Here is a 144,179-nt window from a genome sequence, read left to right on the forward strand (position 1 = left end):
CCATTACCAATATGGCAACCACTCCCAATGCTGATGCAGGATGATGACTGTTTTACAAAATAATTTTAAACCGCAGGTTTCAATCTGATGAAAAAATAAACATTTTGAGCAGATTCCTGTGTATGCATTTTTCATTTGTCTTTTGGGTTGTGTTTTCCTCCTTAACCCATGGTTTGACCAATGGTTCACTTATTTTCTCTTCCCTAGTCTTGCATGTTTGTCTGCATGTGTTTAGCTTTGGGCACAATTTTAAAAATTATGTTCAGACTCTCCAGTCCTTGCATGGCATAGGCCTACTTGCTTTGAGTAGAATGAGTAACATAAGTTACCTAGACCTGAACTGACTAAGACTGAGTCAAATAAAACCTGCAGACTTTAAAATTATTCTCTGTACCATGTTTTACGGTGACGCTAAGAGAAGATTATCTATTATAATGGTAGGGAGTGACATGGAGAATTTTAGTATGCAGATGTGTGCGGGCCATGTTTGTTCATCCTATTCCTAATTGCTATTAACCTTTTTAAGTTGAGAGAAGGGGTAATAAAAGAAACATCAATTAAAATAACATGAATAACTATCAGATATGCATGATGAAAGAATGAGTGTGTGAAGGGAGACTGTTTGTAACCATGGGCACCATATCTAAAACACATCTAGCACATTTCAATCTTGCCAGAAAGATCCTATCCAGTAGACAAATCCACTAGGGTGCACATAAAGCACAGAACTTTGGCCTCAAAAACAGAATAGGATGTTTTGCTTTAAATTAAAAGTAATAATCCATTACACTTTGCATGCAACTCTGCAAAATTCTCCTAGAGTTAGTTCAGTATCCTCAACAACCTCAGGCTCCATAAGTGGAAGACGGTGGCTCGAACTGACACACCAGCTAATCAAGTTTCTTCAGGGGCACATAAGGACAGGGTGTTTTATCAGCTACTGAACCCATTAACCTTTCACATTTTTTTTAATTGGTTGTAAATTGACTATGGATAAGGGGAAGATTGAGAAGTTACTGAAGTTATTTTGAAATGCGGAATAGTTCAATGCCTTCAGTTATTCATTAGCATGTAGTCTTTGAAAGAGTAGGGTACTAGAATTTTCAGGACACGTGAAAGTCTTTGGTTTCTTATACAATTTCAAAAGGCTCATAAGTTTGTTAATTTCTGCTGTCCTGTCCCCAAAAGACAGTAACTTATTATCAACCTGCAATTGTCTTAAAAAAGCCATCTAACATTTGTTTTATATACCAGGCAATATCTTCATATGCAAATATTTCCAGTCACACTGACCACCTCTGCATAAATGAAGCACATGTTCTTATTCACCTATTTTAGTATTAATGTGAAGCTCGCCAGTGGAAATGTTTCAACTGCTGATATTGTTGGCCTTCATGGCACTATGCATCTGCCTGATCAATAATGGAAGTCAATAAGAAGTTGACATTTCTGCATTTTGTTGTCTTACTGCATTTTGTTGTCTTTGTACTTGTATTCTGCGCAATGACAATAAAGTTGAATCTAATCTAAAAAAAGAAAAAAAAAATCTCCTTGTCATGCAGTGTTAACCCTTCAGTCATCAGAAAACATGAAATGGTCAAACCAAAATATTTCAAACCAAAATGCTAAAGAGGTGGAATCCATCTCACACGGAGCACTGAATAATCATAAACTCATAAGCTCATAAAATCACAAACATGAAATCAAAAGAAAAAGGAGAAGAACACCTCACACTCAGCCTCCTTCAGATGACTTCCACAATTATTTAATAAATTCAGTAAAAAAAATAAGGAAAAAGATATGAAAAGGTACAACCACCATAAACTTAAGGCTTTACACACACACACACACACACACACACACACACATGCACACACATGTACACACACACACACACACACACACACACACACAAAGAAACATGGCTACTCCTCCACAGCCATACGCACAAAAATCTCTGGTGAAGGTGATTGGACCCTGTGTGAAGTGAGGAGGCCTCTCAGGTTTTCAACTCTGTATCTCGCCACCAGAGGCAGTAAGACCGCCTACGAGTGCACCTGCTCCTGCTCCTGCACCCAGTGACCCACTAACATGAAGAGGGAGGAGCAGGGAGTGAAGAGAGTCAAAGAGAACACAACAAAGCCAGAACTCAACCATCTGTTTGAATCACAGATAGATAACTATCTGCAATAACTATCCTCAAATCGTCACATTAAAGCAAATACATCTTTCATTGCTCATTCAATGAGATAAAGGGCTGGGATGGGGGGGAGAAGGCGTGCACTGGTAGGATGTTCTGTTGAGCAAGAAAGGCCATGCAGGGTGCCCACTTCAAAAGACACAAACATACTGGATAGATACAGTATTCCATTACTGACGGGATTGCCACTGGTGAGTCTTCTAATCACGACTGGGAAAATCTGAAAATACCGGTGCTGCCCACATACCATACAGTGCACAAGGCAATCCGATAAGTCGATAGAGATTACACTAGGTCCGCAAGCCCTGTGAAATTCTATATGGGAAATTATGATGCCTGAATTAGATTGGGATGTGGAATGAGATTAGTGATAGACAGACACCACTTCAAAATGAAAAGATTAGGTCCAGTGCAAAGATTAAGGGCCATATGGTTTGAACGTCAGAGGTTATCTCATAGCCTATAGGCCTTCCATTCACATCTTCCCAAACCAGCTAAAAAGAGAAGGAAATAGAATTCAGGATAATTACAGAATAAGACTGACCATACAAACCCATGGCTGCAAGAGGAGGAAGAGTTAATCCCAGAGATAGTTTGTACATTCAAATACGATTTGCGTCCAGAGAGAAAGGGAGGAGGGGAGATAAAGATGGCACATCGGGATAGCGGAGATTAAGGGGAAAAAACAAAGAGGGAGAGAGAGAGAGAGAGAGAGGGTGGGGGCAAGAGAGAGGAGGGAGAGAGAAGGATGGTGCGCAACAGTCATCCCCTAAAGGTGTCTGCAGAGCATCCATAAAAGTGAAGAGAGGGAGGCTGTTTTTGTCGGGTAAGTTCGAGTGTGCTTATTTTACAGATATGGAATTGAAAGAAGAAAAACAATAGCTTGATTTAGTCAATTATGTTTATATACAGACTTGCCTGTGTTGTGGTGAAATCAGTGCGCAATGAAGTGATTGTTCAAAGATAAAAGCATGAGTTCCTCGAGAATATACTAAACGATCACAAGGCACATTTTAAATTTCAGTAGTATGTTAACTTGATGTTTGGATTTGGTCGCCTGTTCATGGAAATATATTTATTTGCCAGGAATGTAGTGGGCAACGATGTAAACTTTGAAACGGGGCAAATGTTTGAAAAGAAGTTGTAATCATATTTCGCATGGGAATTTCATGGCGAATTCCATGTATGGAGCTATAGTAGCCCTCTTTTAACTTGTTATTTATATGTTTTTTGAGGCGACATGTTCGGCGCTTTAGAGTCATGACAGTTGACTAATCCTTGGATTCTGCGGTTTTCATCTGTTGAGTAGGAAAAAGCGTGATGAGAACTAAATCTATCCGTCCTGCTGTCATTGCGCACGGCTCGGCTTAAAGCTGCACACGCGAGACCGGTGCTCATGCGTGTCCAAGCCAAACAGACAACTGCCCCGCTCTTACTGTCACCTTTATTAAAACGTGTTAATGAACACGTTCTGTTTTTAGTTTCAGAACTTACAGAACCCTTGCTAAACAGCATTTGTGTACGATTGTGCCATTTGAACTGTTGGCTATTTGTCTGCTGAGGGCAAGCAGTTGACCTTCTAGGCCGTGCTCGAGGAAGATAAGCCCCTCAGCCATTCACAGACATCGGCTGTCAACGGTCACGCCAGTAACACCCACCCCTATGGCTTGATACAATATCATCCAAATGCGTGAGGGAAGGAGAGGACTGTCTATTAGCCCTCTGGTTACTCCATAGTGCCTCACACTGAACTCTTAACCATTAGCCAACATGTTCCAGTCTAAAAGTGAAAAACAAGTCCAGTTTTATTTTATTTTATTTTGTATTATTATTATTTTAACATTACGTTTTATGCTTTAACACTATGGTAAATTCCATCCCTCCCTGCTTTCTCCAGTCTCCCAGTGATATTTTAATGATCCATGGTAAGACCTGTCATTAGATGAGAAGGCAAAGAGTGGTTTCCAGAAGACCATTCTGTTCTGTCCATTTGCTCTCTGAAGCACAAACCACTCAGCCCATTTCAGTTTGTGAAAAGTAGGTTCAAGTGCACCATCTTGGTCAAAGGTCCGGATCACGCAGATGGTCCAAACTTGACCAGGGGTCACCACCACTTACAGTCCAGCCTTCCCCTATATAACCTTGACTTCTGACAATCCAAGCCTGTTAACCCGCTCATAATCTTACACGTCTGGGACACCCCCACCCCCTCCTCCACCACCTACGCATCACACACCCTTTTACTTGGCACAACACACCACCACCGCCTCCGCATGGCTGAGGACTTAGTGGGGAAAATAACAGGAGTAGGGTCAGCTGACAGATCCATTTGCCCAGGGAGGGGCACAGCTCTGGGAAGCAGAACACTCACCGTCCCTGATTTACTTAAGCCTGTGGATTACCTTTGCCAATTAATCTCATTACATGCCACTGGGGAGTGCAGGGCTGTGCTGTCTGTGTGTGTGTGTGTGTGTGTGTGTGTGTGTGTGTGTGTCTTTACATGTCTGTAAGCAGCAGGACAGATTCCAAAAATATATGCCTGTGTGTGGTTTGCCATGTATGAACCCACATGCAATGTCAGTTGAGAGATGCAGGTCACACTGGATGTTATTTGTCAATATGAGCATGAGAGTGCGGACTGAGTGTGGAGAGTGTGTGTGTGTATGTGTGTGTGTGTATGTGCATGTATTTATAGGTTATTTTATTAACATACGGATTAGTGAGTGACAAACTTGGAATCTCTTAGCACTTCATCACTGACACATCACTTCATCACTGACACACACTGACACATCACTTCATCTCTGACACACACTGACACATCACTTCATCACTGACACACAAAGGAGGTAACTAGAGGAGTCGAACAGTTGGCCAAGAGAGTATTAGAGCAAAGAGCAGAGATGAAATGTGGAGAAACTAAGGATTTACTGAGACGATTAATGAAACCTCACAACATCAGATTAGTTTGCCTCTGTGTACTTACAATAGTTTACAAAAGTCATTTAATTGCATTTTCACAAGGGAAATGTAACCTTAAAGCAACACAATGTAGTTATTTTACCTGAAGGTAATGGCACTATGCAATATTGTTGATGCAGGTCCATGATCCTTTTGCCATTTTAGATTAATTAGGTACCCCCTTAGCACTAAATGGGAACATTGATAAAAAAGGGAATTCCTACATTGTGTTAATTTAATCTGAATTAGAGATGATATATAAAGACAAGCTACTTATGTGAACTGCTCCCCCCAGCTGCCACGATGCGACTGGTCAGCCTGCAGCAGCGGGCGCGGCGTGCGGCGGAACCGGAGGAGGAAGCCCCGCCCCCTCCGCCCCCACCGCCGCCTGTCCACAAATCCAGCCACAACTTCCTGAACATGAAGAACAAGTTCTTCAATGAGCTGGACCACCTTCCTAGTGAGTAAACCCCATCACACACTTTGTTTGGGGTTGTTTGGGGTTGTTTTCTCTCATATGCATACAAATGTATACACACACATTGCATACAGTAGCAAGGCAGGCCTGGCAATTGGCAACTACAAGATAGGATACCGTGAGACATACCCTAAACAACCCAACAAAAACTATTTTTCCATAAACACACTGCTCTATGACCTGATAGTCACAAACACCTTGAGATGCCTCATTGCATTTCTGCAGGATGTTAAATCACTGACAACTATTCCATCAGTACCTTTCAGTCAGTCTTCCCAGTTGATTTTAAGGTTGTGACAGAAAGTCCTTACCGCATACATGCTAACTTTAACACTATGGAACATTTTCTCTCTCCCATTCCATCTCAACCTGTTCTCTCATACCAGACCATAAGCTCAACTGTAAGTGGATCATTCATTTTTGTCACCAAGTCCACCCATTTATTAGATTAGATTAGATTAAATTCAACTTGATTGTTCATACCTCCAACCACCTTCCCTCCCCACTAGTGCTCAACTCTCTAGTCATGTTCAGCTGTAGACTGCCATTTCAAATTGTAGACTTGAGCTGAAGGAACCCTCTGTCCATAAACTACTGACTACTTCACGTGTTTGTTGACCCCACTGTCTCTCTCTCTCTCTCTCTCTCTCTCTCTCTCTCTCTCTCTCTCTCTCTCAGTGCCCATGTGGGCCATCGGGGCCATAGTGGTGGTGGTGCTGGCCCTGGTGGGCTGCTGCGCCTTTTGCGTCTATAAGAAGTGTTTGGGAGGGAAAAAGAAAGGGAAGAAAGTCCGAGAGAGAAAGGGTGGTGGACGCAGACGGGTGAAGAAAGAGAATGAAGGCGAAGGGGAGGTAAGGGGGGGCTAGAAAATGCAGACAGAAAGCCATGCTGAATCTAAGAACTAGAGAGAAGGGGGGGGGGGGAGATAATAACTGTATGATGTGGTTTAAAAATCTGTTCTTCAGGAGGAGAAGAAAGAGGGAGAGGAGGGGGAGAAGGAGTTCTATGGCAAACTTGAGTATTCGCTGGACTACAACTTCAATGACAACGAGGTACGTACGGGAACATGTGTGTTAAGATGTGTGCCTGTGGTGGATTTTCGTGGAAGTCTCCATTGGGGAGAAAAAGTGGATCTGGATTCTGGATATGGTGGCTCCATGTGTCCAGTGGACTGATTGACTTCTGTCTGTTTTCTGTGGGCAGCTCGTTGTGGGCATCCTGCAGGCAGAGAACCTGCCTGCCATGGACATGGGTGGCACCTCAGACCCCTATGTCAAAGTCTACATGCTCCCAGACAAGAAGAAGAAGTTTGAAACCAAAGTACAACGCAAGAACCTGAGCCCTGTGTTCAACGAGACCTTCAAATTCAAGGTCTGTGTTGTTACCTCTTTCGCCTTCTCTCTTTAATTCACTTGTTGTTAGACCTTCTCTTCTTCACTTCTCTGCCCAGTCTCTCCTATCCACTCACTCTCTTCACCCTTGTGTTTTCTCCTCTGCCTACCTCTTAACATTTCACCACCTCCCAGGTTATCATGATTTCCAATCTCTACCTCACTCCACTAAGTCAGCCCTCTATTGCTGCTCTTGTTGTTGTTGTTGTTTTGTTGTTGTTGCTGTAGTTGTTTCCAGAGAATGTATTTCTCATGAAATGTCTAAAGTCATATTGTGGTTCTCACAGATCCCCTTTAATGACCTGGCCGGTCAGACCCTGGTGCTGGCGGTCTTTGACTTTGACCGCTTTGGCAAGCATGATGTGATTGGAGAGATTAAAATCGCCATGAACAGCATTGACCTGGGTCAGCCAATCCACGAGTGGAGGGATTTGGATGGAGGAGAGAAAGAAGAGGTAGAAAATCTGCTCAGAAGCATCCAAACCTTCATATTTAGTATTTATTTAATATTTCCATGCATGTTTGTTTATGGTTCATGTGATAGTATTAATACATTACTTTCTGGTTTTTTTTTGTGATAGGAAGAGAAGCTGGGGGACATCTGTATCTCACTGCGTTATGTGCCTACATCTGGTAAACTGACTGTCTGTGTGATGGAAGCCAAGAACCTGAAGAAGATGGACGTTGGTGGCTTGTCAGGTACCCACGTCCTCTCACACAACACTCTCAGCAGTCTGATGTGTCATGTGACAGCCATTCTGGCTGTTACATAATGGTAGACTCACTCACTGAAATACACATTCTGCCAATTACAATCCTTAAAGACTCAATAATAACGCTCAAGGTTACATTGTGGGTTATAGGTTGGTTAGAATGGCTGCTTGTGTCAAACAAATCAGGCCTCATCCATTTCCCTATCTTTTTTCACAGATCCGTTTGTGAAACTCGTGCTGCAGCACAATGGCAAACGTGTTAAGAAGAAGAAGACCACTGTGAAAGAGAAGACCTTAAACCCATACTTCAATGAAAGTTTCAGCTTTGAAATCCCATTTGCCCAAATACAGGTACTGTCCAACATATTAGCGTTGATACAGCAGTGATGTTCTGATGATAGGTAGCTATAGATCTCTTCTGTGCCTCTAATGGTGACACACTCCCAAGTGACTCTCTCACTCTCCTCTCCTCAATCACACAGAAACTCCAGGTGATCATCACCGTTTATGACTACGACAAGCTGGGCAGCAATGACGCCATCGGGAAGTGCTGGATTGGTTACGGCGCCACCGGCGTTGGTCTCCGCCACTGGTCAGACATGCTGGCCAACCCCAGGCGTCCTGTGGCTCAGTGGCACACACTGCAGCCTGAGGAGGAAGTGGACGCCGCCCTCAAGCTTCCCGTCCGCTAAACGCTGGCCCCAAACACAGCCGCCGACACTACAATTTACCCTGAGCATCAATGGTAGTTCTAATTCTAATCTTGGCCCCATCTGCCAAATGCCAGGTCAAAGCACATCTGATGAGGATGCAGACGCAACCCCCAAAACATATCTTCCTATCCTGACTTTGAAGTTCTAACCCTCAACGCAAAGCTCAACACCAAACTACCATTTGTTAAACGCACACTGCTCAAACAACAGCAGCCAACATGACAAAGCACACCAGGATGTAGTCCAGAATTCCAAAATCAACTCCCTTCTTTTGCACACATCATATACATGCACATAATGTGTGTATACTGTACCCACTCTAGTCAGTTGTCTAACCTAGTTGCAAGACACCTGCAGACACCTCACACCCAGATCTTTATCCCTTAAGCACTGCTTCTGCATATAGAGAGGAGAATGTGTCATTACAGTAGCTTATGGTTTGCCTTGGAGCAACCTGCATCTGGAAAAGTCTCTCTGCCCTTTCTTGTATCCCTCCCTGCTGTTTGTATAATGCGTGTGCCCTCAGCCCTCCAACAGAACTATCCATTCTAAAACACAGAGAGACGTAGCATTAGACATGTTTTCATTAAGAATGAATATTTCTTTTAATATCTCTTTTGGATTATTTGTGTTGGTCAATTATATTTATGTGTTTGTGCGGTTGTTGTGGTTGTAAGTGTGTGTGTGTGTGTGTGTGTGTGTTTTGGCAGTATGTGTGTATGTATGTATGCATGCATGGTAATGTGTAGTATGCATATTTGTATTTGTATGTTCATCATTGTCTGAAAGAACTGTCTGGTTTGCCTACCATCCCTGAATGTACTGTTGCAACTGTAAATATTGTAGTGGAATAAACGATTCCATTATGTTAAAGTGATCTGATATCAAAACCGTTTAAAAGTCAAGAGATCAGAGCAAACATAAGACGAAATGAGAAATGAGATGACCAGCCTTAAAACAAAAATTAGAAATGTTGCTGTTGGTTGTGATTTTCCTTTTCATTCTTATCGTCAGTGCTACCATACAAACACTAAACTTTTCTCACATTATAATTCCAACATAAATATCTGCAACACAAAAATCATACCCAGTAGAGGAGCATACAGTAATTGCTCTCAATAGAAGAGTACTCTACATTGTCATGGCTGCTGCCAGGCGATTGGTGAGGTTACAGTGGTAGCAGCGCTGATGCTAAGAGTTAATCTGTCTCTCATAGTTCCAGACACAGCTCTGCCCTCTGCCAAACATGTGAGTAGGGAATTAGTATAGGAGAGAGGGAGAGAGAGAGGGAGGGGAGAGAGGGGGGAGAGATAGAGGGGAGAGAGGGAGAGAGAGGAAGACAGCAGATGGACACACAGCGATGGAGGGGTAGATGCGTGTTTAGTCAGAGAGGATAAGAAAAAAAGATGGACAGAGAGACAGAGAGACTGAGAGAAAATCAGGTAAAAAAACAAACAATTGTGGGTCCATGGTCCTGCTGTGAGGGAGAGAGTTTACACTAGTGAGAGTATGAGAGATGGGATAGATGTAGGAGAGAAAGTGAGAGACGTCATAACAATTTGCAGGGAGAAGGGGGGTAGTATTCTTACGCAACTAACCCTGTATTATCTATCTAACGATGCAGCAATATCTCTCTCTCTCCCTCTCTTTCTCTCTGTCTGTCTATATGTGGCCATTTTTGCTTTACGTTTCATCTGAGCCGTATAATCTAGAAGCCTCAGTAGATGTACCTGTTTCACAAGCATGTATCTCCCCAGTGTCAACATCTGCACCACACTGCTGGCTATCAGGTGTGCTGAGTCAGACCAGGCGGTCTGGTGGACTGAAGTTGTGAGAAGACTGGTCGTGAATAACATGAGGTTCCAGTTCTGGTGTAATTTACAACAGCTGTGCTTTTGAAGTTCAACCACACGAGGGCGCTAACAATATGCCAACTATACTGACTCGTCCATTTTTACTGGAATGAAAGAACCAGAGATGAGATAAAGAGAGAGAGAGACAGAGAGAGGGAGAGAGACAGAGTGAGAGAAAATAAAGTGGGGGAAAAAACAATTGTGGGTCCATGGGCCTGCTGTGAGGGAGAGAGTTTACACTAGTAAGAATAATAACATGCACATGAAGTGACGTGAATTGTGCTATTTATAGCCTGCATGCCCTTCCGAACATAGTTGGTCGGGAAGTTAGAATTGAGTATGACCAGAGACTTTCTAATGAGGAGATACAGCACTCAAAAAATCCTCCATAGAAATGCATGGGGCTAGTTTGTAACGCCAATATGGCCGTTGTCTAACCACCGGGCCGCGCGACATTCCTAACTGGGCCGTAGCCTACGACAAGAGTTTAAAAAAAAAATGCATGCAAACTAAATAAACTCAATTTAATTCGCAATAATGTCACATTCGCAATAATACCCACTGACGATGGTGAGCCAGATACCTCAAAGAAAAGAAGGGGTTATTCAATACAAAAATATGACGAAGTCATATTTAAAATATGGTTTCGCGAGAGACCGTTGACTCAAGATGCACCAAGTCCTTTATGTGTGGTATTTGGCGATAAGTTGTCAAACGAAGCAATGAAACCATCAAAGCTAATTCGACATCTAGAGTCCAAGCATCCTACACTTAAAGACAAACCCCTTGAGTTCTTTGAGCGTAAGAAACGCTTTAGAAAGCAAGAAGGACAAAAAAAAATAGTATGTAAAAGCAACCACATCGGTGAACGTGGCTGCACTAAAAGCCTCATAGTGGCTAGTCGGATTGCTAAATCTAAGAAGCCCTTTACTATTGGGGAAGAGTTAATTCTGCCTGCTGGCAAAGGCATGTGCAATGAACTCCTTGGGGAGGCTGCAGCTAAAAAAAATAGCTCAGGTACCGCTTTCTGCAAGCACTGTCCATAGGCGAATTGATGATATGTCAGAGGATATTGAGGCACAGTTGTTAGAGAGGGTGAATGGGTCACCGTGGTACACTATCCAAGTTGGTTGGTTGCAGGTCACTGGCCAGAGTGTCTGAGTTGCGAGAGCCGCTGCAGATTTCTTACAGAAAAAAAGTCACCGTTAGCTGCATATTTTAGTGATGAGGGCTGGGTGTCAAAACTCGCTTACCTGTGTGACATATTCAGGTTGCTTAATGACCTCAACCTTAGCCTAGAAATCTAGACGCGCCCCTAGCGGCAGGAAATTGCTGCCAGGGCTAGTCTAGCAACTCTCCGTTGGCTTGTGAGCTCCAGAAATCGAAACTTAATCAGGCATTGAAATCGTGTATAGAGTCGTTTGGTGGGTTTAACATAATGATTGATGGCAGAGTTGCAACGGTTTGGCTTGAATTCCCTGCTACTTGAAAACAAATATCCTATTGCATCCAATAGACCTCTCCAGAATAAGTCCCGCCTCCTAACTTCCGTATCCATCCAACCTTCGGTAGTCAAATGTCTATGGGAAATAACATGGCGTTTTGAAAGATCGTACCTGTCAAACTCTGTAGGTGACAAAGTAGAAAAAGCTGCTGGGCAGATTGGCCTATACACACTTCTGCCATCTAGTTTCCACTGGATTTTTTTTATTTTCGGTGCCGTTTAAGTAGTATAGTCTATAGTATACTACTTAAACGGCACCGACAATAAAAAAAAATTGGTTTTACCGGTATGATATTTCGAAACGCCATGTTATTTCCCATAGACAATCCACGCCCGGAAGTTGGATGGATACGGAAGTTACGGAGGCGGGACTTATTCTGGAGAGGTCAATTGCGTGCAGAGGGAATTTGAAAGACAACTGATTATCCCGCCCCTCGGACTGAGCACTGCGAACGGTGGGTGCCCAGACCCTACATTTTAATGTGGGTCTGGCTCGCCAGGCTACCTCAACCTGTCACTGCAGGGGAGAATGACGACTGTCTTTAAACTGGCAGATAAAGTCGCTGCATTTAAAGCCAAGCTTGATTTGTGGGTACGACGAGTGGATCGGGGTGTATTTGATATGTTCCAAACAGTAGTGGGGGTTTTTGGATGAAAACCAAAGCAGAATATCCCGATAGCCGTAAAAGCGTTGAAAACGTTGCTACCATTTCCCACCACGTATCTATGCGAGGCCAGGTTTTCGGCAATGACTGCAACTAAGACCAAATTGCGCAATCTACTGGACATTTCAAACACACTGAAGGTGTCACTGCCTTCCATCACGCCCAGATGGAACCTTCTTGTTGCAGGGAAACAAGCACAGGGCTCCCACTGATTATATTTGTAATGCACGTTTAGTTCCCATGTTTTGTTACCATATTTTGTTAAGCATGTTCAAACAAAATAGATGTAGCTTCAAGTTGTTCAATTTTCATAGTTCATATTGTTCAATTTTCACTCCTTCAAGTTCACGTTTTTCACATTTTTAAAAGTTCGTTACCTTTACTGTTCATACATAACTGGAACTAGTTCTTTTCAAGTAATACATGCACAACACGGAACATGGAACCCCCGAACCACCCCCCCACCGGTCCGTGGTGAAAAAAAAGGGAATCAAACCGGTCCATGGTACATAAAAGGTTGGGGACCCCTGGGGGGTATTCCAGAAAGCAGGTTTACTGGCTTAACTGGGTATGTTAACCCAGAGTTAGCGGTAAACCTGGGATTTCAGTTCCAGAAAGATCAAAAATGATCAGGCTATGTAAGTAACTATGGTAACATAGGCTCTGAACTGAACTGGGTATGTAAACCCAGAGTAAACGATAAACCTGGGATTTCAGTTCCAGAAAGCTAAAAAATGATCAGGCTATGTAAGTAACTATGGTAACATAGGCTCTGAACTTAACCTGGTAGGGTGTAGGTTTTGTTCAGGTTATGTTCAATTATGTTCGGTTATTTCAGTGCATGTTCAATCAGGCCGCTATTTTTACACTTGTCACACAATGGCGTTTCATTTGGACGAAGGTCCGATTTTCAAAGAAGCACAAAATCATGTAATTTTCATCCGTGCAATTCACCGTGAGAGGGCGATAAGACCACGACATAGCCTATCCATTCTTTTCCAAACGAGTTTTTCAAGAGCGCTAGAGTTTTTCAGCTGAATCCTAAATATAGGCTACTTGAAAAGCATTCTCCATCCCTACATTACGCATGGTGGATTAGAATAGAATAAAATAAATCTTACCATAGTGGACATTTGTGTTTGGCTCACCAGACAGATGGACAAACATCTCAGACACATTGAAGATATAATTAAAACAAGTACAGTACAAAAAAGGGGAAACATAGCCTATAGAAAATTAATAAATAAGTTTAAATATAGCTGTACAGCTCAGCTGGGTATGCATGTTGTCACTAAGTTTGGTTAAGAATGCTGATGGCATTTGGGATAAAACAGTTTTTTAATAGGCTACACACGCTCTCCGACTGGGAGTTTTTGTAGTGTTGGAGACACAGAGCATATCGGCAAGCTGTCGGTCAGTGCGTAAAGTTTGCCTTGCGCTAAAGCAGTTCCTGCGCAACTTCATTCGTTTTCCTGGACACAAACCCACAAGGATCATTAAAGTGTAGTTTCACCAACTGGCAGGTCATCATCATTTATTACATTTTCCAAATGTGCACCGAAATGTGTCCAATAGGTTACCCATGCCTTCCGACATTCACCCGATGATGGAGCGCAAAAGTTTAACTTGGCCCACAGCTGCAGGACCCGCGTTAAAATAGAAAATTACATTTGGGATTCTCAAAGAATTCTATGGCCCACTCAATCTGTTACAACTAGGCTAGTTTAAGAAAGCATCATTCAAAGCAGTCAATACAATACGTGATGTCCAGTGAATTATTTAATTGTTCTTTTGACATATAGGCTATCTTAAACATACGCATGTACACGGTCAGTTAGGCTATTCTCTGCCAAGCAAGGTCTCGGACGCAGGCGCTTAAGTATTGCTCTTTTTTTGTTATTACAGTTCTCTTCTCCTCGTAAGCCTCGACTACTCCGCTACTTGGAAAAATACGGTGCTCTTCCTTTCGCCGGTTTCACTCATGGTTTCGACTCTCAATAGATGATGCCTTTATAAGTTCGCCGTGAACGCGCACAACTCTAGGTTATCTAACACAGGGTTGATTGAACTAACTGGTAACCGGTATTTTGGAACCGACAGCTCGGGTTTAGTCGCCACAGGTTCAGAAAAACCAGAGGTTAAGTTTTATCTCAGTGTTTGTTAAACCTCCTTTCTGGAATAGGCTACCCCCCAGGCGGTCTGGTGGACTGAAGTTGTGAGGAGACTGGTTGTAAACATGAGGTTCCAGTTCTGGTGTAATTTACAACAGCTGTGCTTTTGAAGTTCAACCAAAGATTATACATAGGTGGTTCAAGATAGTTTGTCGTTGTTCATGTCTATTGGTGCGTTCAGGCTTTGGCTTTGCCGTCGGAATGTGTGAACAACATTGATGCCACAACAAAGGTTAAAACATACGCTCACTAATCATAAAGAACATTTTGCTTAAGAATATGGTGTAAGACGCTTGTGAAAAAAAAGGATATGCAGCTTTCAAGTGACAAAACACCAAATTCCCAAGTTCACATTAACACTGTTGGACATGAAAGGCTACATGGACTACAAACAAACTAGCCTACAACGTGACGACAAAAGTGAAATGCTTTGACTGAGGTAATTCACAAAGCAGTATAACCTTTCGTAGAACTGTCCAAAAAAGACAGTCACCTAAAGAGATGGCATCATGTCATATGTTTCAAAACATTCATATATTTTGCAATTCATATTAAGTTCATATCTTTTTAATAATTCATAGTCTGTGGCCTGCATAGTTACTAATAGCCAAGTAAGTATCTAGTAATTTCATATTGATGTATACTATTTGACTATACTTCTGTTTGTCATTACATTGGTGGTGTACGTCTAATTGACTGCCTGCCCCTTTATGGACGTGAGAGTAGCCTAATTACATTTCTGAGTGGATTGGAAGGCTTGCATCTCACTGTGTTCGGCTACGAGTGTAAATCACTTTTTGCATAGTGCATTACGATATGTGGATGCAATTGGGAATGTCTTCTATGTCATTAGTTAAAATAAATGTAAAAAAAACCAACTCGAATGAAATCATTCTTGGATCATAGAAGAGGTACTGTAAATGTCTTGCAATTTTATTCATTTCTATGATTTTGGTAGCACTACTCAAACTAAGCCCACAAGCTAGCAAACATGACATAAGCTAAAAGGACATATCCAGGTAAACGTTTGCCAATGGGTTGCATAGCCTACTCAAATGTCAGTAAACCAAGTAGGCCTTAATCAACTTACTTTCATAGCCTAGGTAGGTTAGCAACACCAGGTTGAGAGATGCAAGTAAGCAGATCATTAACGTTAGCCTTCTATTTATTGTCATCAAAACTGCAGAGGAACGAACACGTTAGGGCAGTCTTTGGTGTCATATGCAGAAGGTGCAGAAGTAAGTGTGCCATCTGGCTCAATATTCTGCGCAAGGGACTGTTGTGGTAGGTGAAATTTGACGGTGAAACTACGATGATTGGTCAAATTTGCGAAAAAGTTGCGGTGTTTGGACAAAATTGCGAAAGTGCCTTGGTAAGTGACGAAAACAATCGCCTTAAGTGAACAGCTGTGCATAGGCTACTTTTTAAAGAGAGAATAATGCCATCCCTATACATAACGCAAGGGGTAATTAATGTAATTATAGTTCGCCTTTTATTTGTGGATTTATTTAATGTAGCCTAGATTATTTAGTGTTATTTCTTCCCCAAGCTCATAAAATAATTTTGGGTCGCACATAAATTGACGGGGTCGGTCGGAAACCGGAACCCAAGAAATTTGTTTTTTATGCCCAAATAAGAGTCGTCAGGATAAGTGTCAACCCTGAAGTCTCAGCAACAGGTAAGTTAAGCTAGCCTATAGGTGGCTAAATTTGGTATTGACACGTTTTTTTTAATGCAACATTACGGTAGCATAGAGTATACACACGGTGTTAAAGGCATCCTTGATTTTCTGTGCTTAAAGATGTCTTACGTTATACTTAAATGCTCGTAGATAGTAAGCTTGAAAATGCTAAACGACATGGGCTACGAAGTAATGATTTACGACGTTGCTATTTACGAAAGTCAACATCCAAACTTTCATCCTTAATTTAGAAATCATCAAATCATAGGTCAGTGTCCCAATTAGAATAACCTGGGCCTACGGAGTTTCAGTAGGCTATAGGGAACACAGAGATTAAAACCTTAACTAGATCTATTCTGTACACGAATGCATAGGCCTCATCCAATTCTCTCCATCTTTAATATGACTCCATCTTATTATTACCTGCAGACCAAGCTGTGTTGGTGTTCCAGAAGCCTCAGGCCTTCAAGGATGCCCAACCACAGTGGATGGATACAGCTGTGGAGGAACATACCTACTCTAAAAGATCCATCATGTATGTGACATGACCATCACACCTTCCCCTTAGATACCACTAGATTCATCTAATCAAGTTGTCTCTGGTTCTGCTCCCACCTACTTGGATGCCCTCATACAGGCATAATGCTATCTCCCGACTGTTGCAATAGTGTTAATTTTGTCACCTATTTTTAATTTAGTCTTAGTCTTGTGACGAAATGTCCTTTTTAGTCTTTGTCATATTTAGTCATTCAAATATCATTTTTGTTAGTCAAGTTTTAGTCGACTAAAAGTCTCGTCATTTTAGTCTAGTTTTAGTTAAAAGAAAACTAAAGGTATCTTAGTCTTAGTCAGTTTTAGTCAACACATTTTAGTCTTTTTTTTTATAACAAATTATTTCTGATTACCATTTGAGTCAAATAGTGTTTCACACATCTCAATTTTCCAACAATATTGTGTGTCCACAGGGCTACTCGTCTGTTATAATTACTCATTCTGATTTTTTGTCAGTATGTTTACATGCACAGGTAAGTCGAGCTACAGTTATAGCTCGGCTGGGATTTGACCATAGACAGTAAAAGATTTGACTGGACCACTGTCATATTCGTAGACCAGTGTTTCTCAAAGTGTGGGGTCGGGGGATCACTGGTGGTCCGCAAGCTATCCCAAGTAGTCTGTGAGAAGACGTGGTAAAATATAATATAGATGAGTTGTTTGCAATATTGAAACAACTTGTATGTAAAAACAGTTCTGCAACACTGTCTATGTAAGAAATGCCAGTTTAAATCATACAGTATGAATCCACACAATAAGCAAAGTGCAAAGACAATAAGCAAGGTGGTTCAGTGAGTAGGCCTATTCTGTAGACTAATTATAGGCTACTGTTGAAGTAGGTCTAATCCTTTTTTTTTAGCTAGGGTTAGTTAAGTGGTCCTGAAACTGAAAAAGTTTGAGAAACACTGTCATAGGCCAAAGTATTAATGTTTTATTCCGCCTACCAGCTAGATGGCTTATATGCTTCAAACATAACACATTCCCCAAACAGACTCTCCATCTTAGCCATCGCTAACTTGCTAGCTTAACTTTCCATATTAGCTTACTTGCTAGCAAACTTTGCATCATCAGTCTAACTAGTTAAATAGTTGACATTACATGATGAACATTTTCGTATGGACATTCTGGGGGATGTTAATTTGTATGAGAGAAGCTTCAATTTCTGGGTATGTAGCATTGTGGCATAAAGCCAGAGACTTTCTAATGTGGAGACACAGCACTCAAAAAATACTCCATAGAAATGCATGGGGCTAGTGTGTCACGCCAATATGGCCGTTGTCTACACATATCCTACCCCTTCCTCGGCAAAACGTTGACATGTGAATACATTGAGCCAATCATGTGGTGTGATGTGAATACATTGAGCCAATCATATGGTGTGTTGTGACATACATCGTGCCAATCATTGTTGTGATCTCGCCGCTGGAGCAAGATTGGTGTCGTGAAGCCTTGCGCACGTGCAGTTCGACCCAAAGACTGTGCCCGATGAGTGCCCATAAAACGTTGGTATATGGCCGCCGAGTGGAGGGACTTGCCTAAAAGGACTTTGATAAAGCTTAGGTAGTTAGCTTGCTAACTTTGGCAGAAATCAATCCAACCTTCTGGATCCAAATCAGTCTGGGTTCAAAAGCGGCCACTCTACCGAAACGGCTCTGCTGTCTGTAACAGAAGCCTTAAAGAAGCCAGGGGCGACCGCCGGGTCATCAGTACTCATTCTGCTTGACTTATCGGGTGCCTTTGACACGGTTAATCACCGTATCCTTCTCTCTATACTATCGCTGACATGGGAATCTCCGGTTCTGCTCTCTCCTGGTTTGAATCCTACCTCACAGGACGCTTTCGTTTAACGTATCATGGCTTGGTCAGCTATCCGCACCTCACCATCTCACCACAGGGGTCCCCAGGGCTCAGTGCTGGGCCCCTCCTCTTTGCTATCTACACCACCTCCTTGGGACAGATTATCCGTTCGCGCGGGCTTCTCATACCACTGCTATGCAGACGACACACAGCTCTATCTGTCCTTTCCACCTGACGACCCCCCTGGTTTCAGCACGGATCTCAGATTGCCTTTCAGACATAGCTACATGGATGAAGGCACACCACCTCCAGCTGAACCTCTCAAAGACTGAACTGCTGGTCATCCCAGCTAAACCTACCATACACCACGACATCAACATCAAATTTGACTCCCTGTCTGTTTCACCGACCAGGACTGCAAGAAATCTAGGAGTTGTTCTCGACAACCAACTAAACTTCTCAGATCATGTTGCCTCAGTCGCCCGGTCATGCCGTTTCGCACTCTACAACATACGGAAAATCAGGACTTACTTGACTCAAGATGCTACCCAACTTCTGGTTCAGGCAATAGTCATCTCACGACTCGACTACTGCAATGCCCTCCTGACAGGTCTCCCAGCCTGCGCAGTGAAACCACTTCAGATGATCCAGAACGCGGCGGCGCGCCTGGTCTACAACCAACCCAAAAGGGCACATGTTACCCCGCTGCTCATCCAGCTACACTGGCTACCTATGGCGGCCCGCATCAAATTCAAGTCTCTAACGCTTGCCTACAAAGTAGTCTCCGGTTCTGCTCCCACCTACTTGAATGCCCTCATACAGACTTACACTACCTCCAGACCGCTCGCCTCCTCTGATCTAATCGGCGCCTAGCTCTACCACCGCACGCCAAGCCAATCCAAACTTTTCTCATCTGTTGTTCCTCGTTGGTGGAACACACTGCCAGTTCCTACAAGGGCAGGGACATCCTTTTCCACTTTCAAAAAACTCCTGAAGACCCAGCTCTTTAGAGAACATCTACTCTCATAGCAACACTTACAACAAGTCTTACTGATCCTAGCACTCACCAACCGCTTTAAACTGACAAGTAACTGCTAAAAACAGCACTCACCGGCCTTTTATTCTTACTGTACTCTAATGTTTTTGAAACTGTCCTAAAATTGTGAGAATTGTTCTAAAACTTACTGTTTACCATGTTGTTAGTCGCTTTGGTTAAAAAGCGTCAGCCAAATGTAATGTAATGTAATGTAAAATCTCCAGTGTTCTTGTTCCATGTAGTTTCGCGTTGCAGCCACAGGGTTGCAGCAACAGCACGTAGACTAGCCTACAGGAAAGCTGTTATGCGGATGAACTCATTCGAATATTTTGAAAACATAACAGCTAGATATTCTGTCTTCTCATTTTGTAGACGAAAATGAAGAGAGATTTTATCTTAGTTTTTATTTCATGCAAAACATTTTAGTCTCGTCTTTTTTCGTCAACAATAATGCATCTTAAGATAGTCTTAGTCAGTGTTTCAGGACATTACTGCCGTCTCGTCATCGTCTTGTCTTAGTCATGAAAAAAAAAGGTTGTTGACGAACATATTTCCTCTCGTCTCATCTGACGAAATTAACACTACCTCAAACAAATGACGCTCTGCCACCGGTACGTTCAGGCCAATCCAAACTTTTTTCATCTGTTGTTCCTTGTTGGAATGCACAGTTCCTACTAGAGCAGGGACATTCCTCTCCATCTTCAAAAAACTCCTGAATACCCAGCTCTTCAGAGAACATCTCCTTTCTTATAGCTAGTCTTGCTAATCCTAACACTTACCACCTGACTAGAACTGACACTTGACTGTTTAAAAACAGCACTCACTGATGCACGTATTCCTATTGTACTCTCTGATGCACTTATTGCACTTATTCCTATTGTAGGCCTACTCTACCTTTTTAAAAATTGTCCTAGAATTGTTGAGAGAATTGCTTTAAAAAGCTTAAACTGTTTACCATGTTAATCGCTTTTGGCTAAAAATACGTCAGCCAAATGTAATGTAATGTAATGTAATGACCAGTGTTCAACACTCTTGTCTCCTGTCTCCTGTCTACAAGGTTTTGCACCAGTCAGGTCAGTAACACACTAAAAGCATTGGATAGAGGTCCATGCTGAGCATAACAAAGACCTCATTCCATGGCTGCCCAGTGACACAAAAAAATAAACTATCCCACAGGTTCTGCAACATTTCCCTGATGTAGATGTGTATTTTTGTATATTATGTTGATATGTGCCTATATGTATATTGTTGGCTCTATTGTATAGTATATGCCTATATTACTATTTGTCTACTGAATGTAAAAGTTACTATTACATGTCTATTTGTTACTTCTACTGTACATGTATATTTGTTGAATGTAGAGAGAGCTAACCTACCAAAGTCAAATTCCTTGTGTACCGTAAGTATACTTGGCCAATAAAACTGATTCTGATTCTGCTTGCAAAAGACTGTAACACATTTAAAACATGCAGCAAAAGCCAATTTTGCCTTCAAACAACACAACATGTACAGTAGTTAAATCACTGTTTGCTTTCAATCAATCATTACACAATGCACAACAACATGCTAAACACTGTTCTCAAAATGAGGAGATTCAGCCTTAATTTTTGCTACAGTATGTCTGTGCCATTTACTTTTCATTTTTAACTGCATTCATTCTTTCCAAGATGTAACTGCCATTGACATGTAAGACCTACAGACAAGACACATTTCATTGCACTACAATATGTCATTTATTTATTGAAATAGATCTACAGTTTTTGTACTGTTTTCATCCCCAAATACGCAATATAGTACTTTCTCTAAATCTGCCTTATTAGATCCATACCTCCAAATAGCAACACAGAACAGACATGGTATCTCTTATGGATAATGAATGATTGCTCATTGAAGAATTTTGCAATGGAGTTTCACACAGGTGTATCAGAGATTCAGACTTATTCACAGGTGGTGCTTTTGTTTAGCACAGGGAAACCAATATTGTTTGGGGTCTTTGAATGACAGCTGTGTTAACTGTTTTGTGAAAGGGTGTGATAAATGTATGAACACAATAAAAACGTGTGACACACTTGCAAGAGATGACTTCTGATGTTCAAAGGTGTTAACCCATTGAAGCCCAAATGTTTCCCAGACATGCAAATATGCAAATCATGTGTTATTAGCAACCCTTTAAAGTAATCGATAATTTTTTTTTTTTTTAAATGTAGAAAAGTAGATGAAAACGTCAGTTTTATTACCGGTCACAATTGTGACAGGTGGGATAATATGCGTATGCTCAATTAAAGGTTGCTCAAATTGCTTTTTTGTTAAAATAAAGGTATTCTGACAGGACTTTTCAAACTGATATGAACACTGAGACCAATGGCAATAATAAATATGAAAAATATGTAAACATTGTTTATTTACCAGGAGCTTTGGCTTGTTAAAATAGAACCCTGAATGTGTATGTCTTTGTGTGCGTGTGTGTCTGCGTGTAGTTGTGAGAGTTAGTGCATATGGTCTGTGTGTGTGTATCTGCATGGGGTGTGAGAGTTAGTGTGCATATTGTGTGTGTGTGCGTATATATATAGTCCCCTTAGAATTATATGGTTCTGTCTACGTTCTGAGTAGTTCTGAGATATTGAGCCTCAAAGTCTTAGAATTCCATAGAGTTATACTGCTACAGTGATGGCCAAAAGTATTGGCACCCATGCTAAAGTTGACTGAAAAGAGGAATATAAAATCTTTTGGAAATTGATCTTAATGCCTTAAGATGTAACTGCCATTGACATGTAAGACCTACAGACAAGACAAATTTCATTGCACTACAATATGTCATTTATTTATTGAAATAGATCTACAGTTTTTGTACACGTGTGTCACACGTTTTTATTGTGTTCATACATTTATCACACCCTTTCACAAAACAGTTAACACAGCTGTCATTCAAAGACACAGCTGTCATTCAAAAAATAACTCTTTTATTTTTAGCCCCACATCATCACATACCCTTCACCATACCTAGAGATTGGCATGGGTGTTATTTCAGTTAGCCTATTAGCTGGTTTGATTTGCATTGAGCTCAATGAGCATCAAACCAGCTAATAGGCTAACTGAAATAACACCCATTACCAAAGAGGTTTTATCGTATTTGAAAAAAATGCCCAGATCCGTTTATTGGGTGCCACGGATGTCTATCAAATGCGTCTGTACATAGCTCATCATCGTCTTGCTTTCCCACCTGTTCTGTGATTGGTTCCCAATCTCAGGCGAAAATTTGTTCCATGGTCTCCAGGCTGCCTTAGCAGCGTGAATCAAATCGTGCGCAAGGCAGCATGGGAACACCCAGGCTATCACAGAATAAGGATATGTAAATAACTCAATTTTGACAAAAATGTCAGATAGAACCTTATAATTCTAAGGGGACGATATATATGTACATATATATAGTAGGGGTGTAAAGATTAACCGATACGTATCGGTATCCGTTTTTAACGTGTAAGATACGGCTACATCGATACGTGAAGCCCCGTACCGGAAAAAAACTGAAATGAACCGGTCGTTATATCGATTTACTTGTTAAAGAGCCCGTCTATGGAGAGCCTTGCCACTCCGTATTAAGTCCCATTGTACCGAATTTTGGATGCAGTTCCACCAGAGTTCCACGGGGGGCGATCGCCATGAGTGCAGAATGAATGGGAGTCAATGGAGCTAGACAGCTAAATTGGTCTCTTTCACCTGATTGTCGTTGACAAATCTCAGATTTGATTGTAGTTTGTATAACTTCAACATGGGTTATAGGTCAAAAGTTGAATGAACGAGTACTTATGTCCTTTTGATTTCTTACAGGTTGGGTCGTTGTTGCACATAACACGCTAGCATTGTGCTAATGAATGACGTCATTGACACATTTGAAAGGCTTTTTAGAACAATTAAGTGACTTTAAAAAATATAATACTCAACCAAGTGTATTTTCTTTGCCTCCCCTTTCGAATGCAATCCTCAAATTCCTTGAAAAAAAATTATATCCCAAGAAAAGTGGATTTTGAGGGGTACAGCTCCATAGACCTCCATGCATTCTGCACTCGTGGACGAGCGCCCTCATGTGGAACCACAGAAGGAACTGCAACCAGTTCAGAAAACGGAAGTTTTCCGAGAGTGGCAGTTCTCCCCTTATTAGACATTCTCTGTTGTTATGAATTGGTGCACAACCTTTTCTGCTCGCTCAGACTCATTTACGTTCCAAGCAGCGTGTTCATCCCACTTCCGGTTTTGAAACTATACGTGGCACGGAATTGTGGGTAATGCAGTTTGTTTTTGGTTACATTCATTGCCCAAAGTTGTCAAATGACCTCATTACACATACATCTATTGCAACTTAACCATGTGACAACTTGCACTCGGTCGGCTTTTGTTTTTCGAAATCCAGCGCGAAATTAAGCACTTTTATACATTTTCATCATGTTACTCTCGTTAGTAGGCCTACTATCACTACTGACACTGACCTTCCACAGTATTGCTGCTGCATGACTAAACAGGAGCTTTTTTGGTTCTTTATTACCATCGTAAGACACAGAGTCAACAACGTACGCATAAATGCTGCTATACGTTATCCTAGGCGATTTTTTTAACTTAGTCGTCCCATCCAGTAACTGTGGAGGGCGACGGTATATTTATCTTGCTGTTTTTTTTTACTCGGCGAGGTTGTGTTCCTACAGTGCAGTGAATGACAGACGGCGAATTTTTACATCGATCTTGGAAACGAAGTCCACAATCGCGCAAAAAGGATCATGGGGCGGTGGAAACTTGTGCTACATTATGGTGGTTGGCAGCTCATTGTCTGCAGCAGTCCTGTGGAAATAACTTTGATAATAAGCTAATGTCATTCATTGGTGGTCCATGGAGTCAAAGCTCATTGTCTGCAGGCAGCCACGATCCTGATATCTTTAAAATTAATGTCTGGGTTAGCCTACACAAAGCTACAACGACACTTCATTATGTTTTCTTAATGTCCGTTTAGTTTAGTTTATAAATAGGCATTTTGCCATAAAAGATTTACACCTGATTTACACACTGTTAAAGTGACATAAGTAGGCTGGTTTACCAAAATGACAAACAGTTGAATCAAAGATCCTTGACTTGACCCTCTCTGGTTGAATTTCTGAATAAAAATAATTTTGGTGCAGTTTTGACATCTTAAACGTGTAACCCCGTGTAACAAACGCACAAACATAACGTGGTTGCAGGGAGGGGATGTCCTATTTTGGAATTTTACCCGGATACAACAATGAACAGTATTTTTTGATTGGATGTCGGTGGCTATTTGTTTTTGATTTTGCTGGTGAGTGGTGCGCTAGTTCTGAACCCTGCGAGATACCCTCTCGTATCCCTGCACGTCCTCTAATAATTATGCAGATACCTTGACATCCCTAGTAATATTTCTGCGTGAGAAATGCAAAGTGTGGCGTGTGAGTGTGTGAACTTGTTGAATTGCGTGTCTCACGCCCATTGCGTGAGACCCCTGTGAATTTCGTTCCGCCTAGCTCCACTCCAATCCTAGTGAATTCATCTGGCGAGAGAGTCAGGTTACATTGCAACGCCCTAAGTTAGAAGGAGGGCTAGCACTCCCAAACTTTTATCACTGGGCTTTTCAAGCTTGAGCATTGCGTACCTTGGCAGCAGGGGCGGGGCCACAGGGGCCCGGGCCGCATCTGAAATCTCATTGGCCCCTGACTGGCCCCTGTACCGTCAATCATCAATAAGTGTGAAACTTGTTGAGAACGACGATCAGAGATGCAATTCCATTCCCAAACAACTGGTGGCAGTAATGCACCCATGAAGCTTGAAAGCTAAAGCACACAGTGAACTGTAAAAGAAAGAAGAAACGATACATTTGGCTCACGGAAGGATCAGCTAACGTGAAGAACCGATACATTTGGCTAAGGAAAGTATCAGCTAGAATTCTAACGTGAAGAACCGATGGCAGCGTTTCATCCTCCACAGAAGTTTCTTGGTGAGTCACAAATCTCTATGTTGGTTATCATCATTATGTGAAAGGGACGTTTATTTGTTGCTGTCACAATATGTTAAGTTTGTCAATTAAATTACTGAAGCAGCAGCAAGCAAACTGTTAACTGACTTAGTGAACTGTTAACATTAACTTAACGTTAGGTTACTTGAGTTGAGGTTTGATTGTTTGTTAGCATGCTGATAGATTTTATGTATGGAAAGGTAATGTATGAAGTGTTTGAAATGGTGTTATATGAAATGCAGAGAAATGGACATCCTGTTTGTTTGGGGTCCGAAATTAATAATATTACATGCGCTAGTGCGCCTTACCAAATGTTTCAATTTTTTTTGCTTGAGGAAAATGTTTGGCAGCTGCTAACATAAACATGAGAATTCATGCCTAATAGCTAACGCTACGTTTTTGTAGTTAATGTGAGCTATCGTTGCAAAGTTAACCACTATTCTGAGTTTATTTGATTCATGGGCTTCGCATGAATTCTGTCTCAAAGTGTTAGGACAAGGAGAGTTTCATTGAGATAAATTGGTTAAATGTTCTACTCTATTTACTCAAGCTTTATGATTTTAAAATATAATAACTGGTTTTACAGTTGCCAGACGACATGCTGAATACAAGCATGGATTTTGTGAAACACGCATTTGTGTTTCACCTACAGACTGGGATGGTGCAGGAGCTGGTGACTTCAACCCACAGTCTTCAGAACCACCAGTCACCAAGCATAGCTGCTCCTAATGGTATGATGCTATTTCCTATTGCCACTACAGTGAGCATATTTTGTCATTCATTTTAGAAACGCCAGGTTGACAGTGGGTTATGAAAGTTAATAACAATTAAGTTACTCAAACTTGTTTCATTTTCTTCTCTGCAGACATTTCCCATTCTAGAGCAGATGGTTCTGTGCAACCTCTTCTAAACTGGTATTCCGCAAGATGCAGCACGGAAATAGGAAGAGGCCACTCAATGACTTCTGATACAAAGACTTCAAAAGGTAGGAATATTCCATCTTTAGTGTTTTGCTACCCATTCCGTAATTTTCGCTTTCAAATGACCCATCGTCAGTCTTCAAATCAGAATCAGGCTTTTCTAACTGGAAGCAAGACGGTGGCTTCAAAGACCATTCCAAATAAGTTGTTGAAAAAATTGTGTAAATATGATGTAGTTGTTGCTCACATGCTGTGTGTGTGTGTGTGTTTGTTTTAATGTACGCAAACTGGCAGTGAAAGTGGTTTCTCTTATCAACAAAAGGGGAAACAGTTAAAGTAAAACTTGTTTAATTGAACGAAAAATGTGTGTATGATGTATGATTTCTGTTTAAAATATCAGTGTATTTCCACTGAAGTGTCTATTATATTTTAGTTTTATATTGTGTTTTCAATGCACATTATAAATAAATGGGAAAAGTGTTAAGAATTGTATTGGCTTTTTTGTTTTTTAGCATTTAGCATTCAAGTATTTGAACAAGGTAAGACTGGTGAAATGTATGCACCTTACTGCTGTGGTGTAGTCTAGTTAGCTGTAGTGGGTATACTGTGATCAACCCCAAATATTAATACCTATCCTTGTCTGTTTTAAGTGGGTATACTGAAATGGTGATGCTTTTTAAGTGGGTAAACCAGAGACTTTCTAATGAGGAGACACAGCACTCAAAAAATCCTCCATAGAAATGCATGGGGCTAGTTTGTAACGCCATGGGCGTTGTCTACACATATCCCACCCCTTCCTCGGCAAAACGTCAACATGTGAATACACTGAGCCAATCATGTGGTGTGATGTGAATACATTGAGCCAATCATATGGTGTGTTGTGAAGACATCATGCCAATCATGTGTTGTGAACTCGCCGCTGGAACAAGATTGGTGTCGTGAAGCCTTGCGCACGCACATTTCTGCCGAATAGGATGCCCGATGAGTGCCCAAAAACCGTTGCAATATGGCCGTCGAGTGGAGGGACTTGCCTAAAAGGACTTTACGTATACTGCGTATAGTCCTGCATATCACGTAGACAACGTGCCTCTGCCTTACTGAACAAGGGATTTTCTGTGTATGGATGTTGACCGGTTCTTGGCCCCTCAGTGTATGATGTGGCCCCTTTATGGCCCCTGTCTCAGAAAAATCCTAGAACCGCCACTGCTTGGCAGATTAGAACTCAATGGTGCCCTGGAGAGTAATAGACGAAGCACTAGCAGTACCCCACAGATTGCAGGATCTTTTATTCATTAAACAGAAACATCGGAACATAAATGCAAGAATTGAAAGCAATATCATATTCCCTTTTAGTTTGGTGTAAAGTAGAGAAACTTCTTGGTGATGTGCCACAATATCATAACCCACTTATTGTAACTGCAGGAAAACCCTTTATATTTATTCCCTGGGTGTCAAGGGGAATTAACACTTAATACTGGTGTTTAGACGACAACAAGAACGATGCAACTGGTGATGTTTTTCTGCGTCTGACCCTGTCATTTAGACGCAAACGGAGGTTTTATCTTTTATATTTATTTTTTTTAAAACTCCGGGCTGATCGTTTTTTTTTGAAAACTCATCGCATCTAAACAGGTACAAACTGAGATTTATGTTAGGGGTGGGCATATCGATCCAAATATCGATAGTATCGATACCAACATTGGTATTGGTATCGGATCGATACCAGCGTGATGGGATCGATATTTTAATTTTAGTTCACTTTCAATATCTCTTAATTTGTTCAAAATGTTCCTGTTTCACCAAGGGCTAGCCTACAGTCATGCAAACACCATTCCTTTCACATTTTGCATGCCCGCTTTGCAATGTTATGTTGCTGAAATGTTTGTAAACTATTAACAGTGGAAATCATAAAATCATTAGTCATAGAAATGTATTAAAATTTAGTATATTGATGTTTTATTCATGTCATAAATCATGACACACTGTTCTCCCCTATATAAAAGTATATAAACTGCTTTTAGTCACAAATATCAGTATTGGTATCGGTATCGGCAATACTGGCCCTATATTTAATTGGTATCGGATCGAAACCAGACTTTTACAGTATCGCACACCACTAATTTATGTGACAAGGCGGAGATTTTTTGTCAGTTCAAAAGAGAAAGAGGAAGTGATTCGTTGCTGTTGTTGCTATTTTCGGGATTCTGATTGGTTAACATGGGCTTGAGCTTCTCGTTACACTGCTGCGTACAGGTTTGCCATGCTCTTGAAGGCATATACCTGAGTTAGTTTTCAGAAAAGTTTTCCTTTACACTGACAGGTGTGCACGATATTATTTTTGAAAACGGAGAGGGTGAGATGTCCGTTTATGAAAATAGCCGGTCATGTGTAATCGTAGCATTAGGGAATATATATATATACACTGACAATGGCCTTCTATCACTTCTTTCAGCACTTTGAACTTCAAAGTAATATACAGGAGAACCTTTTTTGTGCCTTTACAGCAGCAAAAAAACAATTATAGAATATTGGTTTAATACACAGATAAATGTACTGAATCACTGGTTGTTGAATGCGCAATATATGGCTAATTTGGAATACTCAACAGCCAGAAAGCCCCAAACTGTGTCGGCCTGGGGATACGTAGTGGTAGAATTGAATGAGCTCCTTAGAGACCAATAATGCATGTGTCTGTAAAATGTTGTTTATTTGTTTTCATTTTTTATTTTTATGGGCTCATTTTCTCTTTTGTCTTTTATTTTACTTGTAGTGGTGTACAACTGGTTTCCTTGGTTTTGACTTTTGCTTTTACTGTGGTGACGGGTCAGTGTTTGTGTGTTAGTGTAGTTTTGTTTATGTTCTGAAAAAAGTTAATCACAAAAAAAAAAAGCCAAGTGAGGTCAATCTACTTACACACAGATATTAGATAGCTTATGATTTATTTAATCATTTCAACACAGTTTTGATAACACAGAGAGAGAAGGGAAAGGGAAAAGGCCGAAATATACAGCCCTTTCCATGTTAACCCGGACTTCCACTTTTTCCACTGGCAGACAGGCCTCATTTCCAGCGCCCGCCAACTTTGCCTTTATTGCCATGACCCTTTTTACTATGAGAGGAGGGAAGGAGAGAAGGTTTAAGATATCAATGATGAAAAGTATGTGGCAGGTGGTTTAAAAATATATTAAATGTATATATTTGCAAAATTAGGAGGCTTAAACTTACAACTTCTGAGCATGAGAAATTCTGTTGAGGAGGACGATAATCTAGAAAAAGGAAGTAATAAGACGAGAAATTACAGGCGTGTGTTGTTGCACATTATTCATCCATCCACCCACTCAGTTGAGAACCATCACCTTTCTGTCATATCACACATTGGACTCAGTCATTCCTTCATAACATCATGGGTTGATTACTGTAATTTCCTCTCCCTAGGTCTCCCTCAATCACTGTTATCACACCTATAGATGGTCCAGAATGCAGTGGCAAGGCTGCTGACTGGTACCAAAAAACAGGAGCCTATTACCCCAGTCCTAGCCTCTCTTCACTGGCTCCAATCCATTTCAGGATCCAATTCAAGACTTTGTTAATGGTTTTTAAAGCACTAAATGGTCTGGCCCCATCCTACATCTCTGACCTCATACAACCCCACTCAGCCCCCAGGTCTCTTAGATCTTGCAACAAAGGCCTTCATATCCATTCTCTGCTAAGGCAAAAAGGCGACAGAGCCTTCGCAGTTGCTGCTCCACACATGTGGAATCAGCTGCCACCTGATATAAGAATTGCCCCCTCCGTAACTGCTCAAAATTGACCTGTACACTCTGGCCTTCTCTGCCTTCTAACATCCATCTTGCTATGCTTGCTTTCTGTGTTCTGCTGTTCCATGTTTAATGGGTAGATGTATGTGTACTGTTTATGTAGTTTTTTCTCTTTATATTTTCATTTTATTCCTATTTTATTTTTGTTTTATATTTATTTTACTGGTTTTGATTGCACTCTGTTTATAACTTTGGTCAGTGTAAACTGTGTAAAATTGTGCTTTAGAAATTAATTTTACTTTACTTACTTACTTTTACTTACACAGACACACACACACACAAACACACACACACACATACATTTTATGACAGGAAGTATGACACAGCGTAATTACATCATACACTCAGCCACACATAACAAAATAACATAACAGAAGCCCCACCTCATATTTCTGCATCTTCATTTGATCCATGTAGTCAAACTTCTCTGACTCCAGCTCGTGGATCCAGTTCCACATCTCTTGTGCACGCTGCCTGCAAAGAAAGAATAAGAGTGTAACAGCAGTTCATTAACATGTTTTGTGGTCTACACATAAGGTTTCATTTATGTAGTGTGTAACTTCAGTACAGTTATTCTATGTTCTGAATAGCTTGGGGCGGAACTAATTTGCATACAATGCCTGTGGCAACACACTGAGAGAGAAAGATCTGCGATGCAGTGTGGTAAGCGCATTTCACAAAGAAATGTAATAATATTACCTTTTAAGTTAAGTTACTGCATTGGATTTGTTAGAAATGTGTTGAAGATATGTGATGCGATCTAGGAAAACCCTTCACATGATACACTCTAAAATACTTGATTTTTCACCCTCTCTGGTGAAATTTCCCCAACTTAAGATTCTGATACCATCCTGGCAACATTCTGGATTATTTTTCTTAAATAGAATACATTTTTAAATATTTTTTTATTCATTGAATAAGCCCTTTTAAAATGTTTAATCATGGATTTTATAGTTCAGGTACACACCTCACATTTTTTGGGGATTATATTTTTGCAAAGTGTACCATACCAATCCACATACATTTCAAAAACATTTCAGTACAAATTTTGAAATTTATGTTCATTTTCATCCTGGGGACTTAAAAATTCCCGTAGTTGCAGAACGGCCCATACATACTTATGCACTCACACATACATATACTTATGCGCACACACATACATACATACTTAACACACACATACATACATACTTATGCACACACACACACACCGTAAAACTTCAAATAATAGCCGAGTCCCAAATAGACGCCTGTCTCTTTTAAACGCCTGGCGTGGCTACAGGTTCGGGTCAAAGGCCGGTTTCCAATAGAGGCCTGGTCTGTTTTTTAGTTTCGGGTTGTATTTAATCTTCTAAAACCTGTCAGATCATCTGTTTAAAGCCCAATTCACACCAAAGATTTACAATGACATGAAACCATTGCAGAAAGGAGTTGGGTGTGAATTAGAGGTTGCACGTTGTTGCAAGCCATCGCAAAGCATTCACCATGTCTAGTCACATTTGCAAGGTTTTAGAATGTTGCATCAAGTTGCTGGTTAATAGAATGTTGCAGAAAAGTTTTGTGTAAAGGGAATTAAAGGCCTGTCTCATATGGACGCCTGTCTCTAATATAGCCGGTGCAGTTTGGCAATTTAGGAAAATAAAAGGCCGGGCTATTATTTGGAGTTTTACGGTACATACTTATGCACACACACACACAGATACATATTTATGCGCGCACACACACATACATACTTAACACACACATACATAGGGGAGAACGGGGTAAGTTGATGATAGGGGTAAGATGAGCCACCCCTTTTTTCTTGGAAACCGTAAACAAATAAAACACATGCTAACTCAAATAACGTTTTCATTTAAGACCTCAAGAGACTCATTTAAAGTGTAATTCCGGAGTAATTTGGAGTACCAAGTTTGACCGGCTTTAGTGCTTCCAGCCAAAAGCTAACAGTGCAAGTGCTAACGGCAGGGAGCCAAACATATCCAAACGGCCATTTTTTAACCACTAATAATGCTCAAAATAGCACCACTTCTGCAGTAGTATGAATAGGGCCCCTACACATAAAACAAAGCATCAAGAACTTTACTGCTTCGGGAGTTTACTGCTACTCTAGAGATCCTAATGGAACAAGAGCAATATTTAAGAGAACTTCAAAAACTTGAAGCTGAAAAAAGAAGTGGCTTGCTGAGCAAGAAGACTGCCTGTATCATTATAAGGATATGCAGTTCTGATATTCTTTTTTCCCTTAATGTTAGTTGTTTTCTCCAGTCTTCTCTTGCAGTGATTTTCAACCGCTGTTCCATGGCACTCCAGTGTGCTGTGAGAGATCATCAGGTGTGCCGTGGAAAAATTGTCCAATTTCACTTAATCGGTCCAAAAACATTCATTATTTAGTTGCAAATAGTAGCCTATGCCATTGTTGCACGTGTGTGCCTGCAATGTAGTGACTTGTTAAGTAAATTGATACTCTTTCATGTCTAGGGTTACACCTTTGCTAAAGAAAAGTACATTTAATCCAACTGATGTGAAGAACTACAGACCTGTCTCCCTTCTTCCTTTCTTGTCAAAGGTTTTGGAGAAAGTGGTCTTCAAGCAAGGATGTGACTTTCTTTATCAGAATAATCTACTAGACCCTATGCAGTCTGGTTTCAAGAGTCATTCTACGGAAACTGCTCTTCTGTCTGTGACTGAAGCATTGAGAGTAGCTAAGTCCTCTGCTCAGTCATCAGTATTATTCTACTAGATTTATATGCTGCTTTTGATACTGTTTACTATGACATTCTCCTTTCTATACTATCTGAACTGGGAATTTCTGGTAAAGCTCTTGACTGGTTTGACTCTTACCTTAAAGGGCGTTCTTTCAACGTGTCTTGGCAAGGACAGGTATCAAAGTCTCATGACCTCACCACAGGTGTGTCTCAGGGATCAGTATTAGGGCCCTTGCTTTTCTCTATTTACACCAGTTCCTTAGGTGAGACCATTCGCTCCCATGGATTTGACTATCACTGTTATGCCACTGTTATGCAGATGACACTCAACTTTATCTTTCCCACCTGATGACTCTAGCGTTTCCCATCGGATTTCTGCATGGCTTAAGGATATTTCAGCCTGGATGAAAGATCGGCACCTTCAGCTTAATCTCTCAAAAACTGAGCTTTTGGTGTTTCCAGCTAATACAGCTATACCCCAACAGCTTGACTTAACTTCACTGACCCCAACTAGATCGGCACGTAAACTTGGGCATTGTAATTGATGACCGACTTAACTTGTCTGAGCATGTAGCTTCAATTGCAAAATCATGTCGGTTTATCCTTTACAACATTAGGAAGATCAGACCTTATCTGCGCTGTCCGTGTAAATAAACTAGTGCTTGTCCTCCGAGTTCATTCTTGACTATGGTTGTTAGGGACCTCAAACCGGTCTATTGTTTTGTATTTGTATGTTGCTTTGGACAAAAGCGTAAACATAACCATAACCATGCAGTGGGTGGCAGTAGGTAGCGCAATAATGACCTACAGTATGATGGTTAATGAAGCGATGCTGACGAGAAATGGCAGTGAAAAATAGATATTAGAAAGCTAGATACCGCATTGGACTCCACAAGGTAGGCTACGTAAATAGTGCTGCCATCATGGTAGGGGCAACAATCACTGGAGGCCAATGGAGAAACAGGTGTCTCTAATTGTCGGGAAGTGTTGCCCATAGACAGTAAGGTGTTTGCCCCCAGCAATATGAAGGCCGCGTTCACGTAGCCTATGCCACTTAATAGAACTCGACGGACAATGCGGTATCTAGCTTTCTAATATCTATGTGTCAAAAGATGTAAAACAGCGATGGATAGGCCTATTTGATAAGGCAAAATGCAGACCCTGTACTGAACAGTAAACAGATGGAGAGACTAAATTGTTATTATTTTTGCTGTATTAGGCTACATTGTGTAATTTTGTTACATTTTTGGTTGGTGGTGTGCCGCGGGACTTTTTTAAAGTAAAAAATGTACCGTGGCTCAAAAAAGGTTGAAAAACACTGTGGCTGGTTGGTTTCAGGCCAGTGCCTGACGTGTGGATTTACAAAAATCCCAATATAGTTATCAAAAACACCACTGACTCAAATGAGTGGCTCCCAGAGAGGCACTTGTTAAGCAGGTGGTGGCGAGATGCAGTCAGAAGACCTCTAGGAAACGTAAGGTGAGTAAATGGTGATAAAAAGTAATCTAAAAGGAAAAGGATTGAGGACATCAAATCAGAATGATTGTATTGGCAAAAGACTACTCCCCTTAAAAACACAAATGAGGAAGGACAGGATGTGAGTTAGTCTTCCAGGGTTGGGGAGGTCTATGTAACTTACTTCAGGGCATCCTCCCTCAAGTTGTCAAGAGACAGAGGTTTGCGCCTCTCAGATAGAGTCTTTCTTTTAACTTCTCTTCCTGTCAAGCCGTTTTCCTCTCTTCTGTTCTGCCTGGATTATCACCACACACACACACACACACACACACACACACAGAGAGAGAGAGAGAGACAGTCAACAGAAGAGAAGCAAAATAATATCCACCTTTCATGCAGGTAAGGGAAGTGATAGTAGAGCATGCTGAATGGACACAATGTGAGCCTATAGTTCACATAGATCTCCGTTTCTCAAGTGCAAGAGTAGGATGTTTGACACCGCTACCACAGATTTATAATTTCTCCCTTTTATCATTCACTTACTCACATTCACTTCACACACCACTGCATAACATGTGTGGCACTAGAACTCAATTGCCCAACAAAACATCTGTTGGCATTTACAGATTACAGATAGTGTACATCAAGAACTACAGCGCACTCCAGGCGCCCCTGTCTTTTTTTAGGGCCGATTTCAACCATTTTTCTTATTATCTGCCTGGATTATCACCACACACACACACACACAGAGAGAGAGACAGTCAACAGAAGAGAAGCAAAATAATATCCACCTTTACATACGATTTTGTCTCTTTGTTTCATGATTATCTTACCTTTGCAAGGAAACCACCAAAATTAGCCCCCATGTTGGACAGCACTTTCTTCTTTTTTGCCTCATCATCTGCTCTCTTCCTGGCCTCCTCATCCTCCTTTCTCTGGCGTTCCTCCTGAGAGATGTTGAGAAAGAGGACAGACAAACAATCACAATTCAATTAGGGTTAGGGGGTTAGCATGGGCTTATGTGTAAGTTTAACTGCCCATGAAAGACGTGATATTCATCTGTTAGGGGGTAAAACGAGCGGGATAGGCCTACTTCAGTTAAAACATTGAGTAGTCGTTGTTTAATATTAATACTCCTAGGCTATATTGAGTTCAAACCGTGGTTTAACCCTAACAGAGCCATTTCTGTCACTCTGGAAAGAGTGCTCAGCTCAGCTTGTGCAGTCAAGATACAATGTGAACAAAAATAGGTAGGCTATCGCCCTTCTCCAGTAGGCCACCTGTTAGAATAAATCAGAAGAAAGAAAATCACATCTACTGGGGGGAGGGCCATCATGGGGGAGGACCCCCATACCCCCTGCCATTGTGTCCCACCCAGGTTTGGAATGCTCCGACGCCCATGCCTCGACTGCTCCAGCTCCACCGGATTTCTGGAATTCTGTGAAACTCGATGCTTTCTATCTGCAGCTCATCTTATCTGATCACCCACTCTCTCCAGAGGGAGAGAAAGCATTAAAGGAAAAATCTGGGTTTTCTAAGTTTTCACATAGATATCTGTTTCTCGAGAAAAAACGAAAACAATCGGTTTTACCTACCTCGAGTTGCTACAGCCAGCAGCTAGCACAGCCAGGCAACTACAGCGCTACACTGGGGGCATGTCCGTGAGCTTCCATGTACATGCCCACAGAGTTTAGCACTGTAGCTGCTGGCTGTAGCAACTCGAGCTAGGTTAAAACGATTGTTTTCGTACCGACAGTAGGCTACTCGGTGACTTCGACAAACGGAGATCTATGTGAAAACTAAGTGAAATTTCTCCAAATGGAGCAAAGAGTTGAGTGGATAGCAGCATAAGTTCTGCTCTACGGGTCCCAGCCATGACACACATCCCTTAGTTCTGAAAATAACTGAAAGGCACTTCTGTTTGCAATTTGTCACTCCATTTCAGCTCGCCACTCTCTTACCGCAATCCTGGTCTGCCGGTCCCTCTCCTTCTCTGCTCTGACACGTTGCTGTTCAGCCCGCTCAAAGCGCCGCCGCTCCTGTGGAAAAAACACCAGAGGACACCAAGTTCACATGCAGACATCTCTGCAGACCAATTAAAACCACTGACTGCACTTTTGACACATTACTTGACCTGGATCTATTGCATATGTATTTTGAGCAATCCTCAAAAAACTATATCTCATGATTGTATTATGTGTTAACTATGTTAGTTCAAATATGTAGTCTTCCAAAAGATACCAATGTGGGAACCTTAACCTAGGTGACTTCCAACACAGGCAGTCACATGACACAGGCCATCACCTTTGGTTGTTCATGATCACATACAATAACTAATCAGGAAGTGATAAAAGGTTTGGAGGCTGTAGGCGTAGATACAGTAGATTCTTTTGCTGCTGCTGCTGCTGTTTGATTTTTTGCCTGAGTTGGGCTCACCTTTCATGCAGGTAAGGGAAGTGATAGTAGAGCATGCTGAATGGACACAATGTGAGCCTATAGTTCACATAGATCTCCGTTTCTCAAGTGCAAGAGTAGGATGTTTGACACCGCTACCACAGATTTATAATTTCTCCCTTTTATCATTCACTTACTCACATTCACTTCACACACCACTGCATAACATGTGGCACTAGAACTCAATTGCCCAACAAAACATCTGTTGGCATTTACAGATGGTGTACATCAAGAACTACAGCGCACTCCAGGCGCCCCTGTCTTTTTTTAGGGCCGATTTCAACCATTTATCTTTAATCAGAGCATAGCTGGAGGTTAACAAGAGTAAAGTAGGCCTACACATTGCTCCCAGCCAGCTGCAGTATGGGAAAGGCAGGGGAGCAGGAGATATTTTCAAAATGAGGGGGACCAAATTGTGAGCTTTTGACCAGCAACCCTTCAGTTCCAGAAGCCCTAGTGGGCCATAGCTGCCCCATTGCATAAGCTATGTTAGTTTTTGATGTAATGTTAGAAATTTGAGGGAATACTTGTAATGGCTTTACAAGTTACCAGAACACATGGTAAAGACCAAATAAATTAACAGGCAGTTACAATGATTTGCAACTTACTTTGCCCTTATAATTAATATTAGTATTAACATTTCAACAACATCTAAATACCTTGAATTATTTAAAATATATTAAAAACAAATATTTAAAATGTCTGTCATATATTGAAACAAACATAATATCTAGGCTACATCACTTCAGGCAAATGCAAACCTATCTCTTTGATTTAGGCTAAATTATGTCCCTATTAAAAAATAGGCTATAGCCCCATGCTGTCATGATATATGACATATGCATATGCATGTGTAGCAGGGTAAGCAGGTCCTGCTCTCTGCTGTCTGTCTCACTGATTACCTTGATTGACAGACCCGCCCAATCATTAGCCCTTTCACTGATATATATTGGCAGGCAGGTAGCCTACTTCCCGTGGGAGCGCTCCTGCCGTTTCCCCCTTCGGGGACCTGATCATGGTGTTGAATCTGCCACACATGCAACATGCTATCTGACATACGGGGAGATTTGATGACCATTGCGTTGCACATTGGCTGGGGATGTAGGCTACAATATGTCAACTTTACATTGTTTGCTCTCTAAAAAAAAATATTGTTTTTTTGTTGCTGGTTCATTTTGATTTGCCTTGTTGTGCCCCAAGCTTCAAAGAACTTGTCACGTCTAAGCTGTGACAGGCACAAGTAGCCTAAGATAATTTCCCAGCTTGTTTAGGGCCCTGAACGCTGATAGGATACACTGTATCCGATTCAGTGATACCTTTTGAGGGATTTATGCACCAAGGTAACTCAAATAAATGGATTGTCTTGTAAATGATGTCTGAAATAAATGTTTTAGAACTTAAATGTGGTTTAAGATTTACTCATCTTGTATTGAAAACGAGTTGATAAGTAGGCTATTGGTTATTAAACAGAATAGCTAACAGGATGAGCAGGAGACGTTCTACAGAAGTAGCCCGCTTTAGATTAGGCTATGATGGTTGTTAGTAGACAAACTGATTTCAGATATTCAACCGTTTCCAACATTTCAGATATCCAACTGTTACTAGCAGAGTGAAAGTGAGATTGTGTCTAGATGGCTGTGGTAAGCCTAATGAGATGTTTTATTTAGCCTAGCATACACGGGTTTCCCGTTTAGCCTACCAACAAAACTAGATGCGCGCGCAGTCGTGGGGCAGAAGACGCTTGGTGGCCGTCCACAACGTTAGAAACTTAACCTAAATAGTCGGCTGCTGTAAGCTACGGATTTTTTTGTATACCCCTGTTGTCTCAATTATAATAACATCTCATTTCAGACTACATTTCAGAGTTTGCCGTTCATTTGCAATATTAATATAACATCGTATTTTGTCATTTTTGGCGAAGACATGCATTCCGTTAGGGATATTGAACATATTGAACAATCTAACCATCGTGATTTCGAATTGGTGCAGTTTTCAGCACAAAAACTAATTTTATAGACCTCTCCAGAATAAGTCCCGCCTCCTAACTTCCGTATCCAACCAACCTTCGGTCGTCAAATGTCTATGGGAAATAACATGGCGTTTTGAAAGATCGTACCTGTCAAACTCTGTAGGTGACAAAGTAGAAAAAGCTGCTGGGCAGATTGGTCTACACACTTCTGCCATCTAGTTTCCACTGGATTTTTTAATTTTCGGTCCCGTTTAAGAAGTATAGTCTATAGTATACTACTTAAACGGCACCGACAATCAAAAAATCCAGTGGAAACTAGATGGCAGAAGTGTGTAGGCCAATCTGCCCACCAGCCTTTTCTACTTCGCTACCTACAGATGTTTTACCGGTATGATATTTCGAAACGCCATGTTATTTCCCATAGACAATCGACGCCAGGAAGTTGGATGGATACGGAAGTTACGGAGGCGGGACTTATTCTGGAGAGGTCAATTCTTTTCATGGAGAGCATTGCTCTATGCTGTTCTATGCTTTCTGCCTCTTAGTTGCGCACGCATGTTTTCCTGACGTTGCATAGAAATCCATGTAGACCTAGGCTATTATTTAGCGTGTAAGGCTTTTTTCCCTTAAAAATGAGGGGATGATCACCGGCGTGCCAGGGGAAAGGTATGTGTCTTGGAGCGTGCACCTACACCTCAAGGATCAAAGCAGTCGTGGCGCTGTGGTGCAGCTGGTACAGCGCCCGTAGCCTATCAGGGCACAAGTCTGACCCGAATCATTTCCAATCCCGATCCCACCCCATCTCTCTCTCCCACTCTTTTCCTGTCAGTCTCTCACTGTTCTATTGAAACAAATGCAACAAAGCACAAAATAGTGCTTAGTTTAAAATCTTAAACTGTGTTGATCCTTGGGGCAGTCCTGGCCTACTGGTTAGGGCTTTGAGCTTGTAACCGAAGGATTTCCGGTTTGATCCCCGACCAGTAGGAACGGCTGAAGTGCCCTTGAGCAAGGCACCTAACCCCTCACTGCTCCCCAAGCGCCGCTGTAGCAAGGCAGCTCACTGCTCCAGGTTAGTGTGTGCTTTACCTCACTGTGTGTTCACTGTGTGCTCTGTGTGTTCACTAATTCATGGATGGGATAAATGCAGAGACCAAATTCCTTGTATACCCAAATATACTTGGCCTAGAAACCTGATTATACATTTACATTTGACATTTTTTTTTAAGGATTAAAGAAGTCTCTTATTTTAGCTAGGCCCGTCACATATGTTTTGACTTACACCCACATGTACATGTAACTGTTAGGGAAGTTGGTGGTTTCGCAATCATCCACATAGAGACAGTGATTCATGTCATTTTTGTTGCCCAGAATTAAATTGTGTTTATGTTCTGGACAACAGAGGTTCAAAACAACTGTCTGTGTCTTGCTTAGCCTAGAGCTAACATAGCCGCTAATGCTAATGGTTATGATAGCTGTAGTAGACTGACAAGTCTAACTAACTGACTAAGGACAACTCACAATCCGCTCCTTAAGTCCAATGAGCTCTTCTTCCTCTTTCTTCCGTTGTTCAAAGTGGACATCAATCAGAGTCTGGAGCTCCAACAGGTCTTTCTCCATTCTTTTTCTATGGATATCCTGGAGGTGGGCACAAAAACAGACCAGTTCAACAAAAACAGGAGTGACAAGGAGAAATTAAGTCAGAGCAAAAAAGACATTTGATTGTTTTATTTGCATCATTTGTGAGTTTCTGAAGCTGACTGAAAGTGCTATGGTATGCACTCCATATATTCTTTTAGAAGCCAGCTGTTTTTGTTTTTCTTGTTCTCCCCTCATTAAACAACTTCCAAATGCAATTCCAACTTCAAAACCCACACTCACATCAAAGTCCACTCGCTCCCCCTCAGGAATCTTCGGAGGGGCCAGCTGGGGCACCATGGGCCTGTGACAAGGGGAAGTTCATATTGGAAGGGGAAGTGTAAACTAGGAATAAAACTTAGTGAAAGGAGAGAGGTGCCACAGCTCTGAGTTTAGCTGATTTCCTTAATGAGGCGATAACGTTTTCAGCCAGTCTGGCATGCAATCTGAGCAAGGCCAGACTGGCCGAAATGTTATCACCTCAATAAAGAATTCCGATATAAACTGTGAGGAGTGTGAGGCTCCTCTCTCCTTTTACCAAGGGGAAGTTATATGTGCTACACATATGTTACAGACAGCCATAAAACACAAATAGATGAAAGTCAACATACTTGGGTCTTGGCCTCTCTTCCTCTGAAAGGAAATGAAGAGGGAGATAACAATACATGAGGGTGTGAGAGGGAGATTCACTGCACTCTATAATTATTCAGCTTTCAGTGAAGATGGAAACTCCACTGTAGAGCCTTCACTCACTCTATTCTCAGGGAATTGAAGCGAGGAACATTTGGTAACACTTTACTTGAAGGTATCTACATAAGAGTGGCATGACACTGTCATAACTTGTCATGACAAAAACCGAATGACACTAACCCTAACCCTAACTCTAACTTGTTATGACAAAAACTGAATGGCACTTGACAAAAGCGAGTGATGGAAGCGTTATGTCATAAACATTTATGACTTGTTTAAAATATTTATGGCACATTTATGACAGTGTCATGTCACTCTTATGTAGATACCTTCAAGTAAAGTGTAACTGAACATTTTTATTTTCAAGTCTTAAATGGTCTGGTCCACACCTGTATTCTTAATGTTGATGGTGCAGGACAGAAATTCACATCATACACTATGCACAGTTATTCACCATAAATATGATAATTGCAGAATTCAGTAGCCTGTAGAAAATCTTTTGGTCGTCACACAAAGACATGCAGTCATTACAAGCATGAGGATTCAGAGATGAGGTATGTGAAGTGTTTCAAAAAGAGTGAGAGACAGAGATGATCAGCGCATTACAGGGTGTCACAAGGGTTAAAGGTGAGAGTACAAAGGTGAAACAGGGGCCAGAGAGAGACTGGAGTCCCATTTGTCTCACCTTCCTCCTGAGTCCCCTGATCTAGCAAGCCCATTAAATAGGAGCATGAGTACAGGAACCATGGCCAAAACAAAGATGGAGAGAACAGAGAACATATTTATGTACAGGAAGAAAGCTCTTTGTGTGGCACAAAGAGCTTATACATCTCACATCATGCAGGCTTCAGCCATTTTCACCACTACTGTGCATTTTCACCACTACTGTGCATTCCAACAGGTTGAAGCAAGGAAAAGTTTTCCCCGGACAAAGGCTGCAATGTAAGTATTCATGGTCATCAGTTCATAACTTTTATGTTTGTACACATGAGAATATCTGCAAATATCACATGTATACAGACACTTCACTTTAAACCATGCATGCTGCAACAACTCGCAATGACATCAAATAGTCATGGTTTGGTATTCCTTTTAATGGCAATCATGCATATCAGGAAAAGGTGACGTGACAAACCTGGATAAGTTAACTCCGAGTAAGTGGTAAACAAGAGCCCTATGGCATTAGCCTAGAAATCTAGACGCGCCCCTAGCGGCAGCAAATTACATTACATTTGCTGCCAGGGCTAGTCTAGCAACTCTCCGTTGGCTTGTGAGCTCCAGAAATCAAAACTCAATCAGGCCAATGAAATCGTGTATAGAGTCATTAGGTGGGATTAACATAATGATTGATGGCAGAGTTAACATAATGATTAAGTTGGCAAACGTTTGAACTAGCCAACTAGCTCCGCTGGTGGGAAAGGCATGGGACTCAGAGTGCTGCCGCTGTCCTATTACGTGCAGAGGGAATTTGAAAGACAACTGATTATCCCGCCCCTCGGACTGAGCAATGTGAACGGTGAGTGCCCAGACCCTACATTTTAATGTGGGTCTGGCTCGTCAGGCTACTATGCCATTGTTTTGTTAGGGGAATGGAGCCATACAGCTCTTCTATTAGGAGGTTTACCACTTACTCTGAGTTAACTTACCCAGGTCACTAAACCACGTTCTTGGAATACCTGGTCTACTGCAAACATGTCTGTGTTACATGTTTACTTTGGTTCAGCTGTATTAGACCACAATGTGATTTCAGGTGTTCACATGATAATGTACCCGGAGGCATAATTCTTTGTGTTGCCATCACGTTACCTTACTGCTATTATAACATGTCTAAACAGTTGCTTTACTGCCCAGATTATGTGTAATATTTTGAAAAGGGCTAGGGCTATGTCTCTTAACAATGTTTCCCCTGCACAAAAAAAAACCCTACACTGACATGGATGAGTTCTTTCAGGAACATCAGGTTCTATCAGGTTCTATTCTATCAGAGAACACTGCCCAATACAAGTACCTTGATATTCTGCGTCTTCTTGTTGTTCACCTGGCCGACATAACCATCACAGCAGTTGAGGCAGGAACAGGATGAAATAGCCAGTTTGCAAAGGAATAGATGGCTTTTATAACAGCTGTGAATGAAATGGAGTCATTTCTTAGCTCACTGTTAGGAAAGGTCTCACCTCCATCTTCTTCCTGCTGCTCTGGCTCCTCTTCAGGTTCTGGTTCCTCTGCCTCCTCTGGTGTGTGTGTGTGTGTGTGTGTGTGTGAGAGAGAGAAAGAGACAGTGAAGAAGAGAAAGAAAAAGAAAAACAACTCCTCAGTCAAATCCCACTTCATGGTTTTACACAGAGAATATTCAATAGACACAAGGGGGGGAGGGGGCATTTGCTTTGCATAAACCATTTGTTTCCCCTCTGAAAGCACCATGATGTCAGTGAGTAATAATAACCAGGTGACAAATCCACTGTGCCCCAAGGGAGACAACACAGTGCAAGCTGTTCGCCAATCAGCTTCCTTGTGGCATGATGGGGAGGCCACCAATTACAAATCTCCTGGACCATCTGAAGTGCAAATGGGGGAAAAGAGCCAATACCAAACCCCATGCCCTTATCAGAGACCGAGAAAAGATGACACACCCTCTGCCTGCTCCCTAAGATGGACAAATAAAAAAACAAGGAAGAGAGAAATAAGAGAAGTTTGAGTTAAGTGGGTAATTAACTTCCAACAAGGGATTTGTCAGTGCTTTAGATGATTTGATACTCACTCATATTCCTCTTCTACATCAGACATGGCTGGATCTGGGCAAGAGAGAGAAAAAACAGAGATGACCATCTTGGCACACGTAAACAGACACACGTGGACACACACACACACACACACAAATGAGAGAAATAAAAAAATATCAGTAAACCTTTGAATATATTTGGCATTTGGTTGCCAAGACTATTTAAGACTTTCAGAAGTGGGGAGCTAATGAATGGCCACTTATCTGTGGCAGAGGGAGAAAAGAGGGAAAGAACATGAGGATGACAGGCATGTTTTTGTGGGGGACGACAGTTGGACATAAATTGTCCCCTTTGTTCAGCAGCCACATGCCAGGCTATTGTCCAGCATGATGAAGGGAGTGTGAACAGGTGGGTATGCAGCGACTGGAGAGGCAGAGTGAGATACAGTTTCTGTCACTCTGCTCTGTTTCTCTTCTCTCTTCCACTACCCTCTCCTCCCTTTCACACCTCTCAAGCGCCATTCTTCTTCTTCTCCTTCTGTCTTCCCTCACTCCCTCGCGCTGTTGCATAGAACTGTTACTTGATCCCTCCTTCATTTATCTGTAACTTCATATAATCGTGTCTGTGACAACATGTTCACTTTGACACTTTGAGTGGAACACATTCAGAACATTTGTCAAGTGCAAAGACATTGAGAGAGCGAAAGCCAGAGAACAAGAAATAAAAATGGTGCCTATAAACTGGTTACAAACACCCCGCCTCTTTTCACCATCTTGCCCACCCTTCACATTTTCTCACTCCATCCCTGTCATCTAGTACAATTTATAGAGCACACGTGGGAGATGCAGAGAATTTATCATGCATATAGCTGTCATTACTTCCTAGCGCCCCTCCCTCCCTGTACCCACAACAAAAGGCCCATCCACTGGTCACTCAACTACCCTGTCTGCAGCCCATCCATCACCTGCTGCCACCACGGCCAGCTTTAACGAGATGCCTGGAGTCCGTATGTCATCCTGTGATCATGCATCCTCACAGACAGAGAGAGACAGAAAGGAGAGCTCTGTGAGCCTGGGATTGAGGTGATTAGATCAAATGAGTGGAGAACCAAAACAAGCTAACTGTTCTCATCAAACATCTGCAGCATTATTCCTGTTAGATAGTCTCAGCAAACAGGCCAAGCAACTAGCAGATTCTCTGATGTCTGTTGTGACACGAAAGTGGTGCAGAATGTGGTGAAAATCAATGTTTCGGGAGTTCAGGACCTCAGTTTGGTGGATACATAATTAGCTTTGCCACATCCTTGATGATCATGAGCCGTTACTGGATAATGGGGTTGCAGGAGACCGTACTGATGGGCACTGATGGACATACCTGTGGCTGCAGGTATGAGGGCCAGGGTATAGGAGTGGGGGTGGGCAGAAGGCGGCGGTTTGGAGATAATGGTGCCCACGTGGGCATAGAGCAAAACGAGGGATTTAAGGAAGGGTAATATTACAGCAAGCTATCATGCGGGGCATTAGACTGTGGAATTCTGGGGAGGTAATTTTAGTCAAGGATGCAGGGGGGAGATTAAGGGGGAGTCACAGAGACTCATTATCGCCGTGAGAGTGAATCGTATTAATAGTTCCGGGTTCAGTTGCTGAGGATCAGTTCAATGGGGATGGACTGGAGGCGTGGTGGATGACGGGGTTGACAGGGGGCTGAAAGATCCAACTTTATCATACAGCAAGGAAATTGCGTTGTCTGTTGATCCCACACACGCGCACACACACACACCCACCAGCACTCCCTCACACCTGTTCTCTACTCTCAGTCCATTTACAACCAGGGTTAGCTGTCCTTATCTTGCATAAGTACAATGAAACAGTCTATGTCTACAGGAACAAAACGCAACATGGCAAACATTTTCTAGTTAACACATTTCAAAAAGAATCACACTCAAAAACTCACACACGCTTGAGACAATTTCAAGAATCATAGCTCAGAATAGACCATTTTATTACATTACATCTACACTGATATCATAGCATCTTCAAAAACATGGATGGGATGTATGTTATAAGGTGAAGAGCAAGAGTAAGAGCCTCCCATGGGAAACTAATGGTCCTTTGGGAGGATGTGGTCTACATTAGCAGTGACCATAGAGTCAACCCATCAGTCAAGTTGAATGGGTCCTATGCATAAGGAGTGTCTCTTACCTTGGCTGAGGGGAACTCGAGGATGTAGAGGGAAGTCACGCACACACACACACGGAGGTCTTGCTAGTAATGGCTATTGTTAAAAGACAATGGGGTTTTATACATGATGGGGAGGTGAGCATGTGCGTGTGTGTGGAGGGTGGGGGAGAGAGACAGCAGCCGCTGATGGATTAGCAGTGAACTCCAGGACAGAAAGATGACCCCACAGTGGGGATTAGGAGACACAGCCGCTGACCTCACTCCACAATCAGCACAACGTTAAAAAAAGAGGGAGAGTGAATCTGAGGGGTGAGGACAAAGGGGTGCACTGGAGACAAGTGACGGAGGGACCGGAATAGCTCATGGCTTTGTTTTTATCTCCACTTCTGTGAATTTGTGTGTCTGAATAACAATTTTTCCACAATCTTGTTAAAACAAGAATGTGTTGGAATTCAGACTACCAATATATCTGGAGATTGGTTAAGTGGGTGTAAGTCACACAATTATTTTTTTTTTTTAAATATGCCGCCATTGTTGGAGTGTTGGCCAACAATCAAAAGCATAATTGGCAGCATCTAGCAAACTAAACAATCAAAACTGAAGCTAAGGTTTGAGTGAATTCACTGCAGCAGTGTAATACATTCTGGACATTTGTTTTTTTCTTCATTGAACAACATGCCTCAACATACCTTCCCTAAAGTCAACTCCCTCATGCTATTATGCGGTCAGACACATAGGGTGGCTTATGTTTTGGCATGCCAGACTGATGATAACATAACTTTCATAAAACCATTACAGTTATTACACATGTGCGTAGGAAAATGTTTTGATGGTAAGGCTTATGTTTTCACACACATTTTATTCCCATAAATGTTTAATTTTACTATTATATTATCATCCATACTGGTACAAATAGTATGATCAGCTTTATAGTATGATCTTATTATAACAGCATGACCACAAATGATCATGTCTGTCATCTCTCCGCATAATCCACTGTGGTTGTTTCCCATAAATGTAAATATCTACGATCAAATATTGTACTTGTTGGCGTGTGGCACAGAAGACCCCAGCTGACTCAGGGCAGGGGCAGCTCTGGAGGCACCTGGGCTAAAAATACACCCAGTCGCTCATTCTGCCTCAACCATTCCTATCCTATCCCTATCCTATTTCAGTCCAAACAGGGTAAAAACTATCTGTATTTCTGGCCTGGTATTTTATAATTGTCAATTACTCATCTGATTTGAGGGGAATACTATGAACAGAGCTAATTTGTATGATATTATTCAAATTACAAATAAAGACAAAGGCACCACTTTGAAGTTCTTCTGCTTAAAATGCACTAAAGCAGGTGTACATATATTATTGGGGGCCAAGCAGCGAAGCTGCAAAGGCAACCCATAGTGATTCTATGTTTTCTTCCCTATTATTATTACGCTTCCGCCATTGAAGTCTATGGCAGCCCATAGAACCGTCTGGTAAAAAGTTGTGACATTTGGCACACTAATTGGGCACAGTCCCATGATTCATTTCACCAAGTTTCAAGTCAACACCTTGAGCACTCTAGCGCCACCAACAGGCCAAAGTTGGAAGTGTGTTCACGCACATAACTTTTGACCCGTATGCCTGATTTTCAAAAATTAGGTATCGTTGGAATCTTTGGACCAAGCCGAGTACAATGCACTCTATGAAGTCAATTTCCGCCATGATGGATTTTCCACCATTTTGGATTTCACAGGTCACAAATTTTGTCCGATCGACACCAAACTTCACACACATCATCTACTGACCATGCTTCATTAATGCATAACTTTTTGTCTTCGGAAATATAACCGTTCGCCTGTAACAGCCAATCGAAATTTGCGGCGAAGCCGCCAAACAGGAAGTGATTTCATATTTCAGCAAGCCTTTCATGCATCATCATCAAACGTAGTATATAGACTATGGACCCCATCTGGAGGACGCTCAAAAATTTTGGTGAACTTTGACCTCTAGGGGGCACTGTAATTGAGAAATATGCTTTTTGGCCTGTAGCTGCTATTGTGCTTAGAATTAAAATGCACTAGTGGTGTCTGGTAATACTGTTGGTGTTCCTTAGGCCGACCCAAGCCAACTTGTGATGTCATTGTAATTGATTCGGCCGCCATAATGGATTTAATCAAAAACACTAAAAAGTTTTCACAGGTCACAAATTTCATCTGATTTTCACCAAAAATGGCATAGACCATCTTCAGACCATGCATTATCAGTGCATTGCTTTCTGGAACAATTGACAGAAATATGCGGCGAAGCCGCCAAACAGGAAGTGAGCACATATCTCAGCAATGTTTTCATGTATCAAAACCAAACTTAGTACATGTACCTCAGACCCCATCGGGAGGACGCTCAAGAGATGTGGTGACCTTTAACTTCTAGGGGCCTCTGTAATTGGCAAAAATGCATTTTGGCCTGTAGTTGCTAATATGTATAATTCTGAATGGCAGCCCAAAGAACCGTCTGCTAAAAAGTACAATTTGGCACACTGATTGGGGACAGTCCAATAATTAATTTCTCCAAGTTTCATGCTGGCACTTCAAGCGTTCTAGCGCCACCAACAGGCCAAAGTTGGACGTGTGTTCACGGACGTTACTTTTGACCTGTTGACCCGAAATGAGGTATCGTTGGAATTTTTGGACCAAGCAGAGTTCAATAAACCCTATGAAATCAATTTTTGACCTCTATGTTTAAATCACAGCAAGTGTGATCATATCTCAGTCGATCTTTTATTTTTGATGTGAAACTGGTGACAGCAAGTTCCATTCAGTTTATTGTAATGTGTGCGTGCAAGGGCGGGGCAGGGAGGGACGGGCAGGGGGCTGGCTGGGGGAGTGAGCGGCAACACAGCCCTGGTTCAGCCCCATAAAATCAGTTATGTTTTGATGTGAAACTTGACCTTGTAACTCAGCCAATCTTGGGTTGTTTGGCATGGAACTTGCTGTGACTGCTTAATGCTATATGTCTGATGGAACGGCATTGAGTTACATCTGGACTGCTGAACACTCTGCTTGGCCCCCTCATTGCTGCTTGCAGCTATATTTAGAGAATGATCTGTTAAGAATGAAGGTCAATTCAACAAGTAAAAAAAAAGAAAACAACATGGTACAAAAACGAAAACTTTATTAATTATTAAATAAATATGCTCTTGAACTCTCTGTGGGTTTCTCTTCATCCCACCACTGGCATGGTCACAGTTAAGATCTAGTTGAGGGGGGAAAACAAAGGATAAGTGAGTGCAGCCTTCTGCTCATTCACAGACTGAGCAACCAAGAAACATGAAGACTGAGCCAAAACACAGTGCATAACCCGAAGCACAGCTGTTTCACTGCTATGGGACATCTATGGGTACACAGCACAACAGTAGGCTAACAACCTTAGATTTGAAATAATAGAGTGGTGAGCCAAAAACAAAGGTGGTTTTTAACAGCAGTTAATAGATCGGTATATTTTTTTCCAGAAGAGATCAATAAATGGTAAAATAAATGAAAATTATGTTAGATAAGCTTGTTTATCATCACAATGATCCCAAGCATACAGCCAAACAAGGCAAGAAAAAGGTGAACAGAGAACAAATCAACATTTTACAGTGTCCCACCCAGAGTGCCAGAGTAAATATATATAGATTGGGTTGAATGAGTTAGGAAAAAGCATCAGCTCCACAGGGCCCCGAAGCTACAATGAAGCTGAGATACATTACCTGTGTGCTGGTGTTGTACTGGGCCACACTGCTCTCCTGGTTAACAAGGTGTGGGAAGAAACAGTCAAGGTGAAAGAGTGAGGGTCGAGCCATCAACACTAGCCTGTCCTCTCCTACATCCAGCACGAGGGAATGTGCTGAAGTCTGCCAGAGAGGAAGAGGATGAGAACAGGGAACAGGAAGAGGAAGAGGATAAGACAAAGAAAGGATGTGACTGAGGACTAAAAGGGTGACCATAAGGCAGGCGTGGACTCGCAATCAAGATCAAGAGTTAAGGAATTTTCCTGGAGGGCTGCATTCTTCTGAGGGCCGATGTTTGTTCCCAGACAGATATTATTCTACAGATGCAGCGACATGGCTGGTGTACGTGTAACATGCAATAGCACCAACAAGAGACATAACAGCTGCATTAGAACTACAAAAGTCTCCAGGCCCGGTGAAGAGGAAAGCTAGAAAGACACATCAGAAAAAAAGACTGCAGGAGCAGGTGAAGTGCTGTGCCAGGTGCTGTAAAGAAAATAAATTAACTAGCTGCTAAAAACAAAATAAATTAACTAGCTGCTAATGCACGGGCAAGCGCACAAGCACAAAGCATTCTAGGCGACATGAGAGCAGCAAGTCTGTAAGTGACAAAGTCTTACCATGATGGATGACATATGATTGTTATAACAAGAAACTTGTAATTATGTGATACTGAGCCTTTTTATTTATTTTAGTGTGGCAGCAATACGCTTCCGTACATGACCGCTAGAACTTTGGGAAATCCCATTCGAGTCAATGGAGAGTTCTACTTGTATTGTGATGAGCCGTGTAATGACACTAGATAAGTAACAAATGCTGATAATAACATGTTTGTATTAAATAACTGATTAAAAGGAGAAAAGTTGACTAAAACAAAAAGTGAATTTAGAAGACAGAATTGCAGTCCTCTGTTCAGAATCGTGCTTAAAAGCCAAGACCAAACCAGCTGGAAAAACATGACCCTTCCTGCAGGGTCATAAACTTGTTTGAAATAAATGTCTCCAACAAGACTTCAAAGACTTTGCAAAGCTCCAGACAATGTTCTGCAAGAGTTCTTATCTGATGTTGAACATCTACCGGTACCAAAATAAACAAGAGACAATAGTATCTGACACACAAAAACACAAGGGTGATGTATTTACTGTTTTTACAATAACTAGTGCAGTGCCCATTCAAACATGCTATTCCTGTAGCCCAATTACATGCCTGCAGGTAGGCCTGCTTTAAAAATAGGATAGGGAAAAACATAATTTCAGGTAAGCATTCAATAATGAATAGGCCTACAGATAATATAATAATATAATAAATGTGCAGTGAGCAGACATTTTTTACAAATCAAAATGACATAATCCTAACAGCTGTTTTGAGTCAGGGCTATATGCTTAGCCTATTGAATAACTTGATGATAGAGAAAACAAACCATTTTGTGGAATGATGCATCATATGAAATTTGCAACAGTGTGACTCAAAAACAGTCTCTGGTGGCCTATAAGTGACATCACACTCTGTCTGCCACTCGTTGCTTGTCGCTGGTTATGCTTTGCATGTGTGGCATTCTGAGACGTTCTTTAATTCGGGACCATCATCGCTCGTTTCAATTTAGGACCTTGCAGTTGGAACTGTCGTTTGCTTATTCAAAGTCTAAAGACAGTCCAAAGTAGCCTGGGCTATTTATATAAGTGACATCACACTCTGTCTGCCACTCGTTGCTTGTCGCTGGTTATGCTTTGCATGTGTGGCATTCTGAGATGTTCTTTAATTCGGGACCAGTGATTTGAAATCAGTCTGACAAACGGTCAGCGAGATATGCGTGCCACAGACACACAGACATCCGGACACACAGACGCTTCTTGCTTTATAGATAGATGTCTACTAGTACCCTATTGCATAGCTCATAGCTCTGTTTTCCCCCTTTTCATGTGTCATTCTAACTAATGGGGGTTCAGAGTTACAGCACGCACATCCAAAAACGATAAACACTGGGTGCTGGACAGAAAGGTAGATGCAAAGATAGGAACGATGAATCCGCACACCAGAATCTGCTCCTTAGTGTTTTTAATGGTATATCACCACGTGTAACATTTTGGGCCCGAGCCCTTCATCAGACATGACTATAGCAACTATCTATTTAAAACTAGAAGCGGCAGTCTACCATGCAAGTTGAGAAATTAGTTGATATGTGGTGGAAAGAAATATTTCTACAAACAAGACAGTTAGCGATTAAAACATTTAAATTATACCAGCAAATGAACACAACGCAAGTGGCAACAGTGGTATAAGCGGGAAAATGGGCTCCTCTGCGTTCGGTTCACAGAAAGTAATGCACTTACGAGCTGCCACGTCGGAGCCGTATTACTATCTCAAACATGCATTATTTCTGTGAATCAAACGCCGCGTCATCTATTATCCCTTACTTATACCATTGCTTGGTTGAATTTCCCATCGTTCTTTAGAACATACAATAACCGTAAGTTATTTGCACACCTATGAAGTAGCGAGGGCGCGTGCTGAAAGTCTGCCCAGAGAGGAAAGGATAGGAACAGGGGAACAGGAAGAGGAAGAGGATAAGACAAAGAAAAGAGGTGTGACTGAGGACTAAAGGGGTGACCATAAGGCAGGCGTGTGGACTAAAATCAGATCAAGAGTTAAAGGAATTTTCCTGGAGGGCTGCATTCTTCTGAGGGCGATGTTTGTTCCCAGACAGATATTATTCTACAGATGCAGCGACATGGCTGGGTGTGCGTGTAACAGCAATAGCACCAACAAGAGACATAACAGCTGCATTAGAACTACAAAGTCTCAGGCCGGTGAAGCTAGAAAGACACATCAGAAAAAAAGACTGCGAGGGGAGCAGGTGAAGTGCTGTGCCAGGTGCTGTAAAGAAAATAAATTAACTAGCTGCTAAAACAAAATAAATTAACTAGCTGCTAAATGCACAGCACAAAGCACAAGCACAAGCATTCTAAGCCGAGCATGAGGAGCAGCAAGTCTGTCGTAGACAAAGTCTTACCATGATGGATGACATATGATTGTTATAACAAAAGGAAACTTGTAATTATGTGATACTGGCCTTTTTTTTTATTTTTAGTGTGGCGGCAATGCGGCTTCCGTACATGACGCTAGAACTTTGGGAAATCCCATTCGAGGTCAATGGAGTTCTACTTGTATTGTGATGAGCCGATGTAATGACACTAGATAAGTAACAAATGCTGATAATAACATGTTTGTATTAAATAACTGATTAAAGGAGAAAAGTTGACTAAAACAAAAGTGAATTTAGAAGACAAGTTGCAGTCCTCTGTTCAGAATCGTGCTTAAAAGCCAAGACCAAACCAGCTGGAAAAACATGACCCTTCCTGCAGGGGTCATAAGCGCCTTTCCCGAAATAAATGTCTCCAACAAGGCGTCAAAGACTTTGCAAAGCTCCAGACAATGTTCTGCAAAGAGTTCTTATCTGATGTTGAACATCTACGGTACCAAAATAAACAAGAGACAATAGTATCTGACACACAAAACACAAAGGGTGATGTATTTACTGTTTTTACAATAACTAGTGCAGTGCCCGTTCAAACATGCTATTCCTGTAGCCCAATTACATGCCTGCAGGTAGGCCTGCTTTAAAAATAGGATAGGGAAAAACATAATTTCAGGTAAGCATTCAATAATGAATAGGCCTACAGATAATATAATAATATAATAAATGTGCAGTGAGCAGACATTTTTACAAATCAAAATTACATAATCCTAACAGCTGTTTTGAGTCAGGGCTATATGCTTAGCCTATTGAATAACTTGATGATAGAGAAAACAAACCATTTTGTGGAATGATGCATCATATGAAATTTGCAACAGTGTGACTCAAAAACAGTCTCTGGTGGCCTATAAGTGACATCACACTCTGTCTGCCACTTTCGTTGCTTATAAGCTGGTTATGCTTTGCATGTGTGGCATTCTGAGGGCGTTCTTTAATTAGGGACCATCATTGCTCGTTTCAATTTAGGACCTTGCAGTTGGAACTGTCGTTTGCTTATTCAAAGTCTAAAGACGGTCAAAGTAGCCTGGGCTATTTATATAAAGTGACATCACACTCTGCCCTTTCGTTGCTTGTCGCTGGTTATGCTTTGCATGTTGGCATTCTGCATTCTTTAGCTGGTTATGCTGCTAAATAAGTGACATCACAAGTTGCTTGTCGCTGGTTATGCTTTGCATGTGGCATTCTGAGATGTTCTTTAATTCGGGACCAGTGATTTGAAATCAGTCTGACAAGCGGTCCAATGGATATCGTGCCACAGACACACACAGACATCGGACACACAGGCAGCTTCTTGCTTTATAGATAGATGTCTACTAGTACCCTATTGCATAGCTCATAGCTCTGTTTTCCCCTTTTCATGTCATTCTAACTAATGGGGGTTCAGAGTTACAGCATACATCAAAAGCGATAAACACTGGGTGCTGGACAGAAGGTAGATGTAAAGATAGGAGCGATGAATCCGCACACCAGAATCTGCTCCTTAGTGTTTTTAATGGTATATCACCACGTGTAACATTTTGGGCCGAGCCCTTCATCAGACATGACTATAGCAACTATCTATTTAAAACTAGAGCTGACAGTCTACCATGCAAGTTGAGAAATTAGATTGATATGTGGTGGAAAATATTTCTATAACAAGACAGTTAGCGATTAAAACATTTAGAATTATACCAGCAAATGAACACAAGCATGAAATTGTAACAGTGGTATAAAAAGGGCGGAAAATGGGCTCCCTCTGCGTTGGTTCACAGAAAGTAATGCACTACGAGGCTGCCACTTTGTCCATTATTACTATCTCAAACATGCATTATTTCTGTGAATCAAACGCCATCCATCTATTATCCCTTACTTATACCATTGCTTGGTTGAATTTCCCATCGTTCTTTAGAACATACAATAACCCGTGAAGTTATTTGCACACCTATGAAGTAGCGAGGAACGTGCTGAAGTCTGCCAGAGAGGAAGAGGATGAGAACAGGGAACAGGAAGAGGAAGAGGATAAGACAAAGAAAGGGGTGTGACTGAGGACTAAAAAGGGTGACCATAAGGCAGGCGTGGACTCGCAAATCAAGATCAAGAGTTAAGGAATTTTCCTGGAGGGCTGCATTCTTCGAGGGCCGATGTTTGTTCCCAGACAGATATTATTCTACAGATGCAGCGACATGGCTGGTGCATGCGTGTAACATGCATAGCACCAACAAGAGACATAACAGCTGCATTAGAACTACAAAGTCTCCAGGCCCGTGAAGGAAAAAAAAGCTAGAAAGACACATCAGAAAAAAGACTGCAGGGGAGCAGGTGAAGTGCTGTGCCAGGTGCTGTAAAGAAAAAATAAATTAACTAGCTGCTAAAAACAAAATAAATTAACTAGCTGCTAATGCACAGGCAAGCGCACAAGCACAAGCATTCTAGGCGAGCATGAGAGCAGCAAGTCTGTCGTAGACAAAGTCTTACCATGATGGATGACATATGATTGTTATAACAAGAAACTTGTAATTATGTGATACTGAGCCTTTTATTTATTTTAGTGTGGCAGCAATGCCTTCCATTACATGACCGCTAGAACTTTGGGAAATCCCATTCGAGTCAATGGAGAGTTCTACTTGTATTGTGATGAGCCGTGTAATGACACTAGATAAGTAACAAATGCTGATAATAACATGTTTGTATTAAATAACTGATTAAAAGGAGAAAAGTTGACTAAAACAAAAGTGAATTTAGAAGACAGAATTGCAGTCCTCTGTTCAGAATGCGTGCTTAAAAGCCAAGACCAAACCAGCTGGAAAAACATGACCCTTCCTGCAGGGTCATAAACGCCTGTTTGAAATAAATGTCTCCAACAAGGCGTCAAAGACTTTGCAAAGCTCAGACAATGTTCTGCAAGAGTTCTTATCTGATGTTGAACATCTACGGTACCAAAATAAACAAGAGACAATAGTATCTGACACACAAAAAACACAAGGGTGATGTATTTACTGTTTTTTACAATAACTAGTGCAGTGCCCGCTCAAACATGCTATTCCTGTAGCCCAATTACATGCCTGCAGGTAGGCCTGCTTTAAAATAGGATAGGGAAAAACATAATTTCAGGTAAGCATTCAATAATGAATAGGCCTACAGATAATATAATAATATAATAAATGTGCAGTGAGCAGACATTTTTACAAATCAAAATTACATAATCCTAACAGCTGTTTTGAGTCAGGGCTATATGCTTAGCCTATTGAATAACTGATGATAGAAAACAAACCATTTTGTGGAATGATGCATCATATGAAATTTGCAACAGTGTGACTCAAAACAGTCTCTGGTGGCCTATAAGTGACATCACACTCTGTCTGCCACTCGTTGCTTGTCGCTGGTTATGCTTTGCATGTGTGGCATTCTGAGACGTTCTTTAATTCGGGACCATCATTGCTCGTTTCAATTTAGGACCTTGCAGTTGGAACTGTCGTTTGCTTATTCAAAGTCTAAAGACAGTCCAAAGTAGCCTAGGCTATTTATATAAGTGACATCACACTCTGTCTGCCCTTTCGTTGCTTGTCGCTGGTTATGCTTTGCATGTGTGGCATTCTGAGATGTTCTTTAATTCGGGACCAGTGATTTGAAATCAGTCTGACAAACGGTCAGCGAGATATGCGTGCCACAGACACACAGACATCCGGACACACAGACGCTTCTTGCTTTATAGATAGATGTCTACTAGTACCCTATTGCATAGCTCATAGCTCTGTTTTCCCCCTTTTCATGTGTCATTCTAACTAATGGGGGTTCAGAGTTACAGCACGCACATCCAAAAACGATAAACACTGGGTGCTGGACAGAAAGGTAGATGTAAAGATAGGAACGATGAATCCGCACACCAGAATCTGCTCCTTAGTGTTTTTAATGGTATATCACCACGTGTAACATTTTGGGCCCGAGCCCTTCATCAGACATGACTATAGCAACTATCTATTTAAAACTAGAAGCGGCAGTCTACCATGCAAGTTGAGAAATTAGTTGATATGTGGTGGAAAGAAATATTTCTACAAACAAGACAGTTAGCGATTAAAACATTTAAATTATACCAGCAAATGAACACAACGCAAGTGGCAACAGTGGTATAAGCGGGAAAATGGGCTCCTCTGCGTTCGGTTCACAGAAAGTAATGCACTTACGAGCTGCCACGTCGGAGCCGTATTACTATCTCAAACATGCATTATTTCTGTGAATCAAACGCCGCGTCATCTATTATCCCTTACTTATACCATTGCTTGGTTGAATTTCCCATGCGTTCTTTAGAACATACAATAACCGTAAGTTATTTGCACACCTATGAAGTAGCGAGGGAACGTGCTGAAGTCTGCCAGAGAGGAAGAGGATGAGAACAGGGAACAGGAAGAGGAAGAGGATAAGACAAAGAAAGGGTGTGACTGAGGACTAAAAGGGTGACCATAAGGCAGGCGTGGACTCGCAAATCAAGATCAAGAGTTAAGGAATTTTCCTGGAGGGCTGCATTCTTCTGAGGGCCGATGTTTGTTCCCAGACAGATATTATTCTACAGATGCAGCGACATGGCTGGTGTACGTGTAACATGCAATAGCACCAACAAGAGACATAACAGCTGCATTAGAACTACAAAGTCTCCAGGCCCGGTGAAGGAAAGCTAGAAAGACACATCAGAAAAAAGACTGCAGGGAGCAGGTGAAGTGCTGTGCCAGGTGCTGTAAAGAAAATAAATTAACTAGCTGCTAAAAACAAAATAAATTAACTAGCTGCTAATGCACAGGCAAGCGCACAAGCACAAGCATTCTAGGCGAGCATGAGAGCAGCAAGTCTGTCGTAGACAAAGTCTTACCATGATGGATGACATATGATTGTTATAACAAGAAACTTGTAATTATGTGATACTGAGCCTTTTTATTTATTTTAGTGTGGCAGCAATACGCTTCCGTACATGACCGCTAGAACTTTGGGAAATCCCATTCGAGTCAATGGAGAGTTCTACTTGTATTGTGATGAGCCGTGTAATGACACTAGATAAGTAACAAATGCTGATAATAACATGTTTGTATTAAATAACTGATTAAAAGGAGAAAAGTTGACTAAAACAAAAAGTGAATTTAGAAGACAGAATTGCAGTCCTCTGTTCAGAATGCGTGCTTAAAAAGCCAAGACCAAACCCGCTGGAAAAACATGACCCTTCCTGCAGGGTCATAAACGCCTGTTTCGAAATAAATGTCTCCAACAAGACGTCAAAGACTTTGCAAAGCTCCAGACAATGTTCTGCAAGAGTTCTTATCTGATGTTGAACATCTACCGGTACCAAAATAAACAAGAGACAATAGTATCTGACACACAAAAACACAAGGGTGATGTATTTACTGTTTTTACAATAACTAGTGCAGTGCCCATTCAAACATGCTATTCCTGTAGCCCAATTACATGCCTGCAGGTAGGCCTGCTTTAAAAATAGGATAGGGAAAAACATAATTTCAGGTAAGCATTCAATAATGAATAGGCCTACAGATAATATAATAATATAATAAATGTGCAGTGAGCAGACATTTTTTACAAATCAAAATTACATAATCCTAACAGCTGTTTTGAGTCAGGGCTATATGCTTAGCCTATTGAATAACTTGATGATAGAGAAAACAAACCATTTTGTGGAATGATGCATCATATGAAATTTGCAACAGTGTGACTCAAAAAACAGTCTCTGGTCCTACAGTGACATCACAAAGTCTGCCTGGGCTATTTATATAAGCATGTGTGGCATTCTGAGACGCTTCTTTAATTGTCATGCCACTTTCAATTTAGGACCTTGCAGCTGGAACTGTGCTTTTATTCAAAGTGTAAAGACATTCCAAAGATGTTCTTTTATTAAGGACCAGTGATTTTGAAATTAGTCTTTGCATGTGTGGCAAGAGATGTTCTTTAATTCGACCAGTGATTTGAAATCAGTCTGACAAACGGTCACACATATGACATCCAGACACACAGACATCCGGACACACAGACGCTTCTTGCTTTATAGATAGATGTCTACTAGTACCCTATTGCATAGCTCATAGCTCTGTTTTCCCCCTTTTCATGTGTCATTCTAACTAATGGGGGTTCAGAGTTACAGCACGCACATCCAAAAACGATAAACACTGGGTGCTGGACAGAAAGGTAGATGTAAAGATAGGAACGATGAATCCGCACACCAGAATCTGCTCCTTAGTGTTTTTAATGGTATATCACCACGTGTAACATTTTGGGCCCGAGCCCTTCATCAGACATGACTATAGCAACTATCTATTTAAAACTAGAAGCGGCAGTCTACCATGCAAGTTGAGAAATTAGTTGATATGTGGTGGAAAGAAATATTTCTACAAACAAGACAGTTAGCGATTAAAACATTTAAATTATACCAGCAAATGAACACAACGCAAGTGGCAACAGTGGTATAAGCGGGAAAATGGGCTCCTCTGCGTTCGGTTCACAGAAAGTAATGCACTTACGAGCTGCCACGTCGGAGCCGTATTACTATCTCAAACATGCATTATTTCTGTGAATCAAACGCTGCGTCATCTATTATCCCTTACTTATACCATTGCTTGGTTGAATTTCCCATGCGTTCTTTAGAACATACAATAACCGTAAGTTATTTGCACACCTATGAAGTAGCTCCAGTGTCGTCCATTATCCCTTCCTTAATAAATGGTTTGTTAGCAATTTACGATCATTAGGTAAATTACTTACAACTCAGTGTTTCCCCTACTATGTATTCAGCAGCAGCGAAGCGCCAATCATGGTCCAGGGAGGACCGGGCTGTTTTTGCTGCCGTTTTTGGAGTCTGGGTTTTCCACAGAGATCACGTTTTTTACATTGTATTCAGGGGACAGGCAGCTAGCGGATAGTGAGGGGATACTGTATTTGCTGTATGAGACAAAAAAGGTTTTAGCTTAGAAACCGCGTAACATCGCTTAGAGCACCTTAAAATACTTTTACACTGTCTCTCTATAAAGGCCAATAAAGTAAAATGTCTTGTACCTGACAAGTTTCGGCTACCTTGCCACGTGATGTTGGTATGACGTTGTCTGAGATGTGTTATATGGTGTTTTCCATTCCACCTGATTTGGTGGGATGGCCGTGTCCCCTGGGGTGCTCCGGGGAAGGTCATCGAAAGGTCATCAGAACGGAAAGCCACAAATTCCATCGGTGGATCAAAAAGGCGGTTGAAATCAGGCCCCAAAGACTGTAAACCGGGATGAAGGAGCCTACCAACTATCCCACACCTGGGACACAGTCCTGCAGGGCCGCCCCCGGCTGTAATGAAAACCACCAGACAGCAGAGGCCCCCCCCCCTTTGTATTTGTGTCACAGTCTGTCTTTGTTCAAATTTGCTTGTGTTTTTATTGGTAATTTAAAAGTCTTTTTGCATAGGTTTGTAGCCCGGTTGACACCAGACCCTTCTCAACTGAGAGTGGGTCTGGGGAAGATTCATTCACAGCCCATTTCCAAAAGGCGTCCCCAACAGACGCCAATCAAAATGCCTCTGGACACAATTGGAGAGACTGAAAACCAATCAGAGCAACGAAAGAGACCTATGCAGAGCGACGGGAACACACAATTTGCAACAGTATACTGTCTGGTTGTAGGTTAGGGGAGAACCGGGAAGAATGAAACACTTTTTAATTAAACGTAATATACAAAGACATCGTACCAAACTGAAAGCTAATATTTTGTCCCTAGCAAACTACATCTGCCCTCTGTCAAACACAATTGCATTTTCAGCTCTGAGCAAAACCATTCAGGAGTTATTTCAGCAAAAAGCAAACTACAACTGCATCTACATCTGTTTGCTAGTTATTTCAGCAAAAAGTCGAACGTGCATTTTGTTTTATTCGTTCTTTCTGGCCGGGACATATAAAACAGGCATGGGGGACGAAAGAAATAGCCTAGTTTAAGTTATGTTAAATGTCCCCCAATATTATATTTCAAAGAGGATGTAGGCTAGCAATGCATCTGATGACTCCATCGCCACTCGACCAACATTTTTGGGGATGGGCAAAACGAGGCTTTGTGAAACACTGAAATGTTCAAATCAATTATGTTTCAAGACAAACACTGAAGTGTTGCTTAATGCAGCAGCTAAGGGTCTGTAAATAATTTTCTTTCCATAAAAACTCTCGATGTTGCAATGTGTTTACTTCCTTTTTTGAGCAATCTGAGTTTCTGGTTGAAACGGTGTAGGCTAGTTAATGATAAAAAAGCTGACCAGATATCGCGGAAATGAACTAACTGTAAGCTATGGGTCATCAGTCCACCCTAAGTGACTGCATACTGTAAAACTTCAAATAATAGCCGAGTCCCAAATAGATAGTCTCTTTTAAACGCCTGGCGTGGCTACAGGTTTGGGTTAAAGGCCGGTCTCCAATAGAGGCCTGGTCTGTTTTTTAGTTTTGGGTTGTATTTAATCTTCTAAAACCCGCCAGATCGTCTGTTTAAAGCCCAATTCACACCAAAGATTCACAATTACACAAAACTGTTGCAGAAAGGAGTTGCAGCGGTGTGAATTAGATGTTGCACGTCATTGCAAGCCGTGGCAAAGCATTCACCATGTCTAGTCACAGTTGCAAGGTTTTAGAATGTTGCATCAAGTTGCTGGTTAATAGAATGTTGCAGCTCATCTCGTCGCAAATCTTTGCGCACGCTAACGTTATGATTAGATGGCATTAAAAGACTGCGGTGGGGAAAAGCTAGAGTTCCAAATTGTATAATTTTTTTCAATATGAACTAGGCTATGCCTATTTATCCGATTTCCTCATCGTTCAATTCATCCCTTGTGTTTAAAATTTGCGGATAGGCCGTAAGCTTGTTTTTATGCTGGCAACAAAACAAAAGGGTTCGCGAACGTTATTCTTTATTCGAAATGCGTACCGCCATGGCGATAAAGAGAAAGAAGTAGGCTATGATTTGAAATGTAAGCTGACCGTTGTCAAATTTGGCAAATAAAATACGGGAGAAACAATATGGTTCATGCTCTCTCATGCTGTTTCATTCATGCTGAAAAGGAAGGAGAATGAAACATTACGTACGTTCCACTTTTGCATAAATAATTCCTGAACGGGTTTGGTCAGGGCTGATAATGCAACTGTATTTGACAAAGGACCGATATAGGCTCGGTTGCTAGTGCCAAAATATGAGCTTTTAGTGTGATACGATCTCTTTGTAAATTACGTGTGATTAAAACGCGTTTCATCTGTTCTGGCTATCCCTGCTATTTGGATCTTACTGTATCTCACTCAATGAACAACATCTTAACACTAAATGAATGGTGATCCGTAATTGTCATCAGATAGCATAGTCATATAGGTAGACATTCAGTGTGTTTGAAATAATTAATTCGATAATATCTTCCATCTTTTGTATAAAGGGAATTAAAGGCCTGTCTCATATAGACGCCTGTCTCTAATACTAGCCGGTGCAGTTTGGAAAATAAAAGCCCGGGCTATTATTTGGAGTTTTACGGTAAATGAACAAACCGTTGTCAGTAGCCTACCACTGTTGCAGATATCACATAGGTATCCCTTCATATTTTGTACATTGTCGCACATTCCAACATAAGGAAGCAGTATGGGAAACGTTCTTCTAACTCCCTGTCTAAAACCAACGTGATAGCAGCTTCAAACAAGCGTTCCTCTGCAGCAGTCATCGTTGATATTTTAAAGCAACAAAGAGTTTTTTGTACCTTAAAATAATGTTTCCAAAATTGTTTCAGTGGTTCATCAACTCGTTATAGGGTGAACAGCACCTCTGCATTCGCTTAGCGGCCCTCTATCGGCTATAACCGCACTATGTAAGTTTGCCAGATCGGGCAGCGGATCTGTAGTTCAATGGAATGAGACATAAGAAACTACAAATTTGACTTGCACGACGTCGCAATACATCGTACTTTCATAAAATCATGCAACATATAGCCCACCTTGTCTGTGGACATTGTTATTTGTAAAGCCGGTGCTGGATAAACAAATAGCGTGCATGCAGAGGAAAAGTTCTTTGGTGTTGCTTTAAAAAAAAAACAATAGGGTGCTCTATCGTTGTGTAAAGCCTGCCTCAACGGTTGTGACTGGTGCCTGGATTTAGGAAAATTGGAAATGGGTTTTGAATGGGCTCTTGGCCAGACGGACTTGCAGAGCAAATCTCAAATTTGCGGGCGTTCGTCAGGGTTTTCCCAGGCTAATAGGTTTGCATATGAAGGAAGAACTTATCGTGTTTACATTTCATGGTAGCTTGGTCATGCACCGAACTCTCGCTGTTCAACAAAGCCAAGGTAAAAACAGTTTTCCATTTTGTGTCATCTTTAAAGGTCCCATATTATACTTCTTTTCCAACAAGTCAAAATAGGCCTATGGGTTGCACAAAACATGTCCCTGAAGCTGTTTGCGCAAAATTTCTCTCAGATTACACATTATCATCAGCTTCATTCTCGCCAGTTTCAGTCCCTTTCAGAATAGGCTGTGTCTGGGGCCTGCAAATGTATGCTGTTGGTGGCCATACCCCACTCCATGTTTATATCAACGGGCGGCATGGTCGACAGCCAGAGTTGGTAGGCTCCTTCATCCCGGTTTACAGTCTTTGGGGCCCGCTTCCTGGTTTCAACCGCCTTTTTGATCCACCGATGGAATTTGTTGCTTTCCGTTCTGATGACCTTGGCTGCATCCCAGTAACCTGACTCTCGCCAGATGAATTTCGTTCCGCCTAGCTCCACTCATCTATCTGGGATCGATCCATAGGAGTGGTGCTTCAGAAGGCTGGGCCTTATTAAAAAATCCTTGCACAGGGCTCTACACTAACTTTTTTTTCCAGGAGCACTTGTGCGCCCAAGTAAAAAAATTTAGGAGCAAAGACGAAAATTTGGGCGCACAGTCACTTCTGTACTTAACTTACACATAATCTAACATTACACTGCAGCTAACAGTTAAACATGCCACTGCACCAATTGCGAATATTAAGAATGACTGACAACATTTAGGCTACAGGAAACAGGATTTTAAAGATCAGTGGCTACTTTATTTTCAGACTGTTCTATTTTCCTACATTTTGTTAATGTAAAATAATATAATACATTGCCATATTTGCATTTAGCCTGTATATCAAGTATCCTGTCAAATGTAGGCTAATTTATTTATTTGTGAATCCATCTGTAGCTAATCCAAATATGCCCATGGTGACCTATCTGACTGCATACTGCCTAATACTACTACTAAAACAGTCCATTATCTCTTCCACAAAACCCAACATAGGCTATCAAGGATATATTTTTTTTATCCTTTTATTTTTTATTTGAAATATCTGCATTGATGGGGGCAGTAGGAAAACGTTAGGCCTACTTTCGTTTTGCACTCCAGCTTGTATTCGGTGTAAACAAACAAGCATGCCTGGAAGCCTGGAGTTGTCAGTAGCGTTCTACCTTTGAATAAAATGGGAGTATTACGGGAGGCTACTTTTGTGCCTGTTCGCTACAGCGACCTTTCCTTCTCTCACCGCATTCTCAGACTCTCATCCTGTTCCTCCTATATCCGATGAATGCGGTGTATTTTGTAGACAAACATTGACATGGTTCGAAGTCATTTGCAACAGTGCGGCTAAATATTTTTTTGCACTCGCACGGCATCATTTTTACTCGCATGTGCGAGTGAAATGGGCGCACTGTAGAGCCCTGTTGCATAAGATTGGATAAGCCACTTGTCCGTCATCTATTGACGCTACTTTTTTGCGTGATTCGCGCCGAAGCCAACCCGTGACGCTGAGAACAGTCTCACAGTCGCCTTCACCTCGTCACATCTATGAAACTCCTATGAAACTCCCGATTGGCTCTACCATACAATCTCGTTTTGAGCTACGTACAGACGCATTTGATAGACATTCGTAGCGCCCAATAAACGGCTTTGGGCATTCGTAAACCACATCTCTAATATGAGAAAAATAATGTGTAGTTCCCAGACCCCATCTCAATGAGATGAGGTCTGGCGTTAGCCAAGCTAGTAGTTTCATTGCTGCTAGGCATAATTGTATTGCAAATGGCTTGTCATAACTTCAAATGTTAAAATGGCTGCACACACAATAGCAAGTAGCCAAATCAAGGTTTTCTATGCTTTCAAGGGCCTATCTTTAAATGTTAAAAACAACAGGTCATGGACAACGCAAATGCAAGTAGTCTTATCTATGAAGTCAAGTTAAAGTTTTCAAGTTTATCCAATGTGTTCTCAAACGCTTCAATAAATTGTATGTCTTACCCCTTAAAACGCAATCATTTTTTAACATGTTAATTATGCCGGTGTTGAAGTATTTAGATTAGATTTCGTAGCCTCTTTGACAGCTCGGGCATGAGCTTCAAATTCACTGTGATGCTATATGGGCCTCATGCATATGAAAGATTAATGTCATTATGTAATTTGGATGGTATCAGAACATACTGTGAAACAAAGTTTCAAATTTTTCAAAACATTTCAAATAGATGCCAGTTAGCACATTAGCAAGTTTTTGTGCAAACTAGGCTGTTGGTGTTGTGTCAAAGGCTTTTGCTTCTGTGTAGTTATTTGCTAGATTTCGACAAGAGCTTGTGATACTGCTTTAAAGTAGGCTACTTGGCAATGGCATGGGCTCACACAAGCTTGCAAACACGGTCCACTATGTGGTGTACCCCTCTGCTTTAGGCTTATATCTTGAAGTGTTTATGTTAGCTAACTGTATAGAATGTGGTGGTATAAAAGCAAGATGTTACAGATGACGCATGACGTGCATGATACCTCATATTTTATTTAAATAATAATATTAATAATAAAAAACGCCAGAGATTTAAGGGACATCGAAATGAGGCACCGAAATTCACATTGTTATTCAATGTTGTTACTACCGTCTCCCTTGGTGCCGGTTACATATTGGAACCAGGTTTCGGTGCCCAACCCTAACTGTGACATTAAAATAGGGGAGACAACTGAATGGCTCACAGAAGCGCATGATTATATCTCTCAACTAACCCACAAAAACTCAATGCACGGGTTTGTTTTGCACTTGGAGTGTGTTTAGAAGCATCAGAGACCCAAATGGAAGTGGATCATTCCATGTCAAATCAATCAGGGCCCACGCACTTAGGTCTCAAAAAATTCTGAAAAGATTCTGAAGAAGAGATCAATATGTTTTATATAGAGTTACCGCAGTGCCACCGGTGGTTGTATAGAGTAACCTGTGGTAACTCTACAAAACATATTGATCTCAATGGTGCATTTTGCCCATGTTCAGGGTGGAAAGTAAAAAAGAAAGATTTGCATAAGACAAGTCAAATTGGTGTTTTTAAAAAAGAACGGATCATGGAGAACAAAGAAACTTTTTTTTAAAAAATCTTTGTATACCCCCCCTGTAAAACTGCCTGTATCTTGGAAAGTATTGATCTTACATAAAAGTAATTTTGGAGTGTGTCTCCTGGGTAACATAGGTACACCTGGTCATTTTTGTTAGAATTTTTTGAAACCTAAGTGTGTGGGCCCTGGTTGAATTGACGTAGAATGAAAAGCACAGAAAAAGTGAGTTTTGCATAATATGGCCCCTTTAAATGCATATGCATGAGTAGGAAAACATCAACTTGCCTTTTTTCGCTTGTGCGACAGGCAGAATGTATCTTTACCCAAGTGCGGTCTGTTTTTACATACCATACCATACCATGCCATGCCTTTCGGGTTTGCCTGTTGCAAGGGATTATGGGAATTGAATTGATTCAGGAAATCAGTGCCGATATCTAGTCCGAAACACTTACCACCCCAGGCAGATGGACCTCCGCAATTAGGTACTGAGGGTTTCCAACAGCAGGCTCCACTTGCAAACACAACTCTGGGCTGCAAATCAGACATGGCGGAGAGCAGAGGTTAAAAGGAGGAGTGAGGGAGCACAGGGGTTGGAAAGAGAAGAGTGGAGAGGCTGATTAGGTGAACGATTTCATGATATAGTATAGACAGGCAAACAAAATGGGTAACAAACCTTTTCGGAGGTTTGGGAGCTGAATTTGTCTGCCTATTCAAATGAAAATATATTAAAATATTAATGAATGCAGAAGACGCTAAATGTGCTATAAAAAAGTATGATACAAAATAAAATAATAAAACTATGGCAACACAACAATGACAGTATATTGATAAGGAAGGAAGTGAGATGTCAAGATATCAAAAACAAGGATGAAAAAGTAGGTGAAAAACATACTTTGAGTCCAATTCCTGTATAACTGGTTTGCTTTTTGTGCGAATATTTTGCTCTGTTATGGATCCCAGGAATTTCCTGTTTTTTAGGACTTTGCACTCTATAAAGGAAATGAAAGGAAGTCTGCTAAATCGGTTTTTAGCCTGGAGGAAAGCAGTTTGAATGGAAGAATGTCAGACAGACCTATCAGATCAAATGTGATGAGCAGTTTAACTGTGTAAACTATGTTAAACTATGCTAAATGTTTATGTTTTTGTTGTTGTTATGGTCTCCATTTGCAGCTCCATGTGAAACCCGATGGGTAAATAAGTAGTTTATGCACACACCTCTGCTCAGGCCCATTTTGTATTTATTCTCCAGACCCTCCAGGGAGACAGCCAGAAGGAACTGCTGGAACAGCTCATCATTCTAAAATGGAAGAAAAGTATAAAAAACTTGAAAATAACAAAAAGAGATGACAGTTAAGTTATCTTCTAAGGAAATTAATTAAAGGTGGAAAAGAGGATGGAGAAAATATGCAAGAACACAAACCCACCTGACACTTTTGAAAGAATTCATCATTGACCACCACATCATAGACGGTGCAAGCCTGCTTACCTGACACACAGAAAAACATCAAACAGTTGTGAAACCCACAGAGCAACCTCAAAATACAGTGGAAACTGTCATTTAGGACAGGATGAACCTTTCCACATTCTCTCATCTTCGGTTTGTACAGTTTGGGTTTTTAATATGCCGATTTGCTCCCTCCACTTCCAATATCCAACTTCTTTCTTACTGTTAAAGGAGAAATCTGGTGATTTTTCACATAGATCTCTGTTTCTCCAGGTCACCGAGCAGCACTGTCGGTGCAAAAAAACCCGAAAACATCGGTTTTTACCTAGCTTAAGTGGCTAGTTCCAGCAGATAAACCAGCCAGGCAGCCATTTGCTTATTATAGCTGAATAAAACGAAACTAGATGTACCGCATAGCGGTACAAAATATGACCGCCACTCAGTCCTGTACATCCGTTCCGCGAAAATAAATCACACTTCAATTTGTCTCCATATTTTACTCCATCCCCCACTCTTGAAACTTTTGTGTATGCTTGTTTGGCATGCCTGAGTGTGTGTGTAGCGGCTGCACAGAAAGTAGCCTACTGGTGCTGAAAAGGTGAATAGATTGTAGAATAGCCAAAGAAGATGTAGCATTGTTATAAAACCTTTAAAATCTCTAAACGATCACAAGTAGGGCAGTTCATCACAGTTCATCCATTGCAACTGGATTGATGAAAGGTCACTTACACCTGTAGGCTACATTGTATTTGGGAAAAGCAAAAGGTATCAGCATAATGTTATTTATTTATTTACTTATTTATTTTTATGTATTTATAAACAAAAAACATCTCTGTCAGTTCCATGCCGTTTTCAACAGCTATCAAAAACAAAGGTCATTTTTTGGATGGATGGATTTTTGTGAATGTTTCTTCTTCTACATAAGATTTTAGTCATCTTTAGTTCATGTAATACTTTATTGTCAATGCACAAATTAAGTAACAGTAGTCTGAAACGTTATTGTTAATGCACAAATTAAGTAACAGTAGCCTAGTCTGAAACGAAATGCTGTTTTACATCTAACCAGTGGTGCAAATAACTGACATGTCCAAATGGGCCTTGATGAAATGCGCCGCTAGACTGTTCATACACATTTTAACGGGCCAAAGTTTAAGAGCTTTTGTCCGTTATTGTTCGTTACAAATATAGGCTGATTCATGTTCCCTTGCATTGTGTAACTGAGGTCCATGGCTAGTCTGGCTTTCATCAGACCAAGCTCAATCTTTTAAGAAATCAAAAAATAAATAGCGGGCAGATCAGGCTGGGTTCACCCAGCCTAGTCCATAGGCACCCGATATTGTTTAATTTTTCCGATTGAGATATACACGCTCTGGCTATTCTAAATGCAAAAATGCATCAGGGAGTTATGACAAAACGGTAACTAACAAACTAGATCCTAATAGAAAGCTGTTAGCTTCCCTAAGCTACAGGTAGGATTATAAGGTAGGCCTATTTACAACATAAATTGTCAATAGGCTATGCTGGCTTACACAAATAAAATCTCCTTTGGAAACCAATGGTTTACTTTACAGTATCAAGCCGGACTTAAACTGTCATATCGTGGCGAAAAGTTGTAATAACATTCAAGCAGCTCCATGAGTCAAGGAAAGCGAAATGAAGTAGCCACTTCTAGATGGGACCCACTACAGTAGCTTAAGGTGTGTTGCTAAAGCAGCCATAATGAAATGAAGGTGTCATTGTTTGGATACTTCACACACACGTGCCTTTTAATTTCACAGACTACAACTACCAAGCTGGAATCAAAGCACATCGATTCCCCTCTCACACCCTGCATGCACTTAAAACAAAATAAACAGGCGTCTCAGTCTCACGCATGTATAGGCAAAACTGTATCAGACCGGTGTAACGTTGGTAAATCTTCCATTGCACAGAATGATTTTGTAGCACGTGCAATAAATGACAGTCGAAAGATACAAACAGTGCTGCTATACATTTGCTTGGTATAACCGCATTTATAGTTTTCTACAAATGCAATAAATCAAATGCCTCCATCACTCAACCAACGCTAACGGTAACATTACCTAGGTCCTTATTGATATTACAAGATTAACGTACCTGCAGTAAAAACCAAGCATGTCCGATAAACATCCTCAGATTTATTTCGGCTTCAAGAAGAAATGGGAATTACACTTCATGTGAATATCGTCCTATCCTTATTAGATGTTCGCTGCGGTAAATTACAGTCCTTGTTTGAAGGACTCCATTGTTTTTTCCAACCCACTTTTTTTTTTTTTTTTCACCAACCCACAAAATTACGTCTCACTGCAACGATGCGCCATCTAGTGGACAAACGACTACTTCTCGCCAATACTGAAAATGCAGCCATGATGATGATGATGAATATTTATTTTGGCTTTCTTTTAATCCTACTGAATTTGTAATTATGTATCGGCCGTTCTAATACCGATAGTATGTGGGTGCCTGTGTGTGTGCATGTGTATATGTGTGCACCGCCATTTACAGGCCAATAAGTGTACAGTCACTAAATGTACACATAACCTAATTTTTTTAGACCCCCCCCATGGATGAAATTCTACGAAACTTGGCATACCCCCGGAGAATGCCAGGTCAATCATACACATAAAATTTGGTGCAGTTCTGAACATCTTAACTGAAGATAGGGGCGATTAAAGCAGAATAATATTGCATTTTCATTTTTACCGGGGGTGGGGTGCAAATCACAAATGAGTGATTATGAGCCAGGTTGATGTGGGCCCTTGAGACCAACATACCATAAAAGATTCTTCATCCTCAGTGCCACGGTTCAGGTAGTTATTTAGGAAAAACTGGGGGGGGGGCTACAAAACGAAGAATGACTGTTCCATGCTATCCATGTGGGGGTACATGCCCACCAAGTTTTGTGTACCCCGTCTTTCAGTGTCCCGAATCCTTGTTGGTGTATCGCCACTAAATGTACACATAAATTATTTTATTGTAAGGCCCCCATGAACGAAAAGTACACAAAACTTGGCATGCATTCGAGGGTGTCATAATGATCCTACACTTTTAATTTCGTGCAGTTTTGACATTGTCAGCCAGAGATATTGTGATGAAAACACCTAATTTTTTTGCTTTTTAATTTTTAACTAGGTGGCTATACATGAAATAAGTGGTAATGGGATGGGTTGACATGCCCCCTTAAGACCAACATACATAAAAAGGTGGACCTCCTAGGCCCTACGGTTATCGAGATATTCACAGAAAACTGTCTCCGGCCACCTACAGGCCAGTTGGTGTAATATAACAGAAATTCATTTATTGTGTGGCCCCCATGAACAAAATTCCACGAAACTTGGCGGTATTCAGAAGGTGTCAAAATGATCCTACACTTCCAATTTCGTGCAGTTTTGACTATGTTAGGTCACAGATACCTACAATTACAACACCTCATTTTTACTTTTTTGTGTTTAACTAGGTGGCGCTATACATGAAATTAGTGGTTATGGAATGGGTTGACATGGCCCCTTGAGATCAACATACAAAAAAAAGGTGGTCCTCCTAAACCTTACGGTTCTCGAGATATTCACAGAAAACTGTGTCTGCCCTACCCTCCTTTCAGGGGTGCAGTCCAGCGTGGGGGCTACAGATCAAAACGAAAAACGATGGTTCCATGCTATCCATATGGGGTTACATGCCCACCAAGTTTTGTCTACCCCGGTCTTTCAGTGTCCCGGGAATCATTGACGGAAATTTGGACATGCGAAAAAAAAAAAAAAAAAAAAAAAAAAAAAAAAAATGACTAAACCTATATGACCGCCGCTTCGCTGCGCGGCGGTCATAATAAATGCTACAGCAGAATTGCATGCACAAAACCTACACATATTAAAAAAGGGCATAAAAAAACACTCCATATATTTATTATCTTTGAGTTCAGTTGAAAATAAGGAAGTTTTCTTATTGAGAAATATGCACTAAGTGCATGTGCAAAATGTAGCCTAGGCCTACAGCACATTTCAATGAAGTGCATCACAAACAGAAATAGCCTATAGTGCATATCTCCAATAACTATGTTCAGTTCAGTTAATTAGTTCAGTTGAAAACATGTAACAGTCCATGACTACATAAGGAGGACCAGGCAGAAGCCTACTAGGAAGTGTCTGTGGCACTTTCAAGGGGGTAGGCGAATGTTTGGAAAGCGTACCCCTTATGGGAGGCTCTGAGGCTAAACGTCGACCACCTAGAGTTAGCATTCAATTGACCACCATTCATTTTGGCATCACTGACCCTTTCCTATTTTCAGAGAAATACAACAAAGTGTGACTGGCGTCATAACTTCGTAACACACTTTATGGCTCTGTAATTAACTTTTTTCAAAAACCAATGCTAAAATGATGTCATGGGCAAGCAACTTTGCATTGCCCAGGAAAGTAGTAACCGTATTCTCTGGATAAGAAACTCGAAGGCAGTATGAGGGAAAGTCCATGGGTAAAATATTTAAAAGGGGTAAAAAATGAAGTGATGTTTTGTTGGGTTGGCAGCACTACATCGGAAACAAATCACCTACCAAAAGCTGCACTTGAACTCGGGAGCACACTGTACGTTATCAATTTTCTTAGCACAGCTAACAGACGACTTACGACTCGACTGGCACTAAGGATGTGTGGCACCTCGTCGACCAACAGGAAACAGGTTCAAAATGACTTCACTTGTCTCTATTGAAGTCCTATCGGATGACTGTGTCCATTTTTTGTACTGTCTATGGGCAGTTTGAGGACAAGAAAGGGTGCATCAGAGTCAAAATAGTAGCAGCCAAAGAGAATCATTGTGACGGTGTAAAGTAAAAACATCTTTGGCAACACAAAAATTAATGCATTATGCTTGGTCCTTAAATCGCATCGCCATTATAGAAAAAAAATGAGCTTACAAAACCCTCAATATCACCAGTTTTGCACTTTTTTCCATATAGGGCCTTACAGTATATAAAAACTAAAGGGCAGTACAAACTTTTAACGGTCCAGTCATCCCGAGAACATGTCTGTCTTCCACCCTACAAAGTCTGGGCAGGCTAGGAATAATTTTAAGATATTAATGCCCAAACATGACCTCCAAAATAAGGCATTTCTGAGAATGTAAAAAATAAATGAGAAATTATGAAAACATTGGAATTTAACAAAATTATTTCACAGGTCTTAGTTTTGGGATCTATATAGACAAACTTTGAGCAAAATCTGAGATGGTGCAGCAACCATTATCCTGGATTTTGTCTGATTTGACACGGAATGACCCCCTTAGAGTCTTCAGCTTTTGATGGGATTCGGATTCTGCCTAAACTTGTTTTTATCAACCAAACCGAATCCTATGCAGTATTTACGCCGCTATTAAAATATGAGTGCAGTCACAATGAGCTACCGTAAAACTCCAAATAATAGCCGGGGCTTTTATTTTCCCAAATCGCCAAACTGCACCGGCTAGTATTAGAGACAGGCGTCTATATGAGACAGGCCTTTAATTCCCTTTACACAAAACTTTTTCTCTGCAAAGATGGAAAATATTATAGAATTAATTATTTCAAACACACTGAATGTCTACGTATATGACTAGGTTATCTGATGACAATTACGGATCATCATTTATTTAGTGTTCAGATGTTGTTCATTGAGGGAGATCCAGTAAGATCCAGATAGCGGGGATAGCCAGAACAGATGAAACACGTTTTAATTAAACGTAATTTACAAAGAGATTGTATCACACTGAAAGCTCATATTTTGTATAGCCTATATCGGTCCTTTGTCAAATACAGTTGCATTATCAGCCCTGACCAAACCCGTTCAGGAATTATTTATGCAAAAGTGGAACGTGCTTAATGTTTCATTCTCCCTCCTTTTCAGCACGAATGAAACAGCATGAGAGAGCACGAACCATATCGTTTCTCCCGTTTTGTATTTGCCAAATTTGTCTACATTCAAATCATAGCCTAGCCTACTTCCAGGCGCATGGGAACATATTTTTGACCATGGGGTGCTGAATAACAAAATAATCATGGATGTCCGACAATTTCTCCCCCAGCATATGATTCGAATTTAGACAGCTAAATACGGCATTTCAGCGCCGTGTATGAGTAGGTCTAAGAGTGAGAAGTTTTATAATGCCCTGGGCAGCCACATTCCACTGCAACTATGCGCATCACTTGCCACTCCGACTCATCAATAAAAACTGTGCGCGCACACACCAGTCCCATAGAAGCGCACTTGACTTTACATCATTAACCTATTTCAGTATACCTGTGCAGCCAGAGAATGTCCGTAGACGGGCTCTGATATTAGGGGTTTGCACGGACGTCACGTTCTGGCCGGTAACCATGGCAACCTAGCACGCGCGGCCATATTGGCGATACTCAGTGAATGAAGCACAATGGAGTATTATGCACTTTGGATATCTTTCGTGATTGTAGCCGTGTCTAAACAACAGAAAAGCTCATCAAAATGCGTGTAAGATGCAAAGGCATATAGGGCAGGACTTGGACCACAAGAAAAGGCGCGATATTTCGAGAAATTACGGTTTATTGGCAGCGCAGATCCATATGAGTTGGGTGAGGGAGACGAAGTACTAAGTTCAACCACAAGCGCCCCCCTTCCTCTGATAACTTCTGTCATTATTCTCCTTTCTCCCTGGTTTTTTAATAACTTTTGGAAGTCGATACCTACACCAGATGTTTTTCTCAGTCTGACCTATTGGTACAACCTAAAACACGGCAATAATTAACCATTTTCCTTGACGATCTTAGGGATTTACTTCAGTGCCTAATGCTTTCTAATGAGGCGAGTATCTCCAATATGGCGACGTCCAGATCTGATGACACGCCGTGCAAACCCCTAATAGCCTAGTCTAAGGTAAATTCCTTTTCTGACTTCTTTCTCTTTATCGCCATGGCATTTACAATAATTAAGAATAACGTTTGCGAACCGTTCTGGTTTTGTTGCAAGCATAAAAACAAGCTTACCATCGGCCTATCCGCAAATTTTAAACACAAGGGATGAATTGAACGATGACGAAGTCGGACATATAGGCATAGTTCATATTGAAAAAAAAGTTATACAATTTGGAACTTTTCCCCACCGCAGTCTTTCAATGCTATCTAATCATAACGTGCGCAGTCTGCGCCATACTTAAGCCCAAATCACACCCAAGATTTGCGACGAGATGAGCAGCAACTTGATGCAACATTCTAAAACCTAGCAACTGTGACCAGACATGGTAAATGCTTTGCGATGGCTTGAAACGACGTGCAACATCTAATTCACACTCCTTTCTGTAACGGTTTCGTGTCATTGCGAATCTTAGGTGTGAATAATCATTTAAGGGGTTATTTTTCACATTTTTCTTCCTTGGGGGCATGCCCCCGGACCCCCATAGTATTTCGCGGGGGGCAACATTTCTATCAACACCCCTGATCTCGGTATTTGAATCCTGGCTGCAGCCTTGGTCATGTCTCAAACTTCAGCTCAGTTTTGTGGTTTAATGCTTAAAGGCCCTACAAGTGGAAAGGACATTAAAACACCATGCATATGTGCATATTGTGCCATTTGGCAAGAAGTTAAAATGTATCCAATTATGACAACTCAGTCATCTTCACGTCACCCAACGTCACATCTCTACATTGCTAGCCTAGTGGTTGGTAGCTCATGATAACAGATGTAGGCCTGTCTGCATGCCATTGTAGGCAAGAAAGAGACATAATCAGTCTTGACTGTCATGAAAGAGCGAGCCTTAACATTAGTTTGAGTTCACATATTCAGCAAAGAATAGTTATTTGCAGAGCCGTACAGTAACGGAGTACGCTTACTTACTTTTAAACGATTAATCTAGCGATTATTTTTTCGATGCATCGATTAATCTAACGATTCATTTTTTCAGTCCGATTCGATTTCGATTCGATTCGATTATCGATTATCTCCCCATTAATTTACTAATAGCAACTTATACATGTTTATTTACATATCTGAATGAAAAAACATTCATTCTTTAACATTGCAATATATGTTTATTGCTCTTAAGATTCCAAAATAAAAGACTATACAAGTGCAAAGTAATGCATTCTTAGTCAGAGGTAGCATTCAATAAAGTTCAGTAGTGTATGTCTAATTGAGTGCCTGTCATTTTAAGATGTTTGTGTGGGAATCCTTGCAATTAACATTAACACAGTTAAAAGGCTGCTGATGTGTGGATGCAATTCATAACGTAGTTAGTTCAAATAACGGTTCGTTCTTCTCCTTTGGACAAGCACTTTTGAGTCCTGGAAAACACTTTTCCATTTACATCGGGATTTTGCAAACATTCAGTCAATAAAATGAGCCCTGCATGAGTAACGAATACAAGCAGCTGCAAGTAAGCATACTAAACTTGACATCCAAACAGTATTCTAACGTTAGCTTTGAGATACTGCTTAAAGCTACTGCTTTACTTTAACTTTAATGCAGCAGTTTTGAACAAATTTGCGCAGCATGGTCACGATGCTAAGCAGATTTAATAGCAATTTAGCCCACTGTGTTCAATGCAGTGCTTCTATGTGGCAACAACAATCCTTCAACAATCGTGAATATCCTTTGGAGGAGCAGCGGGCTCGTTACAAGAGAGAGCGGGCGGGGCGAGGAAAGGCTGTGTGAGTGCAGCTCAATGAAATTATTTTATCTTATCTTTAATTTAAATAGTAGGCCTACAACATAGAACATCAATGTGTGGTGGCTGGTTTTGATTTCGTGGTGCCCAGCCACAGATTAGTCAACGTATGGAAAACACTGAAGCAGTCCAATTAAAAATATTTAGCAGCACGTTATGCTTGATGAATCGACGCTCATATTTTGCGTTGACGTATTTTTTGCGTCGACGTCATCGATTACGTCGACGCGTTGTCCCAGCCCTAATCTGTACTTTACTCGAGTATCATTTTTGGGGAGTACTCATGACTTTACTCAAGTACATTTGAGAGGCAAATATTGTACTCTTTACTCCGCTACATTTCTATCCATAACCGTGAGTACCCGTTACTTCTTCAAAAAAAAAAAAAAAAGAAAAAGAAAAATCTCGGAAACCCTCAATTTGTTGTTTCCCCTTTCAAACGTGATTGGATTGTGCAGGCACCACCGATTGGGACAGCCTATCAGCAATCACCTTCAGCTTTCCGCCAAAGTCAACTCCATGGTCAGATTTAGATAAGAGATGAAACCATGGACGAAACAATGGATGAAGACGCAGCAGGTCAATCCCGGGAATGTGGCAACCTGTGGCCCCACCTCGCCAGACTATTTTAATTTTCAATTTTTCAAAGTTAATGATTTCACTTCATGTGTTTCAATTACAAAATAGTATTTTGTATTTGAAATACGTATTTTAAATACATGTATTAGAAATACTGCCCATCCCTGGCAACATGATAAAAAGATGAAAATGACTTGATTTTACTTTCAATTCCTTTTACATTCTCCAAGGTATTAACATTAACATTTTTCATAACTTCATGTAGTACTTTTACTTGTACTTGAGTAAAATTTAGCAAAGGGGAATCTGTACTTTTACTCAAGTAATGAAGCTGTGTACTCTGTCGGCCTCTGGTTATTTGTTGAGTGATTATTTTCTTATTTTATTTATTTATTTAAATGATTTTTTTTTCTTGGTATATTGACTCAGCCAGTTAAATAGCAAGCACTTCCAGACAGGTGACACATTTTTAAGTTTTCCTTTAATTTCTTTTCCTGCTATTAAGAAACACAATTTTGTCTGTTAAAACCATCTCTAAATGATAAAAATGTAAAAATCATTTTGAGTTTAATATGTCATTTACCACCGCTGTAGCTTAAAGTGCTGGAAAAGCTTGAAAATTTACCTTGAAAGTGTTTGAAAAGTGCTTGAATTTGATCTTGGAATAGGTGTACGAACCCTGTAGTTGTAAGCAATCATTTTCTGTGTTCAATTAATTAGTTTTGTTTCATATCAATTTCTACCAATAATGTAAATAAAAAAGGTGAAAATTAACAGAAAAACATGAATAATCCTATCTATAATGTGACCAGTTCAAGTGCTGCAATAATCATCATGCTCTGTAAATGGCATATTTTTTCCACAGTTTCTGGTGATGTTTACTAAATTTATGCATGCATCACAGAAATTGTGCCTGACCGATAAGGTGACCTATTAATTATGCACACACAAAGCAAATGTTTACGTTACTATGCCAACAACATACTTCAACATGTCTGCTGTGTGGCAGTATTTCAAGTAACCGGAAACTAATTACAAAATGGCTATTTTCAGTGCTTGTAAAGTACCAGTAAAGTGAGGAGGGGTAAAACGACACTCTTTTAACGTTACCAATTTAATTACACATCTTAAGAGCCATCACCCTGAACTCTACAAAGCGTTTCGGAAAACTAAGCCAGAAAAAAGTTTTGTTTACAATGCCAATCCGTTTCTGAAGTGTATAATGTTAGCTAGAAAGCTAGCATGAGTTGGGGTCATCCCTATGTTCCCCGGGTCCTATGTTCTCCGCTCGGGGTTAGGGTTAGGGTTATGGTTAGTGTTTTAAAAAAGCATCATATGTTCCCCGGTCCCATACAAAGCGGGGAACATAGGACCCGGGGAACATAGGTACGCTCCCGTCCTTTATCGTGATTTCGCACCCGTAATACATTGCTGTGACGACACGATCCATCAAAAAACCATGCAAAAAACTCATAGACGCTCCGCTTCACTGGACTTTCAATGGCACTACAGAGTGGGCTGATCTCAGTGCAGAAAAGCTAAACGTTTATTGGACAAGCACCACAAAATCGCCATTTCCAGAGAAGCCCGGCGTCCAGTAGGGGTTAAGTCATTGAGAGACCTCAGACCCATTAGACCAGCCTCAGACGAGTCCAGGAAGTGACGTCAATTCCGGAAATAAGTACATAATTTACTTTACTCTTTATGGAGAATACAGCTGGAAAAAATGTGTTTTCTTTTACAGTTCATGGAAAAAATAGTCACATTAGGTAGAAGCTTTTTATTATTATTCGTAATTCACATTTATTTATTAAATAATCGATCGCGACTGACTGTACTCGAGATCTGCCAGAGTCAGCTGGAAGGAGCTTGTGACTCACGCATAGGGAATCACGGCAGATATTGCGCGAAATTTTGGTTTATGGCTATCGTTTAGGTGTCCTTCCTATTCATTACCATGAACATGATGACTGACTAAATAAATGACTATGATGTTTAATAAACCATTGTAGGCATACAAGTTATCATTCTATCACATCAATTAAGTGTTTTTGTAGGCTATAGGCTACTGTGAGACATGCTTTACACTACAGCATATAGCCTAAATCAACAATAGGCTATCAATACGTTTGCAGTATCACTGTTGCAGACATCACATACAAGAAGACATCCTCTTGATTGTTTGTACATTTTTGCACATTCCAACATAAGGAAGCAACATGAGGAAACTTGTCGTTTTTCTGCCTTATTTTCTAACTACTTTTACGAGTCTGCAGTATCATTGAGTACAGCTGTTACAAGAGGGTCTGGCGTCCCTTTGTTATGATGCACTTCCTGCGACGCGGTCATTCGTCTCTAAATGACTTAACTCCCTCTCCCGGCGTCTCTGGAAGTGAATGGGACAGTGGGATGGCCCGGACGCGAATTGTTTTTTTTGTAGCGGAAGACTGTCTGTGATTGGCTAATACCGCCCTACTCTGTCTGTGATTGGCTGGGATATGCATGAGAGTCACGCCCTACTCTGTCTGTGATTGGCTGGGGTTATGCATGATTGTCAGTTGCTGTCTCTCTGGCTAAATCGGAGGGGAAAGTTAAAAAAAATCAAAAGACAAAACTGATCTTCTATAACTAGTATCAGCCATAGGAAATTATAAAATATCCCACCTAAATGTCTGACTATGAAATGTTTTAAGCCTGCAGCAAATATACAGTCCTAAACTCCTGTTAATTGTAAAAAATTAAGTAACAGTAGTCTGAAGCGTTATTGTTAATGCACAAATTAAGTAACAGTAGCCTAGTCTGAAGCGAAATGCTGTTTTACATCTAACCAGTGGTGCAAATAACTGACATGTCCAAATGGGCCTTGATGAAATCTGTCGTAGACTGTTCATACACATTTTAACGGGCCAAAGTTGAGAACTTTTGTCCGTTATTGTTAGTGCAAATATAGGCTGATTCATGTTCCCTTGCATTGTTTAACTGAGGTCCATGGCTAGTCTGGCTTTCATCAGACCAAGCTCAATCTTTTAAGAAATCAAAAAATAAATAGCGGTAGATCAGGCTGGGTTCACCCAGCCTAGTCCATAGGCACCCGATATTGTTTAATTTTCCGATTGAGATTTAGCCTACACGCTCTGGCTATTCTAAATGCAAAATGCATCAGGGAGTTATGACAAAAAAGGTAACTAACAAACTAGATCCTAATAGAAAGCTGTTAGCTTCCCTAAGCTACAGGTAGGATTATAAGGTAGGCCTATTGACAACATAAATTGTCAATAGGCTATGCTGGCGACACAAATAAAATCTCCTTTGAAACCAATGGCTTCGCCTTACAGTATCAGCGGACTTAAACTGTCATATCGTGGCGAAAAGTTGTAATAACATTCACGCAGCTCCATGAGTCAAGGAAAGCGAATGAAGTAGCCACTTCTAAATGGGACCCACTACACAGTAGCTTAAGGTGTTTTGCTAAAGCAGCCATAATGAAATGAAGGTGTCATTGTTTGGATACTTCACACACCGTGCTTTTAATTTCACAGACTACAACTACCAAGCTGTAATCAAAGCACATCGATTCGGCTCTCACACCTGCGCGCTTAAAACAAAATAAACAGGCGTCTCAGTCTCCGCGCGTGTATAGGCAAAACTGTATCAGACCCGATTATAGCGTTGGTAAATCTTCCATTGCACAGAATGATTTTGTAGCACGTGCAATAAATGACAGTCGAAAGATACAAACAGTGCTGCTATACATTTGCTTGGTATAACCGCATTTATAGTTTTCTACAAATGCAATAAATCAAATGCCTCCATCACTCAACCAACGCTAACGGTAACATTACCTAGGTCCTTATTGATATTACAAGATTAACGTACCTGCAGTAAAAACCAAGCATGTCCGATAAACATCCTCAGATTTATTTCGCTTCAAGAAGAAATGGGAATTACACTTCATGTGAACATCGTCCTATCCTTATTAGATGTTAAGCTGCATTAAATTACAGTCCTTGTATGAAGCGTCCATTGTTTTCAACCCACTTTTAACTTCCAACAAAATTACGCCTCACTGCAACGATCGCCATCTAGTGGACAAGCGACTACTTCTAGCCAATACTGAAAATGCAGCCATGATGATGATGATGAATATTTATTTTTCTTTTTTTAATCCTACTGATTTTCATTTTTTTACGGGGGCAAATCACAAATGAGTGATTATGAGCCAGGTTGATGTGGGCCCTTGAGACCAACATACCATAAAGATTCACAGAGAACTGTGTCCTGCCCTACCCTCCTTCGGGGGTCCAGTCCAGCGGGGGCTGCAGATGAAAACGAAAATGGCGGTTCCATGCTATCCATGTGGGGGTACATGCCCACCAAGTTTTATTGTGTACCCGGTCTTTCAGTGTCCCGGGAATCCCTTGTTGGTGTATGTCACTAAATGTACACATAAATTATTTTATTGTAAGGCCCCCATGAGCGAAAGTACACAAAACTTGGCATGCATTCAGAGGGTGTCATAATGATCCTACACTTTTAATTTAAATGCAGTTTTGACCTTGTCAGCCAGAGATATTGAGATGAAAACACCTCATTTTTTGCTTTTTAATTTTTTTTAACTAGGTGGCTATACATGAAATAAGTGGTAATGGGATGGGTTGACATGCCCCCTTAAGACCAACATACAAAAAAAAGGTGGACCTCCTAGGCCCTCACGGTTCTCGAAATATTCACAGAAAACTATGATGTCAGTTCAATTTTATATTACCCTGATAACCTAGTTATTAATGTTATTCCTGCTATCTAGCTAGCACTACAGGTTACTATGCTAGTTGTCAGTTTGGTTCTTCTGGCTCACGAAGGATCCACTAGCTAATAGCTAGCGCTACCCATCAGTAGGGAATTTATAAAAATAAGTTGGGGGGAAACCCCCCAAACCCCCTTAAATACCGTAACACTTATTCATCATGTTGACAACATAGACTGTAAACAAGCTATTTTACAGTCTTTGGTTGACAACTTCAACCCTAACCTTATCAATGCAATCCTTGTTAGCTACAGGTTGCTATGCTAGTTGTCAGTTAGATTCTGGCTCACGAAGTTTAGATAGCAGTACTACATATATATAGAACACCTATCAGTAGGGAATTTAAAATAAGAAGTTGGGGGAAACCCCCCAAACCCCCCTAATACAAACAACCTATTTTACAGTCTTTGGTTGACAACTTCAACTATCAGTTGCGTTAAAATTGTTCAACGTCCACGACCAGAATGATTATTTGATTACTACCCATCTCCATAGAAACAGACGAGGTAGTAGCCTTCTAGCAGAGCCCGTCTACGGAGAGCCTCCCCACTCTATTATTAATCCCATACAAACCGAATTTGGCTGCAGTTCACCAGAGTTCACCTAGATGGCGATCGCGGGCGAGTCCAAAATACATGGGGTTCTATGGAGCTACATGGCTAAATTTATTGTTTTCACCTATTTAACAACTGAAACCCTCAGATTTGATTTTATTTTTCACAAAATGGATATGGATTATCAATCAAAAGTGAAATAATCCGGGAGTCATGTCCTTTAAATTTCTTACAGGTTGGGTCGTTGTTGCCCATAACACGCTAGCATTGATGCTATGCTATGCTATGATCATGCTAATGAATGACGTCATTGACACGTTTGAAAGGCATTTTAGAACAATTAAGTGACTTTAAAAAATATAATACTCAACCAAGTGTATTGTCTTTGCCTCCCCTTTCGAATACAATATTCAAATTACTTGAAAAAAAAAATATCCCGAGAAAAGTGGATTTTGAAGGGGTACTGCTCCATAGACCTCCATTCATTCTGGACTCGCCATGAAATTTCCCATGCAGTACCACACCGGAAGAGTTCCGAGAGTAAAGGTTCTCCCCTTATTAGACATTCTCTGCTTCTAGCCTCAGCTGGCCAATCACAGGGCGAGTAGGGTAACCGCCACTGCTACAGACTGACATTTTAAATTTACAGCTGCATTACTGTTCATTTGAGAACATTGTGACACATTGTCAACAATGTTGACCATTTTGGCTCCCTCAGTTGACTTTCCTTTTTATTTTTTCGAACTTCAGACATGTCCAGAGGGGACATGCATACTACTGCAAGAAAAATGAAAAAATGGCTTTACATTTCATGCTGTCCTTCCAAAAGGGTAATGAAATTAGTATTTTTATGGACAAATAGCTACTTAGGTCAACTTTAGAGCTGAATATAGGGAATTGCCCAAGGAATATCATCGGACACCCACCTTATTCTTATGGAGTAACCCCTAGGTAACGCAAAGAAAAAAAACTTTAACCGACAAAACCAGGTTGACAGGTTCACCAAGATTCTGGTCTTTGATTACCAGAATACATAGCTTATTGTCATGGTTATAGGTAGTATACGGAGTGGTGAAATTATTTTGAACACACTTTCAGCATAACTGTGAATGCAACCAACCACTCCAGAAACAAAACTCACTGTTATCCAACTCTGTGTGAGGCTCGCCCAGGCTCATAGGAACTCTGTACCCCGACGGATCATCTGACTCCAGCAGTTCTATAAGATCCTCATGGGAAAGTGGAGGAGGAAGCGGCACTTGCGAAGACTGGCATATGTTCAGAAAGACTTTCTGTTGCTCTGGTAGAGTAAATGTTTTGGCACAGAGTCCTGAGGGAGGGGCAGACAGAAGTACAGTAAGCTTGTCGTCAATCACAAACATGCCAGAAATTGCCCAAAAGTGTTTTGGGATTTGTTGCCAATTACATGTTGCAATAACGCCTAGATCTGCAAAAGTCTTCATACACACTACTGATCCAGTTATGCCGCAAATCCCAGTTTTGATATCTCAGTTTGAACACAGACAATTCTGGCTATATATCCCTGCACACATGACAAATACTAGTATCCCGATTACTGTGTTCAATTATAATGTTCGAGTTAGCAGCTGTGAGAAGTGAGAACCCAACTTCAGCATCTCAGTTTCTTTTAGAGTAGGCTATTCTGGCTGGCATCACCGATTCCTCAAAATCAGGATAAGGGCTTATTCAGGCTTACATGTGCAAACACTAAACAGGATACTTCATAGATAAGAATACTCATGTCCATGTAAACACAGATGTTCTGTTCATGTTCTATACCCATGGTCATATGTCATGTTCTATACCCATTCTGAGCACAAGGCCCTTATGGTGTTAAAGGGCTATGTATGCCTACTCTATGTGCAGCAAAATACACAGCAATATTTGAAGTTCAAACATTAGAATCAATGAAGAAGGCTAATGCTAGACAAAAGACTAACTAACCAGGCTGAGGGCGGATGGTCTTAGAATCTGAGGCTCCACTGTTTTGCATTTTCCCCATTGTCTGTAAAGTACAAAAGTATGATTAAACATCATATTGCTATTATATGGCATGAATTGTCCACTCAGCTAGCCCCTGTTTGATGTTGGTGATGTGAAACATTTATTGTAACATATTGCACATTTAATTAATTGAGAACAGGAGAATAGAAGGTTAAAATTAAGCTGTCATTCATGTGTAAATTGATGCTGACTTACTGGCACATGTGAAAAGGGTGATCTATTTTTTACAGTCTATGGTGATCTACTGGCACATATGAAATGGGTCTTACTGGTATGTCTGTTTAACCCTAGCCGCTCTCTCTTTGAACAATAACTCAGGACAGTGGAGGGACATTACCTGCAATAACAGCTGCTGATACAGCTCTTCTTCCTGAGTGAACTCAGAACCAAGGAGAGACGAGTCTGTTTCCATGACTACTGTAAGACGGAAAGAGAAATGTTAGCTTGTTGGCTAACTAGATGACTTCATACACATTCACCACACAAACTGCTTAAGATACTGTTACACATGTTATTAACATTACTTTTTTTGCTGATGCTGTCTGTAATGTTGGTTATTGTTAAGTGTACCGTTATCGTTAGTGATGCTATTAAAACCTCATCCTTACCTCACGTTGCCGAAGAAAACACGTGCCTAGGTTAAATTAGCACTGCAGTTTCACACTTGTTATATCGATTATATCAAACTTGATACATGTACTAGTTGGCTTCTACCAGGAGGTTTTCGTGATCATGATACAGCCAGAGAATGTAAACGGGCTCTGATCATAGACAGTAAAAGAAAGGCTCTGATACATACAGCCTTTACATTTAGCAGCGTAAACATCCGGATAAGATCCGTGTATTTGTCAATACAAAAGTCCCCGTATGGAAACGTAATTAAAATAGACTATAACACATTGACATCGGAACTTCATAGGCTACTTACAACTTGTTATATTTATATTATATAGTTATATTAGATTGTAAGTACTAATAGGTGGCTTCTAACAAACGGGGAGGTTTTCGATAATGTCACAGCCTTTAGTAGGTTACTTTTGTGAGAGCCAGAGAATGTCGGGGAGAACGGTTGTAGCTAGATGGGATACAGCTAAGAACGGAAGTTACGTAACAGATAGTGAAATCTCGCCGCTCAGGGCAGGAAGTAGGAGGCGATCATGGATATTCCAAAGGAAACAAGAAAAATAGCTATTTTGCGAACATTAACATCACTTTTATGTTATAAATTCATGTTAGAAATACTATTACAAAATAAATAGTTTAGTTATGATCACGGGTGTCCCAAAGAAGTATAATATATATGGACACGTAAGTTTAACTTTACCTAGCGTTACGAGAACTTATAATTAAAGATGTCTCAGCCATGGATATCCATGTCATAAATGAAAACTATTTTTAAAACTATTTTTATGGATCGTTGTGAAAGAGTTGCTTTAATTTCCCAACGAACACTGTCATTTCCCTTTGGGGATGGACCATAACTTGCTGTGATGGAGCTGCTAACGATTGGACTAAGATCGTAACTTTTGAAACCTGGCATGCAATATCTACCTCTGCACGGAGACTCGACTCCATCTGTAGAGAACACAACATGTAGGCTTACATATATGTGCAATGTATTGGCAGTACCATTATGAATCATATACATATATGCAGTGAACAGAATATATTATAATAAAAACTGAATAAATATGGTATGAACCATATGGACAGTACAGTTATACAAGGATACAAGGAAGTTTATTGTCACATGCATATAGTAACTGGAAGTAAGAAATGCAGTGAAATTATATCTGGTGTCAGCCTATTTGTGCATTTATGGGGGCATGTGTATGTGGGGAGAGGGCAGTGTGCAATATGTGTGTTGGAGAAGCTTCCTCATGAGACAATGTGCTGTGTATTGGGGGTCAGTGTGCTGTAAGTATGTTGGGGATGTGTGTTGGAGAAGCTTCCTGATGAAATAATGTGCTGTGTATGTAGGGGAGAGGGGGAGTGTACTGCAAGTATGGTGAAGGGACTTACTATTGCAAACAGAGTACTGTATGTATGATGTATGTGAGTGATGACAGTGAAGATGTGTGTGTGGGCTGGAGGGGAGTGGAGCACTGACTGTGTGTGTGTGTGTGTGTAGTGTGTGTGTGGGTAGGTGGGGGCAGTGTGCTGTAGGTATGTAGAGGATGTGTGTTGGAGAAGATCCTGAAGACAATGTGCTGTGTATGTAGGGAGGGGGGCAGTGTGCAGCAAGTATGTAGAGGAGGCTTACTGTAGCAAAAACAGTGTGCTGTATGTATGTGAGGTGATGACAGTGATGATGTAAGTGTGTGTGGTTTTTTTTTTGTGTTGTTGGGATGGGTGGGGGGGTGGGGGCAGAAAGGCTAGGCAATCAAGGACATGGGTAGATAGATGGAGGAGAAATCAAAAATAATAAATAAAAACTTCTATGGAGATGTGCAAAAGTTGGAGAAAGTCAGATGTGTGTGTGTTTTGACGTGTGATGAAATAAGAAAATAAATAAAAGGTCTGTAGCATAGGGAGAGGGATGTAAAAGTGCTGAGTGTAGGTGTGTGTGTGTGTGGGGGGGGTCATGAGTGCTGAGGAGTGAATGAGTGCAAAGTCAGTATAGTGTGAGAACAGTACAGTGAGATCAGTATTATGTGCAGTGTGGTAACAGTACCATTGTAGTGCAGAAACAGAAACATAAACATCAGAGAGACTTGCTTCTACAGCTACATAAGATAAGAGTTAGAGAGTCACAATATGTCCAATATGATTTCATTTAATTTTAGGGGGGTGGGGTTTGTGATTTTCACATACAAACAAAGCATTCTGGTGAATTCTGACAAAATAGAACATTTCCTGTGTTGGTAACTTTACTCATAAATCTATCTACATTCAAGTATGCATTTAGAGAAATACAATAAAATATCAATATAATATAATACATTTTATGTGTGGTTGTTTAAGACACACTGAAGGCATGATGCCACCATAGGTTTGCAGAGAACTACAATATGCACACTGAAGGCATGATGCCACCATAGGTTTGCAGATAACTATATACAATATGCACACTGAAGGAATGATGCCACCATAGGTTTGCAGAGAACTATATACAATATGCACACTTGAAAGGGGTGGGGTGGTGGTGTGGGGGGGTTGTGAGGGCCGCTGAAAACCAGTGTCCATCCTCACACGAAGGGGTGGGGTGGTGGTGTGGGGTTGTGAGGGCCGCTGAAAACCAGTGCCCATCCTCACAGAAAAGAGTTACAGTTAATCTGCAGCCTTAGGCACTGGTTAGCAGAAGGTGTCCACTACAAACCAACAAACCCCACTTCTAAAAAAACACAAACACACTCGCGCACTCCCCGGGAAAACAGGAGATTCTGTCAATCTGAATTTTAAGTTTTTAAGTTGCTTACATAATAACATTGGCCTTTATATGACACAGGAGGGAGAGGGAGACGCACACACACACACACACACACAAACTCGCGCATACGTTCTGACCAAAACTGCGGTCTTTAGTTAAGACTGTAAACTTAGTCATGGTTTCTTCCTCGTAATCACTGAGGTACTTCTCAAAACTCCTGTACGACGAGAAGAAAGCTGCCATCGTTATAGTAACAATATCGTCCGTAAACGGGCTCTGGTATCGTCGAGATTTTGCGATATTTCACTGTCTGTTACGTAACTTCCGTTCTTAGCTGTATCACATCAGAGCCCGTCTACGGAGAGCCTCCCCACTCTCTATTAATCCCATACAAACCGAACTTGGCTGCAGTTCACCAGAGTTCACCTAGATGGCGATCGCGGGCGAGTCCAAAATACATGGGGTCCTATGGAGCTACAGTACATGGCTACATTTATTGTTTTCACCTATTTAACAACTGAAACCCTCAGATTTTATTTTTTTTTTTTCCAAAATGGATATGGATTATCAATCAAAAGTGAAATAATCCGGGAGTCATGTCCTTTCGTTTTCTCACAGGTTGGGTTGTTGTTGCCCATAACATGCTAGCATTGATGCTATGCTATGCTATGATCATGTAGCCTAGAAATCTAGACGCACCCTACCGGTGGCAAATTAATTTGCTCAGCCTGTACGTCTAGTATCAAACCATAGGGATTTCTATTGGCTGACGCCGTGGACTTCATCCAATCACAGCGCTCTATTTTGTTAGAGTCTTAAGGCGGGCTTAACAGGATAACAACAGTCCTGCGACGGTGAACAACAAGGAAGGTGGCTATGGCGAACGAAGAGCGGTTGTTTGAATCGGCGTTGGCGTCAACTTTGGAGGAGTTGGACTTGTGCTTTTCTTTGAAAGTTGAGCAACACAATGCATTTAAGTCATTCATTTAACTTTTGACCTATAATCCATAGTGAGCTTGCAGAAACCACAATCAAATCTTCGATTTTTCAATGACAACCAGGTGAAAGAGACACCAATTTAGCCGTCTAGCTCAATAGACCCCCATTGTTTTTGCACTTACTCGTGATCGCCCCTAGCGGAATTGCAACAGATTGCAGGTACAATAGAGTTAATAGGGAGTGATCCGGCTCTCCGTAAACGGACTCTGTGAGAGCCAAGCATAGACAGTAAAAGAAGGAACGGTTCCTAAACTTTTCCACGACAAGGCCCCCCAAATACCATTAGGTTCTGGCCAAGGACCCCCTTGATGTGTTATTAAAACCATCAACAATACTACGGCAAATGTAAAAATACATTAAGCTAATCCTAATAATTATTTTAGCCACAAGCATTTCGCGATGGAGCATACAGTGTGTAAAAATTGTATTTGGGGCTTTCTGCTATATGAGAGCTATCACTTTACTATTATTCCCAGTCATTATCATGGGAAATCTAATGTTCAGATATGCCTCACATTATTATAATGGCGATGTATAACAACCCTCATAGTAATAGGTATATTTTACATTTTTCAAATGTATTTATTTGTTTTTCCTTCCAACTTGCTGAGGCCCCGGCCCCCACTTTGAAAACCACTGGTTTAGAGGATCTGTGATCACACCAGGCAGTAACTGAAGTGAAGTCACTGACGCTCACCGGCAATAGAGATAAATAAACGGCTCTGACGGCAGTATCTTTGCATTGCAGCATGGGATGTCATTTTCAAATAATGCCCGTCAACATTGCATTTTATTATTGTTGTTGTTGTGAGTTGTGTGTTTTTTTATAAACATAAAAAATGTGTTGGTCTCGAGGACTCGGTCTGAAATTACGAGTCCTTCTCCTCCCACTGTGGTCCGGACTCGGGTACTACATCACTAGTCAGCAGCTCCTTAGGCAGGTTAAACTTCCTTAGCTGTCGCAGGAAGTATAACTTCTGCTGGGCCTTTTTGTGGACAGAGTCAATGTGGGGAGACCACTTTAGGTCCTGTGAAATGGTAGTTCCCAGGAACCTAAAGGAATCCACACAACAAGTGTGTCGTTCTGGATGGTTAAGGGGGAGAGTGGGGGTGGGCTTCTCCTAAAGTCCACAGGGTTTTTGGGGTTTAAAGTGTAATTCCGGCGAAAATTGACCCAACGGTGTTTTTCTGCATTAAAACACATCAAATAAGCTATGGAGACAGGTCATTTTCGTTTGAACGACCACTACAGAGCCTGGTATATGCTATAGCCCCAAATCGCAAACAGTGGATTAGCTAAGGGCAGAAGACTGTTAAAGGTCTGGTATGGGATTCTCTTTTTTGGTCATTTTCATATAGTGCAACCTACACTGGCCTGGCTCGCTCTCGCGCATCTGAGTTTTCGCTTGTGCATGATTGCGCGTCCATGTTCTTCGAATGGGTGGAGTCAGGGTCAGCGTTGGAGGAAAGAGGGTAGGACCATTTGAGTTGTGTATTTTCAAAATCTGCCGGCCGTTTTGCAGTCCTATATGCTATAGCATTGGTTCTCAAAGTGGGGTCCGCAGCACATTGTCAGGGGGTCCCTGACAAAGTTTGCTACAAAATATAAAATTGTCTTATACTGTATGGCGAAAAATGCTACAGTATCAGTATTTGCCCAATTGATCTGGTGATACGTTACATCAATACGTTAAAACACTTTATTATTAATTAACCGCCAACAAAATGAAAGTTATGTGAAGCAAACACTATGTGTTCAACACAATAGGCCTACATTTGACAAAGAAACAACAATCCTTGCCCACCCCTGTGCTATAGCATATACCAGCCAAGCTCTGTAGTGGTTGATCAATGAAAATTACTGTCTCCACGGCTTATTTGATGTGTTTTATTGCAGAAAAACACCCTTGGGTCAATTTTCGCCGGAATTACACTTTAACTCCAGGTGGTTCTTACTGCACCATTGAACCAGCTGTTCCACCTCCTGTCTGTAAGCAGTCACCATCCTGCATCAAACCAATGACGGTGGTGTCATCTGCAAACTTCAGGAGTTTCACAGACAAGTTCTCTGAGGTACAGTAATTAGTGTATAGGGAGAAGAGCAATGGGGAGAGGACACACCTCTTGGGGTGCCAGTGCTGATGGACCGGGTTTTGGATCAGATGCTGCTGCCTGTCAATCAGGAAGCTAATGATCCACTAACAGGTGGTGGCAGGCACTCAGAACTGGGTGAGCTTCTGATGTAGTAGTTCAGGAATGATGAACACTAAGTTGAACACTGAGCTGAAGTCCACAAACAGGATCCTGGCATGTCCCTCAGGAGTCAAGGTGATGCAGGATGTATTGACCCATATTGACGGCATCATCCGCCGACCTGTTCGCCCTGTATGCAAACTGCAGGGGTGCAACAGGGGTCCTGTTATCAGGTGGTTTAACACCAGTCTTTCAAAGGATTTCATGTTTCAAGCACACACCTGATAAGGTTGATATTCTCTAGACTGGAATGCTCAAAAATGCTAAAAATGTACCTGAAATGGTCAGAAGGGTTTGAGGATCATGAAAACTTGCAAAATTCACATTCATAATTCTCTAGGACCAAGATCTAATGTGGTGAAATTCAGAGCTATGGCCATAGACTTGAATGGAACAGCCCATAGACTTTGTATGGGGACTCTGACATCATAATGGGCTAATTAACTTTATTTGCACCTGTATCAACTTCCAGCTGCTCACTACTAGGACCCATCAAAGGGCCAGTTAAACTGATTGCACCTGTATCAACTGCTTTCTGCTTAACTAGGCCAACTCTCTCTGTGTCTCTCCATTCTACAAGGATATAAGGCACATTCCATCCAACTTTCTATCCATTCATCCTCTTCAAACCATTCACTCATCCACCCATATCCATTAAACAATCTGCCTATCAACATCCATTCAACTTTCTGTCTATCAACATCCATTACACTATCTAAATTCAACTTTTAAACTATATACTCTGTCTCAGGCTTTAAGCATACAATCTGGCTCTATTAAGACTACAGATTCTGTTCCTATTTCCTCTGCCCACAACTGTTTCAAAATAAATGTCCTCACTACAATAATTCACTATTAAATAATTTAACTATTTAAACTACTCAACTATTTAACTGTTTAGACATTTTAACTGTCAGTTGTTATCAACTATGACTCCTGCCAACTGTTTCCAAATAAAAGTTTGTTTTGCATTTTATGTTAATATACAGTATATTTATATTTTCATGCACTGGTAATTTCCTCGAAATTACATTTTCTAGTTTTTTGTTAATATCTCAAAAAGTATAAAGTTTACAAAAGTGAAAAATACATTCCTCAAGTGTCCTTTTCAAGACCTATCGTTACAAAGTTTGAACAAAGTTTCTACGTTAAACGGTTGAAGCTGAATTAGACGCAGAAATTTGGTGGGAAGAATAATAATAATAAGAAGAATACTTCGGATAACAGAACAGTGCATTTTCATGCACTGTAATTAACGAAATGTGACAATAATAATCGTTAGTTGCAGGCCTATGTGGCTGTTCTACAAAATATATATATATATATGCGGGCACAAGAAAAAAGAAAAACAGTAAATATAAATACAACAATAAATAGTACATTATTTATAAACTGTTTATTTTGTGTAAAGAGGAATTCGACATGAGCAACTCGACATATGAAGTAGCCAATAATTATTTGCATGAGGATGAGGCATGAGGATGCAGTTATACAAAGAAGTATTATTAGGTAAAGCAGTAGCATGCATGAAATGAAACACAGCCAAAATCATTAGGCCAGCCTCAGAGCAATGTAAAATGTTTGTTTGGACTAAAAAAAAAACAATCCTCCTTTCACATCCAAAAATCCTGGCCAGCACAACTGTAACATCTCTGGTGTGGTGGCTGATTGGATTCTGGGGAGGGTCCAGTGCCACTCTACAGTCATGTCCTCAGCTGCAGTTCAATGTTGCAAATGGCAGGAGTCAGGTTTGTCTATGGCTCTGTGCCAGTTATTTACACATCTTAATACTGATGTAGCAGGACTAGGATCTTATACACAGACACAAAAAAGTCGGCAATGGTAGACAAAAATAATATATAACTCCATGAGAACATCACCCATAACACAGTAACTGACTCCTATACAAATACATTCTAAAAGTGAACATTTCATGATTCACGTTCACAATCATGGTGCCTTATGGGGTGATAGATCGCGCACATGTATACAGAAGAGTATGACCCCACTCAGTGGCGCAAAAAGTGGGTATGCGCTATATGCGGCGCATAGGGGTGCAGCACCGTGGGGGCACCAAAGCGATGGTAAAAATAATAATAATAATAATAATATATTTGGTATATTCTATATGTAGCTACTGTTGTACGTTTCTAAATCATTTCTGCATTTCCTCAATGTTAAATAACATTTTAGAGGACTAACAGGCTAGAGTAGGCGCCCTATCTCATAAGATTCCATCATAGAATTTTGACATAGAAGAGGGGAGGGGGGCCGTGAGCTGAGTGAGCAGGTAATGCAGTAGTGAGTTTTTAAGCCTATGAAAGATGGATAAAGCAAAAAAGCTGTCGGGGCTAAACATAGAAAAAGAAAGAGGGAAAATGAGATGGCATGTCAAGGGATGCGACAGTAGTTAAATAAGTGGATGGTGAAAAGCAACAGGTAGAATTTAAAGTATGACGTCTGTGCTTGGAGGCTTGCAAATATTCATGTTAACAGACTAGCGTTTGCTAAGCATATGCCGATTGAAACATTAACCTATTCAATTAAGATAGCTAGGTGGCTACCATGCTCATACTGAACTTTTAATGGCAAACTGCAAACAGAAATGTCACGCTAGCAACAACTCATTACATGTTTCCATTTCCTAACAATCCTAATATCAATAACTTAATATTGTGCTGATAATGTGGCAAACAAAGGCTAGAGTCGGATCAGGCTTATCCTTTGTGAGCAACAGCTGGCAAAAGGATGTTATGAGAACCGTTTAGACTCTCTTAAAGTCTTAAAGTGACAATGCACAATTTTACAATACTTCAAGTTCAAATTTCTTAAAAAATAAAATACGTAAATTATTGGCCTTTTGTTTTACTTTAGTTGTTTGTGTTTTATTTTATTTTTTTTGAGGGGGGGTGCCAATGTGTTGTTGCATACCCTTCAAAAAATGGGTAGGTGCGCCCCTGACCCCACTTTAACACAAGACAATGCCCATGACATGTTAAAAGGATACATTTTTCTGTTCTAGATAGCTATAGCCTATATGTCACATTACAGTGCAACCAGAACGGTGTCAGATTTTTTTCACGTTTTCAATTTTCCACATTTTGTTATGTTTCAGACTCATCTTAAAAAAAAAAGGTCTCATCAATCTACACACAACACTCCAATACTTCACAAAAAACAGGTGTTTGGAGTGTTTTGTAAATGTAAAAAAATAAAATACTGAAATCATTAATTTACATAAGACCCTTTGTTATGATGCTTGCAATTGAGCTCTGGTGCATTCTACTTCTATCAATGGTCCTTGAGATGCTTCTACAACTTGATTGGAGTCCACTTGTGCCTATATGAATTCATTGGACAATATAGATGCAAGCAGCAATGAGGGAGCTGTCTTTTTTGCATTTTTGTTAATTTCTGCGACCCCTAGAGGTTAAAGGTCACCCAATTTCTTGAGTGTTCTCCTAATGGGGTCAGATTGAACTATTTGGCCACAATTCCCAACGACGTGTGTGGAAGAAACCAGGCACTGAGCTTCACTGATGGTTGTCATTCTGTAAGAGTTCAATTGAACCACTGCTTTTGACATCTTGAATGAATCAGAAGCGTGGCTGGATTCTGAGATGATATGTTTCTACCTTTGTCCTCATATCACAATTAGCCATTCATTCATGTTAAGACAGGGACCTGTTGAAATATGGGCCCCCTAATAGTGGCTTCCATTCATCATGCCAATGTCTTCATGTGCCATAACATCTGAAAAGCTTTGCATGCAGATCTGTTGGGAATGTTGTAAGTAGTCCTGGTTCTCTTGTTGAGTCCTATTGCCCAAAGCCATAGGTGGCACTGAGTGCCTCCTGGTGCAGGTGAGATTGGCAGTCTATGATGGGGACAGTGTAGTGGGCATAGCAGGTCCTTCCTCTGCGAGCCATCTGCAGTCATGGCAACACTGGAGGAGGCATCCAGCTCTAGATCACGGACCCACCCCCTGATGATACAGCATTCAACCTGATTGTGTTGTCTCCTTCACATGCTACAAGTAAAAAAGACAGACAAGTAACTATCGCCTTCTATACCGTCTTTACACAATATCCCATCACAGACATACTGAAGTTTCAAAATATTAAATGCTTTCTATTTTCTACACACAACATAAGCGAAACAACACTGCTTGAGATCAGATTTAAGCCTAATGTCTGAAGCTGGGTTTCCATTCAGCTCAGTGAAAATTTGGCTTAAGAAAATAGTATGTCCTTCCAACAACTGTGTTATGGAAATTAAAAATGGACATTCTCCTCATCGAGGGAAGAGTTCTGAACAGCTGTGAGATCAGTTTGCAAGGATGTCAGGGGAACGTTTACATTAACACAGAGGTAGAAATGCAACAAATGTGAATATATGCGAATAAACATCATCTTAAAGTATACACATACAGTCATACACATACAAATAGACATGTATAGTAGTCTAGCTTATACAAAGAGTACTTACTACAGTATCTATAAGGCTGTGTATTTATCTGTCTGTAGCTGTGTCTCTGCTTCAGTAACAATCCCACCAAAACTATGTTTAAAATCACAGATACCATCAGGAATCCCAGCACACTTAGACTCTCTCCTAAGACACAAAACACAGAGGATATGAAAGTGTTTTGTGGCCATGTCTGACCTATAGTTTGACCATCAACAATTCAGGCACAGAAAGACAAAAAGGTTAGATGTGTGGAGAAATGCAGAACTTGTTTGTAAATTCATATTGAAAGGAACAACATTGTCCTTAATGTAGGAACATATGGTAGTTGCTGACCAATAAATCAGGCAATAAAATATGAGGCTGACAAGTCATTGTCAGTGTCAAGTCATGATTGTGCATAGTTGTTGCACTGTACATGAGGGGTACTTACCGCTAAATGTTGAAGAATGGACAGAAGAATGGACAGAACTGGTGATGGACGTTTCCTTTTCTGTCAAAGATTAATAAAACAAAGATTAATAAAGACATCGTATTAACCCTCTTTGATCATGAAGAGGAACTGCTCCACTTTTCATATATGACAGTGTGACAAAGTAGATTAAGTAGTAGTTAAACTATGTTTAGTGAAATGGAATTCTTCACAAACATAATCTTATTTCACATAAATCAGCTTGCCAATGCTCAAGTAATTGTGTAAGAAAGTGTGCCAAGGAAGGGTATGTGTGGGGAAAGCAGAGATAACATCAACACTAATAAATTAGCTGGCAATCAAGTACTTACCAGGAGATGCGGTGGAGGTGGTGGATGTTGCTGTTGTATCTGAGATTATTGGTCATTAATTAATGATCATGGCATATAGATTGTGAGCTGATAATGATATATAATCATTAGATTATAGATACATAATGTTTATAACAGATATTCTTCATTCTTTAATCTCAACTATGTTTAGTGAAACCTTTCCAGCTTGCTAGTTATATGCACACACACACACACACACACACACACACACACACACACACAACATAATGTTATTTCACATAAATCAGCTCACAAATGCTCAAGTAATCGTGTAAGAAAATGTGCCAAGGGAGGGTATGAGGGAGGGAGATAACATCAACACTGTAATACATTAGTTAGCCAGAGATATTTTTTGTCCATCTAGTACTTACTAGGAGATGTGGGGGAAGTGGTGGATGTATTCCTGGTTGTGGGCGTTGCTGTTGTTGTACCTGAGGTGGTGGATGTTGTTGTTGTACCTGAAATTATTGGTCAATAATTAATGATCATGGCATATAGATTGTGAGCTGATAATGATATATAATCATTAGATTATATACATAATGTTTATAACAGATATTCTTTACTCTTTAATCTCAACTATGTTTGGTGAAATGGAATGCCTTTCCAGCCTCACAATCAGCTAATCAGCTCAGCTCACAAATGCTCAAGTAATCGTGTAAGAAAATGTGCCAAGGGAGGGTATGAGGAAGGGAGATAACATCAACACTGTAATACATTAGTTAGCAAGAGATATTTTTTTGTCAATCTAGTACTTACTAGGAGATGCAGGGGAAGTGGTGGATGTATTTCTGGTTGTGGGTGTTGCTGTTGTTGTACCTGAGATTATTAATTATTAATAAGTTGAGAGTTGATACAAAAAGGCTGTGTCTCATTTGACATTGTTATCTGTACACATTGTAAATGTTGGAATTCTTTTTCACTATTGGGAGGTGCAGGCTAATGAAGCCGGCCACTTTGAAGCCCTTGTGCTAAGCTAGGCTAGCGGTGGGTGCTTCAAACTGAGCAACTACTGTACATGCACGGAGATGAGAAAGGGTATGTATCAACTTATTAAACTCTGGGGAATACGGTGAATAAGCTAAAGTCCCAAAATGTTTGTTTGTTTGGGGCTTCATCTTCTTCTACTTTGTCTTTTCTTCGCTTTCCTATCATCCCTTCTATCTCCTTCCAACATGTTCTGGACTCATTTCGTACTTTTCTTTACTAGCCTGTCAAGAGGTCCCTGCCACCTATAATAGATAATGTAATGTCGGTGCGCTGGACAATGTGTGTCGGTTCTCACAATGCATTGCGGCTGGGGTTCACGCATAGCGTGTAGGCCTATCCCTCTTTTTAGTTCTACCTCTTGTGTAACCCTTCTTGTCGGTGTGAGTGTGACCACCATTTGCATTTTCACACTCACACGTACATGTGTTGTTGACTACCCTTGTGTGTACCATGTATTGTTGTCTGTGTTCCCCACTCCCTTATGAAATCGTAGGTTCTGGTATCCCATTCAGAATGTAAATGTAAATCAGGTTTCTAGGCCAAGTATACTTGCGTATACAAGGAATTTGGTCTCTGCATTTATCCCATCCGTGAATTAGTGAAACACACAGAGCACACAGTTAACACACAGTGAGGTGAAGCACACACTAACCGGGAGCAGTGAGCTGCCTTGCTACAGCAGCGCTCGGGGAGCAGTGTGGGGTTCGGTGCCTTGCTCAAGGGCACTTCAGCCGTGGATGTGGGCAAGGGAGAGCAGTGTTCACCCACTTCCCCAACCCACATTTTTCCTACTGGTCGGGGATCGAACCAGCAACCCTTCGGTTACAAGCCCGAAGCCCTAACCAGTAGGCCACGGCTGCCCCTAAAGAAGGACTAAATAGATAAACGACTAACGTCTGGAAAATGCGGGCGTTACCTGCAAGGGGCAATACAAAATAGAGTTCTCAACGGGCCTGAAAATTACAACCCGAACCGACCCGGCCCGTGGCTTTTAAAGCCCAGACCCGATGTAACCCGACACATCAACATAAATGATCTGCCCGAACCCGGCCAGTGGCCCGACGTAAAACATAGGCTACGTTTTGACTGTTAAACCCTGACTTTATTTAGGTGAAGATTCAACACATTAGCGTGACAATTTACTTAAAATGGTGATTTTCTCCTCTTCTGGCGTATCGTGACGGAAGAACCATTCCAACTTTGGATGCGGTTATCTTAGCGATACTTTTTGCAATACCCTCAATATACATATCGTTGGAAAGCTTAGTTTATGGCCGTTCATATGAGCACAATAACTTAATTTTGTACATTTTACCAAAGCGACTGGTTTCGCCTTGCAGGGTCACATATTTCATCAGCACATTGCATTTTGAGCATTGCCCATAACCTGTAGAATTTTCATCAGAATCCAGCACCACTCCAAACACTTTCCAGACCTCTGATTTCCCCGCTCCTGTAGTAGCGATGGTGAATTCACCTGCGGCAAGTTTAGCCTACTTTTCACCAACTCCATCTTCTTCTCCAGGCTAAAGAAAGGCGTGATCCATGATGCACGTTGCACGCAGCAGGAGACTTTCTTTACGGTGAACTTTCTTTACTGTGATGATTAATAAATGTTTTTTTTTTTTTTTTTTTTTTTTCACTGAGCAGAAAAGATTAAGCCCAAGGTCCAACCCGACCCGAGTCATTTGCTTTTATTTTCGACCCGAACCCGGCCCGAACCTGCGGGTCCCGTCGGGTTGGTCGGGCTGACCTGACCCATTGAGAACTCTAATACAAAACACACACACACACACACACACCCTGAATACACTTATTTAACTTCAGTCAGCTTGCAGCTGCTTATCTTGTAGCAGAAAGTATGACAAGGGCGAGCACAGGTACCATGTTCTACATCAGTAAACAAGTTATGTTGTGAAACTACACTTACCAGGAGAAGAGGTGGACATAGGGCATGCCGTACTATTTTCTGTTGATAGAAGCAAGAATATTATTGGTCATTAGGGTCGATGGCCTAATGGTTCACATTTCGGCAATTTGATGATAAATAGTGCTTCAGATCTACAATTCTAATGCAATGCACTTTTTGCCAAATTCAGCAAATTTCTCATTGTGGCCTTCTACTTGTCATTTTATAGACAGGGCAAAACCCAGAACGATCTGATTAAGGTCACTACCAAACATGTCTCAATTGATTCTATAGTACTTTTTCGCGTAGAATCCATTTCTGCTTGGGACATTTTTATATCACGCATAGTTAATGAGATAATTTGCATATTTGAATGCATTAGCAAATATAAATGCATAATAAAGAAATGTATTGATAATATGGCTGTAAGTAGATAGGTTAATGGCTTTAGGCCATTTTTAACCGTTTTTGTTCATGTGCCACTTCACCTTTACAAGAACATCATGGCAAATCAATTATGAATGTTTTTACCTAATTAGTGCAAATATACACTCTATGCATTATTTTGTGAGAGGTCTGTGAAGAAATATTCGTATTGTTACAAATATTGTTTTCATGCTGTGTTGTAACTGATCTTCCCCTCCAGTTGTCCACTTAATTTAGTAATAGTAACACACTTATAGAAATAGTATACAGTAATAGTAAATATCCATTTTTTTATATCACGCATAGTTAATGAGCTATTTTGCATATTTTGACTAATTATCCCACTTATGTTTCGGTGACATTTTATGATTAGTTAAAGAATATTCTATCTCTTTCAGGTGTAAAGTTATCTGCAGTGTAAATTCTGGTCATGTTTATGTTAGTAAATTTACATAAATAATGCACATATAACAAAAATGCCAATGCAGACTCATAGTAAGCACATAGCAAGCTCTTGCAACCCATTTTTCAGTGATCAAATATTCAATGTCCTCCGGCAGATCTTTCATCAGATAAGCTTCCATATCCTTCACTTTCCTTTCGATCAATTTCAGAACGTCCTCAGTAACATTATGGGCTCTAATATGACGATCAAAAGCACGGCGCAAAGCGTGTTGTTATCACGACGCAAAGCTTATTCCGATTGTACACTGGAGTTTTTCCGCCATGCGCATCTCTTTTATTGAACAATGCGCTCAGGGGTGTGGCAATTAACGACCTAAGGTGTGGCCTGGCGAAAGATCTAAAAATCGCTATCGTACACTATCTAAAAAGCATTGCCCCACTGACCAAGAAAAACCTGGTCTTTAGCGAGGCGCATATGGAGCACAGCTGAAGACGCACTGTCACGAGATGTAAGCAGCAACTCCTCTGCAGGATAAATGTCCTTTTGGTTTTTTGTTCAGTCATTCGAATATTATTGGGGTAAATGTCTTTTTTCAGGCTATGTTTTCGATGGTATCCCATTGTCAGTCAATAGTGATAGTAATTAACTGTGTATAACTGTTTTGTCTTATGACACCACGGTGAAGTTAGTTTCACTTTGCCAATGAGTTCAAATAATAGACGAATGCAGATGTGTGTAGACTATACTCTGCTAGGTTTTAGTAAAACATGGTTTTAGTGGAATACCTGTTCCATACGGTCTCGTGTCCAAGCAAATTCCTTCAAATGCTCCGCTGACTATCAAAATACCGATGCGCTGTTTGAAGTTGCGCTGCTTGCTGTTAAAGGGAATGACAGATGTTCACAGTTTAAAGGATGTTACGCTCAAACCACACCCATGACTGATTAAGAAAAATTAGACCAACCTTTTTGCTCTAGGCGCCGACGTTTGATAACAAAACCACCCCCAATGTGGACTGGACATTTGTTTAGGCTATTTGCCAGTGACCATGCGTTTTAGATTATCACCTTCAACTCAACACTTCAAAGACCAAGGAGATGGTGGTGGATTTCCGCAGGTCTAAGCCCGCTCTGCTACCAGTCTCCATTGATGGGGTCAATGTGGAGGTGGTAAGCACCTACAAGTATCTGGGTCTCCACCTGGACAATGAACTGGACTGGTCAGCCAACACTGATGCACTCTACAAGAAAGGACAGAGCAGGATGTACTTCCTGAGGAGGCTGCAGTCCTTCAATGTGTGCAGCAAGCTCCTCAGGATGTTCTACCAGTCTGTTGTGGGCAGCGCCCTCTTCTATGCAGTGGTATGCTGGGGAGGAAGCACAAAGAAGAAGGATGCTGGGCGACCTGACAGGCTGGTAAGGAAGGCTGGCTCTGTAGTGGGAGCTGAACTGGAGTGCATCACTTCATTATCTGACAAAAGGACCCTGAACAAACTGATCAACATCTTGGACAATGAGTGTCACCCACTCCACAGCACTATTGTTAAGCAGAAGAGCCTGATCAGCCGGAGACTTCGCTCACTGCCTTGCACAACTGACAGACTGAGAAAGTCATTTGTCCCCAGGGCCATTGAACTGTTCAATGCCTCACTTAAGGGAAGAGGAGAGATAGACTTCTCTGCATAGTCTGTCTGTCTGCTTCTTCACCCCCTCCATGTTTGGTACTGTCTGTCCACTAGCCACTTGTACCACTGTCTTTATGCCTCACTGTTTGCGTGCTATATTAGCACATCAGCACATATGCATAAACCCCCCCTATATTAGCACATTAGCACATGCATAACCCCCCCCATGCCACAGCGCCTCTCCCTAACCATTCATCTCGGTGGAATACTTCCCGAACACATGACAAACCATATATCAGAAGAAACAGCAGACCTTACCGAATACAAAGGTGTAAAGCATTCCCCTGTAAAGTTAGCCATTCCAGAGTAATCCGGTTTTACATTTGCAGCAATGTCTAAATGCATGTCTCCAACTTTGGGCTTCAGGTTTCACAGTGTGTTCAAATTGTTCAATACATGATTTCATAACAGGCCAAATACAAAATAAATGTTAGAAATATCGCCTAGATATCTATAAATATTAAAATCAACTGACTAAGAGTTTGTCAAAGTAGCCTTAATGATCACAAAATGCTAAGCATGCATGTGGACTATTTGAGTTTCTTAAAGCTGAAATGTGCTTAAATTGTACATGATTTCATAACAGGCCACATAGAAAATAAATATTAAAATCAGTTATATGACAGTTATGTAATATGTCATGTTTGCTATTAAATAAGGGTTTTAAGGTAAAAAGTAAGGCATTTGTAGAAACTGAGCGGTTTTGTTGCGTAGTGTAATTGTTGTGTGTGTGTGTGTGGGGGGGGGGGTTTTCATTGTGCCCACCCCAAATTTCGATTTGCCCCCCCCAATCTGAGCAGCCTAGATCCGGGCCTGTCGGCACATGCAGTTCAACATCACGTCTCCTTAAGTCCTCTAATAGTTCCTCATTTATATCATCAGCACATCCATGATTCATGGAAATGTTGTGTAAAACATAACATGCCACAAAGAATGCTGCGACTTTTTGTGGACTGTACTAGATAGATAGATAGATACTTTATTGATCCCCAGGGGAAATTCAAGTGTACTGTAAAGTGCTACCCTAGAAATCTCTGGAGTTCTCACAAAAGCACAATCTGAATTGTCTCACTCTGAGACTCTGGCAACGAGTAATGATGCATGTTGCTTTTACCCCATGCATTGTAAGGAACCAATCACATCGGTGTAGATGACAACAGTGCTGCAATAAATCAGTCAGTAAACATTGGTCGTAGTGTTATCCAATTGCGTGCAGTGAGATTTTCAAATGCATGCTTGGTGACGCCCCTCGAGTTGGGCCATTTTCATTATCCGTGGCCAGACCCTTAATCTTTCTATATTACCAGGGTCTGGATTTTCCAGGCTAGTAAAGTGCCTCCTGACCTATCCAAACACCTGAAGCGCATCTTCAGTATGTCGAATGTTCGTTCAATTACACTGCGTGTTTGTGTGTGTTTTCAATTAAATAGCATTGCCAGGAGATGGCAGACATCTGTCACAGCCTGACGGGTCAGGTGTAGCTTACGCCTACATTCCTGGCTGGCAGACCCTCTCCCTCCCGCGTCTAATTCTCTGTCCCAAGACGTACTCCATCTCACTGTGCAATAGAAAAATTATAAGCAAGCGTATCTTAACCAAATTGTCCACATGCTACATTATTGCCAAGCATGCGCCCTAAAAATAGCATCTGAAAAACGCGCCACTGACTTGCGGAGTTGTTTTTTATAGTATATTTTGGCCTTTTATGCCTTTAATTTACAGGACAGTAGAGAATGACAGGAAGCGAGTGGGTCCGGAAAGGACCACGAGTCGGGAATCGAACCCGGGTCGCTGGCGTACGGTGCAGGTGCCCCAGTCAGCAGCGCCACGGCTGGGGCCGCGGAGGTGTTGTCTGAAACTGCAAAATAGCACCAGGGAACGTTTGCACCGGAACACGTCTCCTCTTTTCTCTGAACCGCCCCCGGGAGTGCAAGTTCATTCCCTAATTTACCAATGTGCGTCTGTGGAGGGAAAATTCCGCTGTATTCCGCTCGAATGCAAAGTAGGTATGAAACAAGCGCCAGTGTACAAAGTCACTGTGCACTGAAAATATGACCAAAAACCATTAAATTGTCATAAGATTTCTTTGACATGTAAACCATTGCCTCCTACTATGCAAACGTTACTTTCGCTGGACATACCAGTCTTGATTTGATAGCTAGCAAATTATGCTGATGGCAATTCTGGTTGAAAGGTAGATTTCGTAGATATTAATGTTGATTACCAATTCACATTGAATAGTAAAATGTTTTCTTTTTTATTTTAATATTACTGTATACTATGTATTATTACTAAAATCAGTGGACAACTGCAGGGGAAGATCAGTTACAATACAGCCTCAAAACTAGAATCTATTTCTTCACAGACCATCCTCACATGCAAATTAGTTGATAAAATGATACCCATATGCAAATTAGCTCTCACAAAATAATGCACAGAGTGTATATTTACACTAATTAAGTAAAAACATCCATACTTGCTTTGCCATGATATTTGATACAATTTGAATATTATTTGGACCTAAAACCATTAACCTATCTACTTACAGCCATATTATCAATACTTTTCTTTATTATGCATTTATATTCGCTAATGTATTCAAATATGCAAATTATCTCATTAACTATGCGTGATATCAAAATGTCCCAAGCAGAAATGGATTCTATGCTAAAAAGTACTATAGAATCAATTGAGAAATGTTTGGTAGTGACCTTAATCAGACCGTTCTGGGTTTTGCCCTGTCTATTAGGCATCATCCACACTATTTTGTTTGCATTTTGTTTTAAATACAATACGATAGTAGGGAATATACGACACATTGCAAGGCAAGTCTTGTTCTTTACACCCAACACAGTGATCATTATGCCACCAAGCGCATGAGTTGACAAGTTGTCAAATGAACATTGTACACCCATGAGCGTGTCAATGAAAAAAAAAAAAAAAAAGTAGTCAGGCGCATGATCAACGCTGCTATTTTAAATGCCAATAAATTATAACACCACTGACCAAGAAATGTGAAAGACGTAAAAGTAATGTAAAAGACGCATGAAATACACATCTACTTTGAAGGCGCAAAATATAACAATTGCCGACACCTTAGCAACGAGTCCCAGGCAACGACTGGTCTGCTTGAAGGAATGTCTTCAGGATTTAGTTATGTAATCGAATATTATTACTATTATATTATTATTATTATTATTTTTGTCAGTCAATAGTGAAAATAAGACTTTGTTATGTCGTTGCCTATGAGTTCAAATACTAGGCAAGTGCAGATTCGTGCAGGCTATACTCTGCTTGTCACACACACATATTTTAGCAAAACAAGTTTTAGCGTAACCCTGCTGTTGCATACATGGTCTCGTGTGCAAGCAGATTCCTTCTGCAGAGATGCGCTCACTCGTCATCAAAATACCAATACGCTGTCTGATTTTGCTTGCTCTTAAAAAGCAATGGCAGATTGGTTAATGGATGTTACACCCAAAACACACCCATGACTAATTAAGAAACATAATAACAACTCTTCTGAACTATGTGTTTGGAGGAGAGATTTTTCAGGCTTTTGAAATAGCGAAAGTGAATTCAGACACGCCAGACACGCCCGCACACATCACACTTTAGACTATGTGCTTAGATCGCTAAAATAGAGCTCCTGAAGTTTGGATCACATGACCATTCACGCAACTCTCAGCATTGTGAAATGCAGAAGTTAACTGCACTATAGCGCAAAAGACAGCAAGGCCAGTAAGGCAGGGATCACATTGGCCAGCAGCAAGTGGCAGTGGCAAGCGTAATGCAACGCTCAGACCATAATAAGTTCTATCTCGTTCCTAAGCAACACAAACGGTTTGCCTAAGCTGACAATTGAATACGCTTAGGTTGCACTTTGAAAGTTGAACCATGTTCAATGCTCAGCTTGTTCAATGCTAGCGTTACGCCAGCGTTGTCGTAACGCTCGTATTTCGTTCTCAATGTTGCATTCACCGCTGGCAGGCTACTAGTGGAAGTTGAAGTGAGTCATGGAGAGTCAAGAAACATCAGACAAAAGTCCAATCAGGAAGGGAACATGGGCTTCTACGTCATGGTTTTCTTTTGATTTCTCATATCTCAGGTATGCCATGTCCAGTGGCATAGTCCAGTATTTCTTTCGAAATTGAAATGAAGTTGGACTACTGGACTATGTTTTTTTTTTTTAAAAAACAGCGACGAAATTGTGAATTTCCAGAGCGTGTTACTCCACACTCGGCAATCGACTCCTACGGACTTTCCCCTAAAGATGCCAGCTGCAGCAGCAACATTTCCAGAAAGGTACTGGCTTGATGAAATTCATTCTGGACTCTCTATCCGACCACATAAAGACATCGGGATACTTCGGTTTGGCTTTAGGGACCCTCTACTCACTACCACGTAAGTGTTTGGAACTGTAGAAGAGGTATAAAAATAGCGTTTTGTAGCGGCGAAATGACATGCCCGGGTCACTTCCAGGCTAACGAGTTTTGACTAAAAACGGTAAAATCGAACTTTCTCAAAACACATCCGAATGACATGATTTTGATGTCAACTCAACGTATGTACTCCCAATCATCCGTAAAAATTGATCTAAAGTGCATTTTACTCCAGATAATTCCTTTAAAAATGTGTAAGCCAAATGTAATGTAATGTACTTGCTTTACTAAAACCTCCGTGTGACTAGCAGAGTATACCCTACATGCATTCTGCACTCGCCTATTAACTTGAACTCAGGCAAAGTGAAACTAACTTCAACGTGGTCTCATAGTTAACGGCAAAACAGTTCTACACAGTTCTACGCGTGCGTGCGTGCGTGCATGCGTGCAGGGGCGTCATGCAAGCCAAAATTCAGAGGGTGCACAATCAGGCAATTTTTTTCGTGGGGGGCTCATGTTAGAGGGGGGCCGGAGATTTCTCCCCCTGGAAATTTTGAAATTCTGGCTGCTAAACAATAAACATAACATTTCAATGCTGTTTGGAAGGGACAGAAATACCTTAACAGAGCAGGCAGCAACCCTCATCTATCTGAGGACTAAGCTAAAGTATCTATTTTGTAAGTTAATGTTAAACACATAGGTTGGTGAAAGAACTGTAAGCTCAAATTCAGCTCATTAAAGTGTAAGCTCATTAAAGCATGTTTAGACACACACATTTACACTTAGGCGTACTACACATGATTTTAAAAACAGTACCATTGCAGTTGTTATGATTTGATTGATATGTGACCTAAGAACAATCATACATTAAAAAAGTTGCTGAGGTCTGACTTTGTGGTGCTCAGAAATTAAATTAGTTTAATCTTAATCCATGTGATGAAGGACTTTGAGCGAAGTTTGACAGGTTTCAGTGCTGAGTAAGGTTAACACTAAATATTTGAATATTTTACTACTAGTAATATATTTTTCATTACCATTATGGCAAGCAATAGGCTAGGCCTACCTCATTTGTAAGTTGCTACCTGCAAATCATGAGCAAGTGACCTGATAACCTAAGTTATGAGCACATGAGAGAGACTATTATACTTTCTTGCCCTCTACATCACGGTCATAGCGATCCTATTTATATAAAACAACTTTAGGCCTCCTTTTAAAAGGGTATCCCTTTTCACTACATGGATTAGCTGAACAAGTGGAGATTGAGAAACATCCAACGCAATGCCTTGGTAGGCCTAATGTTATTAGGTTGGATTTTGTAGTCACTGCAAATTTAACACCCTCGTTTCTATGAAACTGGAAACAATTGAACCAGGAGACTTTGCCAAATATTTGTAATATGTGTAAGGGTAGCCTAGGCTACGTTACACTGACACCATGTAGGCTAACATTAACGCAATGCTCTGAATTCGCGGCCAACATCAAATCCATAGTTCTAACTATTTGATCGCCAAGTCAAAATTTCCTGGTCAACCACAAATAAGTCCACTACTTTTTATTGCTTAGCTAGACTACTTAACCACTTCAACACCATTGACTGTATCTGTTTAAACTGTAACTGTAACAGTTCAACACAAGCAAAACATTGCAAGCTCAATGCGCGTGTGAGTTGTTACGGGAACATACACAGACACCAATTTTAAGAAAAGGGCTAATGTTGACCAGTCTTCAGCTATTTTGGTACGGTTTATTACACATCCAGAAAAATGCATTTGAGTCGTTATAGGCTCTGGCTTATTATGGAGCATAATAGGAACAAAGTTATGATCAAAAAAATTATCAGGGAGGAAAAATCCGAGGGGGCACGTGCCCCCTTTATTTCAATGGGCATGACGCCACTGCATGCGTGTGTATGTTTATGTGTGTGTGTGTGTGTGTGGCATGCGTGTGTGTGCGTGTGTGTGCGTGCGTGTGTGCATGCGTGTGTGTGCATGCATGTGTATGTTTACTGTATGTGTGTGTGTGTCTGTGTGGCATGCATGTGTGTGTGTAGCTGATATGGCCCTCCATGAATGGAATTCCACGAAATTTGGCATGCATTTAGAGGGTTATAATAATCGTACAGTTCAAATTCTGTGCAGTTTTGAACCTATCAGCCAAAGATACCCGCGATTAAAATGTCTCGTTTTTGCCACTAGGTGGTGTTATACCTCAAATGAGTGGATATGGGATGTGTTGACATGGCCCCTGGAGACCCACGTACAAAAATCATTTGGTTATCCTAAGCCCCTACGGTTCTCGAGATATTCACAGAAAACTGCGTCCGGCCATCTACAGGCCGATTGGTGTAGTCACTAAATGTACACATATATTAATTTACTGTATGGCCCCCCCAGGAACGGAATTCCACGAATTGACACAAAATTACTGTAGAAAAAAAAAAAAACGGAAGAAAAAAACTCTGACTAAACCTATATGACCGCCGCTTCGCTTGTGCGCCAGTCATAATTACCACGCACCTGGGCGCAAGGTTTAATAAAAGCGGAGCGCATGACATCACTGACTGGGTGTACGATATGAGAGAAAGTGGAATAGAACATTATGTCCAATATTCCAATATGTGGTTTAATGTTCTGCATTTCTCATTAGTGGGTCACTTTGATACTAAAAGTATGATTTTATGTAATGACTGTATCATATCTGTACTGTCCCTGTGTATATCTCTGTGTGACTGTATTTAGAGATAAGCAGGAATATTATGACTTTGCAGTGTTTCACTGTTCTGCATGGCTGCGTCAGTAGCTATCTGCTCCGGATTGCCAGGTTGCCACTAATCAGTGTAGTCCACGTAAAATGGGATGACCAACGCCATCTCCCATCAGCCTGGAAGGATACTTAAACCCTAACTATTTCCTTGTCTACTTAGAGCAGCAGATGGATCTTTAGGTGAAGTCATGCTGTCTCTCCCTTGATGCGCATCATTGTAAATAAACTCTGTTCCTGATTTTTCATACTATTGGTCTGACTGGGTCTCCATTAAATCTATGGTATCAAAATTACTACCGAGACTACTGAGGTTCTACCGAGATTGATAAGGATTATATTGATCTATTGAATTAAGGATTGTTCTTTTTACCAAGCTTACTGTGTGTGATCCCTCAGCCCGCTGGAAAGACGCGCTCACGGTGAGTAGTACGTTTTGTTCCTTTAAAGTGCTATTATGACTGCCATTTGGGCAAAGGGGGATTGCGTTGAGTAGAGCTCCTGTCTTAAAAATAAACAGTTTGGGTGGTAGTTTGTTGTAGCAGCTATCGGCCCATAAAGAAGGAACAAATTGTGTGCGCACACAGGTTGGGCTTACGTCAACGAATCTCCAGAGAGTTACAGATGATTTAAGTACGGGTCTGGGCGAGAGATCACAATCACTGGGTTTGCTAAATTGGACAATCTGTCAAATTTTGAGACCAGTCACTTTACGGTAACCAATCAGGAACATGAGTTTATGTCTCAACATGTACGTCTATGTATGTTTCTGACCTACGGGTTATGTGTATGTGTGCTTTGCAATTGTCTGCTACTCTCTGATTCTAACATGTCTGAGTGTCAACCTCTCCCTGCTTGAACTACTATTTGGCATTGTTTGTTCGGAGCTGCAAAGCTATTTGAATCTAAGAAAACTTCCGCCTCATCTGCGTTGTTAAGGGAAAGTTAACTTGGCAGCTTTGTCTGTCTGTGGCAGCCACACATGGTCAGCAGCATTAGTTGGGCCAAAGTAAGATAAAGGTGGGGACGCCTATTCAAAACATCCCAGTGCTGCTAACATTGTGTGTCAGCCATTCAAAAATACCACAAAATAATTAGAAGAAAGAATCCGTCTAAAAGTATAGGCTACATGTTATGTGTTGCAACTAAAGACTGAGTTCGTTTTTGTCTTTGTCTTCCCTCCTGTCAGTCGAGCCCGGTCTTTCAGTGTCCCGGGAATCCTTGTTGGTGTACGTCACTAAATGTACACATAAATTATTTTATTGTAAGGCCCCCCATGGACGAAAGTACACAAAACTTGGCATGCATTCGGAGGGTGTCATAATGATCCTACACTTTTAATTTTGTGTAGTTTTGACCTTGTCAGCCAGAGATATTGTGATGAAAACACCTAATTTTTTGCTTTTTAACTAGGTGGCGCTATACATGAAATAAGTGGTAATGGGATGGGTTGACATGCCCCCTTAAGACCAACATACATAAAAAGGTGGACCTCCTAGGCCCCTCTGGTTCTCGAGATATTCACAGAAAACTGTCTCCGGCCACCTACAGGCCAGTTGGTGTATAGTAACATAAATTAATTTATTGTGTGGCCCCCCCATGAACGGAATTCCACAAAACTTGGCGTGCATACAGAGGGTGTCATAATGATCCTACATTTCCAATTTTGTGCAGTTTTGACTATGTTAGGTCACAGATACCTTCAATTACAACACCTCATTTTTACTTTTTTGTGTTTAACTAGGTGGCTATACATGAAATGAGTGGTTATGGAATGGGTTGACATGGCCCCTTGAGATCAACATACAAAAAAAAAAATGGTCCTCCTAAACCCCACGGTTATCGAGATATTCACAGAAAACTGTGTCTGCCCTACCCTCCTTTTCGGGGGTCCAGTCCAGCTGGGGGCTACAGATCAAAATGAAAAACGATGGTTCCATGCTATCCATGTGGGGTTACATGCCCACCAAGTTTAAATACCCCCGGTCTTTCAGTGTCCCGGAATCATTGACGGAAATGTGGGCATGCAAAAAAAAAATAAATAAATAAAAAAATAAAAATCTGACTAAACCTATGCTTAAGCTGTACAAGGTCATAATTAAATTAAAAGTTAAAGATGAGGCGAGCAAATTAATCAGAAATTACCTGTGAAATTCAGACAACCTGAAAAAGAAGAGGCCCATTTTAATTATAAACCGTTCAAACATATCAGATCTGTCAATCTAAAAATAAATGTGGTCTGTCTTACCTTCTATCGCGTCTTCAAATTTTGTGCTATTCACTAACATGAATAGAGTCTTCTGATTCTGATTCTGACTCTGGCAGAGAATATTATACTATAGAGGGAGGGAGAGGAGGAAAATGGTTAGCAAAACTGTATGCACATAAGAATATATCTGGTATTCATTTTTCTATATAACATAATTTAATTGTAAATGTCAACATCTACCCCATATGGCTTGAACGTACACCAGTGGGTTCTCAAACTTTTCATGTCACAGGGGGTGGGGGTTGAGCAGGGGTGGAGTGAGACACTAAATATTACCCCCCTCCCCCACCACCACCAATTGTTTGGTTTGACGTGATTTCACTCATTCATTCACTCATTACTATGTCATGACAAACTTCACCCTTAGCTCATCTTCCATTTGCCCTGTTGTATATTGCCCATAATCTGGTTAACGCTTACAGTACATTTACTCACAACACTTCCTGGCAATCCGACTTGTCTTATGTTGTGTATCTATAACCTTTATTGTATGGGCATGTTGTACATCTACAGCCTTTTTTTCTTTAGTATTGGGACTCATAGACGGGCTGTGTGTAATGGACTGATTATGGACACTTGGGTGGGGCTGATGGGGTGATTGTGTGTGATGGACAATGATTATATGCACCTGTGGGGAGAGTGGGAAATTTGTGGCATTGGTTAATTAACCACTTGTCCTCACATGGAATACACAGACTGGAACAGGCGGGTAGGGACAGGCAGGCAGGCTGGCTCAGGACGACCATCCTTCGGGGCAAAGCAGGAACAATAATGGCAGACTTGGGCAGGACAGACAGATGGCTGGGCAGACTCAGGCAGGGCACAAGCAAACGAAGACTGGACAGACTCAGACTTAGGGGCAGGGGAAGAGACAGGAACGAAGACAGAACAGTTACTGGTATGGTGACTGGGACTGTAACAGGGACAGTGACTGGAATGGTGACTGGAACAATAATGGGCATGGGGACGGGACTGGGAACAGAGACACAGTTTGGAACAGAGACGGGCACGGTGGCTGGGACAGTGATGGGCACAGTGGGCGGGGTCGACTTGGAAGAACAACACCCCTCAGGGACAGGGGGAGGGTCAGACAGGGAAAGACGTTCACAAACAGGGGTCAACGGACACTCAGATGGACACCAAGAAACAGAGGTAGATAAGGATGAGGCCGGACAGACAGACACGGAGGTTGTGGGGGGCGGACAGACAGAGACTCGGCTGCGGGCACAAGAGCGGAACGGGCACCTCAGGGCTGGGCACAGGAGCCGTGGTGTCGGGCAACTGGACTGGCCGATGCTTGGAGCCACGTCTCCTTCTGTAGGGAGGCTTGAAGGCAAGCCTAGTTCCCCAGAAGAGAGACTCTTGAGGGACCTGGATAATGGTTGTATCAGGAGACTGGAACTCGGCAAGCTGGGGTTCTGGATGTGGAGCGGCTGGCTGGAGGAAAAGCTGACTCACCCTAAGCCCCTGGCACACTGGCCCAAAGCCAGTCGACACAGGGCAGGGGCAGGCCTGAAGCTAGCAGCCTCACTGGAGGGAACAAGAAGGGGCTGCAGGCTGTTACCCAGACCTGAAATCTGGTCTGCCAGGGCAGCCATACCTGGAACCTCCCGCAGCCAGGGCTAAGCCCTCTCCATTAAGGAACAAATGGCATGCCAGTGCTCCAGATCTGTGGATTCCACAAGCCTGTCTGCTGGGTCCATCTTTGGTCGGTTCATAGTTCCAACAAACACGTTTTATTGACTAACGATTCTTACTAACTTACAAACAAAGAGGACTTTGACAGTACTAACAGAGAGACGAACCGACAGAGGAACAGGGGGGTAGAAATACACAGACTAATTAACAGAAAGACAGAGGACTGGACGAGACCAACAAGACAATAACTGGGAACAGGTCTGAGCAGAAACAGAGGGAAACTAACGAGACAGGAAGTGCAGACCATATAAGGAGATGGGCGGGGACAAAGACAGATGACAGACAGGCAAACACAGAGCACATGGGGAACAGCCAAAGCAAACAAAGAAAGGAGGCTGTAATGTGTAGCGCAATCTGATCATCTTGTGTGTGTTGAACCATGATTTGTAGTGCTGTTCCGTATCAATATTAAATGAGTATAAGTATATATACTCTTTTGATCCCATGAGGGAAATTTGGTCTCTGCATTTATCCCAATCTGTGAATTAGTGAAACACTCATCACACAGTGAACACACAGTGAAGCACACACTAATCCCGGGCGCAGTAAGCTGCCTGCAACAACAGCGGCGCTCGGGTAGCAGTGAGGGGTTAGGTGCCTTGCTCAAGGGCACTTCAGCCGTGCCTACTGGTCGGGGTTCGAACCGGCAACCCTCCGGTACTTGTAACCGGAGGGTTGCCGTTTCAAACCCCGACCAGTAGGAATGGCTGAAGTGCCCTTGAGCAAGGCACTTACAGTACAGTAACGGCTCACTGCTCCCCAAAGCCCGCTGTACAGGCAGCTCACTGCGTCGGAATTAGTGTGTGCTTCACCTCACTGTGTGTTCACTGTGTGCTGAGTGTGCTTCACTAATTAATGGATTGGGATAAATGCAGAGACCAAATTTCCCTCACGGGATCAAAAGAGTATATACTTATACTATATATTTTCAAGTTGGGAGCATTTGTTGATTTAACTTCATTATTTGAGTTCTTCATTGTCAAGTTCAAATTACTCAAAAAAGCTAGTGAAATCTGTTGCCTTGTTTTTTTAAGTAAGCGCAGAGAGGTTTTTTTTACAGTGAGTTGGGTTGAGTGACAACTCCGTTACTGTCATCCAATAAGGATCATCTATAAGGGTGTGTCCTTGTGAATGTTTGCACTGATGATGGTCTTCACTGGGTACCACTCTGATCATTTCTTTATTATAAGTACACATAATTAAATCAGCAGTGTTTGGTGTTCATCCTGACTGCAGTACTTCACGTTGGAACTACCGTACCCACCCAGCCTTGGTTCACGGCGCAACACCCAATTGACTCACACATCAGTCAACAGTTATGAAATGTAGAAGCATTTTAATACCACCTAGCCAGATATTGTGTCCAAGTCAGTACCGATTGTTCTTTTTTAACTGACTGACTTTTATCTTCACAGTTTATCACAATTTTTACTTTTTAAATACAAAATTGACATGTTTATACTTAAAATATATATATATTTTGTTGTAAAAATCAACATTGGATTATTTGATCACAATCCAGGTCAAAAAAACAAAGTAGCTATAGAAGGCAGCCATCTTGCAAAATGGCGGCCATATTGTTTTTTTCTGCGTGGCTACCAGGCTTTTTGGAAAAAGTAGGTCAAGAAGAAAATGTGTGCCAAATTTGATGCTTGTATCAAAGTGAACGATTGTTCCACTAATCTGCTGCACTATTCCAAACATAGTTCAAACAAGCTTGAGGACAGTGGCATCTCAACTTCCCCACTCTATTATTATGATTATGATTATTATTATTGAGCACACAATTCTAAAGAAATTATAACATAGCTTACCTTCTCGCCAACAAGGCAGTGGTAAATCAACTCTTCTGTTTGAGTATATGTTTTATGGCAAGAACTGTTTGGACAGTCCTTGTTCAAACAGTTGCTTTTCTCAAGAGCTTGAAGAAGATATTTACAGCTAATCTGAAAAAAAAAATCATAGTGTAAGTCTATAAGCCTCATGTCTATTAGCCTCAAAGTACATTTCTAAACAGTTGCAGAGAGGCATGTCACCTTTTCATCACAGTTGACTGGAATCTCCAGTTGATAATCATTTGGGATGTTTTTAACCTGAAAATGTAATTGGACAATAAAGACATATAAGACACAAAGTAGAATAATTAAAAGACAGAGGGCCAGATGTACTAACGCTTTTGCGCCCACTTCAGGCGTATTTTTTTCGCAATGTGCGTTTAAAATCATTGCGAGGTATGTACAAACAGGCCGCAATGATGTAAAAGCGCAAACTGCCTGTCGCGGGAGCTGAAAAGGGCACATTGCGTTTGTCATGTCATGCATATGCATTCATGGGAGGATCCAGGGGAAAGTGGGAGTTTAGCGTAAAAAAATGGGAGGGGAAGAGTAAAGAGCGCCTAATTATTTATTCCGCGGTATGTACAAAGACTGCTCCTGAAAGCGCACGTCTATTCTGTGCCTAAATACTTCCGCCTTGTAAAAGCAAGTGTTAATCCAAATTGCAGTTCAATGCGTCAATAAGAGAACCTTTCAAAGACAACAGAATCGCTATTTAGAGCACCAGTTTTTTGTGGTAAAAGTATTTGTACTACCAAAAGCAACCACAACTTTACTTTTACTTTCTTTCACTTTCATGTACTTCACTTAAACTTTCCTACTTGCTAGATTTGACCAATCTTCCATAGCCTACGTGCACAAGTAGTTTGAGTAGAACTAGATCTTCATTATCTCCCTGCTTGTTTGTCATCATATCATGGTATTATTTCATGATTGCATGATCGCTAAACGTTTGATTCTTTTTAATGTTGTCATCAGTTAACTTCATTCAACTGCGCTTGTAGGCTATGTAGGCGCTGCCATTCAGTTGTGGACGTTTGTAAATTGCGTTTATGGGCGGAGAAAGGCAGAGAAAGGCGCACTTTACACTAAAGATTGAACGATTGTTAAATACGACGGAAACTTGGGTCTGACAGCGTTCGCAATCTGCGATGTGTCCATGTCGCTGATAACGCTACGTTCGCAAATGTACGTACATCTGGCCCAGAGTGTATCTGATTAACAGGACGTGTATTTATCCATTTTCAGCATCTGAGAACAGTTTGGTCTTAAATCTAGATTTGAAAGGTTTTGATGTCATCCAGAAGTTGGTTCCAGAGCATGTTTAGTTCTAACGGCAGGTTTTACCAACAAGTATTTGGTCTTGATGGTGTGTACTTCTGAAGCATGACTGATATGTAATTAGTTTCCATTCCATGACGTGATTTATAAACAAGCAGTATTGCTTCAAATGTCAAAGGCACTTAAGTATTGAAGTAATATAGACAGTTCTTTGAATTTTCGTGGATAGGTCTCAATTAGGCTTGCACATCTGGTTACTGCAATTTTACTCCATTTCCTTTGCCAAACGGTTCAAGCTTTGTCAGGTTGGAAGGGGATCAGGTGTGAACAGCCTTTTTAAAGTTCAGCCACAGATTTTCTATAGGATTGAGGTCTGGGCTTTGACTCGGCCACTCCAAAACATTCACTTTGCTGTCTTTAAACCTTTTCAGTGTAGTTTTCGCTCTATGCTTCGGCTCATTGAACTAGGATCCTGTCTACCCTAACCCCCCCAACACCGCCCTGTGGAACTGTACTGCGACTGCGCAGCCTAACGTGTTGCTGCTTCACATCAAGCCTGATATACTTGAAATTACTGCATACTGCATATAAATGTAAATATACAGGTCACACAAGCACAAGTTTAAACTTCATGTAACTGTTAAGACTATATAAATATACAACACAACTACCTCTATTTTTATTTATTTTTATATATATATATATATATATATATATGTCCTATATTTCTATTTTGATACATACATGTTCTATATTTCGGTCTTGCACTTTAATTTAATGTTTATTGTCTATGGCTATGTCTATAGTATGTCTATGTCTGTATTTAAAGTATGTCTATGTCTGCATGGGAAAGTAAGAAACGAAATTTCAATTCTTTGTATGACCAGTGCATGTAAAGAAATTGACAATAAAAGCCGACTTGACTTGATTGTCTTGCTTTGAAGTAAATCTTCTCCTTAGTCATAGTTCTCTTGCAGACTGAATCAGATTGTCCTCCAGGGTTTCCATATACAGTGCATACGGAAAGTATTCACAGCGCTTCACTTTTTCCACATTTTGTTGTAACAGCCTTATTCCAAAATGTTTTTTAATTCTACACACAATACCCCATGATGACAACATGAAAAAAGTTTTTTTTAAATGTTTGCAAATTTATTAGAAATAAAGAACAAAACTATAATATGTACATAAGTATTCACAGCCTTTGCTCAATACTTTGTTGTGGCACCTTTGGTAGCAATTACAGCTTCTACAGTCTTTTGGAATATGAAGCCAAAAGCTTGGCACACCTATCTTTGGCCAGTTTCGCCCATTCCTCTTTACAGAGCTCCATCAGGTGGTGTTTGGTGTTTTAAGTCCCCAACATCGTCTTCCAGGCAGCGCTGCATGGAAGGCACTATAGGGTAAGGCAAGGGTTGGGGTTAGGGTTAAGGTTAGAGTTAGGTGCCTTGAAGTCGACTGTTGCAGTGCTGCCTTGAAGTTGACGGTGAAAGTTTAAAACACCATCGAGCCCATCAGGTTGGATGGGGAGCATTGGTGCACAGCTATTTTCAGATCCCTCCAGAGATGGGATTCAAGTTTGGGCTCTGGCTGGGCCACTCTAGGACATTCACAGAGTTGTCCTGAAACCACTCCTTCGATATTTTGGCTGTGGGCTTGGGGTCGTTATCCAGTTGAACCGTCGCCCCAGTCTGAGGTCTGGAGCAGATTTTCTTCCAGGATGTCTGTACATTGCTGCATTCATCTTTCCCTCAATCCTGACTAGTCTCCCTGTTCCTGCCGCTGAAAAATATCCCCATAGCATGATGCTGCAACCACTTGGCCAGGTGATTAGCGGTGCCTGGTGTCCCCCAAACATCACGCTTGGCATTCACGCCAAAGTGTTCGATCTTTGTCTCATCAGACCAGAGAATTTTGTTTCTTACAAGTTTTTTTAATCAGGACAGCAGTTTTCAGATTACATTATGTTCTTACATAATTGCAAAAGGGTTCTCGACTGTTGTTTAAAGAAATGGCTAATCTTTAATGCAATATCTACATTGCCTATTATCAGCAACCATTCATCCAATGTTGCAAAGGCACATTTTGTTTACTAATCTGATATCATTGTAAAAGGCTAACTGAGAAAACATTGGAGAACCCTTTTGCAATTATGTAAGCATGTAAGCAAAAACGTTGTTGCGTGGAGAAGACCCAGACGAGTCGAAACATTTTAATTAAAACATTCGGGATCTAGACTCGTATGTAGACATTCTCTTTTTTGTTTAACACTGCCCTGCTGAGAAAAAAAACAGCCTGACCAGCTCAAAGTGGCCATGATGGTTGACCAGCTAGACCGGCAAAACTCTTGCGAAAACATACTTTCAGCTGGTTTACCCAGCTTACGATGGTAATTCATCTGATTTTGCTTGTCGCCCCACCTCAAGCTTGTCATTTTAGCTGGTGTTGCTGGTCTTACATTGCTGGTTTAACTGGCCAGGCCAGTTTATATTGGTAATTCTAGCACACCAGCATGACCATCTTACACCAACAATGTGAAGCTTGGCAGGCTGGTCACCAGCATGACCATCTTACACCAACAATGTCAAGCTTGGCAGGCTGGTCACCAGCATGACCATCTTACACAAGCTGTATCCCACATGACAGGCTGGTCACACCAGCATGACCAGCTTCCTCAGATGGTCACACCAGCATGTCCACCTGGTGGCCCAACCAGCTACACCAGTGAAGACCAGAAAGAGCTGGAAGAAAACCAGCAAAGACCAGCTAAAACCAGCTACCAGCATAAGCTGGTTTCTAGCCGTTTCGTTGTCAGCAGGGTGATTACAGAGCCAGGGCGGTGTGCAAATACGCTTAGTGGACAGAAGTGTTTTGGATTTTAAAGAGGGACTGCACATTTCAGGTTGTTTTTTTTTGTTTTTTTAAGCATCTCTAGCTGAACATAGAAGCTTACCCAGTGTTTGATGATTGATTTATATGGGCAAATGAGAGCAACACATGGACACTGTAGTATTATCTGTGCAAAACAAATAAAGAATATATTAACATCAAAGACAGTATTAGAGAGTGCAATGTCTACATGTGAGAGAAATATCAATTAAGCAATAGGGTACAAGTGAGAGTGGGGTTGGTAAAGGATATATCCACAGGTACGGTTCGGCTGCAACCATAAGGCCTGAGGCCGACTGTGACAGGTAACCAGAGCAGTGGGCAGTGGTTAAATTTGATAGGGGCTGTCCGAGGCTCAGTTTCGGCACATCAGCTTATTTTACTGTGTCCAGTGTTGAGCAATGGCACATACTTGGCAGGGGCATTCTATAGCCCCACATAAGAAATTCCAGTTTAATCCCTGGCCAATCCTCTTCCAACGCCACACTATCCTTGTTTGTCCTCACATTCCATTTACTCAATTTTCTCACTCAATACAAATGTAACGTTATGATATCACTGCTCTACGGTGGCCGACAGGTGCAAACGACGTGCAACTTATGACGACACATGTATGCAAATCAACAAAACATGTGCAAATAGACAAAACACAAACAACTTAAGAAAACATCTTCATCTTCATTTGACAACACGTGCACATAATTTAGAAACCGCGCTGCAAATTCAGACAACATATACATTTCAGAAACGAGCTGCAATTTCACAACACATGCAATTCAGAAACGTGCTATCACAAAAAAAGTGATGAACACCTCTGAACCAGAGTAGTTTCCAGGGGACACTTAAAATTTTGTTGATGAACACCTGTTCTGAACCACACCATGAGTCTAGTGAAATCCACCCAGCAGACCGTTAAATTTGAAAAATTGGCCCTTGTAAGCTCGATGATGGGGATGGAGTTAAGGCCTAAACTGATAAGTCATACAAGTGTACCATTCCTACAAAACAACTACCATAAATGGCTGGGATTCTATTTATGCCGGGCCTCGGATAATAGCGGGGCCGTTTAATTTAAAAGCCGGGGGGTAATAATTGCCTACCAGTAGGGCTATCAGTCCACGAGCACTAGAAGACATTGTTTCGATTTAACTCAATGAAATAAGAGCTCTTCTTAATACAGTATTTTATATTGTTAGTTGGTTTAATACTGTTACCAATGAAAAGTCGTTGTCCCACACAATGGGTCTCCCCCTTCTGAGCTTGCCAGAGGCTGAAGCAGTAGGCTATTACATTTAAACACAATTGTTGCCTACGAATTTAACTAGATGTACCACAGAGCGGTACAAAATATGACCGCCGCCCAGTCCAGCACATTTTTTCCACAAAAATAAATCACGCTGAAAGGCCTATATGATTCTGTCTCACTAAATTGCATTATCCACACTCAATTCTCACTGGTATCTGCTAGACAACAAGTAACAAAACATGATTAGTTCATAGATTTCACATGTAAAATTAATTTTATACAACCCCACCCCCATCTTGCCTGTTCATAATTCTGAGAAATTCTTGAATTGTGTGCATGTACACGTTTATGTTTATGTGTGTGGGTGTGTGTGTGTGTGTGTGTGCGTGCTTGTGTGTTTGCCTGCGTATGTGTGTTTGTGCATGAGCATGCATGCGTATATATGTCTACTGTGTGAGTATGTGTCATCATTTATGATTACTGTAAATGTATGTGTGTGTGCGTGTGTATCTGTTTATGCACATGTGTGCACATGGAATGGGTTAACATGACCCCTGGAGGCAAACATCACGGAAAAATTGGTCATCCTAGGCCCTCGGTTCTCAAGATATTCACAGAAAACTGTGTCTGCCCTACCCTCCTTTCGGGGGTCCAGTACAGCGGGGGCTACAGATCAAAATGAAAAACCGATGGTTCCATGCTATCCATGTGGGGTTAAATGCCCACCAAGTTTAGTGTACCCGGTCTTTCAGTGTCCGGGAATCCTTGTTGGTGTCGTTCACTAAATGTACACATAAATTATTTTATTGTAAGGCCCCCCCATGAGCGAAAGTTCACAAAACTTGGCATGCATTGGAGGGGTGTCATAATGATCCTACACTTTCAATTTCGTGCAGTTTTGACCATGTCAGCCAGAGATATTGTGGTGAAAACACCTAATTTTTGCTTTTTTAATTTTTTTAACTAGGTGGCGCTATACATGAAATAAGTGGTAATGGGATGGGTTGACATGCCCCCTTAAGACCAACATACAAAAAAAAGGTGGACCACCTAGGCCCTAACGGTTCTCGAGATATTCACAGAAAACTGTCTCCGCCACCTACAGGCCAGTTGGTGTATAGTAACATAAATTAATTTATTGTGTGGCCCCCCATGAATGGAATTCGACATGAAAACTTGGTGTGCATTCAGAGGGTGTCATAATGATCCTACACTTCCAATTTAGGTGCAGTTTTGACTATGTTAGGTCACAGATACCTGCGATTACAACACCTCATTTTTACTTTTTTGTGTTTAACTAGGTGGTGCTATACATGAAATGAGTGGTTATGGAATGGGTTGACATGGCCCCTTGAGCTTCGCTGCGCGGCGGTCATAATAAAAAGTAAATCATGTATAATTTTAGAAAATCTTAATTTAGGCTACTTGGATAAGCAATAAGGTTTCCACTACAGCAGAGCGCACGTTCAATGAATCCACCTCCACACTGTCATTATCTGCAGCTTTCTTGGCATATTTGTCAGCCAACTTATTCCCCTCCACCCCTTTGTGCTCTGGGACCGACAAGAAAGAAAACTTAAAACCTGCCTTTTGCATTCCACTAGCCAGTTGTAATATATTGTCTTTCCTGGATGCTGAGGCATACTATAAGCTTAAAAGAGCAGAGCTGGAATCAAATGCTATAACTGCTTGTCTGTTGCACCCACAGCTTTCTACCCATAAAAGGGCAAACCATATAGCAATAAGTTCTCCTGTGTAAACTGCCAAGCCATCTGTTAGCCTTTTAGCTATAGCCAAACCCAGCTCTGGTATCACATGTGCCACATGCACTGGATTTCCCAGGATTGTTTTTTTAAGTGACTGTCCCGGATAATTAATAATATTTCCCGGGACACGAATTGTCCCGGTTTTTGGTGAAAATTAATTTCTGCTTGTTTCAAACGGTGTTGTTCTTGGTTGAGTTTATCGTATCAAATCCTGTGTAGCCTACGTACTACACAGACATAAAAGGCATGCTTTTTGGTGATTGGCAGCAAAAATAGAGACTACATTATTTCTTAGAACTGCCGCGCAACCACAAACCCAGACCCCACTTTGTAGTTACACACGCCTGTCCTGCTCTGTAGGCTAATATAACAGCAGCAGGGAAAGAAGTCTGTGTCAACGAGTGCATCAGGGCAAATATATAGGTAAGAAACTAGAAAATGTTTCAACATTGTATTCACCACAAGGGCACCAAGGGACAGAGGGGGTACCAAAATGTAGCCAATAAATAGCTTTACTGCTAACTGCTTTTCTCTCTTCGAAAATGTTCACGATGTCAAAATGCACCAACTTTGTGTTACATGCAAGCAGAGCCCGTCTACGGAGAGCCTGGCCACTCCGTATTAAGTCCCATTGTACCGAATTTTGGTTGCAGTTCCACCAGATTTCCACTGGGGGCGATCGCCATGAGTGCAGAATTAATGGGAGTCAATGGAGCTAGACGGCTAAATTTGTCTCTTTCACCTGATTGTCATTGACAAATCTCAGATTTGATTGTAGTTTGTATCACTTCAACATGGGTTATAGGTCAAAAGTTGAATGAACGAGTACTTATGTCCTTTTGTTTTCTTACAGGTTGGGTCGTTGTTGCCCATAACACGCTAGCATTGTGCTAATGAGTGAATGAATTGATACGTTTGAAAGGCTTTTAAGAACAATAAATTAAAAAAATATAAGAACAATAAGACTTTAAAAAATATAATACTCAACCAAGTGTATTTTCTTTGCCTCCCCTTTCGAATACAATATTCAAATGACTTGAAAAAAAATTACATCCCGAGAAAAGTGGATTTTGAGGGGTACAGCTCCATAAACCTCCATGCATTCTGCACTCGTGGACGAGCGCCCTCATGTGGAACCACAGGAGGAACTGCAACCAGTTCAGAAACCAGAAGTTTTCCGAGAGTGGCAGTTCTCCCCTTATTAGACATTCTCTGATGCAAGGATGATCATGCAGCAGCATCTAACTTGAACGTTACTTACTCTAATTAATTGGGAAACGCATCTTGAGTGCGCACCAGAGAGAGATAGACTGGCAGGTTCCAGGTGTCATTGTTGATATCCCCTTTTAATATATGAAACTTATAACTGCTTGTAACAACTTAACATTATGTATAGTATTGTTAATATTGTGTTATCAATGTGGCACAAACAAACAAGGCTAGAGTTTATGGATTAGCCTAATATCTTTCATCTTATTATATAGCCTAAGTTCAACTGCATACAATGAACAGCATGTCTTTAATATTTATAACTTTAGAATTTTTATAATATATAATTTATACTAGATTTTTTTTTTTTTGGGGGGGGTTTGGGTGTCCCGGATTTTCACAAATCAAATGTGGCAACCCTAGTTGGGGTCACTGTCGTAGCTTGCCACCTGTTCACTTTTAAGTGTCCCCTGGAAACACTTCCGTTGTATCGTGAGTTTCGTAGCGCATTTCTGAATTGCATGTGTTGTGTATTGGGAGCTCGTTTCTGAAATGTAAATGTTTTCTGAATTTGCTGCACGTTTTCTAAATGATGTGCACGTGTTGTCAAATGAATATGAAGATGTTTTCTTATGTTGTTCGTGTTTTGTCTAGTTGCACGTTGTTATAAGTTGCACGTCACATGACAATTCAATGCAAAATGAGTGGGGATGTCCTGAGATATCGCTACTCATGGAATGCCTCCTGTTCAATTCAATATTAATAAATAGTTAGACTCAACCTAACTGTTGTATAAAAAGACTAACAATATGATTCATTATAATAACAAAAGACAATAGGTGCTTGTACACTGCCCCAGCAAACTCCAACAAACCATGCGCACCATCAGTCTGGGTTTGTTGGTGTTTGCCATCAAAAGTTGTATCAGTGATAGCAGGAATTCATCACTTTTGTTGATGTTCAAAGAAAACAGAGAGCTAGCTTGCTACTCCCTCCCCCTCCCTCCCGTGCAATTAAAACTCTCCTAAACGCGCATCTCGTCGGTTATTGGTTGAAACACTTTTGTGACTGAACTGTTTTGAGTTTCGTCTTCTTTTTGGGTTTTGGCCACAGAGTCAGAGGAACAGCAGCGATGCGGTGTAAAATGTTAATTTAATTTTAAGGCTTACCAAATCACAGCAAGCAATTACAGGTGATTAAGGGGAATATACTAAACAAAAATGAAAATAGTTCTAAATAGCTATGCAAAAAAAAAACTTAGATATGGAATAAACAGTTCTGTTTAACTATCTCAGAGTCACTAGGCCTACACGTCAAACAAACAGGACTGGACTAGACTAGCACTCACCAAAACTGACAAAAAGGTGAACATGAGACAAAATGATAATATTCCTCTATAAACTAATAACAGATTCAAACAAACATGGCATAATAAACACATTCAAATGAGTACATACAGGGACAAACATACAGAGCATCAGGATTGCCCTGCTCCCCCCCCTTAGCGCTACCCACTTGAACGTGGCCAATTCCCTCCGGAACATAATAAACGGTCCATTGTTTCCCGGCAGCACCCTTTTGCTGCCGGACAGTCAGACGGAACAGAATGCAGCAGCAGCGGCCGGTAACCCAACCAAGGGGGCAGGCGAATTCCCGGAAGTAGAAGAATCGACGTAGGCTGGAGGGACCACCTCTCCGCTAACTCCCATAGAAGCCCATTCATTCTAGGATTTTTTTTGAAATAGCATAACTTCATATAACATATATCCTGTGTCGATATTGTAGCTTCTGTGTAATCTACATAAACACTACAAAGGCAAAACAGACTCCACTACCTCATCCGTAACGTTGGTTACCCGTAAGAAGAATGGTTAGCTTGTTCGGTTGGAGGGAAGCTATAGCTTTGACGTAATCTCTCTTTCGCGCCGTAGGGAGATAACCGTATTGTTTGGATAAGAAGCTCAGTCCACCTTACTGTCTATGACGGTAACTCATAAGCAAAACCTAGCATACACGACCGTATGTTAAGGTAAAGCATTACACAGAGGCAACCTAATAATAATAAAAAAAAGTAAACCTAATTTTTTTAAAAACGGCACTAATCATTTCAGCGGTTTTCGATGGATTGACCGTAGGTCGGAAAAGTGGAAAGAAGATTAGCTTCAAGGCTATAACTTTTTGTTTTGTTTTTAGCATGACTGTTTTTGAAGATGATCATGTGTGGTAGCTTCAACATTAACACGACTTGGTGAGGATGATATTAATAATAATACATAAATAAATGTTTAACTTTGATGACTTTGAAGGCAAAGGAAGTTTGAGAAGAATTTCTGTGTATCTATTATATGAGTCACAAAATTCAGTTCGATGGATAACGACACAAAGTTAAGTGTGAGTCTGCGCAGTACTGGGGGGACCAACTGAAAAATCGTTCTATTTGACTCAGTGCCCTCCAATTGAAAACGACGGAGTCTGTTCGTCCATTTCTTTTACTGTCTATGAACCCAACATGCAAACACCTTACACAAAAGTTTGTGCACCAACTTTGTATAAATAAAATGTTATGCATAGTAAATAGTCTTTGTATAGCCGTAAATTCCATGTATTTGGCGCGAGTGACATTGTTTAAAGAGTTCGTGAATTTGTTTGTGTGTGCGTGCGTGTATCAAACGTATCCTAACCCATAGTCTATGCCGACAGGGCGCTAGATATGTGCGGTCACATTTGGGTTGCCAACCTTGGTAGCAATTGTTTTTGTTTACAGATCTCGGAGCCTAGGCAGTTGTTTGTCAAGCGTTTTCTTTGATGCATGTGAAAAAAAAGAATGGCGATGTATTGTACTGTATACTTTGTATGTATGGCAAAAGCCAAAGGAATATTGAAATGTCATACGTGGTCTTGGTATCGCTAAATGGTCTGATGCAAAGCATAGCATCGGGGCGGTTTCATGTGCGCACTTTTTACATCTTAGTGAGATCGCTTCAACTGTGCCTGTATGTTAGTTGTCGTATTGTGCAGTGAATGTTCACCTTACCTGTGGTATGCCTGTCTTCCGGGGTGGAGGGGTGCAAACAGGAGGGTAGGGGGTTAGGCAGGGGTGTTTAGGACAATTATTATTATGACCATCGCTAGCGAAGCGGTCATATAGGGATTGTCAAAGTTTTTTTTTTTTTTTCCAGTCATCTACTTCCTGAATTTTTGGTCAACGATACCCGGGACCCCGAACCACCGGGGCACATGAAATTTGGTGGGTATGTAGCCCCACTAGACTTTTACGGAAAAAATTTGTTTGGTCCCCGGGGGCCACTCCCCCACCGCGATGGGCCCCCCGAAACCCCGTACCCAGTTTTTCCTAAATAACTACCTGAACCGTGGCACCGAGGATGAAGAAATTTTTATGGTATGTTGGTTTCAAGGGCCCACATCAACCTAGCCCATAATCACTCATTTGTGATTTGCACCCCCCCGGTAAAAAATGAAAATGCAATATTATTCTGCTTTAATCGCCCCTATCTTCAGTTAAGATGTTCAGAACTGCACCAAATTTTATGTATATGATTGACCTGGCATTCTCTGGGGGTATGCCAAGTTTAATAGAATTTCATCCATGGGGGGGTCTAAAAAATGTAGGTTATGTGTACATTTAGTGACTGTACACTCATTGGCCTGTAGATGGCGGTGCACACATATACACATGCACACACACACGCACATACTATTGGTATTAGAACGGCCGATACATATTTACAAATTCAGTAGGATTAAAAGAAAGCCAAATATTCATCATCATCATCATGGCTGCATTTCCAGTATTGGCGATAAGTAGTCGTTTGTCCACTAGATGGCGATCGTTTGCAGTGAGGCGTAATTTTGTTGGAAGTTAAAAGTGGGTTGGAAAAACAATGGGCGCTTCCTACAAGGACTGTAGTTTACCGCAGAGAACGTCTAATAAGGATAGGACGATGTTCACATGAAATGTAATTCCCATTTCTTCTTGAAGCCGAAATAAATCTGAGAATGTTTATCGGACATGCTTGGTTTTTACTGCAGGTATGTTAATCTTATAATATCAATAAGGACCTAGGTACAATAATGTTACCGTTAGCGTTGGTTGAGTGATGGAGGCATTTGATTTATTGCATTTGTAGAAAACTATAAATGCGGTTATACCAAGCAAATTGATAGCTGCACTGTAATTGTATCTTTCGACTGTCATTTGTTGCAAGTGCTACAAAAATCATTCTGTGCAATGGAAGATTTACCAACGTTACACCGGTCTGATACAGTTTTGCCTATACATGCGTGAGACTGAGACGCCTGTTTATTTGTTTTAAGTGCATGCAGGGTGTGAGAGGGGAATCGATGTGCTTTGTAGTCTGTGAAATTAAAAAGCACGTGTGTGTGAAGTATCCAAACAATGACACCTTCATTTCATTATGGCTGCTTTAGCAACACACCTTAAGCTACTGTGTAGTGGGTCCCATTATCTTAAAAAACATAGTAGCACAAATGTTACTTTTAAGGGCACAAATGAGCACAAACGATTGAGACTATTTTGGGGAAATTTGGTCAAGTATGGGGGGCTGAGTGACGTCACTGGCCAGAAAATATAAAGTTTAATTACTTAAAACCCTTAACAGCACAAACAATTTTTTTTTACAGCACAAACCGGCACAAACGTAGCACAAAAGAATAGCAGTGTTTTTAATAATTTTTGGGTAACATGGGGGGCCAGCTTCACACAGGTGGGGCACCTTCATCTTCATCTCACCAAACGAACTGAAAAGGACACTGGATCTAATGTCCACACACAAAAAGGATACTAAATGCATAGCATGCGTTTTGACAATGTAAGTAAAGTATATGTAGCGTGATACAGGCAAATGTAGGAATCCAATAACATCTTAATGTCCAGCAAGGAAACAAATGTTCAATGTTAGAACTACCAAAGAACATATTTTAGATCGATGTTGCAGACCAATTATACTCGCAATATGTAATTGACACTATAATGTAAGCATGCTAACACGTAATAACACTCGTTTTTGGTTTGTTGTAATGTTTCCCGTTCAATAACGCACTCGCTGCTGTCTATCCTATTGAAATAACACGACACGCAAAGAGCTGTTTGGAACTGTTGAAGCGTACGTGAAAAACGTGACCGCGTGGCGGCGACTTTAAAGAGTGTCGCAACTCTGCACCAACTGTCAGTTTCTCAGGCTTTAAGCATACAATCTTATTCTCTTAAGACTACAGATCCTGTTCCACTGCTTCCTCTGTCCACAACTGTTTCAAAATAAAAGTCCTCACCACAATAACTCACTGTTTAACAATTTAACCATTTAAACTATCCACCTATTTAACTGTTCAGCCATTCCAACTATATTAAACCACCACCTACCTAGCTACCAACATAGCAACCACCTCAAGTACCCTAGCAACAGCCTAGCAACCACTTCCACAGTTACAACCTAGCAACCAATAAAGCAACCAAAGAGTTTAACCTAGCAACCAGCTTAGAAACCACCACAACTAACCTAGCAACATCCTAGCAACCACCTCAAGTACCCTAGCACCGGCCTAGCAACCACTTCCACAGTTACAACCTAGCAACCAACATGTTTACCCTAGCAACCAGCATAGCAACCACCATAACTACCCTAGCAACAGCTTAGCAACCACCTCAAGCACCCTAGCAACAGCCTAGCAACCTAGCTAAATAACATGGTTAGCATTGTTAACATAGTTAGCATTGTTAGCATAACTGCTAGTAAACATTAGCTGAGTTAGCTAAGTAACATGGTTAGCATAGCTAACATTGTTAGCATAACTGCTAGGATAGATAGATAGATAGATAGATAGATACTTTATTGATCCCCAGGGGAAATTCAAGGTCTCAGTAGCATACAGACAACACACACACATTCACTAACAGCAGAAAAAGTAATTAAAAGTATATAATATAAAAACACAACTAGCAATAAGGACAGTAGAAGATAAAGAATATACTAAATATACTAAAACACAAATTATACTAATTAACACTTAATCTAAATCAATTCTAAAAACAGTATCCACATAGTGGTGATTAATCAATCAAGAGGCACTTACAATGACTGAGGCAGGGACTGAGCCTGTGATTCTCTGTGCATAGTAAGGTAAGGTAAGGTGCTCTGTGTGAGTGGGTGTCATGGTGATAGTGCAAATGAGTAAGTCCAACAGTGCAACAGTGCAAGAATACAGTCTATATATCTATATATATATATATATATAACTATTTTAAGAAAAGGTATAAGTGTGGCCACAGTTTGGCTGTGGCATGGAGGGAGGGGTTATGCATATGTGCTAATGTGCTAATATAACACGCAAACAGTGAGGCAGAAAGACAGTGGTAAAAAGTGGCTAGACAGACAGTATCCAAACATGGAGGGGGGTGAAGAGGCAGACAGACTATGCAGAGAAGTCTATATCTCCTCTTCCCTTAAGTGAAGCATTGAACAGTTCAATGGCCCTGGGGACAAATGACTTCCTCAGTCTGTCTGTTGTGCAAGGCAGTGAGCGAAGTCTCCAGCTGATCAGGCTCTTCTGCTTAACAATAGTGCTGTGGAGTGGGTGACACTCATTGTCCAAGATGTTGATCAGTTTGTTCAGGGTCCTTTTGTCAGATATTGAAGTGATGCACTCCAGTTCAGCTCCCACTACAGAGCCAGCTTTCCTTACCAGCCTGTCAATTTGCCCCGCATCCTTCTTCTTTGTGCCTCCTCCCCAGCATACCACTGCATAGAAGAGGACACTGGCAACAACAGACTGGTAGAACATCCTGAGGAGCTTGCTGCACACATTGAAGGACCGCAGCCTCCTCAGGAAGTACAGCCTGCTCTGCCCTTTCTTGTAGAGTGCATCAGTGTTGGCTGACCAGTCCAGTTTATTGTCCAGGTGGAGACCCAGATACTTGTAGGTGCTTACCACCTCCACATTGACCCCATCAATGGGGACTGGTAGCAGAGTGGGCTTAGACCTGCGGAAGTCCACCACCATCTCCTTGGTCTTTGAAGTGTTGAGTTGAAGATGATTGAGTTTGCACCATTGCACAAAGTCCTCCACCAGGCTCCTGTACTCCTCCTCCTGCCCGTTCCTGATACACCCCACAATTGCAGCATCATCAGAAAACTTCTGCATGTGGCATGACTTGGTGTTGTAGCAGAAGTCAGATGTGTACAGGGTGAACAGGACTGGAGAGAGTACAGTTCCCTGTGGCGCTCCGGTGCTGCTGATCCCGGTGTCAGAGAGACAGTTCTTCAGTCTGATGAACTGTGGTCGCTCGGTCAGGTAATCTGTAATCCAGGTTACCAGGTGAGCGTCCACACCCATCTGCAAGAGCTTGTCTCCCAGTCTGAGGGGTTGGATGGTGTTAAAAGCACTTGAGAAATCAAAGAACATGATTCTCACAGCACTTTTCCCCTTGTCTAGGTGAGAATGTGTCCTGTGTAGAAGATAAGTGATGGCATCGTCCACGCCCACTTTCTCCTGGTATGCAAACTGTAACGGGTCTAGTGCATGGCGTACCGGGGGTCTGAGCATACCTAAGACCAGTCGCTCCATTGTTTTCATCACGTGATGTAAGAGCGACCGGTCTGTAGTCATTAAGTTCACTAGGGTGTGGCTTCTTAGGGACAGGGGTGAGACATGATGTCTTCCACAGTGTTGGAACTTGTCCAAGGCGTAGACTCAAATTGAAGATGTGCTTCAGTGGCTCCCCCAGTTCAGCAGCACAGGCCTTGAGTAGCCTTGGACACAGTCTGTCAGGCTCCGCTGCCTTATTGATGTGCAGTTTCTTTAGTTGAGCTCTCACTTGATCTGTTGTGATGATGGGGGTGTAAGGGGAGGGGTGCATTTGGAATCTGTGTGTCTGATGGCTGTTGACTGAGGTCGTTGTCACCTCATTGTTCGTGATCGCCATGTGGGGGAGGGGTGCAATATCCAGTGATGGTGGGGGTACGATAGCCTGTGATGATGGAGGCGAGTGTTGCACTGGTATTGAGGGGGTGTGGGGGCTGGGGGATGACCACCTCCTTGATGTCCCTGTCAAGGCTGCCAGAGTCGTGGACACCTCAACAGGCACAGGCAAGGAGGCGTAAGGCAGGGGCAGGGCGTGAGGTGATGGTGGCTTAGGTCGTTGGGTGTCATTATATTATTATTATAATTTAAATAGTGATTAACTGTTTAGCATGAACAGTAGCTTTAAAATGGTTTCATCAGATTGTAATTTAAGCGATTTTTGAAATGTCAAAGTTTTTTATTTTAAATTTAAACTTCCATAATTAATTTTTAATATTTTATTATGATGTATGTAAATAGTATGTTTAAATTATAAATAAATAATATAAATACATTTATTATAAATAAAGTGTACTTCTTGTCCCCCAATACATGCCACTTTCAAGCAAGGAAAACGTGTCTCGCCACAGAGCGCAAGCAAAGTCCTTTTAGGCAAGTCCCTCCACTCGGCGGCCATATAGCAACGCTTTTTGGTCACTCATCGGGCATCCTACTCAGCAGAAATGCGCGTGCGCAAGGCTTCACGACACCAATCTTGCTCCAGTGGCGAGTTCACAACGCATGATTGGCAAGATGTCTTCTCTTGCTCCAGTGGAGAGTTCACAACACATGATTGGCAAGATTCATACATTTCTATGGAGGATTTTTTGAGTGCTGTGTCTCCTCATTAGAAAGTCTCTGGCGCAAGTGAATGCAGATCCTGCTGTTGGTTGGTTGTTAAGATGATGATGATCATACCCACTCTTTCACTCTCTTATTCTCTCTCACACACACTTTGGGCCCTATTTTAGCGATCTCAAACGCATGGTCACTAGCGAATAGCGTAAATACATTTAGGGGTTTGTCCAGGCCACATTCAGGGTGGTTTTGTTATCAAATGTCGAGCACCTGGCACAAAAAGGCAACTCTTATGTTTCTTAATCAGTCATGGGTGTGATTTGGGTGTAACATCCTTTAAACCAATGAGAATGACATCTGTCATTCCCTTTAACAGCAAGCAGTGCAACTTCAAACATCGCATCAGTATTTTGATAGTCAGCGAAGCATTTGAAGGAATCTGCTTGCATGCAAGACCGTATGAAACAGGTATTACACTAAACCATGCTTTACTAAAACCTAGCAGATTATAGGCTTCACACATCTGCATTCGTCTGTTATTTGAACACATAGGGAAAGTGAAACTAACTTCATCGTGGTGTCATAGTCAACGACAAAACAGTTATACACAGTTAATTACTTTCACTATTGACCGACAATCTGTTGCCATTGAAAACTTGACAAAATCAACACTTGCACCAATAATGTTCAAATGACTGAATAAAAAACCTAAGGACATTTATCCTGCAGAGGAGTTGCTGCTTACATCTCGTGACAGTGCGTCTTCAGCTGTGCTTCATATGCACCTTTCGCTGTAGACAAGGTTTTCCCTGGTCAGTGGTGTAATGTTTTTTAGATGGTGTAAGACAACGATTTTTAGATCATGTGTCAGACCTAATGTCGGTAACTGCCACACAATGTTTAATAAAAGTGAAGTGTAAGATAGGAAAAAGCTTTGCGTCAGGACAATAATACGGTTTGTGCCGGGTTTTGTGTCACAAAATAGGGCCCTTTATCTCTCTTATCTGTATGAGTACTGAACTGAAATCCAATAGGTTACACAGGTTAACACAGATTAATCCTGTTTCTTCATTGATGTTATGAAATGATTTTTGATATAGAATGTGATGAATGATATGAATATATATTAAAATATCAAATTCAGTTTACCTTGATGCCTATTTTCTGTGTCAATTTTTTGTCCTATTGCTGTAGACGTTTTATGGTCAGTTGGTGTAACCGATTTATGTCAGTTGGTGTAACCAGTATTTTGTCTTAAAATACTAAAATTGTACAAAAAATGTATATGGATAATGATTTAATACTCTACCATACTGTAATATTGGCTGTTTAAACCATTTTCTGAAATGGTCAAAGAATAGACATAAAACAAGATGGTTTCAGTACAATGAAAACCCCATATCATTTAAATTTAGAAATAAATATAATAAAACATATTCTCATAGGATATTACTAAATAAACTACTAATTTCATGACAGCAATTGCATGACCTCTAGGAGGTGTGAAATATTAGATATTTGTCATTTTTGTGGTTACACCATTTGACAATTTAACAGGCTGTCAGTTCTATCTTTTGTAAAAAAAAAATAGTATAAACATCATATTGAATAATATGAATACAACAGAAAATACAAAGTATACACTTTAACAAACCTCAGGCATGTTTTGTTTTAAAGTTTTAAACATATTTTTGAATTTGTCATCTTACCAACCCTTATATGTCACTGACCCACGAACAACTGTACAGTACAATTGCAGTATAACTGTTTAACTTGTTTACTTTTGTCTTTTAGGTTACAGTGTTGATGACCATGTTTGTGCCTGTCTGTGTGCACACCTGTCAACCATACATCGTGGACAACATTGCTGACAATATTGCTAGCACCATTCTTACAAACATATATCAACAGAGCTGTGTACATACCTTTGAACTATACTGAGACTTATCCTGAAATCTACTCTGAGACTTGAGACATAACTATATTGATGCGTGACAACTGTACTGACAACCATATAAAACAAACATACAGTACCTGTGAATCATATCTGTCATTCATTCATACCTTTCAATTATGCTGTGAAATCTGTGAAACTTATCTGTGCTGTTTGAAAATTAAGATTCTAACCTAAGTTCTGTCTAAAACTGATCATCTGAAGGGCTGGCTTTTTTATTCTTCAGTCTATATCACCATCAACTTTAAACTGTTACCATTAACTGAAATCTCTAGCTGTTGCTGCATGTTCAGAATTACCACTGGTAAATATCTAAATATATATATTTTGGTTTCAACAACTTAGAATTTTAAGTGTTAAGTGATCATTAGTGTATTCTTAGTATCATTCTGCTGTTGTTTCTACTGTACTATATTAAAACAAAGAATATTGATCAATATTGAATGAACAATTTATTTGTACTAACTGTCATATACTCTAAGCTAACATCTAACCTAGTAAGTGGTTTTCAAGGATATTGTCTATGTAATCTCAGTAATCATACTGTAAGTAATTTGTATTTTAATACATTGTTTTCCACAGCAGCCTTTTTGCATTTACATGCAATGGTAATTCCTTCCTTGGAATTTTCTAGTTAAACATGATTCCTGGAATGCGTCAATGTGCTACGTTTTTATGTGGTGGGGGTACGCAAGCCGAGTCAGGATGTAGGTGGTGGTACACAGGAATAAAAGTTCGGGAACCGCTGCTCTATGGCAAAGCATGTTCATAATCTGGTTTTGAGATCCTAGCAAATTCCTGCATGGTATCCAATTCAAGGCTCACATTGCATCCCAATTCGACAAAGAAACACTTTTTTGCCTTTACTTTATTCATTGTAATGCAGTAAAAAGTTGTTGTAGAGAATCATCATGAGTACACACACAGGCTAACGTGCAAGCTCGGGTTAAATAAATAATAATAAATATATATATATTAGGGCTGTCAAAATAACATGATTAATTTCGATTAATTAATTTTAGAAAAAATAACGCATATTAAGTGGTGATTCGTCAGTCACCATTAGACCAGAGACGGTTGAATCTTTGATTAGACCAGAGCCCGTTTACGGAGAGCCGGATCACTCCCTATTAACTCCATTGTACCTGCAATCTGTTGCAGTTCCGCTAGGGGCGATCACGAAGAAGTGCAAAAACAATGGGGGTCTATGGAGCTAGACGGCTAAATTTGTCTCTTTCACCTGGTTGTCGTTGAAAAATCGAAGATTTGATTGTGGTTTCTGCAAGCTCACTATGGATTATAGTAGAGGGCATAGAGGGAGTTATGACAAAACCGTGACTGTTAACAAACTATAAGCTATATAAGGTATATAGTTATTATACAACATAAATTGTCACTAGGCTACGCTGGCGACCCAAATAAAATCTCCTTTGGGAACCAATGGCTTACAGTATCAAGCGGACTTAAGCTGCCACCTCTTGGCGAAAAGTTAATAGTTTTGCATATCAGTACTAATACATTTCAAGCAGCTGTGTGAATCACGGAAAGCGACACTTCTAAATGGAACCCAACCCACTGTACAGTAGCTCAAGGTCTATGGCTAAAGCAGCCATACTGAAAGCGTTAACACACGTGTTTTTTAATCGCATAGACTACTACTACCAAGCTGGAATCAAAGCAAATCGACTCCCCTCTCACACCCTAAACACACACTTCGAACAAACAAAAAACGTCTCAGTCTCACGGTATAGCCATAGGCAAAACTGTATTGGACCGGTGTAACATTGGTACTAAATCATCCATCGCAAAGAATGATTTTTGTAGCACGTGCAACAAATATGTGTAGGTACAGCCCTATCCTGGATACATCTCTCAACGTGCGCTTTAAAACATTTGGTTTAAATGGAGATGTAGATCACGGGTGCGTTAATAAATCTACATTGCGGCGAGTTTCACTTCACTTTGACGAATTTATGTAGTTTCAGTCCTAGTTACTTTACTTTGAGCCATGCTCTTCCTTACTTGAATCACCTTTGAAAATAGAGGGTTGAAGTAGCCTATATGGGTGTTTGGGAATGAACGTTGACTCAGATGCTTTTTGAGACTTTGAGCTAAATGTCCCAGCCCGGTGTTTAGGATGCATCATCTGGTTATCTTTCAGGTAGCCTATATTTTCCATTAGAAAACCATCACGTAGCGAACGTGTTGTGGCTAACTCACTTAGCTCTGTTAGTAGCCTAGGTTATGGTTATAAGCAAATGAGATGACAGTCGAAAGATGCAATTAGTGCTGTTATCAATTTTCTTGGTAGCCTATAACCGCATTTATGGTTTTCTACAAATACATCAATAATCAAATTGTCCATCTCGGCAGCTCCATGCTGCTTTTCTCCGCGACCCAACTCCACCTCCTATTGGGGCCTCCTCAGTGGCAGTGCTGGTTCCTGTCTGGTCGGAGTGCTGTCAGGCTTCCCTGCTGTGAATATACCCTGAAGGTAAAGCACCTGCACCTCTACAAATCTCCTTAGGTTTTTAAGGTTAGTACTGAATGTTTTATCTTTAATTATTAACATTTTAAAAAAAGTACACTGAAATCGCATTATTAGGCCTCTGTAGGCTACTGTTAAAGGAACACGCCACCCAATGTCAGTAGTAATATATGTTCTTACCTTAACTTTCACGAGTTTTGTCATAGCTCTCCCGTGTCGGTACGTGCACTCAAACGCTCTGGTGCGCGGCGTGAATGTGTTAGCATGTTGCTGTGCTAGCGGGCTCAGACGTAGCCATAGAGGGAGGAAGATAGCAGTAATCAAAAACATCCACGTTTTCCCTACTTAAATACAGTTGCATGAGTAGTTGATAAAAATGTGTAAGGTCACACAACATGAAACGTGGCGATTTTCCAAGCGAATAAACAAGAGAACTACTCTTTGAATTCCACAGTTCCCTGTTTGTCCAAACACTCTTTCACAAACAAGCTCTGTCTACACTGTTGTGTAACCTTATTGCAAATGTATGAAAACATTAAATTACAGTACAATCCACAGTGACTAAAGTTTTTTTTTTTTTTTTTTTTCATTTGACAGGTGCCTCTTCAAGATAAATCCGGACAAGGGATCAAAAGTGGAGCGAACATACACCAAAAAGAAAACTTGCAGTCAGTCAAAGGTTCTCACACTGATTACCAGAATTGCAGACTAAGAGTGGAGGGAATAAGAAGTGCTCACAAGTTATGGATACTTTGTCCAAGTTACAGACTGTTATGCATTAATATCCAGTGAGGTTTCATTTATCTATTATGTAGCGTTATCAATTTTGTGGATTACTTGACCAAGATATGGATGCCTTGAATAGAGTATGGATTTATTTCCAGTGAGGTTTGACAAAGTTTGTCATCAATGTTTTGGATGTATGGTTAATTGATCCAGGTTATGGAAACCTTAGATAGAGTATGGATTCATTTCCAGTGAGGTTTAATGTAAGTTTGTAATCCATATATGGTGACTATGGTGACCAAGTTATTTATTACTATATATTATTACTTTTTTTTTGTTTGTTTGCAAATTATTGTTGTATACTGTTACTTTACATTGAATATAAAGTAATATACAGCCTTTTTACATAAAACAATGCCATTAAAACCAACTAATAGCGCATTTCTGTACATTTAAGCATTATTCATATTACAATGTTAATTTACCATCTTTATGGGTAATTTCATTGTTTTAAAACAAAATGTTTAAGTAAATGTTAAAAACAAATGTAAAATAACTAAATATGCATTTGATGTGATCTAAAAATAAAAGTAAATTATTGCAATTGTAAACCCAAGACGATGTTTTTCAATTTTTTTTTACATGTTTTGAAAGATGAATCACATTATTTTATGTCCATTTACTGTTATATTACGTCAAATATAAATTATTATACAACCTTTTTCCATTAAAAACCAGCTAAGAACAGCACATTTCTTTAAATTTAAGCAGTATTATTCGTAATACAACATTTATTTACCATATTTATAGGTAATTTCATTGTTTTAAAATGTGACTGTTTCTAATTAAACATTAAAAACAACATGAAAATAAGGCAAAATCTTGTTAAAATTACAACTACAAACTGTATTTTAATTATGGAAAATAACCGTATTTTTATGAGAAAGTAATTATCTGTTATTTCACAGTATTTTTCTGGCACCCCAGCTGCCAGAAAATTACCGTTTTTTTACGTTTTTTTTTTTACAGTGTAGCCGTAAAAGCGCTGAAAACGTTGCTACCATTTCCCACCACATATCTATGCGAGGCCGGGTTTTCGGCAATGACTGCAACTAAGACCAAATTGCGCAATCGACTGGACATTTCAAACACACTGAGGGTGTCACTGTCTTCCATCACCCCCAGATGGAACCTTCTTGTTGCAGGGAAACAAGAACAGGGATCCCACTGATTATATTCGTAGGCCTAATGCACGTTTAGTTCCCATGTTTTGTTCCCATATTTTGTTAAGCATGTTCACACTTATAGATGTAGCTTCAAGTTGTTCAATATTCATAGTTCATATTGTTCAATTTTCACTTCTTCAAGTTCACGTTTTTCACATGTTTAAGAGATCGTTACCTTCACTGTTCAACTGTGCTAGTTCTTTTCAAGTAATGCGCATGCATTATTAGTTAGCCGGCATGGCTAAAAGGTGCTTGAGTGAGGCGTGTGTTAGTGTTTCTCGCTCGTTCATTTAGTGTTTCTCGCTCGTTCTCGCTTCTTACGGGACTTCTTGATTCAGACACTGCTGGAACGCTAGTGCAGATCTTGCAAGGCTGGTTTTCCGCTAGCAGACGGTAGAGGGAGCAGGGAAAGCTGTGATTCTCACCACAATAGGTCATTTAACCATCACAATGATTTCTAAACTCATTTATTACAAACTAAACTGTGTAAAAATGTTACATAGGGGGCCTTTAACCTTCATAAGTTAACATTCATAAAATATGTTCATATAATATATTCATAAGTTAACCTTCATATAATTGTGATATTTGAATTTTCATCAATTTGTCATTCTACTCACAATTAGCAGTGTTTTTATGGTCAAGGATGTCCCACTCATCACGTGACTGTGGCAACCATCAGCAATCATTTCCTCATGTTGTGGACTGCCTTGCACAAAGAGAAAAGCACAAGATCCAATTAACAGTTTAAAAACATGTCAGCCCAACCTTAGAACAGCTGGATTTAATATACCTGGATTTAATATACTGTACACAGACAATGTAGGCTGTTATGCTTTTGCGGACAACCTCACAATTTCTTCCTCACAGTTTCTTCTAAACACTCTCAGGGCCCTATCGTGACAGTCAAAAGCGCATCGTCACTCGTCAAAAGCTTATTCAAATTTAGTAGGATGTGTCCAGTCCACATTGGGAGGGTTTTCGTTATCAAACGTCGAGCGCATGGCGCAACAAGGTGTTCCTAGGTTTTTTAATTAGTCATGGGTGTGTTTGGGGCGTATAACATCATTTAAACCAATGAGAATGACATCTGTCATTCCTTTAACGCGCCAAAGCGATGTCAAATAAATGCATCGGTATTTTGACATTCAACGGCGATTTGAAGGAGGCTGCTTATGGACCGTATGGAATAGTCATTCCACTAAACCATGCTTTACTAAAACCTAGCATAGCCTTCACGCATTTGCACTCCTCTATTATTTGAACTCATTGGCAAAGTGAAACTAACTTCACCTTGGTGTCAGTCAACGACAAGACAGTTATATGCAGTTACTTTCACTATTGACTGACAATGGGTTACCATCGAAAACATAGGCTGGAAAAAGCAACACTTACCCTAATATTGCTCAAATGATTATCCTGCAGAGGAGTTGCTTATATCTCAGATAGATAGATAGATAGATAGATAGATAGATAGTGACAGTGCATCTTCAGTTGTGCTCCATACGTGTCTCTCGCCTCTCCCCTAATCACTTTTAACCGTCATTACCAATTTGCAAATGATGGTGAATAACTACTCATCATGAGATTTACAGTATTTCTTAATATCTTTATTCTAATTATGTTTCCTATTGTAATCGTGCAATTTGTAATGTTTTGCTTGGATGTGGCTGGTGTGCGTTCATGGATGATATGTGCACCCGCCAATATGACTGTTGACAATGCGCTTTTAAAATAACATATAAACAACTCGCTATAGATTTCGGACCAGGTGTACAATAGCGATTTTTAGACAATGCGCTAAGCCACTCCCTAAGTTGTTAATTGCCACATCCCTTGGCACATTGTTTAAAAATGAAACGTGCAAAATAAGAAATTAAACTTTGCACGGGGTGGAAAACGAGTTTTACGCCATGCGCCAGTGTGCAAAATAGAGCCCTCAGCCATGAATGAGTGAAAACACCAGCATTTGAGGACAATTGGGGCACATGCTATTCAGTGGCACCAGCAGACATTTTTGACAGGGGTGGTCAGGGGAGGCCTTTGCAAATCTTGGGATGGCACGCCAAAACAAGGGGGTTTAAATGAATAGTAATATATCACATATAATATATTAGGACACATAAGAAGAGTTTTAAATGATTATTTTGTCTTCTGAACTGTAATTGGGTAACTGTTTTTTACTCAATCAAAAAACACAACTGCAATTCTATTGATATTACCTGAGAAACACAATTAAGTAACATGACTTATTAATGTTTACAAAAATGGATTTATAGCGTTTTGGAAAAGAGCTCTTCATATGCTAGGCTATATCGGTTTTCAAGACAGTCTAGCCTACCCATATCTGGGAAAGTATGATGTGATCATACTTGCATCTTAGGTCAGCCTTTGGGAAAAATACTTTGTGCTGCATCCATGCCACCTGAAGCATGCTATTCAAAAGCTGATATCTATTCAAAAGCACAGTTGATCTGTGCATGTCATGACCAACTTTTGATTCTTTGATTTGGAAAGCAAGTTTATTATTTTGGGCTGCTATTAGAATATATTAAAATTTCAGCCCAAAGTTGGATAACATGTAGAATTTTGCTGCAATTTCAAAACCGGATTACCCGGAACCCGCTTACTGTACAGAGGAATGCTTCATATCCCCGCGTTCGGTAAGGTCTGCTGTTTATTTTGATATATGGTTTGCTATGTTTTGATGGTTTGCTATGGTGTTTGTGAGATATAACACAGAGTAATTGGTGTGGAGATAGACAAAGCGCTGTGTGCACAATGGGAATATGATTAAATGCCATATATATCCAACATTTATCACAACACCTAGCCGCTAATATCATGGGAAAGCTCAGGTTCTGCTCTTTCACGTGATATCTGTGTCATTTATGTGTGATCCGTGAGAAATTCAACAGAGAATAATGGGTGTGAATTTGGACACATTTTGCATCCGTCGGCCACATAGCCAGGGGTGGCCACAAGGGTGGCCAGAGTTTATGTTGTGGTGGTCGTGGCCACCCCTGGCCACCCCTTGATGTTATTTGCAAACTATTTCCTGTCCTGTGTTCTATCTTTTCCAGTACAAGCAAAGCTAACCTCCACCTAAGCACAATCAGAGCCCGTTTACGGAGAGCCGGATCACTCCCTATTAACTCCATTGTACCTGCAATCTGTTGCAGTTCCGCTAGGGGCGATCACGAAGAAGTGCAAAAACAATGGGGGTCTATGGAGCTAGACGGCTAAATTTGTCTTTTTCACCTGGTTGTCGTTGAGAAATTGAAGATTTGATTGTGGTTTCTGCAAGCTCAATATGGAATATAGCTGCAAGCAGCAATGAGGGGGCCAAGCAGAATAGGCCAGAGTAGCCACGGCGACAAGATAGAACTCAGACACCCGCGATCAACACTTTCAACAAGTGTCACATCAAAACATAACTGACTTTGTTGGGCTGAAACAGGGCTGAGTATTGCTTCCGCCTCCGCCAGCCAGCCCCCACCTAATCACCCCTGCCCGTCCCACCCTGTCCCACCCCGCCCTGCCGTTGCATGCACGCATTAGAATGAACTGGATGGAACATGTTGTCATCAGTTTCACATCAAAAAATAAAAGATTGATAAAACACATCAGCAACTACAGATCAAAATGCAATATTGTTAATTACAGCGCCCCCTACAGGTCAAAGGTCACCAAATGTTTTGTGCGTCCTCCTAATGGGGTCATGAATCTATGTAGTAAGTTTGGTTATGATTCATAGTAGGGTTGATGAGATATGAGCTTATTTCCTGTTTGGCGGCTTCGCCACCAATTTCGATTGGCTGTTACGGAAGACTACTTTTGTCAATTGTTCCAGAAAGCAATATATTGATAGGTTATGGTTTGAAGATGGTCTGTGCCAATTTTGGTGAAGATCAGATGAAATTTGTGACCTGTGAAAACTTTTTGATGTTTTTGATTAAATCCAATATGGCGGCCGAATCAATTATGATGACATCACAAGTTGGCCTGGGTTGGCCTAAGGACCTCCAACAGTATTACCTGAAACCACTAGTGCATTTTAATTCTAAGCACAACAGCAGCTACAGGCCAAAAGGCATGTTTATTAATTACAGCGCCCCCTAGAGGTCAAAGGTCACCAGATTTCTTGAGCGTCCCCCTGATTGGGTCCTGAGTACATGTACTAAGTTTGGTTATGACAGATGAATGGGTTGCAAAAGATATGAGCTCACTTCCTGTTTGGCGGCTTCGTTGCAAATTTTGATTGGCTGTTACGGGCGAACGGTAATACTTCCGAAGACGAAAAGTGATAACTTTTGTGAGGCTTGGTCTGAAGATGATCACAACACGCTGCTTGAACTCCAAGGATTCCAATGATACCTGACTTTTGAAAATCGGACCAACAGGTTAAAAGTTACGTGCATGAACGCACGTCCAACTTTGGCCTGTTGGTGGCACTAGAGGGTTCGAGTTGCCGACATGACGGCTCTTGTAACAGAGATGGCTGTTTACTGTCCCTAGGTTTACAGACACACAGAACAGTGGGCATGGAAATTAAGTATTAAACTCTGGCGACAACTGCTTCTCTCTGTTACATCGCTATACCCAGAATGGCTTGCATGTCTTTAAACACCACAAAACAACACAATAATACATCATTTTACATACAAATATGAATTTGCATACTTGTGTACTTGTTACATTTTGAATTTGACTCTCCTATCATGAAAATTAAACAGTAATTATAAGTGAATGTTAAATACCATAGCTGTGGAAATTATTGTTATGTCCGCTGTAAATAGCTGGCCAACAATTAGGGAGATGGGAATAATAAGATTAAGAAGAACAATTTAGTGTGCTGCTTTCAGCATGCACACTAATAAGAAAACTTAAGAAGAACAATAGTGTGCTGCTTTCAGCAAGCAAACTAATAATAAAACTCATTTGCATTTGTTGATCTCATAAAGAATGTGAACACTCTAAAAAACTCCAACAGTCGTGATGGCTATTGCTTAAACACTGTGTTTTTGAAGACCCATGCTAACAGCCTTTTACCTCTTCTCCATCACTTTATTAATCTCTGTATCAGGCTGTCCATTTTCCCCTCCAGCTGGAAAACAGCCCAAATCATACCGATTTTTAAAGCCGACAACCCTTGTCTGGTCTCTAACTATAGACCTATAGCTATACTCCCAACAATGTCCAAGCTGCTTGAAAAAACTTTGTACAATCAATTAAGCCGCTATCTAGAAAACAGCAACAGGCTAAGTGACTGCCAACATGGTTTCCGTGCAAAACGGTCCACTATGTCTGCTTTACTACTTTTCACTGAGGAACTTCGTAACTCTCTCAATAGAAGACACATTACTGGAGCAATCGATTTTCGTAAAGCATTCGACACAGTAGCCCACCTGATTTTATTATCCAAACTCCACTCTTTTAACCTATCGCCCTCAGTATTAGACATGATCTCCTCTTATTTAACTGATAGATCACAAGTTGTCAAAATTGACCATGCAATATCTCAGCCCTGGGATGTGGTATGGGTGTCCCACAGGGAAGCATTCTGGGGCCTTTACTCTTTCTTTTATATATTAATGATCTCCCAGCTGTGTGTAAATACTCTAAATACTTAATGTATGCTGATGACACTGTGCTCTTTCTATCTGACCCCAACTCTGATATGATAAACTCCAAACTGTCATCTGATCTTCAATTTTTACATAAGTGGTTGAATGACAATCACTTAACCACTTAACCATTAATGTTAAAAAAAAAACTGAATGCATGTATTTTCACTCACCCAGAAAAACATCTGTCCATCACCAGTCCTGTAATCTTTTCAAATCAAACTCTTATCATCACCAAATCATATAAGTATTTGGGAGTTCTACTTGACTCACACCTCACATACCGTGAACACGCTTCCAAGTTAACAAAAAAGTTAAATCAGAAACTATACAACAAGATCAGACTATACCTATCCTC

The 144,179-nt window shown here is 40.8% G+C and overlaps 5 protein-coding genes across 6 annotated transcripts in view; 2 read left to right on the forward strand and 3 right to left on the reverse strand.

Annotated features, from left to right (window-relative positions):
- Positions 1-113, forward strand: part of LOC125296380 (ferritin, middle subunit) — a 1,396-nt gene extending 1,283 nt beyond the window's left edge. The window contains exon 4 of the mRNA XM_048246266.1: positions 1-113. This exon is cut by the window's left edge and continues 207 nt beyond it. The gene's annotated coding sequence lies outside the window, so the exon portion shown is untranslated.
- Positions 114-2,922: 2,809 nt separating this feature from the next.
- On the forward strand, positions 2,923-9,333 carry syt5a (synaptotagmin Va). 2 transcript variants are annotated; one of them, XM_048245797.1, is made up of 10 exons: positions 2,923-3,026; positions 5,457-5,621; positions 6,026-6,040; positions 6,318-6,490; positions 6,605-6,691; positions 6,843-7,010; positions 7,318-7,485; positions 7,612-7,729; positions 7,961-8,094; positions 8,226-9,333. In XM_048245797.1, the coding sequence occupies exons 2-10, from the start codon at positions 5,465-5,467 to the stop codon at positions 8,433-8,435; spliced, it is 1,230 nt and encodes a 409-aa protein (XP_048101754.1). In that variant the 5' UTR covers positions 2,923-3,026; positions 5,457-5,464; the 3' UTR covers positions 8,436-9,333. The 2 variants fall into 2 exon arrangements, with proteins under 2 accessions (XP_048101754.1, XP_048101755.1); XM_048245798.1 differs by lacking the exon at positions 6,026-6,040.
- A 20,234-nt stretch (positions 9,334-29,567) lies between these two features.
- Positions 29,568-46,384, reverse strand: tnnt1 (troponin T type 1 (skeletal, slow)). The gene is given in 16 exon segments (XM_048244701.1): positions 29,568-29,754; positions 29,871-29,911; positions 30,847-30,937; positions 34,811-34,896; positions 34,898-34,921; positions 35,460-35,573; positions 36,588-36,665; positions 40,568-40,684; positions 40,928-40,988; positions 41,296-41,317; positions 42,060-42,080; positions 43,383-43,412; positions 43,549-43,605; positions 44,005-44,018; positions 44,133-44,166; positions 46,296-46,384. Coding segments are annotated over 15 exon segments (831 nt in total). The 5' UTR covers positions 44,159-44,166; positions 46,296-46,384; the 3' UTR covers positions 29,568-29,705.
- Positions 46,385-49,413: 3,029 nt separating this feature from the next.
- pih1d1 (PIH1 domain containing 1) lies at positions 49,414-85,541 on the reverse strand. Its single transcript, XM_048245178.1, has 11 exons — positions 85,090-85,541; positions 84,819-84,898; positions 84,422-84,482; positions 83,598-83,786; positions 67,824-67,885; positions 67,615-67,696; positions 67,292-67,388; positions 67,073-67,105; positions 66,852-66,930; positions 50,008-50,151; positions 49,414-49,511 (listed from the first exon to the last, which is right to left on the reverse strand). The coding sequence occupies exons 2-11, from the start codon at positions 84,891-84,893 to the stop codon at positions 49,479-49,481; spliced, it is 855 nt and encodes a 284-aa protein (XP_048101135.1). The 5' UTR covers positions 84,894-84,898; positions 85,090-85,541; the 3' UTR covers positions 49,414-49,478.
- Positions 85,542-94,363: 8,822 nt separating this feature from the next.
- Positions 94,364-124,802, reverse strand: LOC125295740 (cell wall protein DAN4-like). Its single transcript, XM_048245179.1, has 13 exons — positions 124,640-124,802; positions 118,968-119,030; positions 114,935-114,991; positions 114,713-114,844; positions 111,180-111,267; positions 111,077-111,094; positions 99,295-99,333; positions 97,134-97,193; positions 96,746-96,832; positions 96,354-96,392; positions 96,004-96,063; positions 95,592-95,717; positions 94,364-95,133 (listed from the first exon to the last, which is right to left on the reverse strand). Exons 5-13 carry the CDS (start codon positions 111,217-111,219, stop codon positions 95,069-95,071), a joined length of 534 nt encoding a protein of 177 aa, XP_048101136.1. The 5' UTR covers positions 111,220-111,267; positions 114,713-114,844; positions 114,935-114,991; positions 118,968-119,030; positions 124,640-124,802; the 3' UTR covers positions 94,364-95,068.
- Positions 124,803-144,179: the final 19,377 nt, after the last annotated feature.

The sequence above is a fragment of the Alosa alosa genome, chromosome 6, assembly GCF_017589495.1.
Source record: "Alosa alosa isolate M-15738 ecotype Scorff River chromosome 6, AALO_Geno_1.1, whole genome shotgun sequence".
Taxonomy (NCBI): Eukaryota; Metazoa; Chordata; class Actinopteri; order Clupeiformes; family Clupeidae; genus Alosa; species Alosa alosa.

Excerpts from the sequence above, each read along its gene's own strand:
- pih1d1 (XM_048245178.1), bottom strand. The coding sequence starts at position 84,893 with ATGGAAACAGACTCGTCTCTCCTTGGTTCTGAGTTCACTCAGGAAGAA. Across the intron at positions 84,483-84,818 it reads ATCAGCAGCTGTTATTGCAG|ACAATGGGGAAAATGCAAAA; the intron begins GTAATGTCCCTC and ends TGTACTTTACAG. Across the intron at positions 49,512-50,007 it reads AGTACAACACCAGCACACAG|ATCTTAACTGTGACCATGCC; the intron begins GTAATGTATCTC and ends CCCCTCAACTAG.
- LOC125295740 (XM_048245179.1), bottom strand. The coding sequence starts at position 111,219 with ATGTTAGTGAATAGCACAAAATTTGAAGACGCGATAGAAG. Across the intron at positions 97,194-99,294 it reads TATGTCCACCTCTTCTCCTG|GTACAACAACAGCAACACCC; the intron begins GTAAGTGTAGTT and ends TAATAATCTCAG. Across the intron at positions 95,718-96,003 it reads CCATTCTTCAACATTTAGCG|GAGAGAGTCTAAGTGTGCTG; the intron begins GTAAGTACCCCT and ends TTTGTGTCTTAG.
- syt5a (XM_048245797.1), top strand. The coding sequence starts at position 5,465 with ATGCGACTGGTCAGCCTGCAGCAGCGGGCGCGGCGTGCGGCGGAACCG. Across the intron at positions 6,692-6,842 it reads ACAACTTCAATGACAACGAG|CTCGTTGTGGGCATCCTGCA; the intron begins GTACGTACGGGA and ends TTCTGTGGGCAG. Across the intron at positions 7,011-7,317 it reads ACGAGACCTTCAAATTCAAG|ATCCCCTTTAATGACCTGGC; the intron begins GTCTGTGTTGTT and ends TGGTTCTCACAG.